The sequence below is a fragment of the Lotus japonicus genome, chromosome 3 (assembly GCF_012489685.1).
Source record: "Lotus japonicus ecotype B-129 chromosome 3, LjGifu_v1.2".
Taxonomy (NCBI): domain Eukaryota; kingdom Viridiplantae; phylum Streptophyta; class Magnoliopsida; order Fabales; family Fabaceae; genus Lotus; species Lotus japonicus.
In genome coordinates this window covers 13030128-13156886 of record NC_080043.1, presented here as the reverse complement: position 1 = coordinate 13156886, position 126759 = coordinate 13030128, and the positions used below count along the sequence as shown (strand labels likewise).

Here is a 126759-nt window from a genome sequence, read left to right as displayed (position 1 = left end):
CCTACGGCAGAACAACAACGATCCTGCCAACGGAAACAACGATAATGAAAAAAAAAACCGCCAAAAACGAAAAGCCCTAACAACACAACCTTCATTGCCATAGTTTCAGGCGCGACAACAACAACATCATATCATGGCCAACTCCTGCAGCATCAGCAACCACCTCAGACACAAGAGGACCATGCACACGCTCTAATTCGGTCGGACGAGCATACCAACAACGAGATTAGAGCAAAGTCATTACCATAGTTGCATGCGCGGCAACAACTTCATCATGGTCAACTCTTGCAGCATCAACAGACGCCTCAACCACTGGAGGGCCACGCGCACGCTCTGATTCGGTCAGACGAGCATACCAAACAACGAGATTAGAGCAAAGTTATTGCCATCACAACCCTGAAAACAATGGACTAAACGACAACACCCATTCCATGCAAATCGCGACAAAAAGCACGCCAGCTTAGCAACACAAAACCCCATCTTCAACTGGCTGACATCCGGCCACCATTAACTTTGGTGCTCAGAACTCCACTCAATATCCTTCCCTTCTTCGTATCTGGTTTCTGGATTCAAACTATTTTGTTCAATATCAAGGCTCAGGTCAAAAAATGTTTCGTTCCTTGCCGTTACTGTTTCACATTGCAAGCATTTTGTCTCGTTGATGAGTATTCCCTGAAAATTTTGTATTAACTGAAAAATGGGTGAAAAGCTCCATAGACACTCAATCATGTGTGGTTAGAATGGTAAAAGATTTACTTAAATTGCAAAGAAGCAAATCAAGGTTGAAACAAAAATTTGAATTAGTAGTTGTCCGAATAAAGATTGGGGGACACCTAAAGGGTGTAGACCACCAGAGAGATGGGAAGAGATGAGAGATAAGTGATAAATGTGATATATGATGTGATGTAATCAGAAGAAAGAGATATAGAGAAAAAAAGGTGTCTCGAGATGTTTGGATTGTTTGGTGATTTATAAATCATTGTTGTAGTTGTCCTAGCTGAGATTTGCCAGCCGAACCAAATTGATTACTTGCTAGTGATTCGAGCCAACAGTTAAATTAGTCAAATAAGCCAGCTAAAAAAAATTATTAGAATATTAGAACCATGGTTATCTAAAATTTATGCAAAACCCAAAAATTTGAGAAACAAAAAAATATAACTAAGAGAGAGTTTTGGAGGAGTCTTAAGAGGGTTTTTAGAAATACTCCAAACCCTTCTCCCTTTTTTAATTTTCTCAAACAATAGGAGAGTTTCTCACAAGGCTCCCTCTTCCCTTCCCTTCCATTTCCTCTAAAACTAACTCGCAAACACATCCTTTAAGTATTAACTGAGCCACATTTCAGGGTCCTATATGTGAAACAAGTTTCATTGCTAGTTACTGAGTTCATATTCTTTCCAACATTAAAAATTTCCCGCCTCTTTTTTTAATTGGGTTTCAATGATAATGGTTTCTTGCTAAATTTATATTGAGTTCAGCTATAAGAAATAGCATTCCTTTAATCTGTCTATTATTCAATGAGATTCCCTATGTCTATTTTCTTTTTCTTGATACCATTAAGGAGTGGTATTTGTTTGACATTGATGTTTTATTCCTCTACCATATTCACTGCTTTGTGACACTTGATAACTGATACTGTTTGATAATATGATAAATAAGCAACTAAAATTACTATTTGATTAAGAATGTGAACTAATTAAAACAGATGCTGATTCTTCAAGGTAGCTTCGAAGACAAGAAAGTACAACATGGAATCATGAGTTATGATTCTTATGACTGGTAATCAAATCACTAAAGCTAAATCACTGGCACTGCATGTTAGGTAACACCAGGTTCTACTACCATCATGATTCAAGAAAATCTGCTAGATGGTGAATATCAGAAATAAGAAAGTATTTGTTGCTGACACCAGTTGGTCAATGAAGCTTCAGGTTTTTCAGCCTGCAATTGAAATAAAGAAAGTAAGTTCAGGAAGAGTTAGTAGATATAGTTAACTACAGCAACAACAACTGCTTTCTGGTTGAATTTTAAAAGAATTTGATAAGTAGTTTGCATAGAATAAGTGCATGTTTGGATATCTTCTATAATTGGTTCTGAAACCATAGTAAATTTTAGTGTTTGGATATATAGTAGAAAAACACGGTGAGCCAAAATCATGGTGGACTAAAACAACTTCTCTTAACTTTTGCTCAGTCCACCATAATTTTGCTTTCACGGTAGCTTTCTACTGTGTACCCAAATATGCACATCGTGAGAAGCGACCCATTATTGATTATGATGAAAAATAAGTTGATTCAAACACGAAACTATATAGACAACTTAGACACAGGCAGAGAAGTGAAGATTGCATAATTTGCATTTGTTCAAGTGGGAATATGAAGATACAGTTTTAGTGTGCACTACCTTTTCTCCTGTTCTGACCCTCCAGTGTTCTTGTAGTTTGGGAATGGAACATGCCCTGATTCAATGTGCCTAACATCCCTAAGGAGAAGCTCATAGTGCCTCTTCACTTCCTCTGGGGTCTTCCCACCAACAGCTTGAGCAACATTGTACCATCTGTCCGGGGTTTCCTTGTCATAAACAGCTAGAGCCCTTTCAAAGGCTTTATTGTCCTTAGCATTCCATGAGCCATAGGATGACATTGAGCTTGATGCCATTTTCTAAGACAAGTAATTAACAATGAGGGAACGATAAGTTGGTATTTGAGAATCAAAATAGAGAATGGAAGAGTTTATAGAATAAGACTTCAAGGAAGAGCTGATTGATTTGTGCAGAATGGGAGCAAAGTCTGCTCCTTTTATAAGCAGGAGTGGAGGGTGTAAGGTGGGGGTAGAGCCAGTTGGAATGTAAATCTTGTCAAAATACAGAAGAATTTGAATGATTTGTCCCCTCAGGAACCACAGAATAGAGCAGGAACAAGAATTTGAGCAGCAATATGGGAGAATCAGTATCTTCAGACAGTAAAAAATGTGTGAGTGAATAGATAGGATTTGCCAAAAGCCTTTTAACTTTTTCCCTACTTTTCTGGATACACAAATCACATTGAGTTAATATTTTGCTTTCTTATGTTTCAAGCATGTGGATTTAAGAGCCATAGAAAACTTTGGCATCTTTGGATTAGCTTTAATTTTCTTAGTGTTATGATCGACTCGAATGATCACACAATCAAAACCATTTTGTTCAACCTAATTAATTATACTGTCTGAGTCAGTCAAGTTGGTCGGTCAGGACGACCAAGTACATAATTACAATCAATATTTCAGAATGACTTTCATTCTTCTAAATAACTGGCTAAACACAAATTAAGTTGCTAGAACCATAATCAAACTAACTCAACCACGATTACAACCTTGATGATGATATGCCAACAAACGATTAACTACCCTCACAGTGGATTAGACAACCACTATAAATAGGTTTGATTGCACTGTAAGTTATTCAGACAACTCATATGCTATCTTTAGATTCTCTATGAATTTAAATTGACTTGGGTGTTAAAGTATCATTCATATGTAGCTCCCTCATCGTGGATTTTCACTACACCATCATATCCATTCTCATTCACCGCCTAGTTTGATAAGAAATTAGTCTTGCTCAATTTCTAAAAAATCACTTAAAATTAATTCTAAAATTCAGAACCCACTTTCATCAATTTTTTATCATAATTAATTCTAACTTTAAAATTGATTATTATACTTGTAAGTAGTAAAACTCTTAAGTGGATTGGATTTCAAAAAAAAAAACTCTTAAGTGGATTGTACTTTTGTATGCATTAAGTTAGATTCACACTTTCAAATATCCACAAGAGTAAAAGTGAGTTGGAGAGGAAAATGAGATAAAATAAAGATGTAATCGAAAATTTAATAAAAAAATAAAAAAATAGAATAAAAAGTGAATTAAAAATGTGAATGAATCCTAACTCGTATAGAACTAGGCAAATATCACGTGGTTGAGCAAATGGACACGACCAACCTCTTTGTAATATACAGTAAATTTCATTCTGGTTCAGATCCCTAGAACATATATGAGAGCCCATCAACTAGGTCAGCAAATGGCTAACTTTATTTTATTCTCTTGCTTGCAGGGTCAATTCAGTGGGGGTCCAAGCTCAACCTAGTGAATCTGTTGCAGGTATCTACCAAAGCTTTTGACTTATGGATGATAATGTTATTTTCACATTTCTCTTTCAGGTGGAAAGAAGTAGAATGAAGAGAAAGATAGAAAGAAAAGAAAAAGTAAGAGAGAGAAAGTATGAGATGTGATAGATGATAAAAAGAGAGAGATAAAAATAAAAATGAGTAGAAATAAAGTGTTTAGAAAATGAGGTGTGTATATTAGTATATATCATTGCTTATGCATCCCACAAACATAAATGTCTTTTTTCACTAAGGTTTTATTCACACCTTAATCTCATTTGCATACATTCAGATAACGAAATGAAAGATATATATGATGATCGATATATAAATGAAAGACATGATGGTGGATGTTATGAAAAAAAATAAAACATGTGCAAATGACAAAGTAGTGTGAATGTATATCTAAAACACTATTTTTTCCAATTACACAAAAAAATCACTTTGTTTGACTATTGCAGATTTGCAGGGGATCATGTAAGTGTAGAGTGTCCTGAACAACACTCCAACACTCTAGCTGGCCAAAGCGTCCGTGCAATAATTACAGCTATTAAACCCTTAGTAAAAGTCAGACAGGCTACTCACTTCATTTCTTGCTGTTAGGGCCCCTCCCACAGTACTGGGATTTTGCTGAAATTTGAGTTCAAAGTTGATTGCTTAGATGGTCCAAGATTTTGTTGGTTCTTCAGGCCAATTTTATCAATAATATTAAATTCATGAGTTAGCGAATATTTGAATATATGGTGTAAAATTAAGAGAAAATCAAAATCATGGTTACCAAAACAATTTCCTTTTAACTTTTGTAATTATTCTTTTCAAAAAAAAAAAACTTTTGTAATTATTTATCATGATTTAAACTTCATTGTGGTTTTTCACAATTTATCAAAACATGCACTTACATGTTCGGTTCCAAGCTGAAGTCATGGAGAATCGATTTCATCATAAGTTACTCTTTATTAGTATGTTTGGTTCCACATTAAATTTATGGAAAATCAGTTCTAGCTAGTTGGAAGTTGGGAATTTTAGTTTTTAAGCTTTTGTTTGTGAGTTTATAATCAAGAGATTTAAACACCATATCTTTACTCAAAGTCTTAAGACATTGAGTTTACAACTCACATATCTTGTATTCATCTGTCATTCTTAACTAATAATGAGATTTTAACATACTTAAATCTTTAGCAATTAGTGTGTCTACACCTCAATTATACAAGTAAGAAAGAAAACAAAGAAAAATGATAAATGTGATATGATATGTGATAAGAAGATGGAGGAGATAGAAAGAGAATAGAGATCTGTGTTAAGTGTGCTTAGAGTTAGGTATTTAAATATTGCATACGTATGTGTATCATGCGTGCCTGCCTGCAAATGTATGTATTTGTGAGTGTGTAGCATCCTCTATGATCTGTTCACTCTGTCTTTTGCTGTTACCTCTGGCCAGAGACAAGAAGCATGACTACGAGCTTCAGGCTTGCCAACTAATCATTAGCTTCTAATTATGGTATATTGGCCATTATCTTTAGCTGCTAAGTTTGGTCACGAGTCATGCAATGCAAACATGATACAATATTTATGGAGTTTTCCCTTCTTGCTAAACACAACATTGGTTGAGTCTAGCTGGCTTATTCATCTATTTGGCCTTTTAAGACCTGTAAAATAAGAAGCATCCACATTCCACAATGATATAAGTCAGGTTTGTTTCTTCAAGGACAAGTAAAAGGGAGCAAGAACTTGATTGCTGCGAGTTAATTTTATTTTTAGAATTAGATGAGCAAGAATTTGCAATTTATTTATTTTTGACAAATCTAGTTGAACGAAGAGAAAACACTTTCACACTACTGAGTAAGAATGATTTATTAGTTAAAAAAACATCTAAATGATAATATTTTTTGTCTATGCCAAGGTATCGCCACATTTAATAGCAGTGAGATTAATCTCTCACTCAATAATCCACGCATTAAGCTGGGCTAGCTAAGAAATTTTTTTGTCGGAAAGATAATTTGTTAGCATTAGAGCATCTCCAATGCAAATCTTAAGTTGAGATCTCAAAATAAGATCTGGATTTAATAAGATCTCACCATTAGAGTTATCCTACATGGCATGAGATCTTAGCAAAAGCTAAGATCAAGATCTGTGCCTTGGCTCAGCAACCTTCAAAAGTAGAATCTTAAATAAAATAATATTTATTCTTCTCTCATTCAATACCATAATTCAATAAAATAATATGTTTTCTCTCTCATGTTGAATTTAAATAACATATTTCCTATCATGACGAAATTTAATGATATTATATTTTTTAAAAATATTAATTTTTTTATTGAATTAATGATTAAATTTAATTTAATATTATGTGAAAATAAATAATATAAATATATTGGTATTGTGGGTCCAACTAAAAGTCAAATAAGATCTCAACCACTGGACCGAAATGTGCACCGAGACCTTATGGATGTCTTAAATCGTATATGGCAATACAGACCCACAAAGAGTGAGTTAAGTCTCAAATTAATATCTTCTTGTTGGAGATGCTCTTAGAGATGATTAAAATTGTAGGACAAATATCATTTCTTTTTAATTTTTTTATATCTTGCAAGAGTCTTGATTAGAATGCAGGCAAGTCTTCCTGGTGTTTGAACTTGATTGCTCTAAGTTAATTTATTTTTAGGATTAGATGAATTAGAATTTCTATTTCTTTTGTTTTAATAAAAATGTTAGAACATAGAGAAAGTATCCACAGTCTACTGAATATGGTATGCTTGAGAGACCATCAAAGACTTACCCTTAGATAGAAACGTCATAAGATTTATTTGAGGAGAGTTGCCCACCAATAAATATTTTACTGAATGGACGATTTTGAACCATCAAACTATCAAAAGGTAAAAGTTAAACATGCCGTGACCAATTTTGTCAATTTAACTTGGCACAATTTGCTATTTCTTGTAATAGCCTTGTGGCAAATATACGTCAGTTGATCACATTCAATAATTAATGAGTGAATCTGTTTCCATTTTGAAATAAGGCTAAAGCATAGAAAAGCATCATATATAGTTTTGAGGTCGGTGTGGTGATACCATGGTCATTCCATAGCTAGCAACTAGGTTTAGATTCCCACAATCCTGTGGAGTGGGTGTTCATAACCGAACCAATTCAAACCAAACCGAAAAAACGATTTAAAAAAAGCAAAATTCAATCAAACAAAAAACCGAACGGATTGAAAATTGAAAAAATTAAAATTATTTATTGGATCGGATCGGATTTCGGATTTGATTTTCAAAATCTAACCAATTCAAACCGAACATTCACAAATATATATACTTTTAGTTATACATATATCATACTATTTACACTTACATAATACATATTTATTATTTATATATGTATTATATGAGACATGCTTATTGATAAAATTATGTTTGAATAAAAAAAGCTTCAAGTAATTAGTTAAACTATGACCCCGTTTGGAAACACAGCTTAATTAAACGCGTATGACATAAGCACTTATACATAAGCTATTTTAAATTTTTTATTGAAATAAATTGAAAATAAGCTATATATAAACATAAGCTCTTTTTCATAAGCTATCCTGAATAGCTTATGAAAATAAGCTCAAAACAGCTTATGGTAGGTCATAAGCTGTTTGCATAAGCTCTCCCAAACACTGGCATAAGAACTTATGCTATCAGATAAGCTCTTCCAAACGGGGCCTATATATATGCATCAAATTGAAGTAAACAATTATGATCATAATTTATAAATATATTGACTATGTTATAATTTATGAGTGCTATATTGATTTCATAAATTATGTATCGTTATATTTATTATATATTATATATTTTAAAGATTTATACGCCACAATTTCAAAGTATAAAAAAATAAAACAAAATCGAACAATCCAATCCGCTATAGATTAGATCGGATTGGTTAGAATTTGAATTTAGTAAAAAATTCATTGGATGATAAAATCATAAAACCGATGAGATCGGATCGGATGATTTTTCCTCTGAAAACCGATCCAATCCAATCCGCGAACACCCCTATGTGGAACCATGTTTGTTTCCTAAGAGCATCTCCAATGCTAGTTCTTATTTCTTAGTTCTTAGCACTATTCATGTGGGCCCGTATTGCCACATGTGTTTAAGCAACTCTCAAGCAATTTTGCTCCAACATGAGTTCTTAGTTCTTAGCTCTTATCCCTATTCATTTGGTCTCACCAACCACATTATTTATACTTTTTATTTTCATAAAGTAATAAAACAAAACTCATAAAGTACTAAAGTAATTTGGATGAGAGAAAAAAAATAATTTTTATGCTAAGAACTAAAAAAGTAAAACTCCTTATATAAGAACTGAGTTCTTATTTTTAAGAAGGCTTAATTGCACTTTTGGTCCCCCAACTTTAGCCTTCTTGCGAAAATCGTCCCCAAACTTCAAAATTAGCAAAAACCATCCCTGAAGTTTACACCCGGTTGCAAAATTGGTTTTCCGTTACACTTCCGTGAGAAACTAACGTTTTCTGGGTAAAAAAAATTAAAAACCCAGAAAATTCATAGAGTTTTCATCATCTTCAACAATATTCATCATCTTCATTCAAAACCCAGAAAATCCCACAAATAAAAATTATCTCAACGTTTTTTTTTTGAAACCACATGCTCTAAATCAAAATAATTTTGTTTAACAAGATTCAATGCAATTTACATGAAGATGTATGAAATGAACAAGCACAATCATGTTGAAGAGGCTTTTTATCCCTTTGTAATTTCTGGTCCTTACTCTTACAAAGCTTGGTTAAACTTTCATCATGTCCTTCTTCCTCAACAAGAACCAAATAACACAAACCAAACTTCTCTTCATCTTCCATCACCAACACCATTTGATCCTTCTTTCCATAGCCATGACTAACCACTATTCTTCACCTCATGAATCCATCTCCAAATAACCATTTCCTCAACCACACCAAACCATAACCTCCAATTTCAACGCTCAAAACAGAACCTCCCACTTCACCATTGAAACAATTCCAACCTGAAGACACCACCTCTTCTCCCTGTCAATCGCCATAGCCATTCCCCAATCACCACAACCAGAAGGAAAAGATGAAAGGAAGAACAAAAACCCCAACATCACACACCACACAGAATCCAAACCACCATGCTATTAAGCCACATCTTAAAAACCCCCAATTTTCCCTATCACACCAATCAGAGAAGAAGATGAAAGAAAACACCCCAACTGTCATAACAATTTCTCGGTCACCTTGGTTATGAAGTCTTCATTGTTTCCCTCTCCCCATCGCCGTAGCCAGCTCCATTGTCGCCGCAAGGGTCGCCCCAGCGCTCCATGGCATCGTCCTCACCGAGTCTCCATCGCCCCACCTCCTCGAACGTCGCCGCGTGTTCCAGCCGAATCCGTCGTCCCTCTCTCTCTATCTCCGTCGTCGTCCCTCTCTCTCTCTCTATCTCCGTCGACTTCTCTCTCTCGCGTTTCTGAAGATCAGGTTTCTAAAGAACCCTGACCCCACCATCACCTGCAACCGATCGCAATAAAGGCACCGCCATTGGCGATGAATCTGGGTTCTTTTCGCGATTTGGGGTTGCTGGGTTTTGGAAGATAAAGAAGAAGATGTGGGAGGAAGATGAACGCGAGAAGAGAAGAGGAATGGGTGAGGAGAAGAGGAACGGAGAATAGAAGAGAAGAAGAAGATGAACGCGATTGAGGGACAGAGAGGAGAGGCAGAAGAAGATCAGCAGTGGAGATGGGGAGAGGAGAAGCTGTGATGAACCCTAATCTTCCACTCCCTCTTGTTTACTAGGAAGATGAAGATCTGAAGAGCTTCCACTATTTTTTAATTTTTTTTTCTCAATTTTTTTTCTTTATTTTTTAATTCATTTTTAACAGAATATTCTGTTAGTTTCTCACGGAAGTGTAATGAAAAACCAATTTTGCGACCAGGTGTAAACTTCAGGGATGGTTTTTGCTAATTTTAAAGTTTGAGGACGATTTTCACAGGAAGGCCAAAGTTGGGGGACCAAAAGTGCAATTAAGCTTTTTAAGAACTAAGAACTCCATGTCAGCACCTCCAATGGTTAAGAACTCAATTCTTAGTTCTTAACTAAAAAATAAGAACTAAGAACCTCATGGGAGATGTTCTAATATCTTTCAAAGATGCCCAAACCGATGCCAAACCTTTCAAAATTCCCAAGTACTAAATGTATTGACAGTACATACGTTCACAGTTGCTGTAAATCTTTAAGATGCTGTGACAATTGTGGAGGAATATTAAATCTTTATCAAGCCTACTCTCATTGTAAAGGTGGATCAGTCATGCTCAATGGATTCAGGCCAAAAACTTGTGGTAATGGGGTTAGCTGCGATCATTGGTTTGAAAATGACACTGGATTGAAGGAATCTTTACGAGAAAAAGAGATGGTTGATGATCTGCCTCATCACCATATCTACACTAGAATCCTAGCTTATCACCCTTCTTATCTCAAATATATGCATGTGGGTTCAATATTCCTCCACAATTACTGGAAGATTCTTTTCTCCGTGGTCCTTCAGTACACAATTGTTGGTTGATTTTAGAGTAATGATCAATTGAGAAGTTTATTAATCTGATTTTGGTTTCAAAGTAATGATCAATTTCAGACTAATGAACTTACTGCAGAGCATAAGGAATTTCGCAACCAGGAAAAGTGTCTAGCTAGCATCTAGCATGGTCCTGAAATGGTAACGGGAAAGCTTTAATCTGAAGGAATATTTGATAAATATGATAGAACATGGTTGTAAGTTGTAACCCAAAGGGTTTGTTGTTATTACATGAAGAACGTGAAGGGGCAAGAAAATGTTACTTGAAGTTCACATAATGAAATCATAAGCTAATTCCTATCAAGGAAGAACATTAAGAATCCTGAAAGCTATAGCTAAGAAAATAAAGAAGAATGATAAAATGTTTTAATTTTCTTGTTAATTCATAATGGAGGAGATATATATATGTACCAAAAAATAATGGAGGAGATATACTAATATTTTCTTCTAGAATTAAAGATGACCCTATATGTGGTCACATCCTAACAAACAGAATATTCTAAAATGGAACTAAAAGAAATAACATAGTAAAATGAAGAACTCTTTCAATGGCGATAGATCTTTATTTCGAGAAGTTTGTCTAAAGACGGATTGTCGGCAACTTTACAAGACTTGGCGTAAGACGAAGCGGAGTTCTTCTTATTTATTTTCTATTTTTTGTAAGATTGTAGAGATTTGGTTTCCTCTTTTCAATTTGTTTAGTTGTCTTTTGTTCATAGGTTTCGCAATTCTGTAGCTGATTATTTGGCCAAGAATTCTTCACATTTCCCCAATATGGTTTGGATTACAGAAGTACCGCAAGAAGTTTTCTCTTTGGTTCAAACTGATTTAATGACCTCTATGTCTCCTAGATTTCTCTATAATATATCCACTTTCAAAAAAATGAAGAAATTCATATACTAAACAATCATATCTAAATAGGCCTTATAGTCTAAATTGGTCTTCTATCAATATCTCATGCCTTGTTTCTTCAATGAAGTGAAAACATTCAGTTACTCTAATTTTTTGTTAAACAAATGAATCAAGGACCAAGGGGTTGTTGTTGATTGGAAATCCTCTTTGGGTTCTTTATGAAAAAGTTGAAGTGTCGAATTTGAACAATATGAGCACTTTATACAAATTCGTTTGAATTTGAAGATTTTGAGGAAATTAAGTAGAAATAGATGAAAAAAGATTAGAAAGAAAAGCAAAGTAAAAGAAACAAATTGCATTAATGTAAATTGTGGCTCACTCACATACTCATGTTGTCAATCTCTAGAGATTACCTAATCTCGTGGAGGGAAGGTAATCTCGTAACGTAATCTCGTAAGAGATTATAACGTAATCTCGTAAGAGATTATAACGTAATCTCGTAAGAGATTACCTCGTCCAATAATAATATCTTTAAAACTATAATAATGATTAAGTCACACTAATAGTACTAAAAATTATCCAAATTATCCAACAATGACAATTAAAATCATGCATAAAATTACCAAATATCCAAATCTAAGGTACATAAATCATAACAAGTTAACAAAACATCAATACAATTTAGGATAAACTTAAAACAAGAACAAATAAGTCACTAGTCATCCAAATTTAAAATCCTACAACACCGTCGAATTTATAACAACTAGAATCATCATCTCCATCATCACCATCAAGTTCTTCCTCAGATGAGATTGGCTTACACCCTCCAACATTAGGATCAAGAACTAAATTCTCAATGTTTTCTTGAACTAATTCAATGATATCCACAATATCATCATGACCATCAATATCATTCTACTCTACATCTACCTCTTTAGTTATCCATTCATCATCAGATTGGATTTCATCAAAAGGATGAGGAAGCCACGACGGAGGAGGAGGAAGTTGTGTTGGTGGTCGCGCGAGAGGATGAGTGAAGGTTGCGCACGCAGAGATGAGAGAAGAAGTGGAAGGAACGAAAGAGTTGAGTGGCAAGAACGACTAAGATGAGTAGAAACCCTAAAATTTGTGGGTTAAATGACTGAAATAGCCTTATACAATTTTTTTTGACATTTTTAACAAAATAAGCTAATCTTTGTAATCTCGTGATATTACACGAGATTAAGAGATATTTCGAGATTTGAAAAAACAATTATTACCCCCGCTAATCTCATTTTTTGTACGTGATATCGTAATCTCGTAAGAGACTAAGAGATATCTCTAGATATCTCATTTGCTTGTTTGTCACACGGGTCGAACCATAAGCCTACTATTTGTAGCGTAGGTTACAAACTGTAGTACAATGATAAATTAACCAAAATTCAATATGTGTCAATGAGGCAAGAAGTGTCAATGACTTAGGGGAAAAAAATCCCACTTCAAGAAGAAAAATGGTGAACTAAGTCCTATTGCTTCCGAGTTCCGACCCTCCTTCTATTCGACTCCAAATTTTGAAGCTTGGTGGTTGAAATATTACAACTTGATTAAATTCCATTTCGAAGATTATATTAAAAAGATGGCGCATTTCTTCAATGTAGAAAAGGGGTTCGCCCATAATGACATGAGGTATAACTTTTTAGTCGAAATCTTCAATAAAAGAAGATGCTCAAATTGATGTATGTCTTTTTAGTTGAAATCTTAACATTAGACTCTTTCGACTTCTTTCTCTAACACTTCCGTCATGTTTGGCCATTGATAGCTTGCTTACTCTGCCTCAAGCTCAACAAAAAGAAGTCGAAGATCAAGGGATGGAGAATGAAGAAGTCAAAACTCTAATGACTAAGAATAAACACCCTTCAGATAAGAGAAATGATCAAGATGTTAAAAATGCTCGTGAGTCTTCATCATTGGAGTCGAGTGAGCAATCTTCTTCTAGTGTGAAGAAGATCCATCCAATTAAGATCTATAACAGAGATCTTCATTGGTTGGAAAATTGAAGGAGCCTTACACTACAATTTTCTTGATTTGAATTGACATCTCCAATTGAATAGTTATTCAACCACATTTTTCAACTTGAGAAGTTCTTTCCCAACTTAAGAACCACTTTCCAAGAGTTCGAGACTTCGACAACTTTCCACACTAAGTCACTAACAAGAAAATACATGACTTAAATTTCTTATTAGAAGTCAATTTTCTCTGTGCATCGAACTATAGATCCTAATGAAATCAGCATTACTTCATCCAATTCGACCAATTGATCAAACATCATATTTCAGTAATCCATACATGGAATTTCAAATTGTTATTGCAACCTAAATGACTTGAAAACAACATCATGACTGTAAGTTAGTCAAAATGGTGTTGTTTCAATTGCTTCCTTAGGTAAATTTCTCTAGGCCCGAATAACATATATTGCCAAAATACAATACTAGTTTAGTACATTACTCGCGTTTCTTGATTTTTTTTCTCACTTTGATATTTTTACACATGGACAAAGTAAAAAAAAAATGAAAAAAAAAAAGTCTCTGCAGGAACCTTGGTAGGTTACTTTAGTTTTTCGACCTGAACAAGCCGAGACCCAAAACCCTCTTCATTTTCCTGAAGATACCAGAGTTCTTTTTCGAAGGCAATGTGGATGCAAGTTCTCCTGCAAAAAATTAGGTCAGACTAGCCATACTTACTAATAATGATGTGCATTGAATCAAAATAACATGCGGATATATGAGTCAAAAGATACACAATGATACTCCATTGGTATGCTTGGTTCAGGGGTTTGGTGTCAAAAAATTGGTGATAAAAAATATAAGGACTGTCGGTGATAAATAGTCACCATAATCCCTAAATGTAAAATCAAAAACCTATTAGTCTAAACTCCAAAGCACTTAATAATGTCATAATCAAAATCCCGGAAGATAATTATGGCGATATTTACTATATTCATTCTTCTTAGTAAGTTTAATACCCGAGTAAGAGCAGAAAAGACTAATATACACAAAATTAAGTCATTGAACCATTCTCTTCTGAATTACAGGGGAAGAAATGAACAAAATTACTCAACCACCAAATCAATCTTACCACGAACTATCTGAAATTCTATTCTAGAAAGAAGATCTACTCTACAATACAATGTAATAAAGTAGAACTCGACATAAAACTATAAAAACAAGTTTAGTTGCTTTTAGCATGAGGTGTATTTGATGTGAAGACTTGAGAGAAAATAAAAAGGAGTTATCATGAATAGTTATAACAAAAACATGTTATATGAAGTAAAATAAATTATATCTAAGATAACACTAAACTAATCATATTTGTGCTTAATGCTTAATTTATACCATAAATCTGCCAGACAGCTATTCTAGCACCAATTAGCTGTCTGCAACCATATTGTTTTGTTATTTGTTATGCCCTTTAGTGCTAAAATAAAATCATGCTTGAGATCTCTCCTAATCATTATCAACGAACTGCAGTTTTTCACGTCAATACCTCAAGTCTGGACATTTATTTATGAACTATAGACAAAATTGTCGAACATAGTCGAATGTTTAGGTTTTTGTGAGTGATAATATTTTGATCCTAATCACAGAGCAGTAATATCAAAAAACAACTCAAATCAAATACCTGTACCCTCGGGGGCATTATAAGGAGAAGGTGCATCAGAGCTTAAAAGATAAGGTTTCCGTGCCCAATACTCTTGAAACCTCTGCTTCGCATACTCCTTGTAGTCAAAGTCGATTTGGTTCACTTGTGCCTGAATAAAATAATCAGAAGATAAGGAAATAAAGAATAAACATCCTATACCCCACTTCTACTATAGCAGCCCCTCCCTTTACAAGCTCTCAAACCCCATCCATCGTAGAATAACGAGAAGCGTGACCATAAAATAATTAAAAGATCCAAAGTGAGAAAGAAAAGATACCGAAATTATTCCCCAAAGGCCCCAGAATAGATGATTTGCAAGTGTATACTTCTCAACTTCTTGAAGTAGGTGCTCCAATTCACTATCACTTGGTTGCTCACCTGTGCAAAAGCCCCATAATTTCAGGAACAGAGTATAATAATCTAGTTCTTAAGGTCATGCACGATTTTATATTATAAAATACAACAGTACAAAGATGATTGATCCATATTGTTTATTTACTTTGAGACCATATTAGATGGTCGTTAGGGACAGAACCAGAAAAATAGATAAAGGGGGGCAAAGATTTAATAAGTAAAACTAACAAATAACAATGACTAATTGGAAAAGACATTTTAAAAAATTTAAGGGGGTAAATACAACATTTGTATATTATTCTTTTATGCATTTTTTCTATTGGGGTAAGTGCCTCATTTTGGAACTAAGTAGTTGTGTCCTTAGTTCTAACTATGAAATATTGAAAACAACCAATTCCTCTTTAGATAGTTTTACTCTACAAGATGAACCTATGTTGATTAAAAAGATGACAACCATGCAACAATCTTTTGAAATTGTAGAGACTAGAGATAATAAAAACATCCATTACCTGAGGAACTTAAATATTCCTTCACAAATCTCTGACGCTCCTCAACATCTGTGAACAGCACCACCCAAGTAAAAACCATTTCTCACAGGACACCACAAAACGAATGAATGAAAAAATAATTTCAAAGGCCATATAGTCGCATACCAGGATATTTATTGTAATCAAGAATATGAGGTGTTTCTGTATGATAATTAGCAGCCATCTCACAGAAGTGATTTGCTATATCATATGCCACAGGATTATAACTTGCATATTCATAGTCCTGTTACAAAAGTAGCATTGAATCATACTTGCTGGTTATGATATGACCCATTGATCCCATGAGACTAGAATTTGTGGCAAAAAGACAATTAAGATCAACCAGATGATTATGAGTAAATCAATTGTCAAACTTTCAGCTAAGTTAATAAATAAGTAAAACATAGTAGAAGAAAAGTGATCGCATCCATCATAATTCACAATCTCCTGATTTTCAAGTATCACATCTGTAATCAATCAAATAAATTCACTTTAAGTCCCAAGAGTTCCTTATTTTCAAATTTTCATTTAACCTTAAAATGTAGACGAGATTCTCAGCAAGGAAGAAACCAACAACACTCATTAGGCCTAGCTATAAATAAGACAACTCAAAAGCCTTAATCTTACATTCAAAATAGTGAAAATCCTATCCTTCCATTAACAAATAGATTTATCTTTTTTGTTTGGGGGGGGGGGGGGATCAAGGCTGTGTAAACCAAAGGGCGGATGGGCCAGGGGTTGCAAGTTTTCTTTTCTTAAAACATAATCACTTTCATACCACTCCTGAACCACTGCCCTTGGATAACATCTCTACAAGTACGATTCTTTGCTTATTTTTGGTAGATTAGAATTCAAGGTGGAAACAGGTTGATAGGACATTTAATAGCACAATGGAAGTTGCTACAAGTAATGGAAAAACTATTTAACTAGAACATATGAAAAAAGAAGTTAATATTGCTAGGATCTCTATTATCAAATGATGATAGAGGTGGAATTAATTATTATTCAAATCAGGTCCTATAGAACAATATTGTATCATGGTGTTAGGCTGTTGGCTACAAAACCATGATTTTAGTAGCTAGAATGAAGAGAAACTCACAATTATGGTCACGGAATGGGTGTCTTCATCAAGCATTATGTTACCATATTGTAAATCATTGTGGCAAAATCCTATATGTTGGTCTGCACCTGATAGTTCCTTTTCCAAAATAGAGATTTCCTTGTCTATTGTGTCCAAATAAAAGGCTTCAACTTCTTTAGGGGAAGACAAACGTTTGGCCTCACGAAGCCAATTTCTGAAACATTGAAATAAAAATATCTGATAAATGATCAATGCACTTCAAATATGGAAGTGCTTAAAGACTTCAAGTTTGAACAAAATTAATTTTTGAATTAAGTTTAAACAAATGAGACATATAACTGGTCTAATATTGTCACATAAAATATTCTTCTAATTGTTTATGTTTAAAGGTGATGATGAGATATGTGTTCAAAACTTCACATAGCACATACCGCAATGTATCCCAAAGGTAGATTTTCTTTTCACCAGGCATATCTAGATCATGGAACTCCTTCATTTTGGCTGCTATAAGAGCAGAAGTAGATCGGTCACGGAGATCAGATGCTGACAAAGTCTGATAAATTCAAAATGGAATACATGAGCACATGATCAAGTTCATAAATTGAGCAGAGACTATAAAAACATAATAAGATTATTACCCGTGCATTGATAAACTCTTCAATACGACCATTGGTAAAACGTTCTAATAGACGAGGTCCCTGTCCATTCTTTGACATGAATTCAAATGTCCGTATCTCATGAGCCCTATCAAAGAAAATGTCCACACCCTGACCGTAAATTCTAACTAGAACCTTTCTAGAGATTTCCCCTGTTGTAGTTGGCCACTTTATCTGGAACACCTCATTTGTCATTGCCCCTTTCAGAGGGATCACCTGCAATGCACTTGCATCAAGTACATCCTCCCATTTATCAGCCAGTGATTTCAGTATCTCCTTTGCTTCTTCTGGAATGCGATCTTCTCTGCTTATCACAGGGGTTTCAGCAGCATCTGCTTCATCTTCTACAAGATTTTCTGCAGCACTTTCTTTGTCATTTAAAGGAGTTTCTGCATGGTCCACTTTGTTGTTTACAGGATTTTCTACATCGCCTGCTTTTTTATTTGCAACATTTTCTGCAGTAGATGGCTTATCGTTTACAAAATCTTCTGTATCGCCTGCATTGCCACTTGCAGGATTTTCTGCATCAACTGATCGGTCCTTAGCAGAATTTACTGCACTGCTTGCTTGGTCATTTACAAGATTTTCTGCAACAGGTGCTTGGTCACTCATAGGATTTCCAGCACCACCTGCTTCGTTGTGCACAGGAGTTTCTCCAACATTCGCTTGGTCATTTACAGGATTTTCAGAACCTGCTTGGTTCTTAACATGATTTACTGCATCATTTGGTTGGTCGTTTGCAGGGTTTTCCACACCACATGCTTGATCGGTTATAGGATTTTCTGCAACCGTTGCAGGATCACTGGTAGGATTTCCAGTACCACCTGCTCCATTCTTTCCAGGAGTTTCATCAAATTCTATTTGGTCATTCACAGAAACTTCAGAACCACCTACTTGGTCATTTAAATTATTTACTGCGCCGTTTGATTGGTCATTTGCAAGACTTTCTGCACCACCTAGTTGGTCGCTTGCCAGATTTTCTCCATCAGGTGCTTTAGTCTTCACAGCATTTTCTGAAGAATCTGCTTTCTCTATTGCATGATTTTCTTCGACACTTTTGTCATTTATAGGATTTTCTGTAGTACTTGTGGCATGGTCTACAGAATTCTCTGCAGCAGCAGCTGCATTACTCACAAGATCTTCAGTTGCGGCCATTCTGAAAACTCCTGTACCCCAAGAACAGCAAGCTATAAGTGAATATATCAAGTTTCCTATATTTATAATTTCTATGCTTGGAAAAGCAAGGATTATACCAAAATACAAGAAGAAAAAGATGATGATGATGATGAACACAAAACCATTCAACCCATCAAAATGATATCCAAGTAATTGTTATTACAACAACAAAGTGAACAAACTAACACGGCGCAGTGCTATCTGACATTGGTAAATGGATACAGTTGTGAGAAAACGATGGAGGTTGAGAAATCATATGTTGGCAGAGAGGTATTTCATTCAAGAGAAACATAAAAAGAATGAGTTAATTAATGTCCAAGACTGATGACAATCTGAAAATCCCAATATTATTTGGCACTGGAACTGGTAACCAATAAATTAGTATCTCATTTATTTTTCGGTAAAGATGTTAAAATAGAAGAAAGACCTAATTGTATAGTAGGCAATCCAAAACACAGACCAAAAAATATAGGAATTAGGGGAAGAATCAAGAGAAACTAAGGATTCTCAACATGAATCCGAAAGCCGGATTACATAGGGACATGAAATCACCATCCAAATTCATAAGAAAACCAGATATCAAGCTGGTACGATGAAACCAAACGAAATTATACCACTTTTCGACAAGCCTATGAAAATATTTCTTTCCAACCTACTTCTTAGCATCCAAACAATTTCCCCACTGAAGAAAAACACACAGTTTCTAAACTAACATCTCTCTTATTCAATAGCGGTAAAACTGCCGGCATGTAACAAAAACAATTTCTTCCAAACAAATTTCCAAACCGAAAACAGCATTGCTCATTTGCTTGCATCATTTCCTTAATTCTACAAACCAGGCATTCACAGCAACTAGTTGATTAACATGCAACCAAAAATATAACAAAAAATGAGTAATAATCACATTCACAACTCATTTCACCCTCACGACGCGTCAAAATCAATTTTCTTATCAACCAAACAAGATACAAACAATTTCTTAGCATCCAAATAATTTCCCTACTGAAAAAAACTCGCAGTTTCTAAACTAACATCATCTCTCTTATTGAATAGCGCGGTAAAACTGCTATATCAAAATAATTTCTTCCAAATGAAAACAGCATTGCATCATTTCCTAAATTCCACAAACCAGTCATTCTTCACAGAATCCAGTTGATTAACATGCAACCAAAAATCAATTTTCTCATCCAAATCGATTTTCTTCTCAACCAAACAAGATACAGATTTCTTTAATTCTTTCCAACCTACTTCTTAGCATCCAAACAATTTCCCCACTGAAGAAAAACACACAGTTTCTAAACTAACATCTCTCTTATTCAATAGTGGTAAAACTGCCGGCATGTAACAAAAACAATTTCTTCCAAACAAATTTCCAAACCGAAAACAGCATTGCTCATTTGCTTGCATCATTTCCTTAATTCTACAAACCAGGCATTCACAGCAACTAGTTGATTAACATGCAACCAAAAATATAACAAAAAATGAGTAATAATCACATTCACAACTCATTTCACCCTCACGACGCGTCAAAATCAATTTTCTTATCAACCAAACAAGATACAAACAATTTCTTAGCATCCAAACAATTTCCCTACTGAAAAAAACTCGCAGTTTCTAAACTAACATCATCTCTCTTATTGAATACTGCGGTAAAACTGCTATATCAACATAATTTCTTCCAAACCAATTCCTCAATAACCAAAAAAATTCCAAACCGTAAACAGCATTGCATCATTTCCTAAATTCCACAAACCAGTCATTCATTCTCCACAACACCTAGTTGATTAACACAGGGACGGATACATGTTGAACAACATGAGGGCAAGTGCCCTCACTTGAATTTAAAAAATATCATTAGAAAAAAAATTGAGTAGTAAAAATATGTGGTTTTTTATGGTAAAAAATGCCCTCATTTGTATCTCACATTGTTAAATGCCCTCACTTGAGTAGTAAAAGTATGGTTTTTGATGACCCCTTTGGTAAAAAATGATTTCACTTGTGTCCTCTTTGGTAAAAAAATTCATAACTTTTAATAGTATGTGTTAATTTTTTTTGTTACAAATTTATATGTACATATTGCCCTCACAACATTAAACTTCTGGATCCGTCACTGGTGGTCTCTATGGTGCAAGTGCAACTTCTCTTTCTTCTGTCAATTCCAGAGATAGGGAGAAGCTATAGCTGTGCGAGGTTGATATCATAGATGGTGGATGTTTATTGTATATGGATATATTATAAAAGTACTAGTTAATAATTCCAAGGACAATATCTATCGCCATTCACCATGGCTAATTTTTTAAAATAAACTAGTTGCAGCATAACAAAATTTAAAGTTATGAAGAGTTTTTCTTTTCCTTATTCCTTTAAATTAATATTTTTAGGAGTGTGAAACTAATTATGGTTATGTTATTTTTGCACTAGAAAATTTTCTCAAAAGAAAATAAATATTAGGGCAATCGTCTTCATCTCAATCTCAAGTACTTGATAAAATTTTTGGTTCATCAATGAAAAAATGTTTTATGGAATTTAACTCATAAAAACTTCATAATAATCCTAGTTTACTTAAGTACATGAATTTCATGTTATCATCCTGTATGTCTTTTATTATAGTTCAAAATATAAAAACTTGTACAGAACAATTATGGGATTTCAAATTTTTAGTATTATTATTATATTTTCAACATTCTAAATTTATATGTTCGTTTTGCCCCCACAACAAAAAATTCTTGGATCCGTCACTGGATTAACATGCAACCAAAAATCAATTTTCTCATCCAAATCGATTTTCTTATCAACCAAACAAGATACAGATTTCAAACGCCACAAAAAAACAGAGAAGCACCTTCGACACGGTATCATCGAATATTCGAAAGCATCAAAGAATTCAAATAGTAAAAACTATGAAGAAGAATGAGAAAAAAACGCGAACCTCAACGGTTAAATTCAGCGGCGAATCCAACGCGTGGAATTTGAAGCAGTGAATCGGAGGAGAACAGCGAGGCGGCGGTCGGGAATATCGCCGCCGGCGAGGCAGAGGAGGCGGTGGTGTTTGTTTTTTAGAGAGAGAAAGAGTGTCTATCTGTGTGTTTAGAGAGAGAGAGAGAGAGAGAGAGAGAAAGACGGTTGAGAGGTTTGAGGGAAATGGCGAAATGGGATTATATATGAAGGAAATGGAGGGGTTGTTTCTGTTCCACCGCCAATGAGCAAAGGTGGTGGCAGACTGGCAGGAAGGTGGACGTAACACAACTGTTTTTATTCAATTTGGATCATTTTGAATTTGGGGAGATTGGGTTAAATTTAGATTTTAGTTTGTTTGTCTAAATTTAAAAAATGTATTGCTAAAAATGTTGTAAATTTGTTGCTAAGAATTAGGTAATTAGAAATTGTTAACGAAAGAATTCTAGTTTGTTATTTAAGCATATTTTTCTTTTTACAAAGTTTGTTTATCGGAAATATTTTAGATAGTTTAATTACACTTCTAGCTCAAGTTCACTAAAGAAAATGTCTCGATACGAACACGAATGTCTTAACTTCTAATCAAGTGACGTGAGTGGATAGAATTTGGTCATGAGGTTGGGTGGCATGGAGGTGTTTACGTATGGTCGAGTTCAAATTGGCAAAGTAAAAATTGTCTTTGTAATCAGTTTAAAGAAAACATTGCACAAAGAAATCTGCCAAGCTCACCCATGTGCTTTTGCTTCTTAACCTTTGGAATAAGGAACAGGAACATCTCATTGTAGCGTTTGGGATGCACTTCATAGTTCATAACAACCAGACCGCAATAGAAATCTCTTCTCCAATAATAGGCCAATATCTCTAATAGAAAAGTGTTAGAAGACCATTAGGACCGGGTTTCGTCTGTTTCATAGCAACCCATATCTTCTCCCTAGTAAAATCAACATTCAACCTCACCCTCATGTCCTTCATAACGCGGCTACTAACCACCCCACAAACCTCAGTAGCATCCCATTGGTTAGAGGAAGAAAATAATTCGTCAAAGAAGTACGCCATGACCTCTGAGCCCAATTTCTCGATCCAATTTCTTTCCTTACATTGTGTTGCTTTAAGATGAACAAATTCAGAATTTTTGTCACCATGTTGTAGCTATAAAGCACGAGACCCCTGAGCCCACCACACTAACTCGCTATGAAGTAAATCCTCTAGCTTGTCCTCTAACAATTTCAGTTTTTCCAAAGAGGAGCAATCTCATCCTTCGTCTCTTTTATTCTCGCTGGAACCACCCCAAACCTATCCCTTGCCCACCATGTTAGCTTCTCCAGGCACTGGTTAGCCTTTGAGAACGGGTCTCAATGTTAGTCATCCATGTCTCCCCCACTACCATCACACACCTCGTCTCTTAACCAATCTTGTTCAAACCATTGGACACATCGCCCTTGCCCAGATTGCAATTGAACAAGGGACATATCAAGAAGCACCACCATGTGGTCCGACCCAAACCTAACCAAATGATGTACCTTTCCCCAATTGAGCAATTCTGTCCAACCTTGCCATAATGGAGTGCGAGCCCCCTTGCCTATTGTACCACGTGAAGATACATCCGACGTACCTCGGATCCACCGGGCCACAAGCATGAAAGGTGTCCCTAAATTTTTCCATTAATCGCAAGTTGGGAACAACCCCTCCACATTTCTCCATCCACATTTCTCCAATTGATACTACCATATTCAGATTTGCCAAGAAGATCTATTCATGTACCAAAGATTGAGTCCCAAGATTACCCATAAGTTCACAAGTTAAGTATTTGTGGTGTGCTTCTAGAAAACCATACACACCTGGTGTCCTCCAACTCCTCTCCCCAGGAGGGCTAATCAACGCATATATGTGATTCAAAGAGAAAGATAACAGATTCACTTCCACTCCCTCATCCCACAGTAACGTCAAACCACCAACACACTCCCTACCCTCCCCTGCTAACTAAATGCAATCACGTTAGTCATCAAACTTTTTAAACCTCGCATCTTGTTTATTTCATTGTATTCCTGTCTAATTTCCATAAGAATAATAATAGACAAATTATGGGAGTTGCATAGCTCCTTTAGAGCTTTAACTCCAAGGGGTTTGTCGAGCCCCCGACAGTTTCAAGCTATGAGTTTCATGGCTCCCGACGGGGCTGCTCCACAGTTATCGTGAACGATGAACATTTTCTCAACAGCGTCAAAAGTCTTCATCCCTCTGACAAAAATCATAGTAACTGATATCTAGTACTTGTGATCAGAACGACAAGTTTCAACTCTCTAATGTTCATTGCATACATTTAATAAGTCTCACATCTTGTAACAGTCATATTTTCCATAGTGAGAAGGTTGTCGAAATTGGTTGAAGGTTGTCGAAACTGGTTGAAGGTTGTTCAACCAGGTTGATGATCGATGAGAAGCGATCACAATGGCTTAGGTGAGAAGAGAACCGATTGTGGAAATTGTCAAATAAGCCATCAATCGAAGTGATCGAGAGTGAAAAGAAGAGAATGAAGTGAGAAAAGAAAGGAGCGGAGAAAATGAGCCAACGAGTCAAATCAATAGAGATAAAAAGAGAGAAAAGAAGAGCATGAGTCAAGGCATCAAATCCAGATATGCAAATGAGAGATTGAGCTATATAGTCAAATCTACCTTGATGAGAGGAAGAAGAAAGAAAAAGAAGAGATAGACTGCACTAATTTAGGGGGAGCAATTCTCAATTGTTTAAGAAAGTGCACCTTCTACATGAGTTCACACGAGTTGAAGTTGTTTATCCAATCATGATCCATGTAGCAAGAAGAAAAAGAAGAAGAAGCTCTTAAGTTGAGGATCCAGATCTACAATTAAACATCAAAAAGACCTCAAATAAAGGAGCTATAGTGAAGATGAAAACAAAGCAAGGCCGAGCTGATTCAAGGACAACACAACTTCGATCTAGTTCTTACATTGCATTTACAATTAAGATGATCTCAAATGAGTCTCTCATATTACCTCTACCAGCAAATTCACGCTGCAAATGCTAGTTATCGATATACCTCTTAGGCTTTGACAAATCATGAGCTAGAGAATCTCAAACCAAAGTAACATTTCATATTAACCTTATTAAAAACAAGAGCAGACCCAAATAATTTACCCAAACAAAGATATAAAACTTGATCTAACGATACAATAATACACACACAGAATATAAAACATTATCAGAATTAAGTATCTTCAGCATTACTCCTTGGTTTTAATTAATGTCAACGTCCCACTGTCCGAAGTCATTTAATTTTTTCCCGCGGTATCCGCTGTTCTGATTCATTCACAAACCCAACTCCAAACTGTCTCACTCTCACCTCCTTCCCATTAAACTCATTCACTCACTCCACAAATTCCACCTTCCACCTCTCTCTCTCTATCTTTTTCTCTCTCATGTCCACGGCGGTTGCGCCATCTTCCGTCACCATCACCGCCACCGGCGTCGGTCTTGGCTACGGCATTGCCATCGCCGTCAGCATCCTCGTCCTCATCTCCACCATCATGCTCGCCTCCTACGCCTGCGTCCGCATCAAGGCCCACGGCCGCCGCAGTAGCTCCTACTACTACAGCGACCGTGAGATCACGGACTCTACCGGGCCCAGACCTGTGATACTGGGCCTGGAAAAGCCCGTGATCGAAGCCTATCCGAAGATTGTTATTGGGGAGAGCAGGCGGTTGCCACAGCCCAATGAAGGCACGTGCGCCATCTGCTTATCTGAGTATCTTCCGAAGGAGACGATACGGTGCGTTCCGGACTGCCATCATTGCTTCCACGCCGAGTGTGTCGATGAGTGGCTCCGTGTGAGTGCCACGTGTCCCATGTGTCGGAACTCTCCGGCTCCGTCGCCGGTGGCTACGCCGTTGTCGGAGCTGGTTCCTCTGGCTTTTCACGCCAGGTGATTCTCGTTTTGTACCACGTTACTTGCTCTCTTCTTTTTTTAATCAGTTATTTTGCATTGTTTTTTACAAAACAATACGAAAATTCAAAATATGCTGATCCCGAAATTGACTATGGTTCGTTTCATAACTTTATATTTTCATTTTTTGCGGTAGTGATCTTGGGATTCTAGTTTCAAATTTGAGTGAAATCTATGATAGAAGTTTCAGTTTAATTGTCAGTACAATTGTATTGTATGGTTTCTTGTAAGTTTTAGCTTGTTAAGGCCTTACTTAGTTATAGTTAGATTTCTTTTTTTTGTTGATAAAAGTTATAGTTAGATTTCAGCTGTTAGTTACTTGTTAAAGTGAGCCAGTTTGTATTAATACCTTGTGTGATTGAATGAATTAGAGGTTTCAAATCTCAAACTACTGAATTCTACATTCATCCTGTTTCTCACGTACATTTGGTATTAGAGCTCCGCAAGGGGCTTGGACAAAAAATCGGAGTTTTCATGAGTGGGTGAGATCTTTTGTGAGAAGGTTTGTTTGTGTGTGAGGAAAAGCAAGTACCATGTCGGAAAACACAAGTTTCATTCAACTCCCAGTTCCCAAATTTGATGGATACTACGATCATTGAATTATGCTAATGGAAAATTTGATGCGATCTCAAAAGAGTATTTAGGGCTAATCAAAGAAGGAGTTTCATTGCTTCCACAAAACACAAGGAGCGGTTCCTGGCAGGCTTCTAGGCGGAAGGATCAATAAGGTGAAACGAGGATGAGGTGAAAGTCCACCCCACTACGAGAAATGAGGATGGGGCGGGGACAAAGGAGAGATGTGAGAAAGAGGAGCAAGAAGATATTCCATGCACCGCGCGAGTGTCACGCCTAAACACATACTTACTTTCAAATTTGTTAGAGCTTCACGATAATATATTTGCACAATTTGTTTAGGCATTTTTTACACAAATTTGGTTGCTTGTGAGGACTCTAGAAAAAAGACAAATAAAGTCTTTTTATGGAAGGTGGATTATACCTTCACACTCATGCAGGTAGATACATCAAATGCATCTTTGCAACGCCTCCTAAATAATAGGCTATGTATCTATTAAGGATTGTGTCAATACATCAAGAGTCATACTATAACACGATCCAAATAATCGACTATGTATCTAATAATGTCTTAGCCCAACTTCGCATCAAGAACTACTACATGCCATAAGATGAGATGATGCATGCTTTCCTATGAAAGGATGACCTAGGATGAGGTTTTTGATGGAGGGTTATTTGGAGTCATCTTTCAAGACTTGACTTAAACCATCTATAGCTTGTATAGCTAGTATTTCTCATATTTTCACTATGCTCTAATTTTTTGTCCTTTATTTATACTTTGAGTTGGGCTTTTATATAGGCCACTAAGATTTAAGATTGGGCTTGATACTGTGTTTTTAGGAATTATATTTTGGGTCTTACATATATGGTCCATTAGGTTAGAGTAGTATGAGGACAAGTGTGGTTGCTTAGTATGAGTTTGGCCATTGGGCTTGACATTTTTCCTCTCCTTCTATATATGGGTAGAGCTTTTGTATTTCTCACACTTTAATTCAGAATTGAAATTTGAGTTTGCTAAGTTTTGAATCTTCTTCCAAAACCTCTCTCTTGATACTTGACAATTATCGAGGATGCCAAATTTTTGTGTTCTGTTCTTCTTTGATTCATGACTTTGAAATTCAAAGAGCTAAAATGCTAAATCCAATATTTGCTTGAAGATTGATAGAGTAGGAAGCATGGATCTCATCTAATGCTTTACAGATTATTATACTTGCATTCTTCCTTTCTTTCTTCTTTTTTTTTTTTTTTTTTTTTTTTTTTTTTTTGAATAGCTTTCTTATAAGAGGAAGACACTTGCATTCTTTCTTATAAGAGGAAGACACTTGCATTCTTTTTACGACAACTTACCATTTTCGTTAAAAAGAAAAGTTTATAAATACAATTCTTAATGAGTTTATATTTTCCTTGCATACCTAGTGTCCTTGCATAACACTTAAAAAATGTATTAATGCCACTAATGGAATTCTACAAACAATGGGAGAATAAGAAGAGAAAAGAAAACAATACGAGAACAATTGTATTTGAAAATAGGATCGAAATCCTATGTCTTGTCTCTCTATTTCAAACCCTGTCTCATATATATTAGAGATTGACACGTCATTTAAATTTGTCAAGTCAGATTCCCATTGAATTTGACGGATGTTAACGCCGTTAAAGTCCACGCCCCAATCCCCGCACAGAGCCCATCACTCTACGTGAACGTCTTTCCCTACTTTTCTTGTTGCGGCCGTGGAGGTTGCCACCACAACAAACTGCATCTTCTCTATTTTCAGCGAGTCCCATCCAAGATCCAACCACCACCTTCACTTCTGTCGTTCCAGCCCTAAACACTCAAAGACGACATTTCTTACATCCAAAATGAAGGAGTGTACAAGATCCTCTTGGATGTGTCTCCACCGCGATCTAGATGTTTCCCGGCGAGCCATCACCACCTGTAAAGGGTTTTTCCGACAAACTCTGGTGGCTTTTGGGAAAACGAACTCTACCACGATGATCCTCGACGTGGGTAGAAGAAGATCCAATGCTCAGTTCTTCTCCGACCACCTTCGCGGTCGTGCTCCGCCGCGAAAGTCGTCTTCTCCGACGAGCTTGTTTCTGGAAAAAGGATTGCATTTTCTGAAAGCTCTTCTTATTCTCATTGCAAATATGGCGTCCGATTGTCAAGGCAAGGAAAGAATGAAAAATTCCTCATCCATGTAGTGAGGAGGATGGACTTTAACGATGCTAACATCCGTCAAGTTCAATGAGAATCTGATTCAACAAATTTAAATGGCATGTCAATCTCTAATAGGTGGGACAAAGTTTAAGAAAGAGAAACGAGATAGAGGATTTTGATCCCTGAAAATGCATAAATAATAATAAACCCTAAAAAATTGCACTAAAGTCATTGAACATGGTGCAGCCTTTGTCAGCAGCTTAAAGGAGCTCTCATATATGAACTACCAATAGTAACATTATCCTTCAAACATCCATTATTTTCTTTTTTATATCTATTCCTTGGACCTCACATTCATTTATTGCTTATCTTTTTCCATTTTTTCTCTCATTAATATTTTGATATCTTAAACACCCAAGTGTTTTATCTGCTACACAAATGTGCTTGGTGACTTCCGTCCTATTTCTTTGATTGGGTGCATGTACAAAGTGGTAGCGAAGATCCTTGCTAATAGACTCAAGCAAGTTCTGGGGAAGGTGATAAATGATCGTCAATTTGCTTTTTTGGGCGGACGTAATATGTTGGACAGCGTTGCTATTGTAAATGAGTTAATCCATGCGGGTAAAATTGCAAAGAAGCCAACTTTATTTTTCAAAGTCGATTATGAGAAAGCATACGACTCGGTTCGGTGGGATTTTTTGGTTTACATGATGCAGAGGATGCACTTTCATAACAAATGGATACAGTGGATCTGTGGTTGCTTGGAGTCTTCTTCCATTTCAGTTATGATTAATGGTAGCCCGGGGGAAGAATTTAAAATGGAAAAAGGTCTCCGACAGGGAGACCCGCTTGCCCCATTCTTATTTCTTACTGTGGCGGAGGGGCTGAATGGTTTCTTTAGACAAGCTGTCATTTCTGGGAGATTTTCTGGTTTCAGTATTGGGGATAATTCGGGGTTGGATTTGAGTATCCTTCAGTTCGCAGATGATACGTTATTTATGGGGGAGGCGTCGGTCCAGAATGTAGTTGTCCTGCAGTGTATTCTCCGATGCTTTTGAACTAATTTCAGGCCTTAAAGTGAACTTCTTTAAGAGTAGATTGGCGGGAGTTGCAGTGGATGATGGGCTCCTTAATCAACTAGCAGCTGTACTTCATGTCTTCATTGCAAAACAATGACTTGTCCGTTTGTGTATCTTGGCAGACTCGTGGAGGGGAGGGGGAGCAAGGTGGCGTTGTGGGATCCAATTGTGACGAAGTTTCGCAATAAATTATCCTCCTGGAAACACAAATCGGTGTCATTTGGTGGCAGAATATGTTTGATTAAAAGTGTTCTAACCGCATTACCACTTTTCTTCTTTTCTTTTTTCAGGGCTCCATGTAGTGTGGTGAAGGAGTGCAATAAAATCATGCGCAGATTTTTGTGGGGTGGCTATGGAGAGGAACGCAAGATTTGCTGGGTCAAGTGGAAGGAAGTCTGTAAACCGAAAGATTGTGGAGGATTGGGGATCAAAGATATGCATGCTTTTAACATGGCACTCCTTGGTAAATGGTGGTGGAGATATCTCACTGAACCTGATTCTTTATGGTGCAAGGTCATCAAGGCTAAGGCTGCTCACCTTCCTGCTAGCAGATGCGAATCCTCATGGTGGAGAGACATTAAGGCTGCCTGTTCGTTGAATGATGTTAATTGGCTCCAGGAAGGACTTGTGAAATCATTAAGCAGAGGGGATGCCACTCACTTATGGTATGAGAATTGGGTTGGTTCAGGTCTGCTTCGAACGCGGTTCTCTTGGTTGCATAATTTGTCGCAACAAAAATACGAGCTGGTTTGCAATATGGGGGATTGGAACAGCGGCACTTGGTCTTGGAACTTTCGATGGAGAAGGCCATTACGAGGAAAGGAATTATCTTGGTTATCAGATCTGCAGGGGATTATTAATGGTATCTCCTTGAGGCAAGGAAGAGGTGACCGATGGAGCTGGTGCCATTCGAAGGACGGGGTTTACTCGGTTAACACTGCATATTCTGTTTTGCAGGATCACAATTCTTTAGAGAAGCATACCACTTTTTCTCTTGTTTGGTCTGCTGCATCACCTTCAAATATCAGGGCATTTACATGGAGAGTCCTTCTAAATTGTATACAGACGAAGGATAATTTAGTGAAGAGGGGGTGCCTTTGAGCACAATTGATTTATTATGTCCTTTTTGCTATGATCATGAAGAGAGTTGCTCTCATTTACTGCTGTCTTGTCCCGTCTCTTATGACATTTGGCGCTTATGTTCAAATTGGATTGGCATGTCATTGGCCTATCCCTTGGATACTAACGATCATCTTTTGAGCTTTGTTTCGCCATACTGCAGTAAGGATGTTCGGGGTGGCCTTGTGCTGATTTGGATGGCAACAGTTTGGTCTTTGTGGCTGGCAAGGAACGCCTTAATTTTCAGTAATGGACATTTTGACAGTAGAAATATTCTGGATTTAATTCATGTCCGCTCATGATTTTGGTTCAAGGCGAAATTTCCTGGTTTTTTATATTCTCTCTATGAATGGAAACGGCATCCAATTCACCGTCTTCAATCTATTGCTTGATTCACAAATGGAGGGGTACACTTGATTATCTTGCTGGCAGGCTCGTGTAGTTCTGTTTTCCATAATGCTTATTTGTTGGTTGCTTTGGTGGTAATGTGATGATTCTGATGGGTTATAGAGTGACTATTCCTTGGCTATTGTCTGCAAGGTTCCATATGATCTATTTTGACTCTCTTTTGGGGCAGCTCTGGGAGATATTTGATAGCTATATTACTGGTAGGTTGTATATTGCAGTAGGGCTGGATTTTGACTCTTTAATTTTTGGGTTGGGTTTGTATCTCTTTGCAAGGTTGGCTTTCACTTTAGAAATTAGTACTCTTTTTCCTTACTAGGTTTTTCCAATGGAGTTTTTCCTAGCAAGGTTTTAATGAGCCTACTTTCTCTAATCTTCCTTCCAAAGTTTGGGTGAGTGCTTATTAGTAGTACATGGTTTTTGTGCTACTACTTCTTGTCCTTGGTTGTTGCTAGCTTTTACTCTTTTTTTATTTCTTTCTTTTCTCATGTATTGGGTTAAAGTACCCATTGTACTTCTCTTAATATATATTTATGACTTATAAAAAAAAACAAATGTGCTTGACTTTATCTCAGCTTTTGGATCAACAATTTCCCCTTAAATATCATTTTAATTATTAGCATATTTTGAAAAACTAAACACAACTTGTTTCGTGTTGGGTCCTTTCCATAGATCCCTAAATTAACATTACATCGTATCCATCATCTAATTTTTTTAATGTATATCATCTTGTTGCATTTGAACCTGTGATATGGGAAGTGGGCATGTAAATCTATCTTTAGCTTCAATTAATTTTATAAAAAAACTTCAGGTTAAATTATTGAAACTATCCGTTTGGAGTTTTGGCAAAAGGTTTCATACATGTTGAAAAGCTTTTCATTTTTGAGATATAAGGGTAGTTTGGTTTGCCTATTTTCCATTTTTGAAAAAATAAAATAATAAACCTGAAAATATGATTGGTTGAGATTTAAAAAATGTTTTCTTAGAAAGTATTTTTAAAAATATGACTAAAATAGAAAATAAAAAAATTCATTTTCATTTTCACTTAATGAAAATGAGTTGTCACCACCGTCACTACCATCATCATGAGTGCCACTATCACACCCCAACCACCACCATCATCAAAGCCACCACCACCTTTGTCACCCCGTCACAACAACCACCACCACTGCCACCACCATTGCCATCACCACTGCCACCATAGTCACTGTTACTACCATTGCCACTACGACCACCGTTGCTAGTGTCGTCGCCACTACCCTCATTGCCGCTACCACTGCCATTGGTGCCACCACTAGCGCTGCCACCATCACCACCACAATCGCTACCACCACCACCGCAAATACCAACTAATAAGATGAAAAGTGGTGATGGTGGAGGTTGGTGACGGTGGTGGTGGCGGTGGTAGTGAAGGTGGTGATGCAGTGGTGACGGTGGGGCAGAAGCAGTGAAGGTGGTGGTGGGGTTGACATCATGGACAATTAATGGTGGTGGGGGACAACAATAACAATGGTGATGGTAGTAACGGCAATAACAGTAATGACAACAGCGATGAAAACTATAAAGTAAATAAAAACAAAAAGTCAAAACAATAATGCATGTTTTTTAATTTAAAAACTTTGAAAATGAAAACTATTTTTAAAAAATGAAAATGAAAAATAAAAACAGAAAATATTTTCTCAAACCAAACAGACTCTAATTCATTCAAACATCCACCTCATTTTCATTTATTTTTTATCTATATCTTTCTTTCTTTTTTAATCATATGGCATCATGTCTCATACTTTCTTAAGTTATTTCTGTTTTCTCCTTATACTTTTTTTCCCATTCCATTTCGACCTTTTCATGAGTGTGAATGGAATTTTACTCTTGATATTTTTAGCCGAAACTTATTGAAGCAGTCCTTATTATATCCACAGGAAACAAAAAATCTGACGTGCCCTTGTACGAAAAGAAAGCATATAGTGGATATTGTGCCAAGTTCATAGTTTTGCCCACTGTGACATTCCCATTTTAATTTTGTATTACATCAGCACACAAGAAAGTTTTTTATTGCATCCTCGAGGCATGATCTATGCCACCAAAACCTGTAGGCTGAACCAACCCACAGGTTAAACAATATCAATTAAATATAAGAATAAACCATATTTCCTATATTACCCATGTAAAAAAAAAATTCACTAGAAAATTTCAGCTTGTGTCAAAATATTAGTGGACCATGTCCCATATTTAGAAGAGAGATTTAGAGGAAATAATAGATGAAAAATGCTATTTTTCTAATTATTATTTTTTCAACGGCTCTCTCTTGTGAGAGGAATAGGATGTTACTGTTGAATAAGCATTAAAGTAACCAGTCACATCTATATATAAGGCGTTAACATCTGAGGTATCCCATAAACACAGCGATTGTACTGTTTGGTTGATCATTTGGTGTTACTCTTTGGGGGTATTCAAGTTCCAGCAATGGCAGCGGTTCATGGCAGTTGGGTTAAGGTAAGCTCTCTGTTCCTTCCATTTATTTCTGATCATTCTTCTATAGATTTGTTGAATTGTTGTATTCTTTTTTACTATTTTTTTGAACTCTATATTTCACTGTCACTGATTAATTTCACTGATGGTAAGCGTTTGGTAATCATTTTGAAGAAGGACTATTTTTTATAAATTGCCTTTTCTTAAAGCAATATTTTTGCAATTATTGTGAAACAGTGAATAAGATGTTTAGAGATATAGTGATTTCCTCCACACCTATGATGCTTAAGATTCTTAAGCTCTTAAGCATCTAAGATTCAAGGAGAACTTGTTGTTAAGATGTGTTTGTGAAATTTTAGGGGAGTGAGGGCAAGTGATGGGGGAGAGGGTAAGCTTTTCCCTTGTTTACAAGTTCTAAATTTATCTAAACCCTCAAATTTGGGGAAACTTCAAAAAACAATTAAAGGAGGGTCTTAGTGAGTTTTTAAAAATTTCTCAAACCCTTCCCCTCATTAAATTCTCACAAACAAAGGGAGAGTTTCTCACAAGCCTCAAAACTCAACTCTGCCCAAAACTCAACTCACAAACACACTCTAAATAACTGAGGGAGATGTTGATGAAATGAAAAGTTGGGGGTTCAGGACTCCTCTTGTGTTTTTACCCTGCTGATATAGGCCACAGAGGGTTGCAATAGGATTAGGATTCCAGGTCAAAATAAAGTTTTCAATCACGTTTATTTTAATTTTTTTTACATCGAAACTATAAATTATATCCTTCAAGTATTGATTCCGGGGCCTTCCCCTCCCCAATCAATGTCTCTTTTACCACTTGAGTTATCCTTCGGAGACATATCTATTTTAATAATTTCAGTTGTATATATATTTTTGTTCTAATTTTAGCTGTCAATTTTAAATAATTGTTATTCTATTTTATCATCCAAAATGCAATCCATACAAATGAACATCGGTTAAGTGAAAAGGGGTTCTAATCTCCATAGGATCTTTAAGTTGACCCAATTCATGAATTTGATCCTTTACTGCCCCTCAGCCTTTGCACCAGCAAAATAACAAGTTAATATCTTAAAAAGCGACTATGTTCAAATTTCTTAAAACCGAATATTTGGATTCATATACTATTTGATTCTTGTATCAGCTTGATCAAAAGGGAACTGGGCAAGGAGCAAGAAGTTCCCATGCCATTGCCATAGTAGGACATAAAGTGTATGCATTTGGTGGTGAATTCGCGCCACGTGTCCCCATCGATAACAAGCTACACGTGTTCGACCTAGAGACTTTGACCTGGTCAGTTGCCGATGCATCAGGGAACATCCCACCGCCACGTGTTGGTGTCACAATGGCTGCAGTTGGAGACACCATCTATGTATTTGGTGGAAGGGATGCTGAGCACAATGAACTTAACGAGCTCTACTCTTTTGACATTAAGTCCAACAATTGGGCCTTGATTTCAAGTGGTGATGTTGGGCCTCCTCACCGGAGCTACCACTCCACTGCCGCTGATGACCAACACGTGTATGTCTTCGGCGGCTGTGGGGTGGCCGGTAGGCTCAATGATTTGTGGGCCTTTGATGTTGTTGACAACAAGTGGGTGGAGTTTCCTTCTCCTGGGGAGACTTGCAAGGGAAGAGGTGGGCCGGGCTTGGCGGTGGCCCAGGGGAAAATATGGGTTGTGTATGGGTTTGCTGGACAGGAAATGGATGATGTTCATTACTTTGATTTGGGCAGCAAAACCTGGGCCCAAGTTGAAACGACTGGGCAGAAGCCCACGGCCCGTAGTGTGTTTTCCAATGTTAGTGATGGGAAACATGTGATTGTTTATGGTGGGGAAATAGACCCTAGTGACCAAGGTCACATGGGTGCTGGCCAATTTTCTGGTGAGGTTTATGTGTTGGACACTGAGACACTGGTGTGGGTTAGGTTAGAAGACAAGGTGGAATCCGGTGGCCATCCCGGACCTAGGGGGTGGTGTGCATTTGCTGGTGCTCAGCGAGATGGTCGAGAAGGGTTACTGGTTTATGGTGGCAACTCTCCTAGTAACGATAGGCTTGATGACATTTTTTTCCTTGCTCTTTCTCAAGGCTAGTTTGGTGTGAATAAATGTCAGTTATTATGTGAATGTGTGTGCATGATGGTAAGAGAACAATATGGCATGTAAACATTGGAATCTTGGGTAATTAACGTTTTCAGTTTGTGAATGTGCTGGAATAAATCAAGTTGTGATAATTGCTATATGGATATGCTTTGGTGTCTCTACTTATTCTTCTGTGTTGGTTTGGGTTTCCTAATTTCTTGTTTAAAGGTAGTGTTGAAGGATATAAGCAAGGTTGACCAAAAAAAAAAAAGGATATAATCAAGGGTATTACTTTAAGTCCACTGTATCTGTACTGCATTTTATTTGAAATTTAAATTAAATGTAATTTACAATGTTTTTTAAAGAATTTATTTTTCAACAAAATATTTAAAAATTAGATTATTTTATTCTAGACGATCATAAGTGATTTACAATTCTATGAAACTTCTTAGTTTGTTCCAAAATCTTCATATTAAATCCAAACTAAAATCACCAACATCAAGGGCTTCTTCACAAGCTCATTTGAGAAGTTGATTTGAAATAACTCAAAATAACCGGTGAAAACTATAAAAATAAGCTTAAGAGAGCTTATAGGTAGGTCATGAGTTTATCCAAACACTTGCATAATGAATACTTTATAACATAAGCTCAAATAAGGCAAACACATTTGATTTGTTGGTGGAAATTAGTTGTAAGGAATATATCATGCAATGAAACCTAATGCCTCGCACAAATTTCAATTTGCATAATCTACAATAGAATCTCACAAATCTTTTCCATCAATCAAAAGAGCTAACAGCAGAATCAAACAAGATCCTAAACTAAAACAAAGAAAGCAAAATCTACAACTAGCTCTTTGATAAATCTTTATGCACTATCTAAAGTAAATTGAACCGAACAAAGGTTATGAAGAACTTCAAAAACTCTCATCTAATCCTGCAAAGTTCACCCATACTTAGCTAGAGCATCTGCCACAAACTTGAGTATCTCTAGTAATCAATTTGCGGATACTATAAATGACATTAGCACAAGAATGATTCATCTTTCTGCCATTATCTAGCAATAGAATCTCACATATACCTAAAAGGACTTCATTTATTTTAATTTAATTTATATCCTGAAGACCACTGAAATGAACGTTACAAAGCTTCACTCAAGTTTTATATTGATATTTCATATTTGGGTGGAATACTTCAAATCTAAGAACCAAGATGCATAAATGTTTTCTGCAATTTAAACGGATACATTATTAAAAAAAAGCACAAAACATATATAGCTTGGCTTTTGGTTCTTCTTGAATCCACACCACAAAGTTTCGCAAAATAAGATAAAACCAAAGGTCATTCCAAAAACATCAAGATTGCATGCAATTGTTCAATCAAACTCACAACTTGAGGGGTACTAGTGCTGAAGCTCCAATGCCATTTGCAAAACGATGTGCCAAGTACTCTTTTAAAGGAGCTTCTCTGTATATTGGTGGATTGTCTTCAGATAAGAGCTCCTTGATTGGACCAATGATTTTTGATATAGCCTCAGGTGTATTTGATCTAAAAATAGATGCAACTGAAATTCTTGGGCCTATATGGTTTGCTAAAACTCTGTGCTGAACACTAATGAACTTGTCATTAGTCAAAAGCTGCACACAAAAACAGTTAAACAGATCATAGTCAATATTCAATTCTTATTTGACATGTATATATATAACCTTGGCCACATTTTTAGACATTAGAAATAACTCCAGAGGGGACTCTGGCTTATCAATAGCAGTATAGCACTATGAGACACCAGTTGGTAACATGGGATCTCAATCCCAAAATCATTAGTTAAACCAACTTGTTTTGTTTTAGTTGTTTCCTGAGTTTCTTACATTTCCGAATTTGTTTTCTTTTTTAATTTGGGTTTATGGGTTATGAGTCTCATATTACTGAGCTTGGACAGGTGCTAATCTTAAACTTTTCTTATTTTCTTAGTATTTTGCATACCATATCAATCTACTAAAGCACAATGTATTGATTTTCACTCTCTTTCTCCTATCAATACCCTATAATTCCAGCACAAGATATGTCATGGATTTACCATTTCAAACTAACACACATACACACACACACACACACACACACACACACAACAATTCTCTTTACTCTAAACTCTACTATAGTTAAAAAACCACCTGCAGAAGATCCCCAATGTTCACTATAAGAGCTCCTTGTATGGGAGGTACATCAATCCATTGATTGTCATGAAGAACTTGAAGGCCACCAATCTGATCTTGCAAGAGTATTGTCAAGAAATCAGCGTCCGAGTGCTTGCTAGTGCCTATAGTTAATTCTGGCTCGGGGCATGCTGGATAATAGTGACCCATAAGAAACATCCCTTCACCACAACCCATTTCTTTAAGGTGAAATCGATTAAGACCAAGAGCCTCTGACATTAGCTCCAACAAATCAGAAGCAAGCGCCATTACTTTTGTTGAGTATTCAATGACAACATCACTGCAGGTTTGTTATCAACTTATCAGAGACACAGAGAAGTCCCACTTTAGTGGGTCTCTAACTATAAGGGAACTAAAAATTGAAATAAAAACATTACATTTAAATAACTAAAGGTGTGTATGGTTAAACGGCTTAATTAAGTGCTAATAAACGTTTATCACATAAACATGTTTCAAAATAACTTATAGGTAGATAGATATAAGCATTTATTGATAAGTTAATCTAAGCAACTTATGAAAATAAGTTCAAAATAGCTGATAAGTAGGTCATAATAAAGTTATTTTCATAAACATACACAAATACTTGCATAAGCGTTTATGCTATAAGGTAAGATTTTCCAAACGCGGCCAAAATCCAAAGAAAATTCTATAATAATAGGGCAAAATTTTAAGTCACCTACTAAAGAAAGGACACCATGATCAAGCCATTAAGTAGTCAAATTTACTATATTCCTATAACCCAAATTGCAGTATAGAAAAGATATGATCACCAATTAGAAAAATACTAGAGAAATTGGCATCACAAACCTACAAACTGCTGGAAGTTCTTCAGGTTTTGGTGGGTGAGGTGCCCAGAAACATGCAAGTGTATCCCTCCAATCAGCAGAAGGGTCTTGGTAAAGAGTAAAATTGGAAAGGTAAACAACTTTTCTGCTGCTGAGATCACGGGTGTAGTATTGTTTCCTCACATTGGCATCTTGTTGGTGAAACCTGCAAGTTCCTTGGATCATCTCATCCAAAACATGAGTTGGAATCCCATGATTTGTTACCTGAAAGAAGCCCCACTTCTCACATGCATGTCGAACTTTTTCCACAGCTTCATCCCGCAAAAGATGATCATCACCATGGATGATGCCAGTGAGGTCAATAGTAGGAACACTCAACTTTGAATTAGAATCACCACTACTAGTTGAGCCATCACTGAGATTATTAGACTGTCCACAGTAGAACATGCGTGGAACTTTTGTCACACCATTTTCTACCAGACCTTGAACACCAGCTTTTGAATCATCAAATGCCTTGAGCTCACTTTTCCTGTCATAATCAGTGGAAACAGTATCACTTCCTGGCCCCAAATTCTCTGTTGTTGTGACCACCATCTTGAGAGACTCTATCTGTGCTCCTTAATTCTGCAACAAAAGCAACTATGAAGGGTCAAAGCAGAGAGGAACAAGGACTAGGAAGATGGAAGAATATTTTAATTTCAGTTTTCCTCACAGGCGTGAATAAACTAGAGGCAGCCTTGTATGTTTCCTTAGGAAAAAGAATATTAGTTTCTTCACCTTTTCCACCTCCACCTTGATCAAATGAGACAAAAAAAAATAAAGAAATGAATGATAATATGATATGATAGGAAATGTAGAGAGAAATAAGAAGAAAAAAGTAAAAATAAGATGGAAGAGAAAGTGAGGTGTGAGTAAATCATTACATCGTAAACATCTTTTAAAAATGTTAATTTGACACCTCTCCACCTCGACCTGGTGAGAGAGAAAGGATGAGAAGAAAGAGAATTAAAACATAGGTGCCCACTAGGGTGGTCAATTTAAAAATTGGTCCACCCATGGACCAAGGGTGATTTTAGTAATTTACCTGTTAAAAAAAATTTAAACCCTAAAATCCTTTTCCTCTTTCACCAGATCTGGATCTTCTCTTCTTCTCCCCCTTCTGCTCGTTCTTCACCAGACCCACAATACCAGATCCAAATCCTCCATCCTCTCCGGCGACGTCGACATCGGTGATGGGACCATACCCACTTTCAGTCACGGCAAGAAAAACACAACACTGCTTAAGGCTTCGATTTTACCTTTCTCGTTGTTGGTGAGAAAGAGAGTGATTTTTCCAGATCGTGCTTGACGATGTCCCAGACGATCTCGGTGAGGGTGTTGGGGGCGGGTCCGAAGCCGGAGGAAGAAATTTTAGGTCGGGTGGAGGGAGAGAGATGGGTTTTGGAACTGGGGGTTGGCAGGAGGAGGAGGAGGATTTGGGAGGAAGAGGAGCGAGGAGGTGGTGACGGGGATGGAGGCGCGTGGGGGACTGGGTGGTCTGGCGGGGAAGACGGTGGCCGGAGATGCGTGGATGAGATTCTCGATCTTGTCGATGTCGGATTGGGAAGATGGGTTAAGGGTATGTTATCACCGTGACATTTTCACACAACACTCACGACGCTTTCTTTCTTCGCTCGCTCTCACGGCGCGGCAGTGGTGGACAAAACTCCGTCAAGGCCAAACCTTCTGCCGCCGGTGACTCCAATGTCGCTCCTCCCTCGCCGCTTTTGTCGCTGATTTTTTTTTTCTTTTCTGATACTGTTATATTTTGGGAAAAATTGTAGAATTGAAGTTTGATTCATCCAATTTATAAGAAAAGTTGTTTCTTTTATTAATTCAAAGCTTCTTTAGTTTTTTTTTCTACATGTTTGGTTGATGAGTATGGACATATATGGATTTCATGATACTGGTAATCTGGGATTTGATGATACTTGATGAAATTTGTTGAAATCTAATACTTATTTGATGAAATCAGGAAGAAATTATTATTTTTGTTTTATTTCTTAATTAATAAAAGAAAGTATATTACATTTTTGCCCTTTTATCATCCTCTCAATCCTAGCCATCCATCTAAGAAATATTCCTAAATTCCAAAATCTAACGGTAATTAACGGGTGGACTACCGGTGGACCAATTTTTAAAGAGTCCACCCTAGTGGGCACAAACATATGATAGGTGATGCATGTGATAGTAAAAGAAGAGTGATATAAGAACATAAAATAAGTGAAAATAAGATGAGGGAGAAAATGAAGTGTGAACATATCATAACTCGTAAGTATATATACTTCTATTCAAACATAAACAATCACGAGTTTAATTACTATGCACCTACAACCGTCCAATTAGAATCCACTAATTTATCAAATCATAACTAATTTTGAGTTTAAAAATATTTACAATTAAAAATAGAGAGATATAATTAGATGTTTGTGTAAAACTCTTTTATATTATTGATATAATTGAATGGAACGTAGACAAATTGAATGAAACTAATTTGGTATTATCGAAACAATAAAGTGTTGTCTAGTGGTAAGCAAATTAGGCCACGTAAAGATGTGATCATAAGTTCGAATCCCATGAAAAATATTTGTTGGAAGGGACATACAACAATTTCTCAAACGGGTGAGGACATCCGTTAAAAAAAAAGACATGTTATTATTGAATGAAACTAATAATGTCAATTTATTATTATTCAATTTTAAACGTAATCAAATTCAATTTTAGCACTTCAATTTTAAACTTACAGTCTCGAAGACCTCCGTTTCGAAAAGGCGTTGGGGAGGGGTTTATAAGGAGGCTGGGGGATTCTTGTCATAGTCGGTGGTGCGATGACCGTGTGGGGAAGAGTATGAGTCTTGCTCTGAGGCCGTGCTTTGAAGATGAAGAGAATATGTCTACGCTTTCTTCTAGGTTTCTTGCTCTAGTGTCAAGGATACCAGATGAGACTCTGTTTCCAGAGATTCTGTCATTAAGGTTAGCTTGCGCCAGAGTTTTGGCGGTGCTGATGGATGGAGGTTCTGAGGTCAAGTTGCTTAGGAAGAGAGGTCGTCATAAGAAGGTGAAGCCAAGAGGCAGATAAAAGGAGGAGCAAGGAGAGCCTTAACGACAAGTATTAGATTGGGGATGACTTATGAATGTTAAGATGAAGTAGCGATACAAGGCATAACAGACTACAACTAATATTGTTGCTTCAAGATTAAGGCGATTCTTGTAGAGCTCTTCTTCTCTTTCTCATGGGTTTTTCGGAGTGTAATCGAAGACTGTCTCCTTTTATGTATTTCGACAAGGAAGATCTTTGTTCTTCGGCATGGTTGTTAGGTTGGTTTCTTTCGTATATTACTGATATGATGTTTTTGTTGGACTTTCTTTTGAGGTTTTCAAGGATCACTTTTCACTAGTCAGTGGTCAAGCGGTAAGAGTTAAAAGACATATGTTTTTTAGATGAGAAATTTCGTCGATCAAGAAAAGATTAGTGTTATTAAAGTGACCATAGCCTTAAGGCAAGATACTTCCCCAGGTCCTCAATCCTCCAAGCTTCTATTGGCTATAGGCCTAGTTTCTCCTGGAGAAGTATTTGTGCTGCCAAAGATGTGATTAAAGAGGGCTCTATCTGGAAGATTGGTAATGGACAATCAGTTTCCATTTGGGGTGACCCGTGGCTTCCTGGCCCAGGTAGTGGCAAAGTGCTTAGCTCTGTCAAAGAGCTCCCTTCAATAGCCAAAGTACAAGACCTTATAGATAGTGTGCAAAGAGGATGGAAAACAGAGTTAGTGGACCTGATCTTTCACCCAAATGAGGCTATAAAAATAAAAGGAATACCTTTAGCTTGGTCAGAGAGGAATGACCTGTTGATCTGGAAACATAATGTTAGTGGCCAGTACTCAGTCAAGACAGCTTACTCAATGCTCATTCAAAAGAAGATTGCTGATGTGGCCTCCTCTTCTGTATCCAGGAATGACTGCAATTTTATATGGCGCTTAAAAATCCCTAAAAAAGTGCAGCATTTTATATATAGGCTACTGAACAGATCAATTCCATGCCAGCAAAATATGAGGAAAAGAGGCATCAATGTTGACCCTTTCTGCCCACTCTGTGGGGAATTTGTAGAGGAATCCCCTGCTCATCTTTTTCTGAAATGTAGCTGGGCTCGACAGGTTTGGTTCTTTTCAAGTCTAGCTATAAGGACTGGAGAGATCAGTATTGATTTAGACAAATGGTTGCTGCAAGTGAATGAAGAGATGCCTATGGATATAATGGAGCAGGTTGCTATGATTTGCTGGAGCATTTGGAAATCAAGAAATGATAGCCTCTTCAACAAAGCAGTCCCTGATTCAAAAAGAGCAGTACAATTAGCCAGTAATATGAGGTCAGAATGGTTGAGCCACCAGTCACATAATAGCATTGCCACCTCAAGGAATTCTGATCCTACATGGAAAACTCCTCCTGCAGGTTTCCTGAAACTTAATTTTGATGCAGGATGGGCTGGAGAACAGGGCACAGGTTTTGGACTAGTAGTTAGAGATGATAAAGGAGAGTTCCAAGTAGCTGCAACTCACTACGAGGAATACAGGATGGATCCTTTACTGGCAGAAGCTGTTAGCTTCAGATGGGCTCTGAATATGGCAGTTAGCTGGGAATTAGACCACTTGAATTTCTCTTCAGATTGCCAGCAGCTGGTAAAGGCTTTTCAAAGTCCCAATGACTTTCCCTCTTTGAAGCACATTCTCTTAGATTGCCAGCAACTAGTTGATAGTCTTAACAATTTCTCTTTACTGTTTGAATATAGACAGACTAATAGAGTAGCTCATGCCTTAGCTGCTGAGAGCTTTTTGTATCAAGACTGTGTATGGTGGGGCGATCCGCCTCTGGATATCCTATTACACCTGGCAGCAGACTTTTCTAATTAATCAAAGTAGTATGTTGTTATCAAAAAAAAAAAAGTATTAAAGTGACCATTTATAAATAAAAAAATTAAGAAAATTAAATAAAATGGATAACTAAAATATTTATCACAGTAAAGGACTTTCCACTCCATGTTTTCTGTCTCTCTACTCTGTGATTCACTTCACTCGGTCTTGCACTTTTGGTTAGGCTGCGATTGACGGCCCCTCGCCGGCGTCACTCTTTTCCGGTGGTCGGAAAATTACTCTGTTTCCCTATCTATTTTCTTCACAAGGTACTCTCTCTCTCTCTCACTCGATTACATTACACTCTATTTGCTTGCAGAGTCTAAACAGTTCCTGAGCTTGAACTGGTTTTAACCGACCCTTAATTCAATGTTCACGTCCTATGTTAGTGTGTAACATCTTTCCTTATTTTTATGCATGTGAGGTGTTTGTGGAAATGGGTTTGAAGCCTGAAGGGTTCTTAATGAGTTTCAGATAGTTGCATGTAAGGTGTTTGTTAAAATGCTTCAGTTAAGGCATTTGCATTTGATGAAAAAAAGCTCTCAGGTATTGGTATAATCTAAAGCTTGAGATTTGAGAAACTGCATTTTAGAGTTTAGACATCATAAAAATGCACAAATTCATTGGTTATGATTAGTAAATGAAAATGGTACCATCCATCCAGCTCACTGTCCACCACCTTATCGCTATCTCTTGCAAAACATGATTAATTTTCTTTACATTGAAATGCTAATTTATTAGTTAGACTTGACGATATGTAAAGTATCATTGGGAGTTGATATGATAATGTTTTGTGCCTACTATAATATTTGCAGTGAACTATGAAAATTGTTAAATTTGTTTCAAATTGGCTCAAAACCATTCACTCAGCCAAAACCTGTTCACTAAATCATAAAATCAGTTCGCTTCATGTGGGATGCTACCCGTTCAGTTAAGTTTGACTGAACTATATTGAATTGTGACCTAGCCTATATATTTGCATAGTATAATTTCATTCAGGGATTGAGCAAATACAGTATAGTTCTTAGTCTTAATTTGATAAAACCACCACGTTCACTGGTGCACACATTACATGCTTGCTACTTTCTAGTTTCTAATAGGATTATCATGTATTTAATTCAATATAATGTATTCGCATAACTGATCCCTGTCAAAATGTTGCATCTGGTAACTGTATAGTTAAGGTTGTTATCATTATTACTATTATTGCTGTTGCTATTTGGATTATAGTTTTAAATAAATCTTCTTACAGGGAGCAGTTTGTTTCCGATTAATCCCATTTTCCACAAGCTGAAGTGTGTTTCTGCTAAATAGAAGTTATTATTGGGTATCTGAGAAACATGTTGAAGCAAGCATTTGGTAGAATATGCAGAACCAGTGCTTACACTTGTGAAGGAAATAGAGTCTTGCCATGGATTTATGTGCCCTCGTGCTTTTTCCACAATGGACAAGTAAAGTCTTCTGGCCTTTAAAACTCAGTTTCATTTCTAATTTTTCAATTAATAATTTTACTGTTTCTTGAATTTCCTTCTCATCTATTTACTAGAACAGTTGCATTTGGCTGAATAATAATTGAAGCGATTGGCTCAGAGTGCAACATTAGGTGGAAATTATCTGTTTCAGATATAAAGCTCGAAAACAATATTTCCATTTTTTGTTGCTAGATAATGCTTCTAATTGAAGTTATTCATTTATCTAATAATTCATTTCATTGATGAATATGGGAATCAAATGCAAACTATTGAAATAAATATGAATCCCTGATGCTTATGAAGTTATATTGGGTTCAATTGGCATGTTGACATGTCAAATTCTGGTAATTATAATAACATTTATTGTGAGATTTTGAATGTATTTTCCAAGAATTTCTTCGTGAAAAGTTCTCTCATGTCCCCATTCTCATCCAACTTGTACTTTTGCATATGGGGAGAATGGAGAAGTACTTCTTTTCTCTGCAATAACAGATTTTTTTACATCTGTTAAGTTTTTTTTTAAAGGATACATCTGTTATGTAAAAAGACTTGTATACTTAATCCAAACATCTCAAATTTTTCTATTTTTTAATAAAGTACTTCTTTTTGAAACTAAATATGTTTTTGCTGGTTTCATTTCATGGCCAAATACAGTACAGTGTATGGTGTTTGTCATACTGGTTCAGGTCCTCATATTTGTTGTGTGGACTCTGAAATTTCGTGACTATTTGTTTATTTACAGTAGGTTCTAGATACTTACATCAACTTCGAGTGTACATTCTGTTGAAGATTTCTGGTCCATGTTCTGCAAGTTTTGTAAGGTTTAAATATGGGAATTATTACTACTACCCTGTCAAAACTGGTACTACCACAGTCCAAGAAAATTATTTGGAGTTACCTAAATTAGTTCATATTTGAGTTCACTTTCCTGATAGTTGCCATGATATGTACACTCGCCATGTGTATGCACTTGCATTATGAATTTGATGGTCCCCCCATATGCTTCTATCTAGTACCGTTTATTACTGTTCATCATGGAATTGTGCATTTCAACAGGGCATGTAGCACTTTGTAATTCCGAATCTGTTGTTGTCTGTGTGTGAAACTACCAGTTAATTGGTTTTTATCAGATCAAAGTTGAAATCACAATTCAACAGCTCTGATGAAATTGCATGAAGCATCAAAAAACATTACATGACAGCTTGAGGTGAATCATATATTAAGGGTGTGTTGGGATAAACAGTTTAATTAAGCACTTATGACAATTAACACTTATTCCTAAGCTAATCTGAACAGTTTATAAAAATAAGTTTAAAACTGTCTTGCATACAAATAAGTTCTTTCAGACAGGGTCTAAGTATTTGTGTTTCATTTGTTTTATAATACAGGTTCATATGGCACCAAGAAGCTTTTTTGGGGTAGAGGATTTCCTTGATGATGACAACAGCCGACCTTACACATACCAAAAAGGGAAGAAGTCAAAGAATCCAAATAAGCATGTATCATTCAAACAAAGAACAGTTGCCTTCATGGAGCCTTTCACACTTGATGTGTTTATCTCAAAACGCTTTGTATCAGCTTCAGTCACTCATAGGGTGACAAGCAAACAGGTTGCAGTTGCTGGTACCAACTCCAAGGACATTAAAGCTGTTCTTCGATCTCGTTCTGACATACCGGCGTGCATAGCCATTGGTCGGATTTTAGCTGAAAGAGCAAGAGAGGCTGATGTTTACACTGCTTCTTATACTCCAAGGGATAGGGACAAGTTCGAAGGGAAAATCAGAGCTGTAGTTCAATCACTTATTGATAATGGGATTGATATCAAGGTTTATCTTGATTGAGTCACAACTTTTTGTGAAAACACTAGAAGTTATTATATTGAGATTCTGATTGAAATAGTCTTTATCCCCCTCGTGTTTAATATTGTCCATTTGGTTTCATAATTGATGAACGATGATAATGGGTATGTTTGTGTCTGCTTAAAAAAGTGATAAAAAATTGATTTTATTTTGTGATTTAAAAAAAAATTGATAGTTTATGTTTGTGTGTAAATATAAAAATTGCTGGTCTTTAAAAAACTATACTATAATCTAAGTTGACTCCTTTTAACAAATAATATTAATCAACTAAATATTCAATACTAGTATTGATCCTGCGTCATACACGAATGAAATAAGAGTACTTTGTCGGACGTTTTCACAGTCATGGGTAATGAGTTGGTGCTCATGGAGCCTTAGGATCCTCCGGGTCCTCAGCGTGTTTAGCAGTTGTAGATCATGATTTTGTTGTTTAGAGGGCAATTAAATTTCAGAATTTTGGCAGGTCGATCGTTGCTCTTTAGGTTATTTTAGTCTCTTTATTTGCTCTCTTAGCTCTTAGGTCGGTTTTTAAGGTAATGGTAACATACAATTCAATTGTAACCCATATATTTCTCATCTCATAATTAAATTTAAAAATATTTAAAATAGAAAATCGAGATAATTGATTAGATATTTGATATTTCCACTATCTTCAATTTGGTTGATAGTGTAAATTTCTTTTTTTTATTCTTAACTATGAATATGATGATATCACTCGTTTTTCTCTCCCTTCTCAATTTTTCTCCCTATTTCATTTGGCGGTGAGAAAATATCACAAGGTAGCGAATTGCGAAGGAGCCAAATTTGAAGCACGTTTCCTTCTCTTCTCTTCATTCCCCTGCAGATTCTCACACTTTCAACCGTTCGACTCGTTGGATCCCCACCGGGTTAACTCAGTTCCCCAAGGTAACTAACTCTCTCTCTCTTCTCGTTCTCGATTATACCACGTTTGTGTTTTGTCATTTGATTTCTACGATGATTGAATTTCACTCAATTGTTTTTGTTTTACCAACATACGAATCACAAATTTCATGAATTTCTGTCGTTTCTAGGGTACCCATTTTTTCATCATCATAGAATTTCTGTTTCTCGATTGAAAATGCCATTTTTTTAACATTTAAACCTACATTAGTTTTGATAGAAGATGAGATTTTATTAGGGATGTAAGAAAACTAGTGTAGAAGTTGGAGGAGGGGAAATTCACAAACAAAAATGATACAAAGAGAATCAGAGAAATCTATGCTAGTTACTGTTAATTGAGTGTTAGTGAACCCACCCACTTCACTGATTAATTTGAGTTGAGTTTTTGACTCACCGAAATTTCGCAATTTTTTGATTTAGAGTCCAACACTCTCTGGTTTCTCTTTCATTTACTCTTGCAACTGTATCTATCTTAGAAGAATGCCGTCTGATGAGGCTGTTTTTCATTTTCTCTCTTAAGATTCCGTGTTTCCGTTCTGTTTGGTTCGTTATATTTAAGCGGAATGGTATAAACTACATGTCATTTTGCATAGTCTGGAGAGTGAGTACTTGTAATTATAGTAGTCAAAATCGGGATTACGACCTTAATTGGGGAGGGAGATGTAAAGGGTAAATTGCTGAGTCACCGCTAAATCGTAAAGTTTAGGAGATTTTGCTATTTACACATATAAATTCTTAAATGCATATAAATAGCATAAATAACCAAAATTCTGTACTTTGTGTCTATGTTTTTGTCATTAGTCTTACATTCTTTAAACTTTTCAACCTACAGAAGATGCAGCTCTGACGTAATTGATTCATTCATCATTACTGATTACCCTAAATCATCCTTTTCTGCTTTTGGTAAGTTACTCAAAATATTAACCGTGGTTATTTGGGTTGATGCCTAAGTATGCTGTGCACATGTTTTAAAGTATTTATCCTTTACTTTCTTTACTTTTCATGTCCATTTATCTTTGTTTGTGCTCTATTGTGTGATTTGTGTAGTTCCTTTTAGGGATTAAAAAACATATAACTTCTTCCTTCCTCATATTTATTATTAGCGTGTAATAGTGGCACTATAGGGTTGGAGTGGAGAAGCATCAAGCCACTGCAAGATTTATTTTTCGGAGCGTTTTTCAGTTGCATTTGTTTCAGCTACTATCCTGGAAAAACGTTGCTATTGTGGCAATTGTTTAGTAAATGGAAACCCTCTTCTTTGCCACATAGTATTATTAGTTATGAAATCATTTGCTCCGAATATTTTCATGGTTTTAGGTCTCTGTTTTGACATAGGCACACTCGTCTGACTCTGATTTGATGGAAGAAGACGAAATGCCATCACTTTCATTTTTGGGGACTAAACCAATTACCCTTATTGTTTCCAACCAACAATGACATTCTCCAACAAACTGATAGCTCTCTAATTATGTCCATATCTGTTCAGGAATATCTGTTCTTCCATTTTATGTTTCAGTCTATTTCCACAAGACTGACTTGTGGTCACTAACGTGCATAGCTGTTCTTTCTGACCTAACCCACTGTCCCTTCTAGTTCACTGTGAATAGACCTCTGGAATACCCTTTTGGTCACTGACTCCCTGTTCACGTCAAGTTGATCTCTACTCGTACGTTTTTGTTTTAGTGTTGTGTTCTTCTGTCACGACAATTTTTTATGAACTTCTTCAGATTTTGGATTTTAGATATTAATTTTGAAATGTATTTTGCATATTATTTTTTAACATTTACATGTGTATGCTATATAGTACAAATAAATTATCTTGTATTTTCTTATCTTTGATGTGGTGGTCATCCTACTATAGCATTTTTATGGTCAAACCATTCAAGAATGGTAACTATGCCCCTACTGTATTTCTGTTGTCTTGTCATATAACTTTCTTTTCTTCATTGACTCTGTCTGTATTAAAATATTGCAAATGAAAGCATTCTTAGATGGCCTTTAAATTTGTACTTTGTATTATGGAGAAGTTAATTATGGTAAATTGGTAATATTAAGATCTTCTAATTGGCCATATCAGAGATTGATGTTTATGGAATTTTATTCCTAATACAAATGATGCCCATATGGGTTAGGTACACAAATGGCAACCTTAACAAAAAGGAAAGAAGCAAAAAGTTTAATCCCCTGACTCCTAGGATTTTCTGTCACAACAGACACTGCAATTACATGAACATCATTATGGGAATATATTTGGTTGCCAAATATCTCCTAAAATAACTACCACAGTTTTTCTCCTCCCCGTCAAGCTGTTTAATAAGGATTCTCCATTGCTAGCATGGATACAGTATTCTAAATTGCTGGACTTCTTAACCCTTTTTAAAGGACACTAAGCTGACCGTGTGTAGACACATAGGGGTACAAATTAATCCACTCCTGTACCTCATTTGGTTTTGTTAGACTGGATTGTGGGCTATACAGATTGCAGAATTGTTACAATAAAGTGTCATTGGTTCATTCTACTTGATCTTCAAATCTTGATGAATGATCTTTGACCAAAGTTCACAAAATCCTTGAGCCACTGCTCTGAATTGTGCTTCTACCATAATCTGTGTACCACATTCATGTTCTCACTTCTTTTTGTCATAAGATTTCCCCTAAGAAAAATGCAATACCTAATGGTTGATCTTATATCAATTGGTGACTAAGCATGATTAGCATCAGCGTATATCTCAAGTTCCAGAACTCCGTTCTCTTAAATGAAACCTCTTTTCCTGGTGTGGCCTCAAGGTTTTATAATACTCAATGTGCTGCTTGCAGTTTGGCTTCTCTCAGGCTATATGTATGAATTGACTAATCCCACTTAATTCATGTGATATGCTATGCCTCGTCATGCATGACATAGATAGTTCTTCTTACTAGGTGTTTACAGAGTTCTGTTTCCGCTGCAACATCTTCCTCATCTTGTCTAAATTTTGTATTAGGATCCATACGTGTCATTGCTGATTTGCATGCTATCTCGCTGCTGTTTCTTTCAGATTGTAACATTCTTGATTTAGGAAATGATAATGCCCTGCTTAGAAGGTGCAACCTCAATCCTAAGAATGTATTTCAATCTCGCTAATGGTTTAAACTCAAACTCCTAAGTTTATCCTTAACATCATCTCATGTCACTTATCAAGGCTGTCAAACTTGAGAGTTTTCAAGACTTGTGGAGCGTCCATAGACTTGATGCTTAAATTCATCAGAGTTGACTTAACACAAATAATTTTAAAAAAAGTTTCAGGCATGTTTTCTCCATTTTCCATTTAGTGAAAGTGTAACTTGCTTCTAGCTCATGCCATGGTGGGGTCTAGCTAGGAAAATGTGAACTTGTTGCAAGTCTATTGTAGGGTAGGTAGCCATACCTTTTCTTAGAATTCGGGTTAGGCATAACTCTATCCAAAAGCTAGCTTAGAAGTGAGGGTTGCTCTACCTTTTATAAACACTTATTTGGTCATATCTCTAGTCAATGTGAGACTGCTCAACACACCCTCTCACGCCCAGGGCTGGACATCTGGAGCGTGAATTAGCAAGAATGAAAATCTGGGGTGGCCCATGTATGAGTGGTCTCCAAAAAGCGGGTCTAGGATAGACTCTGATACTGTCTTAGAATTTGGGTTGGGTCTACTAATCTGTTTGTGTCAATTTAGAATTAGAGGATACATTAGATTCACTTCATCATTAGTTAAAAGGTAAAACTAAATAAATTTACCAATAGATGACCACACAGAGTCTCAAGATGCTCCGAGTTTGGTGGTTCCCTTAGCCTCAGTAAGGCATTGAATGGAATCCCTCGAACAGATTCAACCCAAAGATTTTGTTGAAATGATTTCTTGCATGCGGCCAAACATATGGGCTACTTTGGCTGATGAAGTGCCTGCTTGAGTATCTGGTAGAAGGAACAAAACATTAGTAGATAGAACTTTGAAGTAGCTTCACGACTGCCTTGCACTAAATTCAGTAAAGGACAATTTATGTTTCTCTTCTCTACTGATATGAATTGCATTCTCAAATTCATGTGCTCATAAAAACTTAATAGTTGAATTGCATTCTCCTGTCTCACCCAAAGATTCCAACACCCACTATTCTCATCACTTGCTGCCATGTGGCTATTTTGTTAGAGACTTGCACAACAGACATCTCCACTCATTTTCCCACAATATTTTCCAACCTACCTTATTCCTCTTTTCCCTTCTTTGCCAGACCTTAATTGGAAGCCCCATTTTGGATACCTCTTTTCCTTTTTCTTTACCTTTACCTTTCCGTTTCTATTTTTCTTTTCAATTGCAACGACCTTGATTGAATTGTTATTGTTTCGTTATTCATATCAAATATAATCAATTTTAAAGCCATTGATATTTATTTTATTTTCTTTATTGGTTGCAGCAACACTTTTCCTTTGGAAGCTTCTGTGCCTAGTACCTATATACTATGGATCAAGAAGACCTGAAGACCGGCACTGAGAATCCTCCTGAAGTTTCTCCTAATCCACCATCACCAGGGAAAGGTGATAGCAAGAAGGATACTGATCAAGAAGACCTGAAGACGGGCACAGAGAATCCTCCTGAAGTTTCTCCTAATCCTCCGTCACCAGGGAAAGATGATAGCAAGAAGGATACTGATCAAGAAGACCTGAAGACGGGCACTGAGAATCCTGCTGAAGTTTCTCCTAATCCTCCGTCACCAGGGAAAGATGATAGCAAGAAGGTTACTGATCAAGAAGACCTCAAGATGGGCACTGAGAATCCTCCTGAAGTTTCTCCTAATCCTCCGTCACCAGGAAAAGATGATAGTAAGAAGGATACTGATCTTCCTGAAGAATCTGATAAACAAGTGAGTGGCAAGAGTACTCCAAGAACAATGAAGGCAAAGCTTAAAATTGTTAAGAAATCCCTGGCTGCCAAGCTTAAGGCCAAAAAGAACAATGGTCTTCAGAAGATTCGCCAGAAGACGATAAATAAGAACAAAAAAGAAGTGGACAATGCTGAAAGTTCTCATGATGCAGACAAGAAACATATTCCAGACAATAATAGCCAGAAGAATGGAATTACTGTTGAACTGCCTAAGGAGAAAAATCAGGAGGCTGAGAAAATTGAAGTGACTGAAAGTCAAAACGGGGGCACTAGTGATAAAAATTCTATGGAGAATAGCCATCCGGCTCAAAAAGATAAGCAGCAAGTTGATCCTTCAGAGAAGGCTGAAGAAACACCTAAAAATAAACAGAAGCGTAGAGAGTCAAAGAAGGGTTCTAGGAGCAGGAAAAATAAAGATAAGCAAACTGGCCTGGTAAAGAGTAAATCAAAGGACAAAAAGAGTGAATCAAAGGACAAAAAGAGTGAAAGGCTTGGTGGTTTGATCTTTATGTGCAATGCAAAGACAAAGCCTGATTGTTTCCGCTACCGTGTTATGGGTGTTTCAGCTGGTAAAAAGGATGATGTTTTAGGAGTCAAGCGTGGACTTAAGCTTTTCCTCTATGATTTTGATCTGAAGCTACTGTATGGTATTTACAAGGCTTCGTCTTCTGGTGGCATGAAGCTTGAACCCAGGGCTTTCCATGGCAAGTTTCCTGCTCAGGTTACTTTCTCTTCTTTAAATTTCTATGTAATTTATTCCGGTCTTGTCTTTGTTTATCATGATTTTATATGCTGGTTATTGACAACTTCAGGTGCGGTTCAGCATTGCTTCTGATTGTTACCCGCTGCCTGAGAGTGTTTTCAAAAAGGCCATCAAGGAAAATTATAATGAAAGGAACAAGTTCAAAACAGAACTTACTCTTAGTCAGGTAAGAATTGAATGTTACATCTGGTGGGCTGTCCGTCGTACTCTTTACCTCTATCATTTACACATGTTCTGTTTCAGGTTAGGAAGCTCACTCGACTCTTCCGACCAGTTGGAGCTCATTCAGCTGCCCAGACTATCCATTCCCCTCGAAAAACAATAATTCGAGAAAGGGAAGCTCCTGATGGTGATAGGGGATCATGGTCCCGTTCACGTAGGGAAAGAGCTGTTGAACATCAACTTGAACAGCGAGAAGAAATTAATCGCGATTTGTATCGTACTGAGAACTATCAAGCTTATGGTCTTCAAGGAGACAGAAGGAATGTGGCTCCCACTTCTCATGTTAATCCTATACTGGAACCTTATGGAGGAGATTATGGACACCATACCCGGGGCCCTATCTACCGGAGCAATGTCCTGGCTCATGCCCCTGTTCATGTACAAAGTCGTCACATGGATCCTCACGAGAACTATTATCGTGGTGCAGTTTCAGACCATGTAAGGGATCCTCATTATGAGTATCGCTATGGTGCATCACCTAGGGATGTATATGTAAGTAGGGAGGACATCACTTCGAGCTCTTACTTGGTTGGGGGAAGACCTGTTGTTGGAACTGATAACTTGCAAAGGAGAGAGATTGTTCCAGATAGGCTTTACTCAGTATACTCTGCTGCTGATGCTTTGCCTGATTATCATCGAATGCAGCCATATCATGGCGACAGGTTGGAAGGTTCTCCTGCACGAGTTTCAGCCCGTTACTCTTTTGCTGGCCCTTCATATTACCATCGCTAACTTGAACATGCATTGTGAATCACTTTCATGTATTCCTTATGATTATCGTTCATTCTGGTGACTGACTGAGGGATTTTAAATAGGAACTGCCGGATTTGGAAAAACAGTTCTATTTTGAGATTCGAATGCTGTTTAATGTGCCAATTGTCATTCAATTTTTTTACCGTTAAGATTAGCTTAGATACTTTTGATGAGAGCCTAGTTTAGTTCGATGTCAAGTGGTGGTTACTTATTTGAATTTGGGGGTTTGGAGCTAATCACCACATACCGGTTGAGTCTATAAGAAGATAGACAATAATGTTTTCAAATAATTATAGCGACTCAGTTTGCACGACCGGTTTCAAACTTATGCAAGGAATTAGATAGCTACAGATTTTACTGTAAATTTCTAAAATGCTTCAAATGACTGTTGTGGAGGCTGATGTAGTCTTTTCTTACCCTTCTCTTAGCACTCGTTTAGTTGTCAACTGATTGGATCTTTATATGATTGTGATATAGGCAACCTTGAAATATTTTGCTTTCTCCGGATCTTTATATGATTGTGGTATAGGCAACCTTGGAATATTTTACTTTCTCGAGCAAGTGTTTTTAACCTTTTATAGGGGTGATAATGAGGGTTCAGTCTGCCGAGTCAACCGGCCTAATCAACCATGCAAGGTGGGCAGGGTGAGTTAGAAAATTCAGCTCTTAAAACCCGTATAACTCGGAAGCCAACCCACCAACTCGGCAAGCCAACTTGTGGGCCAAGTTATTTTTTTTTGAAAAAGTGTATTTTTAATTATTTTTGGCTGGTTTTAGTAGGCCAACTTCTTGGTTTGATCTATGAACCTAACAAAAGATGTTTCTTTAATATTTTTACATCATATTATTATTTTTTGTTTTGTTTTTTACTTTCGAGTCAAACACACCAACTTACGAGGGCCAACTCAACTCGACCCGCCTTAGGCAGGTTGAAAGTGAGGCTAGTTGACCTGCATTGCCACCATGCTCTTACTGGGTTTAATGAAATCCTTGCTTGTTCATATGACTATATAAGTAGGGATGATAACGAGTCTTGGACTGGTACCCGCAAAAGCATCCACATGGATAAGTTAAAAATCGCTAGATGTGTATGAGGTTGGACAGAGTAGATACCTGCAAAAAGTAGTGGATATGGGTTCCACATACCCTCACACATATTAGTTATTCTTATTATATATATTTAATCGCATTTGTTGGTATATTAGCCAACTTAATGTTATAACTTTCTAGCTCTTTTAAAGAAAAATGGGAGTGATGTTTTAATATTATATATATCGTTGCTAGTTTACTCTTACTTATTTTTAAAAGAGTTTAATGGTTGTGCACGGTTAGTGTAAAACATTTTTACACAGATGTCCAATCACTGAATGACACGTATTCAAATGCATTTATGATCCTTTTTATTTTAATTAAATTAAAAGATTATTTTATGACTTGACAACCTATCATTGGATGTCTGTGTAAAAAGTGTTTACACTGACGGTGCATTACCATTAAATTCTTTTTAAAATAAGTAAATTTGTTACCTACATATTAGGACTATTAAAAGAATCTAAAATTATAAATTCAATATCATAACTTTCTCACTTACTCCTTTAAAAATTTACACTTATTTTAATGATTTTACTTGTTAAATATTTACTAGTGTTTTTTACCCGCGCGTTGCACTGAGAATTTGCTTATTGTATTTGAAACATCAATCAATATTTTAAATTATAAAAAATTTAAGATACTAAGAATGTAAGAACAATCATAATAAAGATGTAGATATTTAAAGAGCATAAATTCAGACACTCAATTCTAGTGTTTTGTAAGCATATACTGAATTAACTAATATAAAGTGGCAAAAAAGATAAACTATCATAAGACTTATTTTGGCTTCCGGATGTTGCATAGAAATTATATCAAAACTTATTTCTCTATGCTCGTTCCCCTCGTATGAACTTTTAATTCTTTAAACATAAATAAATATAAATTATATATGTACTAATGTTTTCTAATCTCTGCAAAAAAAAAAAATATCATCAAATTGAGAGTTGCCAAAAAATAAAAACATGATATTGTGTTGTATAGTATAGAAATTATATCAAAACTTATTTCTCTATTAAATTTTTCATGTTTGTTCCTCTTGTATGAACTTTTAATTCTTTAAACATAAATAAATATAAATTATACCCGTGAATTTGTTAGATAAACAACCTAAATCCTAATCAAATCTAAAATTTAAAAATGTACTATTTAAAAATAGATAAAAACTAACAAAATCTAGCAAATCACAATAAAAACTCATAAAATCATCTTGTCCATGCTTAGTCACCCTTGAATTTTAGGAATGTCTCAAGAAAAAAAATTAAAGCAGTGTGAGACTTGAGAGGGAGGGGAAGGTTGAGCTGAGATGAAGGGATGATCTCTATGTTGTTTGCGTTTCTCTTTCAGATTCAGTAGACATTCTTTTGAACCTCTGTGTTATCCACTAACAATTGAAATTAGAAACAGATATTAGAGTTTTGTTACATATGGGCATTTTTTATTAGACGTGAAAGCTACTGGGCTGCACTTTTTTTGACATTAGAATTGCACCTCTTTCCAACATAGTAATAAAAAATATAAAAGAATAGTTTTAAGTTATACGAAGCATTTGATAGCATTTTTTTGTGTTAATTTTTAAACAATCTTCTAAAACTATTTGAAATCAATTTGAATCTGTGATATTTAAGGTAAATATAAATTTAACTTCTCATTTAAAATTTGGTAATTATTTAATATCAATTTTTGTAATCTACCATATAATTTTTTTAAATGATATATTTAATTCATAGCGGCTATACCGATCAGACCACAATTCAACTACGATTGATCTAATAAACGGTGAACCAGTTCCCTCACCAATTTGATCAACGGTCCAGTTTTAATAACCTTATTAATCGGTCTGATTATATGAGATTAAATTTGTGGTTCTTGTGTTTTGCTTGTAAAAAAAAATTATAAAAATTATGCACACCAACTATTTGTAAAATGTCCCCTTTAAGTTTTGGCCTTCAACAAAGGAGTTTTTTCTTAGGTTGGGCTGCTACTTCATTCTTGTTTTGTTTATGTTTCATCATTTAAGCGTTCTCATTATCTCGGCTAGCAAATTAACTCAAAAGAGAAGGAACATCAATTAATTAGCTTTCATGCATCATAACCAACTTGAAAAGAAATATAATGAATGATTAAACATAAAAGAGATCTTTGATACCAAATATATGAGTTGAAGCCATAGGGAAAATCATCAAGCAGCTCCGAGCACCTGTAACTTGGGGTCTCCACAATGTAGCATGAATCTCAACAATAAAGTAATCACAATCTAGAGGGGGAAAAACTTATAAAAAATTCTCACATCGAACCTGAATCAGAAACTCACCACTCACACGAACTTAGATTCTTCTTTCTTCTCTTGTCAATTATTGGGTTCCTATAGTTTCTTCTCGTTAGGATTCTCTTCCTCCTACTCTGAAAAGAACAAAGAAATAAAATGAAAACAGAAAATAAGAACCCAAATAAATATTGATAATCCAAAGCAAGAAGAGAAATAGTAGAGAACTGAATACCTTGAAACGCGAGATAGAGATTTGACTCATACAGGAAGACACCGCAAGCTCCTTCTTTTCGAAAAATAAAAGAGGGCAGAAGATGAATTAGTTTCAATTGCAAAATTCAGATATGGGACATTGGAACAAATATATCAAAAGAGGATGAGGAAAATAATCTAATTTCTCAACAACATTTATGTCAAACACTTACACAATTATCACATTACCCAATTATCGCCCCACATGAAGCAAGTTGCATACTCGAGTGATCTTCCTCATTTTTCCTCCATGTCAACCGGTTCACGGTAGAGGCATATAGGGTACGAGATAACTGATGCAGTATTAGTAATGAGTAATCTAGGTAAATCTTAAATAATTAAGGCAAATCTTTTAAAATTTTCAAATTTTATGAAAAAGTTTATCAGATTTAAAATTACCTTTAAAAAATCGGTTTCAAGATTTGTTATGGAAATAAATTTTAGGTGAAGAAAAAGTTTATTTTTAGAGTATTAATTACATTTTATGTTATTTTTATTGAATTTTCCGTTTTTTATTTAATTATGGATTTTAAGATAAATTAAGATAACATCAAGAAATAAACAACCTAAATCCTAATCAAATCTAAAATTTAAAAAGATAATAAATAAAGATAGATAAAAACTACAAAAATCTAGCAAATCACAATAAAAACTCATAAAATCCTAAATTAATTAAAAAAATCGAAAATTCAACAAAAATAGCATAAAATTAATTAATACTCTAAAAATAAATAATAAGATAAAGGCTAAAAAGCATTTTTTGCCCCTGATGTTTTAAGTTTGTGCAAACTATGCCCCTATTCCATTTTTGTCGACGTTTCTACCCCTCATGTTTTCAAACAGTGCACCGTCTACCCCTCCGTCAGTCAGGCTTTCTCAGGAGAGGTTCCTGAGTGGATTTGAGAGATGAAGATGAGTATATGAAGTTAATGATGATCAAGAAAATGATATAAATTAAATTTGCTTGATGTATATATCAATTATGTATGTAACTGAACTGGTTAAATGCATGTTTTGCTACTTACAAGTCTTGAGTTTGAATCTCCCTTGCCCATTTTTTCCAATTTCACTTGTAATTTCAACGTGACAGGTCCAAAAAATATAAAAAAAACCACATCAGCTCATTCTGTTAGTTTTTTAACGTCTGACTGACGGAGGGGTAGACGGTGCATTGTTTGAAAATATGAGGGGTAGAAACATCGACCAAAATAGAGTAGGGGTAGAATTTGCACAAGCTTGAAATATCAGGGGCCAAAAGTGCCTTTTAGCCTAAGATAAATTAAGATAAAATCATGAAATAAACAATCTAAATCCTAATCAAATCTAAAATTTAAAAAGGTACTAAATAAATATAGATAAAAACTATCAAAATCTAGCAAATCACAATAAAAACTCATAAAATCCTAAATTAATTACAAAACCGAAAATTCAACAAAAATAGCACAAAAATGAATTAATACTCTAAAAATAAATAATAAGATAAATTAAGATAAAATCATGAAATAAACAACATAAATCCTAATCAAATCTAAAATTTAAAAAGGTACTAAATAAATATAGATAAAAACTATCAAAATCTAGCAAATCACAATAAAAACTCATAAAATTCTGAATTAATTAAAAATCCGAAAATTCAATAAAAATACCATAAAAATTAATTAATACTCTAAAAATAAATCAAAAATAAATTAAGATAAAATCAAGAAATAAACAACCTAAATACTAATCAAATCTAAAATTTAAAAATGTATTTTTTATGAGAATTAACCGGAAAATGACACGTGTAATTTTTTTTATGAGAATTAACGTGAGAATAACACGTCACTAAGAATTATCGTGAGAATGACACGTCACTAAATGTGCTTGATAGAAGTTCTGCTTTTCTAATATTGATTGATTGATGTTTTATAATAGTAGTTGCTTACTATTGCAAAATGAATTCAATGAAAGTTATATTTTGATTTACTAAATTGCATGTAATGGGTATGTGTATAAGTATATAGGTATTTAGAGGGTACATGGGCGAACATTCAAATTGCAACCCATGTTGGTATAATGATGAGTAATTTCAAGAATGTGGGTATGAGGATGAGTACTATAATGTCTAACCCTACTCATTCCCAACTCTGTAAGAAATAATTGTAATTTATATATGATTATAAAACATCAAATAGATTGAGTTAATTGTGTACCTGTCAAATCATGAGTGTACTTTTCTTTTATTATATTTTCCCTTCTTGTTCACTTAATCCAAACGACTAAAAAGTCATTTTATTTTACTTTCCTTCCATATTCCCTCCCTACATTTTCTTTCCTCTTATTTTCACCTCTTAACCAAATAAATTGTAATTTTTTTGTAAAATGTTGATGTGGCTTAACGTGAGAGCAATTGTGAAGTGAGTATCAAACTCTCCTGAGTGAGTACCTTAATTTATATAATTTCCTAACAAAACACACATCGTCCTGGCAACGACAACTACTCGCTACCGTCACCTATTATGACGCATGCTAGCTGTCACGGGCAGAGTGAGTTTTTTATGTGCTGAATGGCACCGAAGGAAAGTAATTGGAAAGATAAGAAAATTGACATTCGTGTTGTTATTAGCGAACTGAATGGTAAGCGTAGTCAGAGTAAACGATGGAAGCATTATATATATATATAGGCAGTGACTATTTGCGCCTCCTATTTTGCTAAACTCGCCATCCCCAAAACTGTAAAAAGACCAAAATACCCTTCAGTAATTTAAATTTAAAAAAAAAAAAACTACCTCATCTTCATCTTTCCCTACAAACCCTCCCCCCTCTCTCAACCGTATAACCCCTCTTCTTCTCCAACCAAATTTCAAAATTTTCAACCCTCACAAAATCAAGTCTCTCAAACTCATATTAACCCACAACTAAGTCAAGAAGAGGAAGAGAAAGGAGGACAACACCCACAAGAAGAACAACAATGTAAGTTATTTCTTACAAGTTTTCGAGGCTTAGGTTGTATTTTGTGTCTTCATTCAGTCCCTCGATTTGATTCTGCCATGGGAGGATGTTTCGTGACTTGCCCGCACTCTAAACTGCGGACATGTTTTATGACTATCGCATGTTGAAGTGCGGTTAGCCTGTGAGTTGTAGAAAAATACGTTCCGCAATTTTAAGTGCGGAGGCTTCCGGAACTATTATTCCAACACATCAAGTTCCGCACTTTTAAGTGCGGGAAAATAAATTTTATTTAGGTAGCAGTACCAGACCTTAACACGATTGAAATTACTAAGTTTTTCACTTCCGCACTTATGTTAGCGGGAGTGTGTAATTTGCTTCACTACCGCATGTTTAAGTGCGGGACTAACCAGTTACGTCGGGAAGTCGCGAAATCGCGATGAAAGCTAAAAAAAAGCTGAAAAAAAGCTCGAAAAAAGGTAAAAACTTACATGGGTAAGCTTCTATTCTTGACTTGAGATCACCCAAAAGAAGTTGGGAGTGGAGGATGAAGAGGAGGGTGAGGAGGAGGGTGAGGAGGAAGAATGAGATGGTGTGTGGGAAGTAACCTTTTTATGTTTTTTTTTTACTAAGGGCAATGTTGGAATTTTTAAAAAATGAGATGGCGGACTTAGTAAAATGGGGAGGCGCAAATAGTCACTGCCATATATATATATATAGAGAGAGAGATGTATTTTAGGGGTGTACAAGACCCGTCCCTACTCGTCAACCCGTCCCGGCCCAAGCCTTTAGGGCCGGGTTCCGATCATTAAAAGAGACCGGGTTCGGGTTGATCTTTGAGTTACCCGACTTCGGGTAGGGTCGGGTTCAGGTTGACACTCGGGTCACCCGGCCCGACCCACATATATATTTTATAAAATTTTAATTTGCTATAATGATTAAAATGTGATACATGGTGCTCAAATTTATCTTACCATGTAGATGAGATTAAAATGTCTAACATCTATCTTATGAATTAAATAAGCGTTTGTCAAACTATGCACACTTTCATGTTCTAACAAGAGAAAATCATGTAGTTTGAATTGGTTTTTGTTTTCATCTTCATGTCTCCGCTAGGGTTTCCTTTGGCGGCTAGGGTTCAGCCACGTTGACCAACGTTCTTGGCTCTACTTTTCAGCGTTTTGACGGCAAGACTTTCTCGTGACTGATTCACGTAGACCCTCTCGACTGTGATCATCGTCTTTTCCTTGCTTTTTCTGGAAAGTTCCTCTGATGGCAGATATACCTGACTTTGTTTTGAATGAAGAGGAGAGTGACGCTCTTGAATTTGGTAGCCTGGGTGCTGACCCTTCGCTGAGTGCAGACGTATGGCTGGCGGTGAAGGTCCAAGCCAAAAACCAGGTGAGCGGGAGGGCTTTTAAAGAAGTTCTGGCTAATCTATGGCAGTCACGAAACTGTGTGGAGGTGCACCAGGCGGGGATGAACCTCTTCTCTCTCAGGTTTTCTTCGCCAAGAGACAGAGATCTTGTCCTCCGGTCTGGACCTTGGTTTTTCGACAGGTACGTTTTGGTGCTGAGTTTGCTTAATGGGGCTCCTGTTAATCCACCAATCCCTCTTGGTGGTGTCCCATTTTGGGTCCAGGTGCATCACCTTCCCCCTGGCGAGGTTCGTACCGAGGCGGCAGCAAGGCTTATTGCTCGCACCTTTGCGGGTTACATGGACTGGGATCGCTCGGAGCAGAATAAGTATGGTCCTTTTTTCAGAGTTAGGGTGTGGGTAGACTCGGGCGCTCCTCTACGTAGAGGTCGCCTCCTCACAGTCCCGGGAAAGCCTCCACTGAAGTTGGTGTTCAAATATGAGAAGTTGAAGAATTTTTGCTATCGGTGTGGCCTTTTGGATCACGTGTTACGTGACTGTGATGTTGAGAATGACGGCAACCCGCTTCCGTATGGTGGTTGGATCCGAGCTGAACCAACTCTACGTCCGTTTCTTGGTGCTCGCCGAGATGGCGGCCACGGAAATCAGACTCCTTTGAACGTGAATGAGGGGGGAGGTTCCAATCAAAAGGTGGCTATTGATGATGAATTGGGTACGAATGGGGCTGTTGATGAAGAATCAGGTAAGAATATGGATGAGGTGGATGAAGTGGCTCAAACTAATGATAATACATGTACAGATTTGGAGAAACAAAAAGCTTCTATAGCTAGTTCACACGTGATGGATAATAAGGTGGTGGGCACTTATGATATTGGTGGCAACCGTGAGGACAAATTGATTTTAGGACCAAGGAAGAGAGCAGGTGACTTGACTTCGGCATCAGCTCGTACGGGGTTCTCACCCCCCCTTAAGAAGTTAAACTCTGATATTGGTTTGGGATCGGCGGCGACTGCGGGGCAGTCCCGCCCACCTCAATGAGGATTTTAGCGTGGAACTGCCGCGGGCTTGGGAACCGGCGGGCAGCTAGGGCATTCCGGATGCTCATCCACTCCAAAGCTCCCGATGTTTGCTTTGTTTCGGAAACTCGTTTATTTGAGGCAGAAATGTTACGACAGAGAGGGGTCGGGGCCTTTTTAATTTATTTCCAGTCCGTTGTGCTGGTACTATTCATTCTCGTGCTGGTGGTTTGTGTTTGCTTTGGCGGGAGGGTATTGATGTGGGAATTATTAGCTCTTCTCTTAACCATATTCGTTTCTCAGTGGTTCACCCTGAGTCTCAAGCCTATATGGAGTGCCTTGCAGTTTATGGTTTCCCTGAGGAGCGTAATAAAAGGAGGACTTGGGAGATGATTCAAAATTTGAAACCGGCAAGCTCTATTCCTTGGGCTTGCTTTGGAGATTTCAATGATATCTTATCGCCTGATGATAAACTGGGAGGAGACCCTCTAGATTTGGGTCGTCTTCAGGAGAGAGCTTTAATCCGCAGTCAGTGTGGCTTACAGGAGGTGGACTTCTCTGGGAAACGCTTTACATGGACCAATAATAGAGATCCTCCGGGTACTATTGAGGAGCGGCTGGATTTTGTTTTGGTGAATCGGGCTTGGAAAGATCTGTGGCCGGTGTCCAATGTGGCTCATCTTTTGCGTTACAAGTCGGACCATTGCCCGATCTTTTTTTGTTCAGGGAACCGTAAGCATAGAGTGGAAAAGAAGAGGGAGCACATATTTCGTTTTGAGGAATTATGGCTTCAAGAGGGGGAGGCGTGTGCTGAGGTGGTGAGGGGGGTGTGGGAGTATTCTCCACTGGGGATCACACAAAAGATAGCAGAGGTGGGGAGTGCGTTGGAGGTGTGGGGAAGGGACACGTTTGGAGACTTGCCTAAGAAGATCTCCGATGCTAGGGTTCTTCTTCAACGTCTTCAGAGAAGTGTTCAGACTGAGGTGGTATTACAGGAGATTAGTGAGACAGAGAAGGTCTTGGATGTGCTTCTAGAGCAGGAAGAGATAATTTGGAGCCAACGCTCACGAGCTACTTGGCTTAGACATGGGGACAGAAACTCTAGATTCTTTCATCAGAAAGCTTCGCAACGACGTCAGCGTAATATGATTGAGTGCATTCGGGATGCTAATGGAAGAGAGGTGGAGACAGATGGGGAGATCTCACAGGTGTTGACGACTTACTTTTTGGATTTGTTTAGTAGTTCTAATCCTTCGGGGATAGAGGAGGCGGTGTCTCTAGTGGCGAACCGGGTAACACCAGTTCAAAAGGAAATTCTTTTGACCCCCTTCTCTAAGGAGGATGTGGAGGAGGCCCTCTTCCAGATGCATCCGACCAAGGCACCAGGTGTAGATGGTCTCCCGGCTTTGTTCTACCAGAAGTTTTGGAGCATTATTGGAGATGAGGTCTCCCAGTTTTGCTTGCAAGTCCTTCAAGGAAACACTGATCCAGGTATGATAAATCAAACTTTGCTGGTTCTAATTCCTAAAGTTAAATCTCATGAGCATGCTAGTCAGTTTAGGCCAATTAGCCTTTGTAATGTAATCTTTAAGATTATTACGAAGTGTCTTGCAAATAGGTTGAAATTAATTTTGCCAAATTTAATTTGTGAAACACAAAGTGCATTTGTACCAGGTCTAGGGGTGAGCATCGGGCGGGTTCGGGCGGTTCGGGCCCAAAATCCTTACACCGATGTAAACCGTAAACATGAATATCAAGACCGTTTATGCATCCGGGTAGGTCGGGTTTCGGGTTGAACGGTTGACGGGTAACACGGGTGGGTTGCAGCGGGTTCAATGTAAGAAAAAAAAAACAGACGAAGAAGAAAAGCTTGAATTGTCTTCAAGGATGGCCCTTCAGTGACAAAAGCTTTGATTTTTTCCTTCAAGAAGGCATCTGAGAAGAAGATGACAGTGATGCAAAATCAAAGATGGAAGAAGAGATGCAGGCGAAACCACGGTGAGTATGACTTGTGAGGAGGAGGAAGGGGGATCGCAGTTTGATGGTGCTCGCATTTTAGGGGATTCTCGGTGAGGCAAGGAAGAATGGTGGAGGAAAGAGCGGGTGTAGTCATGAAGAGGAAGAAGGAGAAGAATAGCAGTTTGGGAATGGATACAAGAAAATGAAAAGTAAAGGTGTTTTGGAAAGTAAAGGTGTTTTCTCGGTGAGGCAAAGGTTTTGTTTTGCCTTCATTTATTTATGTTTTCCCAAATAAAAAAATGATAAAGAGACATTGGAATGGAACGTGCACACTGCACAATGCATGGGAACAAGTGTAGCCTTAGTCATTATTACATTTGGTAGCAGTTGTGCACATATATTCACGTGATTCATTTAGTACTTCGGGCCGGTACGGGTTTCGACGGAAAATTTTACCACACCCGCACCCGCCCGGTTTCACCCGTGTCTAACTGTCACAGTTCACCCGAAAACCCGTGAGCCCATTAAAACCCGCCCGTTTGAAAAAAAATGATTTCGGGTTGCTCGGGTACGGGTCGGAAGCGGGTTTATGCTCACCCCTAACCAGGTCGTCTCATTACAGATAATGCGTTAATTGCATTCGAATGTTTTCATTTTATGAAGAAAAGATCTCAGAGCCGGAATGGCATTATGGCACTCAAACTGGATATGTCTAAGGCATATGACCGGGTTGAGTGGCCTTTCCTTCAGTCAGTTATGGTTTCTATGGGATTCCCGCTTTGTTGGGTGAATTTGGTGATGAGATGTGTCTCTTCTGTTAGCTTCTCCATTTTGCTTAATGGCAATAGGTAGGCCCCTTTTGCCCCTCATAGAGGGTTGCGTCAAGGGGACCCTCTTTCGCCTTATTTATTTATTTTATGTGGAGAAGTCTTTTCAGCTATGATTAATAAGGCTGTTTTTGATTCCTCGTTACATGGGGTTAAGATTTCGCGCTCTGCGCCTATTATTTCTCATTTACTGTTTGCAGATGACAGTGTAATTTTTGCTCAGGCAAATGTGCAAGAGGCGGAGTGTATTAAAGGGATTCTCACTTCCTATGAGAGAGCTTCAGGTCAAGCTATTAACCTTGATAAGTCAATGCTTTCAGTTAGCCGATTTGTGCCACAAAATTGTTTACATGAGCTTTGTCAGCTTTTAGGAGTAAAGGCAGTGGAAAGTTTTGATAAGTATTTGGGTTTGCCGACAATCATTGGAAAGTCCAAGACTCAAATATTTAACTTTGTAAAGGAAAGAGTTTGGAAGAAGCTTAAGGGGTGGAAGGAGAAATCCTTATCTCGAGCAGGTAGAGAGGTTCTTGTCAAAGCTGTGGCGCAATCAATACCGGCCTATGTTATGTCTTGCTTTGTTCTCCCTGATGGCCTTTGTGATCAGATTGAGGGTATGATAAGTAAGTTCTATTGGGGTGGAGATGTCTCTAGGCGGAGCCTTCACTGGGCCTCGTGGAATAAACTTTGTCGGCCAAAAGATGAAGGTGGACTTGGGTTTCGTGATTTTAAATCGTTTAATTTGGCCCTTGTGGCTAAAAATTGGTGGAGGATAAATACTTTTCCTGACTCTCTTTTCAGTCGTGTGTTTAAGTCGGTTTACTTCCCAAGTAGTAATCTTTTGGGGGCAAGAAAAGGGTATAAGCCTAGTTATGCTTGGTCAAGCATTTGGAAATCGCGTTGGGTCTTTGAAAGAGGCAGAAGATGGCGAATAGGGGATGGTAGGTCTGTGGATATTGTGAGGGATGCTTGGCTCCCTAATGGTTCTCCTTTGGTGTATCGCCAGGATCTAATTGACGAGTTAAATTTAAAAGTTGTGGCCGATTTGCTGGACCATGGGAGGTGGCGAGTAAACTTGGTGGAGCTGGTTTTTAACCCAGCTACAGCAGCAACTATTCTTGCTGTGCCTTTGCCTATTCAGCCCTCCGGTGATCGTTTCTTTTGGCCCGAGTCGTCGGATGGTTGGTACTATGTGAAATCTGGATATGAGTTCATTAGGAGGCTGAATACTCAGGAGGAAGCATCGTCTTCAAGAGCTCCTACTCTACCAGCCTCGGTTTGGAAGCTTATTTGGAAATCATGTGCGTTACCTCGCTGTAAAGAGGTTGTGTGGAGGGCTGTTTCGGGTTTCATGCCTGTTCGAACCAAGCTTCGCAAGAGAGGTTTAGATGTGGATCCTTTATGCCCATGGTGTGGGATTGAGGAGGAATCAATTCCTCATGTGTTGCTCGAGTGCTTCTGTATTAGGAGGGTTTGGTTTGCTGTTTTGGGTGTTCATGTGACAGGGGCAACATCTTTTCATGCATCAGTATTGCAAATATTGGAGGGGGTGGGGGCTGAGATGGTGGCCAGGTTCTTCACGACAGTGTATGCTATTTGGGAGGCTAGAAACGCCTGCGTGTTTGAGGATAGGGAGCTGTCCATTGGTGCGATTATGGACCGTGTGCGTGCATTGGAGGCGCTTCCACGTCCAACGGTTCTTCCACGTTCGTCTATTCACACCGGGGTTGCTACATGGAAACGGCCTGCAGCTGGGTGGATTAAGGTGAATTTTGACGCTTCTGTTCGACGTTCCATGGCGGGGTTTGGTATGGTGGCGCGGGATGAGGAGGGTATGATCCTTGCGGCAGCGACTTTAGCTCCTGTGATGATGCAATCAGCAGGTTTGGCAGAGGCACTTTGTCTGAGATGGGTGATGAGTCTTGCTCTAGAGCTTGGTTTCTTCAATGTTTGTTTTGAGACGGATTCTCTTCAGCTTTTCCAGTGGTGGAGGCGGCGCAGCAGATGATGCTCTTATTTAGATTTAATTATTTCTGATTGTCGTTCTTTAGTTTCATCTTTTACTCTGCTGGATCTTTTGTTTGTTCGTCGTTCCGGCAACACTGCCGCTGACTTTTTAGCCCGGGGAGCCTCCTCTTTTGCTGTTTGGATAGAGGAAGGCCCTCCTGGTCTTGACACTTTTGTTGCTTCTGATGCTTTGGCTTCGATGCCGGCTTGATTTATATATTTGAACCACTTTCAAAAAAAAAAAAAAAAGAGAAAATCATGTGTGTGTATTATGATGTGTGAGACAGGTGAATAAATGATCAAACAAAATGTAAACCTCAAGTGCAATAGATTATGAAAGAATTGGATCATTTCAAGTTATTTCTTCCAAAAAATAGTTCTAACTTATAACTCTTTTAGTATGTTACTATCTTTAAATTTTACAATTAGTCTTAAACTTATTGTCCCTCGGGTCAACCCGGTCTCGTCCTACATAGACCCGTCCTAAATTGGACCCGCATAATGTCGGGTTGCTTCGGGTCTAGGGACGGGTTAGGGTCTATAAATTGGCCCGATCAATATTTAGGGTCGGGTTAGGGTTAACCAAAACCCGTCCCAACCCGTCCCTTGTACACCCTTAATGTATCTTATGAGAAAAGTGATCTTACAAGAGAAAATGAGAATAAATCACGACCGTTAGATCTAATCATGAATGGTCTGGATTAAAACATGAAGTCATGTGACTTTTTTAAATGATCACATGACCATTAATTTGATTTAATCTGAACCATTCATGATTAGATCTAACGGTCGTGATTTATTCTCATTTTCTCACATAAGATCACCTTCCTCATAAGATACATCCCCAATATATTACCTTTTTTTAGTTTAATAAAATTACTTTTTAATGTTTCTATATTAAAAATATTTAAAAGAGATTGCACTGTCAGTCAGAATACAGAATAGTGATTAGATACATAGACAGGGTTCGAGGTTCTCAGAATTGCGGTTGGTTTCAGTTCGAAGCACGTCCCAGCCTGCGTTTTCAACGCAATCTCTCGCTATCTAACGTCAGGATCACTCACCTCTCAAAGGTACTCTCTTTGTTTCGATCACTGCTTTTGTTCTTGTGTGATCCTGTGGTTTTGGTTTAGATGCCTTAGCTGATTGGTTGATCAATATGGGAATCTAAATTTGATGAATTGGATTGTTTTTCGGGTACCCATTTGGCCCATTACTGATCATCTGTGGATTTTGTCATCTGGGTATCATTGGTTTCTTCCTGTGTTTCTCTGGACTGGAAGTCCTCCAGAAATTATTTTTATTGTTATTATTATTAATTTTGTTGTTGTTGTTTAGATTTTTGTGATGTTTTGCTTAGGTGTTTTGTTAGTTAGCTTTGACATTTGATGTTAGAGTTGGTGGTGGTGCTACCTACTTCAGAACTCTGGCTTGTGCTAATGTTTTAAACTTTTTCTAAGAGATTTGAGTGATAGGGTTCAGTTTGATTATACCTTCTCCCTTCCCAGTCTTGTTTTCCCTCCCTTGTTTCAACTTTTAACAGAATTGTGCGGTTGCGTGTTGGGGGGACTTTGTATGTGTATGTGTTCTTCGCGCGCGCGCGTGTATTTCTTTGTGTGTCTATCTATAGTTGTGGCCACCGGCCATGTAGGTTGCAGGGTTTTACATTTAATGTAGGTAAAAACCCATATACTTTATAGTGGGAAAAAAGGTATGTCATGTGTTGGTTAAAATGTAACATAATGGCATGATCTTTTGTTAATTTCAAAAGGAGAGTAGTCATGTTGTGAACTGCTACATTTGATTTGAGAAATATTGAGCATGATCACTTTAAATATTTCAGCAATTAAAGACCGGAGTTATTTATTGTATCTTACTTCATGCATGATTGTGATTTACGTTGTCAATCCCGCGGGATAGTGAAGGCCCCAGTTTTCCAAAAAAAAGCCCCCAAATGTAAAATTTGGTTTACATTTGGGGGTTTTTATTTAGGGGTATTTCCGGGTTTTCGGAACAGAAAAAACCCTAGCACTTTGATTTTGTTCGATCTTTCCCTCTCTTCTACCCACATCGACCCTCTTCTTCTCTGTTCTATTGCTGCATCTTCCCTCTCTTCGACCCAGAATGGCCGGCGACCACCAAGACAGTACCTCCGACCTTTCTCCGGCGAGCATCACCTCTGTTCTACCCACTTCGACCCTCTTCTCCTCTGTTCTATCTTGTATTTATCATTGATTTAGTATGTATGTATATATATATATATGGTATAAATTATGCAAAATATAGACAAAAATTCACTATCCCGGCCATCCCGCTTTCCGGGAACCCGCTATCCCAGTTTTGAGGCTGGCCGCGATGAGCTGGGAAGTGGGATTGACAACATAGATTGTGATGTTACAGCACCATCACGTTGTGTGGCAGAAGGTGGCTGCTACACGTGCACGTTCACTCGTGTTTTCTGGTTGCTTCTGTCTTGCTCAATTTCTGCCACCAAGGCTGTTATCTGAACGTGTGCTAATACCCACATTCGTCCTCGATTTCTGGGTTTATGAAGCATCTTTTGCAGGGATACACATGTTTTGTCTGCATCATTTGCTTAAAAATCATACATGCTTTGAAACCCTTCTTCATTGATCATTCATGCAAAAATGTAATCTCTGTTTTGAACTCTTCTGTCTAACCTAGTGATACACTGCTCACTGGTGTCATTTTGTGGTGAACTTGGTGTTTTCTGATCTCCGACCCTCTGCTTGCAGATTTCAGTTCTTCATTTGGTCTTAGTTCACCGGTCAGAGCTCCTTGTTCTGTTTTTGTTTCACAGCTCACAGGTGTCTTCCCCCCCTGTATTCTTTTCACTCTTCTTCCTTCATATTTCACCGCTCACATTCTTCTAATTTTATCTAATCTATTCTGTTTTTTACCTGTTAATTCTGTCATCTGTTTTTGTGTGTGTGTGACTCTTTTTACTTCATTCCTATGTTCTTATATCTACTAGGGTGGTGGAGATTGTATGCTTAGACTATGACTTATTATTATTTATTATGAATGTCTTTGTTTTGGGTAATTATTTATTTTTGACTTATTTTTGATATTATAATCTTCCATATAGAGCCCCTGCTCTATTTGCTATCCCAGTGTAGTGTTTATAGACCGCTATCTGGAATTGATGGCTATGTTAACGACTTGGGCTATTGTTTTATAAACTATTTGTTGATTGTGTTATTTTGGGATTTTTTTTTGGGAATTATGCTACATTATATAACCTGCATGCATAGAGGATAATGAGTAAAGTGTTGTACTTTTATATGTAGTACTTTCGGGACAAATTGTGGCAGTATGAATAGGAAATGAAAACGGAAAAGGAAAATAAATCAAATGGGCCCTTGAGGTTGTTGTATGATCACATCACATAATATGTCAAACTTATTTGCTGTCCAATTTACAGAACTTATTAATTGGAAAATATTCTCCTTTTTACCTTGGGGTGTGTTATCCAGCCCCATTGGTTAATACTGCCTTTGAATTTTCTCATTTAGTTTGAGAAACACATTGTAAACTTGAGCTTATGTTTCGTAAGTTTTCTGCTGTCAATTTTTCTTGCATTAACTTGAGCTTTTCTATGAATTGATTTCTTGTGATGTTTATAGAGCTGATTAAACATGAAGTTATCTTAGCTTCCTTAGCCATGTGATTGAACTTTCAATATAATGAAGTGTTTGTACAAGCAGTTGTGATCCCGTCCCCTCCTTTTCATGGCTTCAATTGCAATGACTTTAGACATCAACAGAAGTTATGAACACTATTCCTGTGTTCTTATTTGACAGCAGTTTTGGTCAATTGGTTTATTAACACTTTCATTTTTGTTTATCCTTTCATTCTATTTTCTTTTCAAATATCGGCCTCCTTCCTGATTTATTGTCGCCTTTTCTGGTTCATGTGAAAACCTCTAATATTTGCTTTATTTACATTAGCTGTTTGAATGTTGTGCTGAACTGAAGAGAGACGCAGATCTGAATTACTTAATAAATTCTTCACAAGCCTAAATGATCTTTTCCTGCCTCAGACCCAATGGCGAAGAGTTTGGGTGTCTCTCATTTGTGATAATCAGTCTGCCTTGCAAATTGCCTCAAACCCAATGTTTCATGAGAGAATCAGACACATTGAGATAGATTGTCATTTTGTTAGAGAGAATATCGCATTAGGGGACATAAATACATGATTTACAGTTACCATAATTACATTATTTCTACCAAATACATGCTCAAGCTCTTAATTAACATTAGTCTTTTGGTCTAATTGTTTTTAACACTTTCTTTTCATCCTCCTGTTCTTCTCAATCAATCTTGGTCTCCTTTATTTAGTTGCTGTTGCATTTTCTGGTTCATGTGAAATATCAATCAATTTTAAATATTTGTTTTTTTAATGCAGTAACATTTGCCTGTGAAACTGTGTGCTTCTTGTACCTTTATGTTATGGCACAAAAAGACCGCAAGAAGGGCACTCAGAATCCTCCAGGGCAAAATGATCGCAATAAGGATTCAAATCCTCCTAAAGGGTCTGGTGAACCAGAGTCGAGTGACAAGAAAACTCCATGGCCACTGAAGGCCAAATCTAAAATCGTTAAGAAATCTAAGGGTGGTAAGTTTAAGACCATGAATAAAGGTTCTCAACAGATTGGGGAATATGGAAGAAATAGGAAGAACAAAAAAGTAGTAGGCCATAGTGATGAGCTGCCTAAAGAGAAGAGAGAGAAAGCTGAAAAGAATGAAGAGAAGGAAATTGAAAATGGGAGCACTAGTGGCAAACGTCCTGTTGAGAATAGAAGGCTGTGGTTTAAAAGAGATAAGATTGTAAAGTTGGATAAGAATGAACCAAAACTGAACAGTGAAGAGAAGAATAGAGAGTCGGACCGGAATGCGAGGAGTAGAGTAAACAAAACCAAAGATAATGGTACTGAAAATACTGAATCAAGTGAGAGAAAGAAAGAAAAACTTGGTGGTTTCATCTTCATGTGCAATGCGAAGACAAAACCTGACTGTTTCCGCCATCGTGTAATGGGTGTTCCAGCCGGTAAACAAGAGATTGTTTTAGGTATAAAGCCTGGGACTAAGCTTTTTCTGTATGATTTTGATCTGAAGCTGTTGTATGGGATTTACGAAGCTTCCTCTTCTGGTGGTATGAAACTTGAACCCCGTGCTTTTGGTGGTAACTTTCCTGCTCAGGTTAGTTCCTCTCATTTATTTCCTTTATCTAATTTGTCCTGATGTTTTTATTTATTATTATTTATGTTGTGTTGATGGTGTAACCTTCAGGTGCGGTTCAAGGTTGCTTCTGATTGTTTCCCAATACCTGAAAGCATTTTCAAGCAGGCCATCAAAGAAAATTACTCTGAAAAGAACAGGTTCAAAACAGAACTTACTGTTAGACAAGTGAGTATAAAATGTTGCCTCTGATGGGCTAGCTGTCAATGTATTTTACTCTATATCATTGATGATATTCAAATGTCTTCTTCCAGGTTAGGAAGCTCAGTGAATTTTTCCGACCAGTGGGTATTCATTCATCCTCGCAGCCTGTCCGCTCCCCTCCAAAAGCAATAATTCGAGATAGGGAAGCTGTTGATGGTGTTGGGAGGTCGTGGCCCCATTCGCATAGAGAAATACCTCATGTGCTGTCTCATGAAAGAGATGCGGGATTTGAACCGCAAGAGGAAGCTCGTCATGATTTATTTCTTACCGAAAAGAGTTACCGAGCTTATGGTCTCCAAGGACTCCAAGGAGAGAGAAGAAATGTGACTTCAGCTTCACTAGTTAATCCCATACATGATCCTTATGAGAGGGGTTATGAGAGAGAGCACCTTCATCAGGTGGACCCTGTCTACAGGAACATTGTCCCTGCACATGTAGAAAGTCTTCATGCTGATCCTCTTCGGAGTGAACACCAGACCTATGGTAATGGTGCTGCGATTTCTGAACATGCATATGTAGAAAGTCTTCGTGCTGATCCTCTTCGGAGTGAACACCAGACCTATGGTAATGGTGCTACGATTTCTGAACATGCATATGTAGAAAGTCTTCATGCTGATCCTCTTCGGAGTGAACACCAGACCTATGGTAATGGTGCTGTGATTTCTGAACATGCATATAATCCTTATCATGCCTATCGCTATGGTGCTGCAATTTCACCAAGGGGTTCATATTTGCCACCGTTGAGTAGAGAAGAAATTGGGGGAAGAACGCTGATTGGAACTGATGACTTACAAAGGAGAGAGGCTGTTCCAGATAGGCTTTACTCAACATATTCTACTGATGACTTGCAAAGGAGAGAGGCTGTTCCAGATAGGCTTTACTCAACATATTCTGCTGATGACTTGCAAAGGAGAGAGGCTGTTCCAGATAGGCTTTACTCAACATATTCTGCTGCTGATGCTTTGTCTGAATATAATCGGATGCAGCACTACCGGGGAGGACAATTGGAGGATGTAGCTGTTCCGGTTTCATCTCGATACTCTTTTGCCTCTGGCCCTTCATATTCCCTCCGTTAAATTAAATTTACCGGATTAATCCCCCTTTTCATATGTTCCTTAAAATTTTCTTCTTTTCTGATGACTGGCGGGAATTAAATAACTGTATGATATGTACTTTTTCTTAGGCACCTCTGGATTTTGAAAGCATTTTGTGTTGGAACTGAGATTCAATGTGCTAAATGCCTGGTTTCCTGGATTTAAAGGATTTCAGCAATTCTGGTTTTCATGTTCTTGCAGGCTGATAATTTCCGTAGAATTGGTTTGGAAATCATGTATGATTTAGTTAGTCCATTTGGTCTTGAATGTGGGATACTTTGTATGTTTAGGGCTTGTTTGATTCCGCTTTTTGAAAACTGTATTTTTATTTTTGAAACTGAAAAAAAAAACTAGTTTTAGAAACTTTTTTTTAAAATGCTTGAATGAGATGTTTTCCAACATTAAAAAAAAATTATGATTTGAAAACTAAAAACTGAAATTGAAGACATCTTTTAAATGTTCTGGTATTTTATTGTAAAAATTGATATTGAGAACTGTTTTTAAAAAACAGTGTTTTTTTAAAAAACTAACAAATTTTAAATTTTTTCCAAGAACCCTTTTGGGGTTTTAGTTTACTCAAAAAAAGCTGGCTATTATTGATGTTGTATTGAAATAGGTTCTCTCCCCATACCTAGTGCCTTACATCCTTCCCAACTCCCCACAGACAACTAACTATTATATTAACTCAGTTGAACGGGCTTGTTATGCGGTAATGTCTATTATGGTTCAGTAAAAAGTGAACCACCGTGGTTCACTTGAAATATTGGGAAAATTTCAAGATATTCCTAACCATAAACCAATATCCAATGCACCTCCCTCACCACCCTGATGATATTTGACAAGTTCTTCACCTTAAACCCCCTTCATCTACCTCCCTCTCCACAGCCTACATGAGGTTTCACTCTCGATGACAATGAGGACATCTACCTCCTCTCTCCCTCTCCACAACCTACATCACGTTTCACTCTCGGTGACAATGAGGTGATAGAAGGTGATTTTGTGTTGGGTGAGGGAGATGGTATGGTGGACGAACGCTGGTTTGGAGGAAGGTCTTGGCTACAATAAGGGAGGGATGCCTAATAAGAGAGGGTCGGAGGCATGGAGGGAGAGAAGGGGAGGAGATGTCGTGGAGGGAGGCAGTAGAGAGACATGGCGTTTTGCGATAAAGGGAAAAAAGAGGAAGATGAAAGTGTTGAAGATATTCTTGCAACTTAACTTTTAGATATGGTCTAATAAGTGCCCTTAAATACTAAATTGTTATATCTGACGGCCATGACATCATTGTAGCATGGTGATTCGCTTTCTAACGACACTATAAGTCGCCTTCATACACACTTCAAAACTAAGATTTCTAAGTTGGGAACTACGCTATGTTCACACATACATATATGAATGTAAAATCAAATAAGCTTAAGAGCCATTTGTTGAGGTTTTTAAATAAAAAATACTTTTAAGGAGGTTTGTGGTGAGGTGAGTTTTTCTTCAATAAATATTTTCTCAAAATAATCATTTTAGATTATAATCATAAGCTTTTTGAACAGCTTATCTATAATAGTTTTTTTAGTTTTGAAGATAGCTTATCTACAATAGTTGTAGAAGTGAGATTTTTTTTTTGACAGCGTAGAAGAGAGAAGTTGACTAAAGTAAAAAAAAGTGTTTTTTATAATTGTAACTAGCACAAATAGCTTCCATTTTCATCTAAGTTGATATGCAGAGACTTGAAGAAATCTATATGCAGAGACTTGAAGAAAGCTCATAGAATTGCTTTTCACCTTCTAAGATAATTTTCTAAAAGATGAATTTGAAGTTAGAGATTTTTCAAGCAATGAATAACTGTATCGACCAAGTAAAAGGTTCACAACATTTAAGTTAAGTGAAAAGCTTACAACAACCACTTATCTTTGTATTTTAGATACTTCAAAGCTATTTTTCAACTTTATCTTTGAAGTATGTTACATGTTTCTTGAAGGCTTGGAATTTAAATAAGCCTATACTAAAGAAAAGAGGAAAATATCATCAGATTTCTAATATTTATATAAGAAATTGTGAAAATAAAATAATACACTGGAGCTGGGTTGTGTTTTGGGGGATTCTTCTACTTATGTTATGCTTCTGTTCTGTTTTGATTCTTTTCCCCTGTATTTATCTTCCTATCTTTCTTCTTGCTTTCTTTCTTCGTGTACTCTTGACCTTGTTTTATGGGTGGTACCCCTTGTGGCTTGTGCCTTATTAATGATAGTATGGCTTAGCAAAAAAAAAAACACTCGAGCAATGTCAAATCCACTCAATTTGCACACAAAAAAATACACTCAAAATATATTTTATACACAATAGTCACAAATTCAAGGACAACCTTGATTATTTCACAAGCATAAATTACAAAACATGATTATTAGTGAATAGACTATTCACAGAATTCATTCCACCTGCCAGTGTTCCTAGCTAGTAACTCACTGGATACATGATCATATATTGAGGATTGGTGGTGTAATGAAATATCAGGTAATTGGCTGTGAAATGCTTGCCAATTAGCTGCAAGTAGCGACAGAGCTATTTCCTAGCTAAATAACAGCTTTTCACAACTAATTTGCAGTCACTCCGCTTATGTATAAAATTAAGACTAAAAACATAATTATTGTGAAAAGCCCTAATGAAGCCACTACATATGCAGTCCACTTATGTACGCGATCAAAAATCAAGAAGGAAGCTGCAGCAAAAGCTATGACCATAGTGACCACAGAGATAAGCAGCAACATTTTCCCAATTTTCAAGCTTGGATATAGTGAGATGATGAAGTCTCTTTCTCTGAATCTTGATGAAGTGAATATTGACAAGAAAGAGACAAGAGATAAAGACGAAGTGAATAATGCAACTGCATTTGCCATGATGAATACAGTAAACCAAGCATTTGTCTTATCACCTGGAGTAGTCAGAGCTGCAGCAAAAGAAACAGCAACAATAAGTGTTGCCACAACCATACCAGAGTTGGATACTCCTTTCGCTGTATCTTTAACTTCGTCAGATAGCCTTTTATGATTTGCATAAAACATATCATTTGGTGTCTTGCCATGTTTGTTTCTCATCGTCATTAGCTCAGGAGGAACTCTCTGCTCCACTCCCTACATATGTGTATGATTAACAAAAGAGTTTATGTTAATAATGGTAACACATAAAGAAAAGAAGAACACTTCAATTAATAAGAATGAGCAAGTTTACCTTAAACCACGCCACCTCACTTCGCATTCGAATGTCTGGTCTGAGATTTAATGATGCTTCTTCTAGTTGACGTGCAGCAAGGTGTAGAACATTGTTACGATCTTTATCCACGGCTCGTATTATAAGGTTTGCATTCCCCATACTAAGTATGAAGTCAAAGATGCTATTTTGTCGAAATAAAACAGCAATGTGCAGTAAGCTTTGTCCATTTTTTGGGTCCTTTATAATCAACAGTTCACGGTTCATGTAAAGAAGCTGTTTCACAACATCAACATTTCCTGATTTTACTGCATCAAACAGTACTACTGAAGGTTCAATTATCAACTCCAATCTATTTTTGTATTCTAATTGTCTAACTTGTGCCCATAACTTCCGCAGCAATCTCAGTTGATGACCTTGTCTTGATGAACCTTCTTCATAGTTGTTATCTTGCATGTCTTGCAATGAGTGTAGTTGAATAGGTCAAGGTCAAGGTCAAGGAGAAGAAATGTTTAACAGGCAAAAATTATAGAACTTCTAAAAGCACTTTATACAAATTTTTATATATAATTTCAATAAGCCAATAATATAAATTTCAAAAAGAAAGGAAGAAAAATAGCTATATGAAAGAATGAAGAACTAACAAAATTCTTCTAAAGGCTTTCGCGCCAGCATATGCAAAGCTGTTAGATTCTCTTCATCATCTCTTGCAATGCTCAAAGGCTTTGGATATTTCTCGACTAATTTCGTTGCCACATCTGTTATATAGTTTGAACCATATAAAGCATGTTAGAGCCAAGATGAAACATAGGAACACACAGAATATTAGAGTAAGGTGAAATGTCCATTAAACAGGTTAGCAATACTATTTATTATTTTGAAAAGAAAAGCAATACTCTTTACTGTACTACTCATTATTCATTTCAAGATGATATTGCAGTTAGCATTGTTTTTCTTCTACAAAATGGAGAATCAAGTTCCGTAGTCTTACCATACATGTAGCTACTAATGGCCATGAAAAATAATCTCTTGATATCCTTGAAATCCATGTAATGAAGGAGCCTGTCAGAGGATAGATCTTGAACAGTTTCATGGTAGCAACCTAAAGTAGCCACGTGAACTGGAAGCATCCCATCATGCCCAGAAACCACTGGCAACTTTTCATTCTTTTTAATCATAATTTGTAATAATTCACTATTCCCTGCAATTGCAGCCATGCAAAACGCAGTGTTGCCTTCTGCATTCAGTATTTCCATGTCTTCCGGGGTCATGTGTGCTAACTCAACCAGCTTTTTCACAAACAAAGTGCTTTTTGCGCTCACTGCAACATGAAGAGCTGTATCTCCACTATCAGTCAATGGAATGCGTACCAGATCAGGAAACTCTTCAAAAATGGATCTTGCTAGTTGCCACAAATTTTGGAGTGCATGTGAACACAGCTCTTGTTTTAAGAAACCTGCAATACAAAAATCTTATCTTGTTTATGGTGCCACTCTAGACTCTGCAAAGTCATTGGCATCAGTTTCCTTTTTCTTTTCTGGTTTTATCTATTTTAATCAAACTTATTTACAGCCAATTGTGGCATGTAAGGTGAAATTACAGAAGAAATGGCATATAGTATACAAGCAACAATAGATATCATTAGCCTACTGTGGTGATTATGTACAAATGCCTTCCTAATAAATTTTTCCATGCATAATGAACTTCACATTAATTTTGAAAATATTTTGTGAGGTTTTTCGTGTGTGAAGATAAATTTCTTTGAATAGGCCATGTAATGGGAAAAAAGCTACATGACTAGTTAGTGCTTTTGAAGTCTTCTGTGTAAATTACTGCATACATGGTTGCAATAGTTTGTGTTAATATGTTCATCAAGAGTATATATAAGCTTGTTAAAGTATTAGTTTCAAGTGTGACTTACACTCTTCCAACTCTGCGTTGAGAGTAGCTTCCCCTGGATATGGCTTCTGGCTTTGTGTGGAACTGGAAACCCGATCGGATGATATTACAACTTGAACGTTAGTGTCATCTAAAATGGTAGTGGATGGATTGCCATTTTCTATGAATGATCTTCTAGACATTGGAAGTGAATTCAACCTCCAAAATTCCCTGTACGGTTTTTCTTGCAGAAAGTATTAAGAAAAAATGAAAGAAAGATAAAGAGAACAGAGTTGTTGCTTCATAACAGAATTATCAAGACAAGCCTTCCTGAGTACGAACTTCATACCAAAATTATCCACCTTAGAGGAGATGCATAACAGATACCAAAGAAAATAAATCATCATAAGTCCAAACCAAGCAAGAATCCAGCTTCTTTTTCACTTCATTCCCATTAAGAAAAACAGTATGGTTTATGCATTCGTTGTATTTCTATACTCCTGAAGTTTTCTACCTCTACAACAAATATTTTTCATCTCTTTCAGCTAAAGGGATTAGAAGAGTCAATGAGAGAGTGTGACAGTAAGAATGCATATGAATTATGAAGCATCCTGTGAGTAACTTTCATGCCATGACCTTACTATGGCTTGCTTTTTTGAGGGGGAGGGGACAACAACAACTTTTTAGTTGAGAAAAAATGGCTTTGACTTGATAGTTGATACTTACAAGGAAAGAATTTTTTTTCTGACAAACTTGCTTTCATTACAAACATTAATAGCAAAGCACAGAGCTGGAAAAGGAATTAACCACACTTATTAGTGTAACAGATATGATCTTAAATGTGCTGCTGGATTGTCAAAACTTCCTGTTTGGATATGAACTAAAGAGCACTTACTTGAGCTTATCCACTACAAAACTGCATTGAATAAGCTCCAACAAGTGCTCTTTGATCTGCATCCAAACAGGCTAAAACTTGAGTCGAGTAGCTCAGAAACTGCCAAGACTCAAGAGCATGAGGTCAGACACCTCTTAGTACTAGAAAGTGGGTCCTTCTCAATTTTTTAGCTTCCTTAGAAATTCCCTTTTACCACACAGAGATGATCCCTCTATAAGCATAAAAATAAGAATTAAAGGTGTGTGCACTATTGTCAATATAAACTTTATTTACACAGTCATTCAATTAAATTCAGCTACATCAGAAAATATTTATTTTTTAATTAAAATTTAAAATGAATGTCATTATTTCTCCTACGTGGCATTATGTGTTGTTATCGATGTAAAACTTTTTACACAGAGGATGCATATCCATTAAACTCTAAAAATAATCAATTGCATATGTGAAAACACAGTAAGACTAAGAGCATCTCTATTAGCTTATGATTGGAGCAAAATCTGTAAATAGTTGCTTAAGCATATGTGGCATTACGGGTCCACATGAATTATAAATAGTGCGCCTAACAACTAAGAACCTAGCATTGGATATGCTCTAAGAAATTGAACTATAAACAATAAAAACAAGCATAAATTTGGAACATGTACTTACTCATCTATATCTTGTATTGGCACCGATACAACCAAGGGGCTGCAACAAGTACAAAAAAAGTGAAATCAGAATCGGTAGCAAAGCAATGAAAGGAGAAACCTTGAACTCTAAGTACTTACTTTTCTTCTGCTTCACTCTCTTCAACCATTGAAAAGAGACCGAAGAGGGAAGATTAAGAGGATGAAGATGACTTCGTCGTCGTCAGTGAGCTTGTTGTTGTAGTCTGCTCATTACGGCCTTCTTTTTTGAAAATGTTGTTTCGACTCTGGTTTCATTTCATGGACACAAATCTATGAAACAAACTTGCATTTTGGTCCATACCATTAGTCAAATAGTTAGATAAAAGACTTAACTAAGTTCTTGTCCCTCTCATATCATGATTAAGTGAGATTTGGTTTTATTGTCTAGTAAAGTTGTAAAAATAATAATTCTGTGTTAAGGGGAATAATTTGGTTTTAGTGCTAGTCTAAACGGGAGTTTAGGTTATGTTGTCGAGTGTCGGACAAAACAAGTAGAATACATGTGTAATTTTTAATTAATATTTTTTTTTGTCAAATTGGAAAACTAAACCAGAAAAGTACAAAGCTAACAAGTCTTTAAAAAGAAAATGTAAAATAAAATTCCTTGGAGAGGGCAAGTCAAGAAAAGCACACTCCGCTTTCGCGCCAATCTCGGCCTTGCAATCCGCTAAGGCATTCTGTTCCCGATGCACATGATGAAGATGAACCTCCCAATCACGCGACAGAAGAAGATGCAATACCATAGAATGGAAGTCATACCGGTTGCTCTTTAGAAAACTCACTAACTTCAAGCAATCTGACCCACATCCCATGGTCCCCTCGGGGGGCCTTCAAGCATTAGTAACCACATCCCTATAATCTGCGTGTGTCGTCCTGGCCATGAGGAAGCGAAAGGGATGAACATTCCGGGGTCCTGTCGGAACATCACACCTCACCATAATTGGATTATGATTCGAGAACATCCGAGTGAGAACCTCCACAAAGCCCTCACGGAAGGCATGGTGTCAATCATGATCATACATAGGATGATCAAGCTTCTTTGAAATCTTAAGCACTCCTCTCTCTCTCTCTCTCTTTTTGATGCCATGTAAACAAACAGCCCTTGGCTACACATGTATAATTTATAATTAAATTAAATTTAACTTTATCAATTAAAAAACAATGGGTTAATTATATTTTTTATCCCAGCCATTGTTTGATCCTCAACCCAATAAAGTTTGGAAGAGGATTCTCTCCCACGGCTGGAGTGCAGCCTGTGTGTAAATGGATTGCACAATAAAATATAAATAATTAATCTCACACTCCCAATTAATCATGACCTTTAAATTTAAAAATCAATGGATAGAATGTGGCTGGAGGAGATTTGACCGGAGAGGATCGAGATTATATAGTTTGGAAGAATGAGGAGGAAGAGAAAGCTACAATAAAATTCCTAATGTAACTGCATATTTTAAAATACATAAAAATCATAGACTAATAAAGTAAATATGTTTTTTTTATAATTATTATTCAAGTCGGTCCCTTATAGACTCCCCAACTCAATTTGAGGCATCAAAAGAGGGACTCCACGATGATTGGCCAAGATAATTAGAAGTGGTTTTAACTCGTTTAACTCATAATTGAGCTTATTGAAGCCCACACAATTATAATGTCATTGCAAGGTTGCTCATAGGCAACCATTAGCTTGGAAGACTTGTACAAAATCTTCTTTAAGGCATAATGCCTTGAGTAGGACCCTTATCAGGTCTATAAACACTAATTTGATCATTCTTTATGTAAGCATAATTCATCTGCTATTTGATTGTTCTTCTATGAATTTGAGCTTCTCTTAATGACTTGACTCGTTGCAGTGTCTTATCTATACCTTCTCTGCCATATCAACATCACATCATCGTGCTAGAAGATCTTCTTAGAACCGTGCACCACCAGGGACAATCAAGACCACCACCTAACTAAATTTTGGAAGAACAATTATTAATTAATGAATTTACTTCAATAAATTAATAGTAATTAAATTATATATTTTAACACATATTTTACTATTTTTATTTTATATTCTGTTAAATATTTTCAGAAGTTATATCTATCACAAAATTGAAGGAAATCAATTCCGTGACTATTATTGATGAATAAACCTCTATTTATACAAATACAAAGTTGACTAATAATAAAGGCTAAATCCTAATTACATGCATAATTACAGAATAATAAATATAAGAATATTATATTCTATCACACCCCCGCAGTCGAAGCGGGAGGTTCACCGACGCTGAGACTGGAACGAAAATCATCAAAAAGGACCCGAGGAAGGCCCTTAGTAAAAATGTCTGCAATCTGATGACGGGAAGGAACATGAAGGATGCGAGCCTGGCCACGCGCGACCTTTTCCCGAACAAAGTGGATATCCATCTCTATATGTTTGGTACGCTGATGGTGCACTGGATTTCCAGAGAGGTAGATGGCACTAACATTGTCACAGTGGACCAATGTTGCCTGAGAAAGAGGAAAATGAAGCTCTAGAAGTAAATTGCGGATCCAACAGGACTCGGAGACAACATTAGCAACACCCCTGTATTCAGCTTCAGCACTAGAGCGAGAGAGGGTGGGTTACCGCTTAGACGACCAAGAAATAAGATTGTCACCGAGGAAAACACAGTAGCCAGAAGTAGAGCGTCTGGTGTCAGGACATCCCCCCAGTCAGCATCCGTATAAGAAACAAGTTTCGCAATAGGGGAGGGATACAAGTGAAGACCATAAGTTAGAGTGCCACGAACATAGCGTAAGACACGCTTGAGAGCAAGCATATGCTCGGTGTGGGGAGCATGCATGTGCAAGCACACCTGCTGAACAACATAGGAAATGTCAGGACGAGTGAAGGTGAGGTACTGTAAGGCACCAGCAAGACTCCGATACAAAGTGGCATCCTCACAAGGAGTCCCAGAAGAAGAACAGAGCTTCTGCTTGGTGTCAACCGGAGTAGCAGAAGGGTTGCACGACGCCATGCCGGCGCGGGCAATGATCTCACTAGCATAAGTGCTCTGACTGAGGAAAAGGCCACCGGCATGCGGAGTGACAGCGATGCCAAGGAAATAACTCAGAGGACCCAGATCCTTCATATCAAATTCTGATGCAAGAAGTGCCATAAAAGATTTGCGGAGATCATGAGAAGAAGCAACGAGGATGATGTCATCAACATATAGCAGAATATAGGCAATGTCAGTACCCCGCCGGAAGATAAAAAGGGAATGATCTGAACAGCTGTGTTGGAAGCCAATAGAGGAAACATAGTCAGCAAACCGCTGATACCAAGCACGAGGCGCCTGTTTCAGACCATAAAGAGACTTTTTCAGACGACAGACATAGTCCGGGTGCTAAGAGTCGCAGAAACCCAATGGCTGATGCATGTAGACAGTCTCATGGAGATCACCATGCAGAAAGGCATTCTGGACATCCAACTGATGAATGGGCCAGGATTTGGAGAGAGCAATGCTGAGAACTGTCCGTATGGTAGCCGGTTTTACCACAGGGCTGAAAGTCTCGTCACAATCCACACCTGCAATCTGAGACCTGCCATCACCTACAAGACGAGCCTTATAACGCTCAAACAAACCATTAGACTGCTTTTTATGGCGAAAAATCCACATACAGCGAATAACATTGACATCATCACAAGGACGGGGAACCAACTCCCACGTATTATTTCTAATAAGTGCATTAAATTCAGACTGCATAGCGGACTTCCAATTGGGATCGGATAAGGCTTGTTTTGGGTTACGAGGCAAGGGTGAGATGGACGGGTCATCAATAGAGACCGAAAGGCTAAAAGGCTTTTTAGGTTTGGAGATGCCGTGCATGCTACGGGTAGTCATGGTCCGTACGGGTGGTGCAGGTGGGACCGGAGGCAAAGGCAAAGGCGAGGAAGAAGCAGGAGGGGAGACGGGAGCTGATAATGAAGGCGAAGAGGCCGTGAGCCTCGACGGCGGGACCGGAGGGTCAGGTGGTCGGGAGGACACAGTTTGCCAATGGTGAATCAAATAAGGAGGGAGGTCCTCGGTGAAGCACTCATAAGAAGGGGCAGGATTCAAGGACAGGTCGGCAAAGGGGAATCGGGTTTCATAAAAAAATGACATGCCGCGATATTATAACTTTTATGTTTGACAAATCATAACATTTATAACCTCTGTGATTCATCGGATACCCCAGAAAAACACACGGAGTCGATCGTGGTTGTAATTTGTTAATTGTAGCGGAAGGAAAGAGAGGAAAACACAGACAACCAAAGACACGTAAGTGTGAGTATGAAGGGTCACGATGATACAACAACTGAGTAGGAGAATCATTCTGAAGAGTCTTGCGGGGCAGAATGTTCAGAAGGTACGTTGCCATTTGAAGGGCATGATGCCAAAAAGAAGGAGGAACAGACGAATGCGCTAGAAGAGTGCGGATCATATTGTTAATGGTGCGGATTTTGCGTTCTGCTTTGCCGTTTTGAGAAGAAGTGTGAGGGCAAGAGAAGCGAAAAATAAGACCATTAGCATTACAATACCGGTGGAAAGAGGCATTGTCATATTCACGTCCATTATCACATTGGAGACATTTGATATTTGCGGAAAATTGAGTTTTAATAAGTGTAGCAAGAGAAGTAAATATTTCATAAACTTGAGATTTCGTACCAATTGGAAACGTCCATAGAAAATCAGTGTGATCATCCAAAAACAAAACGTAATAACGATGACCAGCAGTGCTTAAAATAGGAGACGTCCATAAGTCACTATGCAAAATATCAAATGGCCTCAAAGTAATAGTTTCAGAGGAACTAAAAGGCAACCGAACATGTTTGCCTAAAACACAAGACTCACAAACAGAACTAGAACTTGAAGGTTCGCAAAAAATAAGTTTATTATTCCTAAGGTGACTTAAAGCTGATGAAGCAGGATGACCAAGGCGATTGTGCCAGACACCAGAAGCAAGACCAGCAAAAGGAGAGGAACGGGTGACTGGGTAGAGGTCGCCAGGGCTGTTACATCTCAGGAGAGGCATCCCCGTCTGGAAGTCCGACACCGAGAATCCAAAAGGATCAAAAGAAACAGAAACATTATTGTCAGTAGTGAGTTGTCGCACAGAAATTAAGTTTTTAATAATTCGCGGAGTGTGCAAGACATGATTGAGTGCTAAAGGTTTGTATGGGGTAGGAATAGAAGTGTGTCCCGAACCCCGAATTGGAATGCCCTGACCACTACCAACTATCAGTTTCTGATTTAAATGACTTAAATTAGAATAAGACGTAAGAGTACCTTGAGATGCCGTAGTATGGGATGAGGCGCCGGTGTCCATGTACCATGTGGTGTCTGGAGGAGTCAAAGACATGGTATGCATGGCAGCAGCGATATCAGTGGGTGCTGGAGAAGCGGTAGCGGTGTAGGCCTGAGGACGCGGACCTAGAACGCTGGGTTGCTGCGGAGGACCCATGGGACGCGACCACTGAGATGTCGGGTAAGGACAGGGAGGCATGCCCCAAGGGGAAGGGGCCCAACCAGGGGGAGGAGCCCAACCCCAGGGATTCCAGGATGCCTGCGGAGGTGGGCGCCATGGTGGAGGAGATGCAGCAGAGGAACCAGAAGAGCCAGAAGATCCATGATGACGAGAGCCACCTTTCTTCTTAGGTTTACCAGAACTACCCTGATAATTGCGATTGTGCCCTGACCCATAACGATGGTTGGAGTGTCCCTGATCGCTACGGTAGGTGGGGCGCTGCTGAGAAGAGTCAACGGAGGCCTGTGGACGGGAAGCAGAGGTATGCAAAACAGTCTGAGAGGCATGGCCGGACATCTTGGCGAGACCCGATTCCTCTAGAATCAGCATGGAGCGGACCTTGAGGAAAGGGGGCAAGGGCTCGCTCTGACGGATCAGGGTAGCAACACCACGAAAAGGCTCAGTGAGACCAGATACCAACTGGAGAACAAGACGATGGTCACTGACTGGGGCACCAACATTTCGCAACTGATCAGAGATTTGTTTCAGACGCTGGCAGTAGGCCGAAACACTAGGAAAATCCTCCATGCGAGTGGAGATGAAATCCTGGTCGAGAGCGACGACACGAGAATTCTGATTGTCCTCAAACATAGAAGCTATACGGTTCCAAGTAGCCATAGCAGTAGAACCTTTCTCCATAACAGTGGCGAGAAGGTCAAAGGATATGGTGGAATAAATCCACTGTTTGACAGTAGAGTCAAGAGTGGCCCACCGGGCATAGGAAGCATCGGTGCGCGCAGGAGGCTCCATGCCAGCTTGAGGAATGATGTGGTGGAGCACCTGAGTGGCGTGAGCATGAGTTTCAAACAATTCAGCCCACATAGCATAATGATCCTTGTCTATCTCGAGTTTGAAAGGAATGTTGTTTTTGATATTGGTGACAGCAAGGGCCGGATGAAAATCCGACTTAGCAGACGCCGGCGGAACTGGTGGAGTGACCATAGTGGTGGCGGTGTCACTGGTGGGGGCGCCGTTGGTAGAGCCTGAATCTGCCATGGAAAACAATTAAAAAGAAAATAGAATGAATTAAGGAACTTTGTTTTTTTTTTTTTTTTTTTTTAAGAAAGGGAGAGCCGCTGCTGGTTGAACCGGGCGGCTGCTTTGTTGAACCGGTCTGATCTGGGTTGGTCGAACCGGTTGTGGGTTGGACCAAACCTAGAAACCAAACGGGTTGGTTTGAAGACCCAAAGGAGGATGGGTCGGGTCTGCCTTCTGCAGACGGATTCGCTGCAGATGGTGGTCGTGGGCGGCACGACGGGAGCGTGAGCGGCGCAAGGAGGCGGCGCGAGGAGGCGGCGCGGCCACTGAGGAGGACCGGCGGCGAGAAAGAGCAGGAAAGGAGCACTGCGGGGTCTTGCAAGAGAAGACGCACGCGACCGGTGCTGGTGCAGAACGGATCGGTGACGCGCAGAGGGGGGCACGCGACGTGCGGGCGGCGCGGCTGAAGGCGCCGGTGTTGGGTCTGGCGGCGGCTGGTGGCGCGAGGGAAGGAAGCGTTGCCGGCGGCGGGCTCAAGAGCCAAACAGAGAGGGGCGGAAAAAAAAAATAAGGGAATAATAATTAAAAGAAAAGGTAGGTCAGAAAATGGATCTGAACCTGCTCAATGATACCATGAAGGAAATCAATTCCGTGACTATTATTGATGAATAAACCTCTATTTATACAAATACAAAGTTGACTAATAATAAAGGCTAAATCCTAATTACATGCATAATTACAAAATAATAAATATAAGAATATTATATTCTATCAAAAATAGTAAAACTTCTTTTCTTAAACAACACATACTGTCGACGTAGAAAATTGCACATTGCACAACTTGCCTTGATTCTTTATATTCCCACCTTACTTCTGTCTATATCTCCCACTATTATATTCCCACTTCACTTCTGTCTATATCTCTCATTATTTTCCATCACATTTTTTTTAATGTTTTTTCTCGCAATTTTCATTTATGGTCTATGCAGTGCAGTCCAAGAAGTATTAAAATATTTTTCCATTTAAAAAAAAAAGTATTAAAATATTTTTCATAAACCAAAAAACCGGTCAACTGATCCACATTTTACTTTATTGAGAGGGACCACAATTTATTTTATTGGTTGACTATCGTTTTTGGCTGTTAGTCAAATGACTGGCCGACTGAGTTCATCGTTTCTAAACCACATTCACATTTGTTCCTTAAAATAATCAGAGCTTTGATTATTGATTACAATGCTCCACTTTGTTAATAGCCATGTTGCTTGATTTTGGGAAGAACATACAGAGGAAACGTACATCTAGGACATTTGTGAGAGCTAGTTAAAATGTAATGAAAAAAATTCAATATATAGCAAAACATTTTATATATGTACCTTTTTTTCAATATCTCTTTTTTGCTCTCACATCAATTACTTCATTTCTGAAAGTGGTGCTTTAAGCTCCTTAAGCATATCAATCTGGTGCATATTTTTCTACAACCATCAAGTTTGGTTCTGCTGTAACATGATGCAGCGTGGATGGAGTTATGATGTGTTTCTGAGTTTCAGAGGTGAAGACACCAGGAGAACCTTCACAGGCTCTCTTTATCATGGTTTGCGCCAAAGGGGTATCAATGTTTTCATAGATGATGAGGAGCTTAGGAGAGGAGAAGAGATATCCCTAGCTCTTCTTCAAGCAATTGAAGAATCCAGAATTTCCATCATTGTGTTTTCTGAAAACTATGCAAATTCCAAATGGTGCCTTGACGAGCTTGTTAAGATCCTTGAGTGTTGGAAAACAAAGGGGCAATTGGTTTGGCCAGTTTTCTACCATGTTGACCCTTCCTCGGTACGGCATCAGAGAGAAAGTTTTGGTACTGCAATGGCTGAACATGAAGTCAGGTTCAAGGCTGATTTGGGAAAGTTGCAAAAGTGGAAAGAAGCTTTGTTTGATGCAGCCAATTTGTCAGGTTGGAGCTTAAATAATGGGTATGTAGCTTGGTATCTATTTCCTTACATGTTTTACCTTTTGTTCATGCAACACCTTTTCTTTTTAGTGTTGAGAAGTCTCATTTTGACTAGAAATATATATAGCCAAAATAGTCCAGGGTAGAACAACTCTCACCATAGCATTTAGGTAGAGTTAGGCTTACCAAATCTAAGATGGTATAAGAGTCTATCCTAGATCCGGTTATCGGAGACCACCCATGTAATGAGCCCCTCGCATTTGTTAATTTATGCAAATTCGTCGCTCAAGATGTCCAGCCCTGACATGAGACGTATGTTGAGAAGTCTAATATTAACTAGAGATATGATCAAAATAATCTTCATAAAAGGTAAAACAACCTCACCCCTAAGCTAGTTTTTAGGGTAAAGTTAGGCTAATCCAAATTCCAAGATTTGATTACATCAAGGCTCAGTAATAATCAAATAGCCATTAAACCAATTTACATGACATAAGTATCTACATTATCAACATTGATACCTGCATAGCTATGACTTTGCAGGTATGAATTTGAGCTTATCCAAAGGATCATTGAAGAGGTCTCTAACAAATTAAATCACACCCTTTTGCATATTGCTGAATACCCAATTGGACTAGAGACTCGCATATCAGAAGTGAAGTCACTTTTGCACATTGAACCTGGTGAAGATATTCTTGTCATTGGAATCCATGGACTTGGAGGAATTGGCAAAACAACAACAGCAAGGGCTTTATACAACTCCATTGCTGATGAGTTTGAAGTTGCAAGTTTCCTTGCTGATATAAGAGAAACTTCAGACCAACGCCAAGGCTTGGTGCAACTTCAAGAAGCACTTCTTTTTGATACTGTCGGGGACAAGAACATTAAGCTGGGGTATGTTTATAAAGGAATCCCCATTATAAAGAAAAGGTTATGTCGCAAGAAAGTGCTTTTGATTCTTGATGATGTTGACAAATTGGAGCAGCTGCAAGCATTGGCCGGAGGGCGTGATTGGTTTGGTCTTGGCAGTGTGATAATCATAACAACAAGAGATAAGCACTTGCTAGCTGCTCATCAAGTTGACAAAACATATGAAATAAAGAAACTAAACCATGCTGAAGCTTTTGAGCTTTTTACATGGAATGCTTTCAAAAGGACAGCACCTGATGAGGGCTACATGGAGATTTCAAACCGGGTGGTGCTCTATGCTGAGGGACATCCATTGGCTTTGAAAGTAATGGGGTGTAATTTGTTTGGTAAAACAGTGGAACAATGGAAATCTGCTCTGGACAAATATGAAAAAATTCCCAATAAAGAGGTTCAGAGTGTGCTTAGAGTAACCTATGATAATCTAGAAGAGAATGAGAAGGAAATTTTCTTGGATATTGCATGTTTCTTCAAGGGGGAGACAATGGAATATGTTGAAAAGACACTGCAAGCTTGTGGTTTCTATCCAAAATTTGGTGTTAGTGTACTTATTGATAGATCTCTTGTAAGTGTTGATGAATATAGCAGATTGAGAATGCATGATCTGATACAAGACATGGGTAGAGAAATTGTTAGAGAAGATTCCCCATTAGAGCCTGGAAAGCGGAGTAGACTATGGTATCATGAAGATGTTTTTGAAGTACTCACTGAAAATACGGTAAGATCCATGTGTGTGTTGTGTATGTTATTCAACTATTTGTGCATGTTTGGGAAATCTTTTATAATTGATTCTAAAACCAGAGTCAATTGTGAGAAGAAGCTTTTGGGTCTTAGAATTGATTCTGATGACAGAGTAGCTGATCCAAACATGCTATTTATTTGATTTGTTAACGTTTTCAGCAGAATTTTAATATACTAGTATTAAATTATAGGCTGCCTAAATTCTAACTTAATGTAGTTTACTTATGCTTTGGTTTAAAAGGGGACTTATAAAATTCAAGGCATGATGGTGGACCTCCCTGATCAATATATGGTACACTTGGAAGGTGATTCCTTCAAAAGGATGAAAAATCTAAAAATTCTTATCGTTCGAAATGGACACTTTTATGGAAGCCCCCAACATCTTCCAAACAATTTAAGGTTGCTTGACTGGATGGAATATCCTTCATCATCTTTACCATCAAGTTTTCTTCCAAAGAAACTAGTAGTACTCAACTTGTCTCGTAGTCGTTTCACAATGCAGGAGCCATTCAAGGTAAGGTTTCATTTTATCATTTCATTTTTTATTCTTCTTAAGCAATGTCTCCGGTTTGAGTCTTGTTTATGAAAAGAAAACCCACTGAGAGAGTGTCCCGCCAGGATATAAATGTTATCCACTCGAACCTGATTTCTACCTGTATTAGACCGAAAATATTTCATGTGTTTCTTACTTTCTTTGTCTTCACATAACTTGTAGTTATGCTTATCCAATTTTTCATTTTTTCTCTGCAGTATTTGGATTCTTTGACCTCGATGGATTTGAGTCACTGTGAGTTCTTAACAAAGCTACCTGACATTTCTGGTGTCCCAAATTTAACAGAACTGAATCTTGACTTTTGTACAAATTTAGCAGAAGTTCATGATTCTGTTGGATTCCTAGACAAACTTGTTGAGTTGAGGGCTTATGGATGCACCAAACTTGAGGTTTTCCCAAGTTCCATCAGGTTGACATCACTGAGAAGTCTTATTCTTAATTGGTGCTCAAGTCTTCAAAGTTTCCCAACAATTTTGGGAAAAATGGACAATCTCATATCCGTTTCTATTGAAGGTACTGGTATAAAAGAATTGCCTCCTTCCATTGGAAATCTTGTTGGGCTTGAAGAATTAAGCATGACATCTTGCTCAAGTCTCAAGGAACTTCCTGACAACATTGATATGTTACAAAATCTTAGAAACCTTGACATTGAAGGCTGTCCAAGTTTTTTGACAAAATTGAGAGAATTGGGACACTCTACCCTTACCTTTGGTAACATTCAGTCTCTGAATCTAGAAAACTGTGGCCTTATAGATGAGGATCTTCCCATAATTTTCAGTTGTTTCCCAAAGTTAGCATCATTAGTTCTTTCAGGAAATAATTTTACAGCTCTTCCAAGCTGCATGGCAGAATTTCCTGGCTTGGAATTACTTCACTTGGACAACTGCAAACAACTCCAAGAAATTCCAGGCATTCCTCCCAATTTACAATACATTAATGCAAGAAACTGCATATCATTGACAGCAGAGTCATCAAATTTGTTACTAAGCCAGGTTTGCCTCTTTTTTAAATCCTCCTACGTTGTAATTTCTTTCTATCTTACCCATATACCCTCTACTAGACACGATCCTGTTCGAGCCATGGACATCTACATCCTTGTGGAGCTTGTATTGTGTTTTTGTTACCATTATTATTAACTTGATTTTTCTTTTTACAGGAAATGTTTGAGGCATGTCAGTTACAAGTTATGGTCCCTGGAACACGAATTCCAGAATGGTTTGATCACATCACCAAAGGAGAATATATGACCTTTTGGGTAGGCCAAAATTTTCCAGCACTGATAATATGCTTTGTTCTTGCAATAGAGAGTGAAATGAAGAAGAGCTTCAATTGCGAAATCCGCTTTTATATAAACAGTGAAGAAGTTTATGAGTTGGAAATGCCAAGATGCTTTTCAGGAATGGTGACAGATCATGTATGGGTGTATGACTTAAGAACTCATCCATCCATCCAGAGGCATCATCTTGATTCATATTTAGTGGAAGGTTGGAATCAGGTGGAGATTTCATGTGAGAAAATAAGTGGAGCATCAAATGTGACTGTGAGCTTGTGTGGAGTTCATGTGTGTAAGGATGAAGCTAACATGAAGGATATCCTATTTAAAGATCCTGATCCTGATTCAGACTTAAGCAGAGACTCTGAGGAGATCAGTACTGATTTGGTCACAACCAATGAAGAAAGCACAAAGTCAATTGAAGATTTCCAATACTGCAAGAGATTAGATGATAGCTGCCATAATAATTTCAATAATTTGGAAGTTTGGTGTGAGACACAGGATAGTGTTGCTGAAGATTCAATTGCTTCAGTAGTCAGTTCAGAGTGTCCGGGGGGCACAGATAGTGTCAAAGGTAAGCATATAGATATGCATTACTTTCATTCTCCACTATTCATGTTATCTTCATATCATATATGTTTCCATTCATTTTGCTGGTTTGTTGATCAGGCTTTATTTCATATCTGCAAAAGATTGACAAAACATGCAATGCGTAATAACTTGTAAGAGAGTCACTTTTACTATTGCAAATAAGTGACAAATAGAAAAAGGAAAATGATTCGTAGAAATCCACATGGTGCAAACATCCAACAAACACCCAAAGTGAGTAAGGAAGGGAAGAGAGAGAAGTAATGAATGTGATAAGAAGAGAGAGATAGAGAGAAATGAGGTGTCTATTGGGTGTATGCACTATTTGCCTATCTAAGTGTCATTACTGATAGAAAAAAAGAAGGTTGATAATCTAACAAAAATTAGGGTAGCAACTACTTGGTACATATTTTAGCAAGGATTAATTCCATAGGTTACTTGAATTTCCATCCTGCATACTATCCATGTTGTTAGAGATATTATAGAAATTAATTCCATTTGGCAAAACACATCATTGGCCTGTTAAAATGCTCCAATTAGCTCTTTACCAATTCCTTTAAATTTCACTTGTTATTTGTAGAGTGTGGATCCAACTTTGTACCTACTAATCATCCAGCTAAAGCTCAACCAAAACCCCAAGTCACAAGTTTTATACAAACGCCAAGTGTCAAGGAATCAAATACTGCTATTGACATTTTAACAACCAGTTTAACAATAGATGATTTGGACATGGAGGCATTTTATGCTAATCTGGATGCTGAGACCACAGTTCCTTCACCTCTCAATGACACCAGAATGGTTCCGGAATTGTCCAACAGAATGCCACCAAGTGAAGAGACCCAGGAAGCATTGAAGACACTTCAAGACTTTCTCACCAAAGACCTTTCTGTTCTGTTGGAACCTCATCAGCACACTACCATGAAAGCTACCTTAGACTATCTCACCAATTTACCAGCACAAGAAGGAATACCAGTGGACACAAGGTCACTGATAATAGAGGTTTCAAGACAGTTCACTTGTTGGAGTTTGGATTACACAGAAGAAAGTAGGAAAATAGAGTCTACAACAGCCAAATTGCTGAAAGCTGATGAACTTAAAGAAGGTCTTGAAGCTAACAAGAACTGTTTCAGGGAAGTCATGTACTTGGAAAATGAGTTGTGCAATGAGTTGGCCTATTTGGAGGAAAGAAAGAAGGAGCTAGAAGAACTGATAAATACTGTCAAAGCTAACATCTCTGCTTCACAAGAGGCCAGGAACATGGCTGTTCATACAAAGAGAGAAATCTTTGGGGAAGCAAGGATTTTAAAAGCTCAAAGAGATGAGTTAGGGGAACATGTACCAGGATTGAGAAAGTTTGTATCTTGAGAAATGACGTTTTTAGTCCACTACCGTTACATCTGCTAGGGTTTTGGGCTTCGATCGTCCTCATCATTCTCTATACGTGAACAACTTGGCATCGACTGCTTCTTCTACAACACTTCCCAAAAAGCAGTGGAGGAAACTTTGGAAGTTGGATACTTTTCGAGGTTAAAAGAAACAGTGTGGATGACTTGTCTTGAGCTTATTTCAGTGCGTGCTTTTCTTGATTGTCGTGGTATTGATCTGAACCATTATTGTCCTTGGTGTGCTTCAGAGCTTGAAACTGTTCAACACACTTTGTTGTTCTATAATGTAATTAAACAATCATTGTTTACTTCCTCGTTGAATTTGCATTTCGAAAACGATTTTTTTGTTTTAAGTTTTTTCAAAGGAATTCATTGCGTAATACCTAGACAGATCTTCATAGCATTGGTTATTTTATTGCTTTGTTGTATTCTATTTGGCAGGCTAGGAATTGTTTTCTCTTCCATAAGGACTTGATCAGTTTATGGATTCTACGCTCCAACGTGCTACTTCGTTGCGTCCTTTTCTCGTGGCATCGCAGACAACCACTTTTCCTCATTCTCCAGCGATTCGAGGGCTTTGTTGGCGTCTTTGCTGGGGAGTTTACAAGCTCAACTTTGACACATTTGTTTCAAAGGTGAGCTTGCCATATTTTCGGTGTGTTGTTCGTGATTTTAACAACGATGTGTTGGCAACTGTGACTTCACCTGCAACTAATGTCCTTTCACTAGCCATTACTAAAGATCTTTTGTTCAGATTGTCCTTTGCATTGGTTTCAGAACTTGTCTAAAATTACATATAGGTGGTAGGGGCCGCGTTATTGATGTGAAATGGCTCCACAAAAAGGGGGGTCTTTGGTTTTATCAACTTTGCTGTGAGACAGATTATCTCCAACTTTTTGAGGCTTGAAAATGTCGCTCTAGTAGTAGTTTTTATTTTGCCTCGGTCGTTCGGGAGTGTAATTTAACTCCAAACTTTGATGTTGTTTTTTATTGGTTTAATATATAGTTTCAAGTTAAATTTGCATTACATAGCAATATAGTTCACTTTTATTTTTTGTACCAATTATTAGGGTAAAAATCCCTTACAGGGAGGAACATTTTAAGAAGAAAATAATTTTATCTTAAACCTAATAGATAAAATTAGTAGGAAATTTTTTGGCAAATATTTGTTTTAGTATACCAATTTTATTATGAATCATTGTATTGATACACGCATAAATAATAAGAGCAGGATGCGTCGTGCAATGTACGGGTAAGAACACTAAATGAAATGTTGTGAACCAAAAAGTATTTGACATCTGAGTGGTTAGTTTAGTTCTTTCATTAACTTAATGTGAATTATAAACATGATTTGGGTATATATGATTTAACTTTGATAGGTTGTTAACAGAATGGTTCTTATCTAAAGCAAATTGTTGGCCAAGTTATGTGAAATATTTGTAGTTGGTATAAGGTACGTTTTATTTTCTGTTATATAAAATAGGCTAATTTTTTTTTTGGCCCCTGATGTTTTAAGTTTGTGCAAATTCTGCCCCTACTTTATTTTTGTTGACGTTTTTACCCCTCATGTTTTCAAACAGTGCACCGTCTACCCCCCGTCAGTCAGGCTTTCTCAGGAGAGGTTCCTGAGTGGATTAGAGAGATGAAGAGGAGTATATGAAGTTGAAGATGATCAAGGAAATGATATAAATTAAATTTGCTTCATGTATATATGTTTTATGTATGTAACAGAACTGGTTAAATGCATGTTTTGCTACTTACAGGTCTTGAGTTTGAATCTCCCATGCCCCCTTTTTCCAATTTCACTTGTAATTTCCACGTGGTAGGTCCAAAAAATATTTTAAAAAAAGCCAAATCAGCTCATTCCGTTATTTTTTAACGTCTGACTGACGGAGGGGTAGACGGTGCACTGTTTGAAAACATGAGGGTAGAAACATCGACAAAAATAAAGTAGAGGCAGAATTTGCACAAACTTAAAACATCAGGGACCAAAAGTGTTTTTTAACCTATAAAATAAATATTATATTATTTAACAAATTTTATGCACATGCTAAGAATTTGGATTTATTTTCAAAGTACCCAGCAAAATATATTGAAATATATGCATTTTGATCATGGCAAATAAAAAAAATGTTGAACACCACATGTGAAGAATTGAATATTTTGGCCTGTCAATTGTAAATTATTTAGGAATCTTTATGTAGGTTATATTAGTGTATTAGTTCAAATCTTTGATTCAAGGATGTCATTTTAAGTTTTTTTAAATATCTTCAACCTTATTATGACCAATCTTTTTTAACAGATTTCTAAATAGTTTATAATAAAAACTTAATTGATGTATTTAATACAATAGTCAAATTCGTCGTGAAACACACTAATAAAAATACTAGTTTATAGCAAGAGAATTATTATTTTTTAAACCGTTTTGGTCCCAATTCACGTGTATTAATGTTAGTTTGGTCATGTATCGTGGACATTCTCCTTGACGTTCTACTAACCCATGATCGATGCGTATGTTGCTTTGGATCATCCTCTGGTTTGCGGAGGTGAAGGCTTTCAGATAGAGGTGAGCTTATATGATTCTGGGTGTTGTGGCCTGGGAAGAGAGGGCGCCCTGGGAAGACGTCGAAACGAGGAAATCACGAGGAAAGAGGAAGAAAGAAGAAGGATCTTGTTAAGAGCTTCAGTGGGACTATGGAAGTAGAAGATGTTGATGAGGACAGGGAGTCGGTAGGGAAGGAGCTGGTGGTGCTGCCAATGGAGCTCGCTGAGCCGTATGTCGTTCTGAATAACACGCATAGTGTCATCTTGATGGGCAAACACTTAGACATGAAATACGATTGCACATATGATGTTTCCCCCCACCAGATTGCAGTTCAGATCTTTGCGCGCAAGTCTTGTAGGTGAGAAGAGGTTTTGCTCTGGGTCTTTAGTTAGTGTTTAGGGGGTCATTGAAGGCTTTTGGTTTGTTTTTGGTGCTTTAGGTGTTTGACTTTTGGATTTAGAGGTCATTGTTTCTCCATTGGTGCTAAGATGGGTTGGGTTGTTGCTCTTGGTGGGATGGTTTTTTTGTCGACTTTATTGGTTTTTGATTCTTTTGGAGGAGGGTTGTATATCTTATCATTTTTCTCATCAATTCATATTTTGCTTTCGGAAAAAAAATAATGTTAGTTGTTTGACATGATAATTAAGTTAAGTTTATTTATTTTATATTTTTTGGTAGACATTGACTTGGTTTATGTTTGTTTGTTAATTTTTGTCTAACTTAGTAGGTAGTAACAACTCTATCATGGTGTCAGGCTTAATTTAAGAAGGATAAAGATTCCATTAAAATTATATCAATATTTTTAGGCTTAACTATGTTTTTAGTTCTTTCATTTAAAGAGAAATTTAATTGAATCCTTATAAAATAAATCATTAACAACTGATCCCTAACAAATAAATTTTATTTGCAATAGGTTCAATTGATCAATTTTGACTGAACAATTGTCGACATGGCGAGTTTAGCCAACTAAGGGTTGACACATAGATCTTTTAACATTAGGTTTAACCAATATAAAATTTGTAAATCTCATCTAGTCAGTTCTCTCTCCCATTCTTCTTCTTCCTCTACCTCCTTCTTCCTCTTCCTCCATAACTCAAAAGCCTTAAACCCAAAATTTGTTTTCCATAAAAGGAATTAACTACTTCAAAAAAACCTACCTATTTAATTTTTATTCAGAGTGTTCATGATTTATTTCTTTTTATCATTATTCAATTAATCAATTGAGACAGATCGATATCTAAAAGGTCTATAGATATTGAGAATACAGAACCTAGATATCTAAAAGGTTAATAGGTTAACCCCGCCCCTACCCCCAAATAAGGCAGTCTCATAGAGGGGTCAACCAAGTTCTATGAAAGTAACCGAGACTGGGCTTGTTTGGTTACATTATTGTTTTTCAGTTTTTAAAACAATTTTCAGAAACAATTTTTAAAAACAGTTTTTAGAATAAGAAAACAGGTTGAATTACATGTTTTCCAACATTTAGAAAACTGATATCTGAAAACTAAAAACAAAAACTGAAAAAATCTTTTAGTTATTTTGATTTTTTTAGTTTTAAAAACTGAAAATGAGAACTGTTTTCAAAAACAGTTTTTGAAAACAGGAAACAAAGAGGCTCTATATCATCGTTATTTCCCTTTTACTAATAACTTCAACAAACAGCAATTAGAAAGAAAAGAATGGCTATTTCTTTTCTTTATATGCTTATATACTAAATCCTTTATCTTATGGATCATCGCAATTCACTGATTAATTAGCATCTAAATTTGAAAAAAAAGAAAAGACTGCGCTCAAAGCTTTTGAGTTATGAAAGAAGAGGAAGAAGAATATGTGAGGAAACAATTAGATGAGATTTAAAAATTTATAGGGATTAAAACTAATGTGAAAAAATCAACGTGTCAACTCTCAGTTGACTGGTCTCGTCATGTAGCTAGTTGATCGGTCATAATTGATCAATAAGACCTATTGCAAATAAATTTTTTGTTAGGGACCAATTACTAAGAATTTATTCCTCGTTATATATCATGGACTAAAAACATATGTAAACCTTATTTGTACTTGTTCTTTTGAAACAGCTTATTTGTAACTAAAAGAAATAAAAATGTGAATGAGCTTCTTTTTTTTTTTTTTGCAGCCAATGCCCTCAGAGACCACGAGTATCATGAGGTTCTTGGTAAGTAGTCACTGTGCAAGATTATATTCATTGGTGTCAGGCTTAAACTAAGAGGGATAGAGATTTCATTAAGATTATATTCATTATTTTTGACTTAAGAAATAAAAATGTGATTACGTAAGAGGATTAATGTAGTAGGTTAAAGATACGATTTCCATATTTCCTCCTTTTTTTTTTTTTGAGAGCAAAAGATTTTATTGAATAAAGAGAGCAAAGTACAACCCTGCAAGGAGGGACAAAAGCAAAGGAACCCGCAAAACCCCACCGAAAACCAAACCAAAAACGAAACCAGTGAAAAAAGAAAAAAAGAAGAAAAACCACCCACCAAAGAAAACCCAATAGCCAACCAAAGAATTAGCAGCGCAAAAAGAAAGCTCGCAGACACAGGAACGCTACGCGCCCATTGGCCCATTGTCTCTAAGATATTCAACCAGACCCTGAATAGCCTCATCCTTGCTGCCAGGGAAAACCAAACCTGCCATTTGTCCTAAGAAAAATGCCTTTCTAGCCCGCGTGAAATATGGGCCAGAGGGGGAGGGAGGATCAACCGGCACAGCGCACGCGGCAACCTCACAGCTAACTTTCTTAGGACGGCCCCTAGGCCTACGAGAAGCCTCGCCGGTGACGGGCTTCGCCCCCCGCTTCTTCCTTGGCCGACCACGCGGGCGAGGCCTCGGCGGAGAAAGCTCAAGCAAAGGGTCTCCGGAACTGAAACCTTCTTCCTCCCAAAGAGAAGAACCTTGTGAAAAAGCATCTGCACCCACACTTTCATGAACTTCCGGGGCTGAGCATGACCCAACCTCAAAGCTTGAAGAACAACCCGATAAGAAAGATGAAGAGAGCGGAGGGACACTGCTTGCAGAAACCAAGCAACCTACTCGAGGCGGTGAGGAAGGAGGACAGAAAACATCACCCTCCAAAGATGGCAGACTATAATTGCAAAAGAAAGAGCCAGGGCCAGACGAAACTAGCGAACCAACATCAGCACACTGAAAAGGCATGACAGTGTTTGCAAGCCAATTAGAAACCCACAATAGCTCAAAGGGACCAAGCCGCAACTGCATAATGGGGAGAGAAACTTCCAAATAAGAATTATGCTCCTTAAAAAAATCAAAACCATTAACACCTCCCACCAAAAAAGGCACAACTTTAAATGATAATGAATTAACTCCACCATTCCCTTGTTGCACAGCTGTAACAATTTCCGTCTCTCTCCTCCCACTATGTTGCCCCCTTGCCTCTTCAAATTCAGGCCGCAACAAAGAGACAGAAGCTGGAGAGACAGAATCACCATCGCCGCTCCCAACCGCTACCTCTTGAGCACACCGCACCTCCTCAGCCAATTCAGGAAATAACACAACGTCCGGGATTCTTGGCCCCAAAACACAATCCATCTCCCTAACCGCAAGCAAGGGATCCACAATAGCACCGACTGGAATCAAGTTGCACCCCTTTGGCTTCCCCAAAACAACTTCACGCCAGGACCTTGACGGCATGGACGACCCCAACACCCTTGACTGCCGAAACTGAGAACTAGAAGACTTCGCTGTAACCTGAGAAACACGAGCCCGCTGATCCAGACCCTTAAAACACGACCGTGAGATCTTCGCCGGAGAAACTGACAAGAAGGCGCCACCAATCCTAAAACCGTCAAGGCACTTCATCGCTGAAAAGGCATCCTCCTTCAGGACAAAACGAACAAAACCGAAGCGGAATCTACGCCCAGACTTCCGCTGCCGCTGGATGAAAACATTTGTCACCTTGCCATGCTTCAAGAAAAGATCCCGCACCTGATGGTAACCCACAGATTCAGAAATACCGTCCACAAACAGAGTGAAGCATGGACTCTTAGAGCCGCCGCCGCCATCCAAGCGCTCCCCATCGGAGCCACCATCTTGCTCCTCATCATCACCATCGCAGATACCAATATCTGAAGCCCCACCTCGCCCTGAGAAAGCAATGGAAGTCGCTTTAGCAGTTGGAGCAGATGAAACCCTAGCAGAGCCTAGCTTCCCCATGAGATCCCAATAACTCTGTTAGTATGTCCCTTATTTCCTCCTTTTATAATTGAAAAAACTCATTTACAATTTTTAATGCACTTAGGGTGAGAGATTATTTACTCTCAAAGTGTTGGATAAGAGCATCTCCAATGCAAGGTTTTTAGTTCTTATTTTGGAGTTAAGAATTAAGAACTAAGAATTAAGAACTTTACCATTAGAGGTGCTGACATGGACTCCTTAGTTCTTAAAAATAAGAACTCAGTTCTTATATAAGGAGTTTTGCTTTTTGAGTTCTTAACTTAAAATATTAATTATTTCTCTCTCATTCAAATTACTTTATTATTTTATGAGTTTTGTTTTATTACTTTATGAAAATAAAAAGTATAAATAATGTGGTTGGTAGGACCAAATGAATAGTAGTAAGAACTAAAAACTAATAACTCATGGTTAGAGCAAAATTGATTGAGAGTTACTTAAACACATGTTGTAATATAGGCCAACATGAATAGTGCTAAAAACTAAGAAATAAGAACTAACATTGGAGATGCTCTAATAACTTCAAGACATTCCATTTGTTAACTTCAAGACATTCCATTTGTTGTCTCATTAACACTTTCTAACAATTATTACTATCAGTTCCCACTTTATCTCAATAATTTTTTTTATACATCGGAAAATTCAATAAATATTATTATTTCATTCTCTACTGGTCTAGGTTGTATTTGTTGTGCTTGGAGCCTTGAAACGGGTCATGGGCCAGGTGACCTCTTAAGTCGTTCTCCTCCTTATCTTGCTTTTTGTGTGTTTAGTTTTTTGATTGTAAGTTTTTGAGGCCTGTTTTCTTGTTTTTGTTTTTCCTGCTTCTCTTAGTGTTTTTGTGTTTGTTCTTTATGACTTTGTTTGGCTCACTTGGGAGAGCTTTGTTCCCAAGCTTTTTATCCTTTAATATGTTATTTTCTTCTTTTTAAAAAAAAAAAGAGTCCGTTGAATATTTCATTTGGGAAATTCAATCCTAATCATATAGCCTTTAAGTGATACTTTCATCGAGTATTTGAAGAATACCTTAGAAAATCAATTTGTCAGAAATTGGTCCCTTCCCCTGTTTATTGCATATATTTACGTTGGCTTTAGATGAGATATATAAGAAAGGTGCTATGAGACGTGGGAACCTTCTCTCTTGAGATCAGGATTAAAGATAATCTATCGTTAATCCATGAGAAACTATTCCTCTGTATTTGGAGCACATGGCATTAGCACCATCAAGTGATGCATTGCTTGAAACATTTCGTTCTTTTCCCTTTCATCCTGAATAGAGGCTAGACCGTTATCTCTCTTGGAATTCGTCAAGGAGAGATTCTTCATGTTAGTAATTTGATCTTGTTGAAGGAGATTCTTCCGTTTTTCCTTTAGAACTTATTTGTTAGAAGGAGAGTTGTGAAGTGAGAAATGGAGATGTCAAACAACCACATATCTCAAAAACTTAAGTTATTGGGTATGGACTAAATGAATGGTTTTATATTATATTCTAACACATCCTCTCACGTAAGAGTCATTTGAGCTTGAAACATGGATACATGCACAGACCCACCAACCATGTGCTTAAATTCCACTTTTTAATCGGAAAGTGAGGGGAGCAAGGATCGAACTTTAGACCGCTAAATCATAGAGACTTTAATACCATGCTAAGCAACCACTTATCCTAAAAGGTTAAGCTATTGGTAAGGGTCAAATGAATGAAGGGTTTTATATTATATTCTAAAAGGAGAAGAGTTAGAGTAGAGATCATCTCCCTCTCTTTGTTTGGTTTGCACATAGAGAAGAGAGACGCGTGCAATGGGGCTGAGCATCGGGCGGGTTCGGGTGGCACACACCGGGTTTGGACGGGTTTGAACCAGACATATATCAAACTGTTACCGACCGTGGAAGCCTCGGATATCTCGGGTGCGGGTTGAATCGATGAGCGGGTTATGCGGGTCGGTTAGTACGAGTACACCATTCTTCTCCTTCTTCCCCCTTCCTCTTCCTGGCCACATCTATTCTTCCCTTCACGACTCTATTTCCACACTTGCCTCGTCTAGGAAACACCATTGTTAAGCATCTTAGAACGAAAAAATCTTGCAAATATGAGATCTTTACGATCTCTAGTGGTGATAACAATGCACGACTGCCGCGACATGAAACACAAGCTCTTATAAAGCTTTGTGAACATGGGTGGCTGTGCAAGAAGAACGGTGGTCGGACGTGGAGGTTTCTGCTGCGAACGGTGGTGGTTTATGAGCAAGTGGGTACTTGGGCTGGTTTGTGGGAGAGAAGAGGTGATGGTTGTGGTAGCTTCAGATGATGAGAATTGCGAAGGAGGTTGTGGGTACTTGGGCTGGTGTGTGAAGAAGACAAGAGTTTGTTTATTTTATCATACCTCTTTCATTTCTTTGCAAAGTCACGTGAAAGGCTAGTATGACAAAAAGTTGAAGCTATGTGTAGCTTGCTGGCTTGTGGCAGAAAAAAGTTGATGGCTCTCAAGCCTCATCAGTCATCACAGTATCACACTGATCAATGATCATAGTCCCAGCCTAGTGTGACAGTCATAATAAAGCTGGCACATCACGTGTAAATAAAATAATTGATACCTCAGGTCGGTTCGAATTTCGACGATTTTTAAGACTACCCACAATGGTTTCAACATTCAACACCTTCAACACTCCACTTTTTCTCTTCCCAACACTCCACATCACTTTCTCTCTCCAGTTCAACACTTCATTCAACTTTTACCCACTCCAATGGTTTTTCATTCAACACCCTACCCCCTACCCCACCACTTTTATTTCATATTTTGATTTAATTTTATATTTTTCTTTTTATGATTTCATAAAATTAAAATTTACGATAAAAATTAAATTAAATAAACTATTATCGATTTAATTTAATTTAATGTTTTTTTTATTTATTTAAATTAAATTAAATTAACGTAATATTTTTTTAACTACAATAATTTATTTTATTTTATTAACTTCAAATGGAAGAAAAGAAACTAAGCACACAATAATACATTTTATTTGCTTAACTTAAAATGCAAGACAACAAACTAAACACACAACACACAAATAACGTAATTAGTACGATACAAAACATATTTAATCATCATACATTCCAAACTTTGCCCAGATGTGCTTCACTAGATCTGCTTGTAGTTGGTGATGGACATTTGGATCACGGAACTCGGATCTAGCACGCACATGATCCGCAAAAGCGGGTAACACCTCGGTCGAGTATGGTTGCGGTGTACTAGATCCACTTCCCTCAGCTTGCTCAAAATCGGTCCAGCGTTGAGCATATGAATCTCGTTCATCCTCAACAATCATATTATGTAATATGATGCATGACCTCATGATGATACCCAAATCAGTTATGTCCCAGAAGCGAGCTGGTTCACGGATGATTTTAAAACGAGCTTGAAGCACTCCAAATGCACGTTCGATGTCCTTCCGACATCCCTCCTGATGTTTTGCAAAGCACTTATCGGGTTCAGTTTGAGGAAGTCTAATAGACTTGACAAAAGTTGGATAAGAAGGGTAGATACCATCAGCTAGATAGTATGTCATATTATAGGGACGTTGGTTCACGATGAAATTCACACGTGGAGCGTTTCCCTGTTCCAATTCATCAAACACTGGTGACCGGTCTAGAACGTTTATATCGTTCAAGGTTCCCGGACATCCAAAAAAGGCATGCCAGATCCAAAGATCAGGAGATGCAACTGCTTCAAGAATAACTGTGGTGGTTCCCTTATCCCCTCTAGCAAATTGACCTTCCCATGCTTTAGGACAATTTTTCCACTCCCAGTGCATGCAGTCAATACTCCCGATCATGCCTGAGAACCCCCGCATTTCACTAACCTGTAGTATTCTTTGCAGGTCCTCTTGGGTTGGTGCTCTCATGTACTCTTGCTCATACAATCATATGATTCCTTTACAGAATCTACGTAAACACTCCAATGCTGTAGTCTCTCCTATTTTGATGTACTCATCGACTGCATCTGCTGCCACACCATATGCTAACATTCGCATTGCTGTGGTGCATTTTGCTAAGGGAGGTATACCTTCTTTCTTCGCTGCATCAACTTGCTGGGTGAAGTAGTTATCACTACTTGAAAGGTCCGCAACGATTCGAAGGAACACATGTTTTTGCATCCGGTAACGGCGACGGAATATCCCATCGTCGTATGTAGGCTCATTGGCAAAGTAGTCGGCAATTAGCCTTTGGTTTGCCCCTGCATGATCTCTACTGAGATGTTTTCTACCACGAGGTGCGCCTTCCATATCCAATATTAGATTTCGACGCTCCCTAAAGTGGTTGAGTACATAAGTGTCTTCTCTCTTGCTTTTTTCAATGTAAGCTTCGAGATCAAACTCTGGTGGATCCATTTTTTGTGAAATTTGAAGTAGATGGGAAGAGATGGGAAGAGATGGGAAGTAGATGGGAAGAGATGGGAAGAGATGGGAAGTAGATAGGAAGAGATGGGAAGAGATGGGAAGTAGATGGGAAGAGATGGGAAGAGATGGGAAGTAGATGGGAAGAGATGGGAAGAGATACATTGAATGGTGGATCTATGAGTCCATATATATAGATAAACTGAATGGTGGACATTGACGGATTCGAAATAATATGAACTATAGTTAATTATCGGATAAGGACTAGATTCGAATTGAGTGATGTATATTCAAACTCGGTAACCCATACATTAAAGCCACTGACAACACCGACAAATTATTAAAGTAAACAGTACAGACTTGACAAAACACTAACAAATTATTAAAGCAAACACTACAGACTCGACAACACTGACAAATTATTAAAGCAAACGCTACAGACTTGACACCACTTGAAAAATAATAAAGCAAACACTACAGACAATTAATTTCCAAAGAGCTCTTGGGACAACCGCTTCAACAGCTCTTTCTTGTGGTCACTGAGATGCTCCTCTTCACTTAACTTTAGAAATAATTCCATTTTCTTCACTCTATTAGTCTCTTGTTGCATCGCCGCCATCTGCTTCAATTGTTCAACCTCAATCTCCTTGACTTGTTTGTATGCAGCCCAATCTTTCTCCATCGCCTCTAAGGCAACCGTTGTGCTCTTCTTTTTACCCTTTTTTTTAGCTGCATCCCTACCCATTGGACGGGGAATCGATCCTATAGAGTTTGAGCCACATGCATCACTCTCGCGAGATCTCTTAGATCCACTACTTCCTGAGCCAACACTTCCTCCTGCTTGACTACAGTAACGTGGTTGATCGCGGAGAGCCTCCCATTCTGCCATCAAATTAAATTGACCTTTCTTCCCATCTGCGTATAATTCTTGCGCTTGGGTCAAAATATCATTCTCCGACCAACCGCTTCGTTGCATACGCTTAGCGCCTTCATAAGCGCCAATCCATTTATTTATTTGCTTGCTCATATAATTATAACGGTTTCGGCATGCATTTCCATCCCGCGGAGGATTGAATGAGCAATGTTGATTACAATACTCAGCAATTTGACCCCAAAATGTTTCTCCTTTTTGGTTTCTCCCGACAACACTGTTTGTTCCATATTTAAGCCACCCACTAATTAACACCTTATTTTGATCAGTGTTCCATGCTGGTAAGTGACTTCTCCTGCTCGTAGGAGTTGAATCCTCTTCATTTGGAGTGGTTTCATTACCAGCTGTCATGCCAGCAAGATTCATTTGTGTTGAAAACTCGGGAAATTCAGTTGCACCATCATTAGACGGCGGTGTTGGAGATGGATATCTGAACATAGATCCATGATGGGGATGAGGACGTTGATTGAGAAATTGAGTTGGATCTTGAAAATTGTTGTGATTTTGGTAGTTGGATTGATTTGGATCTTGATAATTGTTGTGATTTTGGTAGTTGAAAATTTGATTTGGATGTTGATAAATGTTGGGATTTTGGTAGTTGGGAAACTGATTTGGATGTTGATAATTGTTGGGAATTTGGTTGTTGGGAAACTGATTTGGATGTTGATAATTGTTGGGAATTTGGTTAGAAGAATTCTGGGTGTTGAAATGGTAGTTGTTGGGATCCATTTCAAAGCAAAGGGGATAGTTGAAAGATAATAAGATGAATAAGATGATGGAAAACATGTTTTTTTTTTCTGTGTCCAAATCAAACGAACCAAGTCTCTATTTATAGAGAAAAAAAAAATCATGAATTTTGGTAATTTTTTTATATTTTTTTAATTTTTTTTATTGAAATAATTGAGTTGGAAAGATTAGGATAAAAGAAAATCGCCCGGACCAATCAACGCGTGACACGCGTCACTCGTCAGACCGTCTCTCTCTCCTCACGCGCGTGCGTGGCACGCGCCTGTCGGTGCCCAACCGACGCGTGCCACGCGTCCCACCACCGGTCCGCCTGGGACCCGCCTGCTGCACGCCCTGCCCATAACGCGCCTTGTCCGCGCGTGTGTGGCACGCGCCTGGCGGTCACCAGCAAGGCCGTGCCACGTGTCCCATGCTGCAGGTTTCACAAGTGTTGAAAATTTTCAACACCTCTCTCCTCCCTCCAACTTTCAACACTCACTTTCAACACCATTAAACCCCACTTTCAACATTAAACTACCCACATTCAACACCATTGTGGGTAGTCTAAATATTCAACCCGAACCCGACCGTTTTTACCCATCTGGAACCATAGCAGCTTAACTCGATCTGATACATCCGACCCGCCCCGCCCGTTAATGCTGTTTTGGACTCGGTTAAGTCGGGTTTGGGTCGGGTCAAATAATCATGCTCAGCCCTAAATACAATGAGATGAGACGCATCCACTTTTTATGGTCTCCAATAGGAGAGAGTGCATCAATTTTTTCCATGGACAATAATGTCCATAATGTCCTTGCAAATAAAATTAACAAAATAATTTGAAATTTTAAAAAGTAAAAAAAAATATTTATAAAAATTAATAATAATAATAACAATAAATTATATATATAAAGTAAAATAAATGGGCATCTAAAAAATTAAATTATTTTTATTGTTTCATTTTGAGGGTAAAAAATGTCATTTTAAGCAAATAGCAACACTCTTATCCATAATATATACATTCAGGGGTTTTTCTAGGTCCAATCATCGCCTGTGTGGCACCTCAAGATTGGCCAAATTCAATAAAAATCCTACATGGCATTCATTCATTCTTTCCTCTTAATGTACACCATTTTCCTTAACATACACTCCTCTCACTTTAAAAGCTTATATAAGACTCTTATTCTTCATTCATATCTCTATTATTTAAATTTCTCCATCATCTTATTTGCACAACTCTCAACCTTTCTTGGTCTCCGAAACTTTCAGCCATCCCCTGCGTGTTGTGTTTTTTGAGTCTTTCTACATGGCTTCAAGATCTCCTTTTGTGGTTCTTCATGACTATACAAAGGTATGTCATTATTCTCCTTTGGAATCAATTTTTCATGTCTTTGATGTGTTTTATTGTAATCCAATATCATTTCTTCAAAATTCATGTATTACTGACCCTGATATGCGTTTCTCCTCATTCCCTTTCAATTTTTTTTTACAGGATTATGGTGTCATTAGACCTATAGACGCAAAAATAACAATTTCATGGATCATGATCAAGGGTATTTTTTTATTATTGATCTCGTGAGTGTTCACAACACAATTGATTTCGTGGTTCTTTTTTCCAGGTATTACCTTCTCAAATCGTTCCTTTTTTTTAAGTTTTGGAACATCTCCCGTTCAACTTTGAACTGGTGTGATAGATGACATCCCCTACAACGTGCTTTCGTCAAAACCTACTGATGCACGTATAGGATCTGGCTGGCGAAAATTCTGCAAGAGAATGGAAATTAGAGCCGGTGACATAGTTTGTTTTAGGTTTGAAAAAATAGCAAATAGAATTACTGAAGTTAAGGTGGTTTATGGAAATATTTAATCAGTTGTTATTCATTCCAAAATTTAATCAATTGTTGTTTTGTCTTGGGTCACTTTTCGTTATTTTTTTTTTCTCAATCTACATGAGAGGATTGTTCTCATGATTTACTTTATTTATCAATAAAATTCATTTCAACAATAAAGTACAAGATTAATTGTTATATGCAATTACAGATTCCTTTGTTGTATTAAGTTTATTTTTTTTCAGTAGTATAAACAGACGTCATCTAAAATTTATATTCAATTAGTCATTCGCTATTTTCGTAATTCATTCTGGAATTTTTTTTCAGATTTATATATTAAAAAAAACTTTAGTCAAATACCAAAAACACGTTTTTACCTTACCTTTTTTAAAATAAAAACCGTTTTCAATTACCTATTTAAAGTTAGTCTAATATCAATAATATTAACTGCTAAATAATTCTCTTTTATAAATTAAAAAAAATGTTTTTATAGTGAGCAATTAAATGCATAATTAGTCAATGTTAAAAGCAATTAATTACATTTACCGTTTTGTTTATTTTTAAAATTTACGTGATTTGTGCAATTATTAAATAGTTTTTTCAATCATTATAAAATGCTTTAAATTATTGACGTAATTTGTATTCAAATCATAAAAGACATTAAATGCTATGAACAATAAATGTTATAGTCAAATTTTTAGGAGGAAATCAAATAATTACTTCTTTCCTTTAATTTCCTCATCTAATTATTTATTTAAAAAAATTAAAATTCGAACTTAAATAATTATTTCCTTTAATTTGCTTATATAAAAAATTAATAACATTTTCCCGTTATGTTTCTTTTTTAAATTTTACATGATTTGTGCACTTATTAAATAGTTTTTTCATTCATTAAAAAATAATTTAAATTAGCAATAACATTAACTGCGAAATAATTTCCTTTTATAAATTGAAAAAAAAACGTTTTTTATAGTCAACAATTAAATGCATAATTAGTCAATGGTAAAAGCAATTAATGACATTTTCCCGTTTTGTTTCTTTTTAAAATTTACGTGATTTGTACACTAATTAAATACTCCCCCCGTTCCAAAACTATTGTAGTTTAAGGGTTATGCACAAAGATTAAGAATTCATTAATTGATGTTATAATTTGACTGAAACACCCTTATTTAATATGAGTTATATGAAAGAGAGAGAATGAAAATCATTGGTCAACTAATTGGTGAGAATTGTGATTGGTGGAATTAAGAGGTGATACTTGGGTGATGTAATATTAAATGAGGGCATGAATGAAAGAGAATGAGATAAAGTGCTTTGGATATGTAAAATAACAATGGTTTTGGAACAAAATAAAAAAAGTTAAAAGTACAATAGTTTTGAATGGAGGGAGTAGGTTTTTCATGCATTAAATAATGCTTTAAATTATTGACGTAATTTGTAATTAAATCATAAAAGACATTAAATGATATATGCAATAAATGCTAAAGTCAATTTTTTTAAAAAAAAAACCTGCCGAATTAATGACTAACTTAATTACTTTTTGGTTATAAGAGTAAATCAGTTAATTACTCATTTAATTCATCTAATTATTTATTTAAAAAATTAAAATTCGAAATTAATTAATTATTTCCATTAATTTCCTTATATAAAAAACTAATGACATTCTCCCGTTTTGTTTCTTTTTAAAATTTACGTGATTTGAGCACTTAGTAAATACTTTTTCATTATTTAAAAAATGCTTTAAATTATCAATAACATTAACTGCTAAATCATTTCCTTTTATAAATTGAAAAAAAAAAGTTTTTTATAGTCAGCAATTAAATGAATAATTAGTCTATGGTAAAAGAAATTAATGACATTTTCCCGTTTTATTTCTTTTTAAAAATTACGTGATTTCTACACTTATTAAATAGTTTTTTCATTCATTAAATAATGCTTTAAATTATTGACGTAATTTGTAACTAAATCATAGAAGACATTAAATGCTATATGAAATAAATGCTAAGGTCAATTAAAAAAAAAACCTGCCGAATTAATGACTAACTTAATTATTTTTTGGTTATAAGAGTAAATCAGTTAATTACTCATTTAATTCATCTAATTATTTATTTAAAAAATTTAAATTCGAAATTAATTAATTATTTCCATTAATTTCATTATATAAAAAACTAATGACATTCTCCCGTTTTGTTTCTTTTTAAAACTTACGTGATTTGTGCACTTAGTAAATACTTTTTCATTAAATAAAAAAAATGCTTTAAATTAGCAATAACATTAACTGCTAAATCATTTCCTTTTATAAATTGAAAAAAAAAAACGTTTTTTATCGTCAGCAATTAAATGCATAATTAGCCTATGGTAAAAGCAATTAATGACATTTTCCCGTTTTGTTTCTTTTTAAAAATTACGTGATTTCTACACTTATTAAATAGTTTTTTCATTCATTAAATAATGCTTTAAATTATTGACGTAATTTGTAACTAAATCTTAAAAGACATTAAATGCTATATGCAATAAATGCTAAAGTCAATTTTAAAAAAAAAACCTGCCGAATTAATGACTAACTTAATTATTTTTTTGTTATAAGAGTAAATCAGTTTACTACTCATTTAATTCATCTAATTATTTATTTAAAAAATTAAAATTTGAAATTACTCAATTATTTCCATTAATTTCCTTATATAAAAAATTAATGACATTCTCCCGTTTTGTTTCTTTTTAAAATTTACGTGATTTGTGCACTTAGTAAATACTTTTTCATTAATTAAAAAATGCTTTAAATTAGCAATAACATTAACTGCTAAATCATTTCCTTTTATAAACTGAAAAAAAAAACGTTTTTTTATAGTCAGCAATTAAATGCATAATTTTTTTTTTTAGAAAGCAAAAGGAAATATATAGATAAAAAAGAGGCTTGGTTAGCCAAGTACACAAAAAAACAGGGGGAAGAAGGATAGCTCAAAAACAGCTCCCCAGAAGCCAAAGAAAATCACCCCCACAAATCAAAGCCTAAACAGCACCTACTAAATACAGCCCAAACTAACCAAAAATCTATAGACAGAGGACCCAATAACAAAAAGAACCTATCCAATCCAATCAGCTATAACCTTCACGGCGAGACCTAATGTTCTGAGCAATGCCTTAAAGGGAAACCCAGCTGTTTTCCTAAAATCAAAGCCGCCGTAAAAGCAATTAATTACATTTTTCCGTTTTGTTCCTTTTAAAAAATTACATGATTTGACGAAATTTGTAATCAAATCATAAAAGACATTAAATGATATATACAAAAAATGCTATAGTCAATTTAAAAAAAAAACTGCCGAATTTATTATTTACTTTTTTTTGTTACAAGAGGAAATCAATTAATTACTTATTTAATTCAACTAATTATTTACTTCGAAAAATAAAATTGAAATAAATTAATTACCTCCTTTAATTTTCTTATATAAAAGATTAATGACATTTTCCAGTTTTGTTTCTTTTTAAAATTTACGTGATTTGTGCACTTACTAAATAGTTTTTTCTTTCATTAAAAAATGTTTTAAATTAGCAATAACATTAACTGAGATAGAAAAAATACTACAACGAAATGACAAATCTCTAAAGGATCATAGTTGCTTGCCCTACCAGATATTTGATGATGTGGAACAGTTTCAAAACAAGTTCATAGTAGATGAGCTTAACTACAACAAACAAGAAATGACAGCTAAACAGGCATCCTACCTAACAATGATGACAGCAGAACATAATGGTGTATATGACAACATAATGCAGTCGGTGTTGTCTGAGAGTGGCAGATTTTTCTTTTTGTATGGATATGGAAGAACTAGCAAAACTTTTGTCTAGAATACTTTATCTGCAGCCATTCGTTCAATGAGTATGACTGTTCTGAATGTTGCTTCAAGTGATATTGCTTCTTTGTTGTTGCCCGGTGGTAGAACAACACATTCCATATTTTGCATTACATTGCAGACTGATGAAACAACTACTTGCAACATCAAACAAGGTAGTTTAAGAGCAAATTTACTGATGTGTGCCAAATTGATCATTTGGGATGAAGCTCCAATGTTAAATATGAATTGTTTCGATGCACTTGATAGGACTTTGTGCGATATCATGAGACAGGAAGATGAAAGCAACATGGATAAGCCATTTGGCGGTAAGGTAGTAGTCCTTGGTGGTGATTTCAGACAAATTATTCTTGTCATTCCAAAAGGTGGAAGGCAAATTCTTTACTTTAATTCACGAATGTACATTGATATGAAACTTCTTCATTTATAGGGACAAACAATTCATGCACAGTGTAGGCGCAACCTTTCTGAACGCTTTGTAAAAAGAATCAGCGAAGGTTTGGTATACCGTTTTGAATATTTCTGGGTATGGCATAATTACCGAGGTCTTAGTGCATCTAGGCATATCTACAAGATACACTTGCAAAATCGAACAAGGATGGTTCAATATAATGAAAATTTGATTCCTATGCGTGATAGGATGTTTGACAACGTGCATGATGTTTGACGAGCGGTTCTTGGTTGACAAGTAAAGACCTTCATTTAAATAATTTCACATACATCAACACTTCCAGGTATTTACATCACCATTAAAACAGATGTTATGGGTGAAGTTACTCACGTCGAAAATTACAACGGATATGAGTGGAACGGGGTGCTGACGAAAAGCAAAGAGATTGAAATCGAATCTCAATGGTAACTTTGCTATTAGCATTAACAAATTAAAAATATTACTTTCTCTAAACAGCGAGGAAAAAATTTAATCACTATTATTAAATTTCTTTTTTTTCCAGCAAAAATTTAAATGTTTTTTATACAGTAACTTCGTCGACAAATTGGATGCAATTCTAAATTGAGAAGACAACAAACATGTTGTTATTATTGTATTATTGGGAGTAGTAACAAAGCATCAATGTACATTTAATTATTTTGGTCAACAACCAAACATAAACATTTATACAATAAACCAACATGTACAAACTCTGAATAACAATCGGCGACTAATTTTTTTTCTAAGGGAATATAAGCTAACTGTTGGGTTAAACTGCACTACACTAATGTTCAATCCTAACATTCCACAAGCAGTGTGTTATAGACACATGTATGTATGTAGTGAAGATTTCAGATTACTTTGAACAAGTTTAGTGGACAATAACAACATAATTTTTGTTTGTGATTATTTGAGTGTGAAGCAGTTCCTACTCAAGTAATAAACGTTTTGATTGAAAGATTAAAATTGTTGAAGAATGTGAGTTCCTAAAGCTTTTTTCAAGCACAAAGATTAAAAATTTGGTTTCTTGCAGATCAGTATGTTTTCCTCACTTTTAATTTAATTTATTAGACATTGATTTTCATTCAACAATTGAATTAATTAAACCATTACCTATTATATTATTTAATTATTATTAATGATACATTTATTAATTTAGTAAAAAACTTATAATGTTAGCATTACACTACCCCAAACGTGTATTAAATAAAAAAAATGGGGATATAAATTTAGATACAATAGCTACAAAATTAAATAATTATTAAATAAAATTAATAATGAGCTGTTTTTATTTATTTTTAACGTATAATCACCTATTCAATACTTTTAAAAATGCATTTGATAATTTATTATAGGAAAGTAATCACACATTAAAATTGAGATAAAATACGAATAATTTATATCATAAACTCTTATAATCTTTCATTATTTTTAATTGTTTTAAAATCATAACATTATAATAGGAATAAAAAGATTTTGATACACGTCTTGAACGGATTTAAAATAGATTAATTTATACTCAATGGGAAAAATAATTAACTACTATATTTATTTCTTAAAATAAATAAAAATTTCTAAAACGGATATTTAATGTTTTTTAAGACATTAAATTACTACCAATTTAAAAAAAGGATAAAAAAAGGTTTTTAGAAATAAATAACGTATTTAAAAAATTGAAATTCAACTATTTAACGGTTATTAAACACTTATATTTAAACCATTAATTTATTACTACAACGTACAATATCTATTGTACATGCCACAATTAAGGAAATTGTGAGCACAGATGATTGGTATTATCATGATTACGAATGTCACACATCAACATACTCCGACAGAGCACAGTATTATTGTCCAAAATGCAACAAGCACATAACTTCTACCACACGGTAAACTCCAAATTGCATAAATTAATTAATTTGACAATATTTAGTCTATTTTATTATTTCTGTTTACATTAGGTACTAGTTGTTGATAAATGGTGCTGATAATACTGGCTCTGCAACTTTGACCATTTTTTTTATCGCGAAGGTTGTTATTTGATCAACAAAAAAAGCAATGATATAGTGGGAAAAAGGGAAAAGGTGAACATATTCATTTAAAAATAAATACTTTTTTTTTGGAAAACCAAAAGAGAAGGCTAACCCAAACTATGAAAAAAAAATATTTTTACATTGCTCAATTAATTCATAATATATTTATTTTTTCATTTTATATAAACTACAATCTAGAACGGCTACATGGAACACCCCCCAAGATAAATTGTTGATTTAGTCCACAAGGAATTTCTTTTCAAAGTAGAAGGGAAGGATAGATGCGAATGATGGTTTAAATCAGTATTTAACGCCATGAAAATTTGCAATGACCCGCAAATAATTTCAAAATTCAAATCAAAGGTATAATTTTAAAACTTTTATTGCTAAATCATAGTTGTTTATATCTACTTCATGATTTATGATATTTTTGTTTCACATGTGAAATCTCTGACTGAGGTGTTGGTTATAATTATTGTAATATAGTTTTGTATAAGTGAGTGGACTACTCATTGAATCTTACTATAACTGATTGAATGCAAATACCAACAATTAAAAGGAATATCAATGCATACAAATATTTGCATTTGAATTAATACCAACAAATAATTATCTTTTAAGAATAATTAACATTATGCATATTTAAAAAAAACTTTGCACGTCATAAATGTGATATAAAAAAATTTAAAGTCTTTAATGAAACATTATAAATTAGATATTACCAATTGTAGTAATAAATTAATACTGAAAATGCTCAAATTTAGATTTTTGAATCAAGTCGTTGAACATATCCAAAGAGATGGTCACACTGACGTTGACTCAATTGTTGATATACCACTTAAGATTGCCTCAGATTCCCGGAACCAAAAACTCGCGAGGGATGCTATTGCAAACAACGTTTCCGATTCCAACAAAGCCAATAACCGTCGCTCCGACGAAGGTTCCATTTCAGAAGATGTTGGAAATACAGATGCAAAAATGTAATGTTGAAGAGGATGAAGGTGGAGAAGATTTAGTATCATTTCCTTAAGATTGCTTACAAATAAATAACCTTTGTGCTAAACTTTTCCTTATTCGTCTTTAGCAACAATGACAATTTGTTTTTTTTTTTTTGAATATTTACCTATGTGGTCAATTTCAATAATTTAAACAATTTTTCTTATTTCGTATATTGACCGTGATTATCAAATATTCAATAAATTGTTTCATGTTTGCAAATCTACGTGCATAAATCTATTTATATGTGCTTTACACCCTAAACCACATTGCTTTGAAAAAAAAACACCGACAATGGCCTATTTTTTGGAACAATATTCTTTAAAACACACTAAAAAAGAGACACACACAAATGTGCAAAAAAATATTAAAAAAAGCACATAACTCTAATTAATAAAAAAAGTATAAAATATTTATTCAAAAAAATTTAAACGAAAATTCGAAATTAAACTCCCCGTGCATGGCACGGGTCATAAACTAGTCTTCTACACAACCACCTCTTTCTCTTTACTCAACATTTCTTCTCTCTACTCTCTCCTCTATCTCTCATTTCTCTACCAAATAAAGCGTTTAAGAGTTGTTGGCTGAAGGTCTCGGTTTGAGAACATTTAGCCTCTAGCCAAATCATGACTTTTTGTTTAAGAGCTTTGAGCTTGAAGTTGCGGGCTTCTTTTTCTTTGGACCTTGTCCTTTCGAGAAATTCTAAGTGAGCATAAAAGAAAACTGCAGCATGAAATTTCTAAGTGAACATAAAGAAAAAACAAAAAACTTCTAAAGCTATATAAACAATAGGCAGGAGGAGACTATGACAATGACAAGTCAGGAAGACTAGACCCAACGGGTTTACTTCGACGAAGACTGAAAGACTAAAAACTGCATGAAGTTTCAACTTATAACCCTGGTTAGGTTCTTTCCAAAAATAAAAACCATGGTTAGGTGATGAGATCTTCTGGTGAGAATTATCATGTTGAAACTAAATTTTAGACAACTTCCGAGAATTTAAACTGTACTAATTGGAGCTACTTTTTTTTCCTGAAGAATAGTATGTTGACATTTATATATATCCACCTTCACGCGAATAGTAAAAGAAGAGAGAAAAATAAGTCATACAATTTATGATGTGATAGAAAAATAAAAATAAAAAGAGAAGTAACTGGAAATAATATGAAATATAAAGTAAAGTGTGAACGCATAATAACCATTATTTTCTAATTCTCCCCCTCTTTCTTTTTCACAAATTCATATATCAATTATCAAAACTAAACACACCAATCAAAATTCATATACCATAAATTATTACTCCCTAAAGAATCAAAATCATAGTGTTAGTGTTTAGTTTTTATAATTGAGAGATACCGAGATCGATAAAAGATATATAATCCACCATGTAATAGGAAAAGAACATACAAATATGAAAAAAAAATGGTAAAATTTAAATGAAAGATAAATGGATTGTGAATGAATTACAACTCTTCTTTCATTTCTCACTTTTTTTTAATTTTTCTTTTAATCTTTTTTTTATCACACCACTCATCCGTTTTTTTTTTCTCTTTATTTCTATGAGTTTAGGGTGTGAATTTAATTTATTGTACACCATAACAACTTCTACCCAGACAAACAAACAAAAACACACAGCATTCACACCAAAGACTTAGTGCTTGTCGATGAACTCTGTGACCCTTGCAATGAGAGCATCCGTTTGGGCACCAGTAATGGGGTCCGCATCCACAGCAATTTTGTTCAGATAGAAACTGTGTGTCACTCCCTTGCTCACATACAGCTCCACATCTTTATTAGCCTTTTTCATTGCCTCATAGTACTCCATCTCCGTGTCCCACACCAACTCCATTTCTGCCAAGCACAGCAGAAACGGTGGCAGTTTCAGCCCCTCCAGCGGTGGCGCCGCCGCACCCATGGGGCATGTAATGGGGTGGTCCTTGTTGCTCCCTAACGGTAGTGCCAAGCTCAAGAACTTGTCCAGCATGTCCAATGTCAGAAACGGTGATTGCGGCATTTCCAACTCAGACCGGCTCCGGTTCGACCGAACAAAACCGGGATGAATGGGAATTCCTCCCACCAGCCGGACCGGGCTCAGGTCCACAGAACCGGCCCTCGCGGCCACTTCATGGACGAGGTTCCCTCCGGAGCTGTCACCTATGAGAAAAACCCGGCCGAAGTCCCCATGCTCCTCGAGCCACGACTCACGTGACTCACCTCTGGCGACAGATTGGAGCCACTGAAGTGTTGCAAACGCATCATCAACCGCGGCAGGGAGGCGGTTCTCTGGGGCACGACGAAGGAATGGGGAGACACAGATGGACCGGGTTGACCGGACGAATCGGGTGTAGATTTGGTAGTACATGAAACAGTCCGGTTCACTAATGCAGAATCCGCCTCCGTGAAAGTGGAGGAGTATGGGTAGCTTGTGTTTATCATCCGGTGTTTTCTCTGGCATATACAATCGGGCTCGGTTGTCGGAACCGTCGCGGGTGGTGGTGATCACATCACGGACGACAACACCATCGATGAATTGTTCGTGGGGAGGCGCAAGGTCGACCAAGAACTTGACCTCAGGAGGCCCGGTCCATGTACGGTCTACTGAACCGTCATCATAGATTCTGAGCCAACCTGACACCTCGTCCACTAGCTTCTTCTCTCGGGCCATGCTCGAATACTGGACACTGAAAGGTTGACTCTCGCTTAGAAGTGTTTGAAAGACACTGATGAGTTCTTGTGTGCAATGTGTTTGGTCTTCTTTGAGTGACATATATAGTGGAAAGAGGGGGCCTTTGAACGTGTGGAAAAGCGTAACATCAAAGGGTAGATGAACGGATGAAGCTTCCAAGAACTTATATCATATGAAAAGGAGAGTGGGTGCTTTTGGAAATTATGGTTGACGACGAAGTCTTCTCTTTTTTATATATTTTGATAAAAATCGTTCATATAGCATGTTACCTGCAATAGAAAAACCAACGTTTATAGTATGGGTTTCAAACTTTTAATACATTTAAATAATTTCTTCTCAATCTATCTTCCGTCTAATTTCTATTCACTTCTGGATAGGGATAAATTTGCTGTGTGAACCAATTTTTTGCTTTCATTTTTTTTTTTTTTGGTAAACAAAGAATTGCATTAACATGAGTACAAGGGGTACTCAACCCTTAATACAGATAGGAGAAACGGAAAGAAAGAAAGAAAAACAAGAATTAAAAAGCCAAATTCCCAAGCTGTTAGCAAACTGTGATGACAGTGGGTGACACAACCCACCCAAGAATTTTTTGCTTTCATATAATAATTGATCCAACAATCAACATGCCAAGCCTCTTTGACCCCCCCACCCAAGAATTTCGCAGAATTGATATAAGTGAAATTTAACAATCATGATAACTTTCTATTGTAAGCTAGACGACAATGTTTTTTAGTTAAATCTAACAAAATAAAACTGCGATAAATGAGAATAAGTTAGTGTTAAATTATAGGCTACCCTACTGTGAGTCAGTCCAAAAAGCAGGTTGTTGAATAATGGAAAAGAATGGCTATGAATTATTCGTACCTCCACACATTTTACATTTTCTATCTATTTCTTTTCTTTTTAACCTAGTTACCTATTATATTTTACATTTTGGTGGCATTCCCACTGCTTTGTGCGCTGTTACCAAATTTTAATATACTTTCTATCATTTGCATCATTGCGGGAAATATTTGGTTGCTTCAATTCTAAATTAAATCCAACTAGATCCAATTTTATGTTCATGAAATTACATTTAAATTGGACAGCAGTTCCAGCATTAATTTACTTACTGTGTTTCATTTTCTCTTTGAGAATACTTCCCACTGAGGTGTGTTTTAGAGAGGAGTTGTTGTTGAGGTTGGCTTAGTGAGATAAGATGGTGGGTGCTCTATCTATTGCAGGTTTATCAGTGTTGGACTGTAGAGTTGAGCAGTTCCTTCACTGGCCGTGCGTGGGAGTCGAGGCTCAGTCTGAGCAAAAGGTTGTAAGAAGCACCGTATGATGAAAAGTGGATTTTAAAACGGTAACATGATCAATGTTGTGTTTAAAGTTGTGATTTGTAAAAAAGAAAAGAAAGGTAACACCCTCTGTTCTAATGGTTTCAAAGATATCATTTTTGATTTTTTTTTCTTTCTTCTTCATATGCACTCTTTCTCCTTTATGATTGCTTTGTTAGCTTAGAGTTGTTTAGTCCCTAATAGAGGTTCTGCTTATAACATATTTTAAGAGATTTTAGCCAGTATCATGAGATTTTGTCCATTGCATCATTATGGGAAAGATTATTTATCAGATAATTTTAAGTTGTATCTTGCTATAGGAGTCTATGGAACCTTTAAAATAAAAGCAGCTTTCTTGAAAAGATTAACCCTCCATTCCAAATTCCAATTCTACCTTTTCTTATTGTATACATCGGATTGGAAACATACATCATATTGTACAATGATTAATTTTATATTTTAGCAGGAAAAATTAAGGGATAATAACATAATAGTTAGTGATCACAACTGTAACTTAAATGTGTGTGTGTGTGTATGTAGAACACAAAGAATGTGGATTTTATATTTGAAGGCTAAAGTTACATTTACATATGTGAATTTCATTACTTTGGGTCCCTGTTGCTTTGTCAAATATATAATACATCTCATGATTCTCAACTTAATTAATATTTTATATATAATTTTGAGTTGTATCTTGCTATAGCAGGCCGTGGAAGTTTTAAAATAAATGTGGCTTCCTTGAAGAGATTAATCATGTATTCCAATTCTACCTTTTCTTATTGTATACATCAGTTTGGAAACATGCAAAATGAAGCTTAAATTGAAATATGCTAAGAAGGATAAAGAGGGTGAAAGAGTACTAGATATGTACTCAGATTTAATCTTCATAGACCATTACATACTTTGTGTGCTTATTTTCAGAAATGCTGATTTCAAACTGTCTCCTTTACAAAGATGAGATCTGCTTCAACCCTCATTATGAGTAACTCTTCTAGCTGGAATTAGAACCACTGCAAGGCTAGAGAAGGGATGTGAAAGAGTAAATTAAGAGCGGTGAAGCAAGTGAACTGAGGGAGAGCACAATTTCAGTTCTTTTATAATTAACTTTGCGTACACAAAGTTTACACTTTCAGTGCATAGATCATTCATCCCATTATTTGAGTATTGTTTACCATTGTGGATTTGAAATTATCAAAATTTAAAATTTGGTATTAATATTTGCATGTCTTCGTGTGATTATGGCTTCTTACAAGGTTAACATGAGTCTATGAGTTTTTGCAACCTTGATTTTGAGTGAACTGGATTTTGTAGATTTGGTGTTGCTTACAATTGAGTTTGAGGTGAGTCATTTGTAATTGGAAGATTTTATCTCAAAATAAGTTTATCGTAAATTTTGGTATCAAATTTTCTTAAATCCTTTTATGTGCGTACTTGATCTTGATATTTTTTTTTTTTTGAAAGTAAGACCTTCTTGATATAATGCATCCAAATACATTTTTCTATATAAATCTCAATTATAGAATTTGGATGTTTGTTTGAGTAGTTGAAAGGCTAATCCAAACATATGCAAATTATTTCTATATTTTTTTTTACCATCTACCGTTACAGAAGTGGAATCATATGCAGATAATGTATTGCTATGGCTGCAATGGAAAACCTTAATTTAAAGAATATGGACTGGGCGAGCCCCTAGAGGGGCGACGCCCAGGTTTCAGCCCGCCCAAGGGCGGGTACCTGGCCTTAAATCGGGCCTCAATCGCGGAGGCCCAATTGGCCCAATGGGTAGTACCCAAGCTCTATAAATAGGAGGTAGATATCAATTGTAAAGGACTTTTGGCTCATTTGATGAAATAACACATGAAATTCAGCATTCTCATTCTCTCTCTAGCACATTCTTCCACTCTCTAGGTACTATCCCTATCTTAAATGTTCATTCCCAGAACATTTGGCGCCGTCTGTGGGGAACGATAAACTTTCTATTCCCATTCACGTGGATTGATTGTGCAAGAAGCTATCTCTGATTACGATTAGGCAATTCTCTAGTTTTCTGATTCTGATTCTGTGACCGGCGTTCGTTTTTCGATCGAGTTTGCGTCATTCCTGGTTTAGATGGAGACTCGACGCAGGAAGCAGCATCATTCACCAGTGCGACAGCGAATTTCGCCGCCTCGGCGGCCTCATCGAGTTGTCCTGGATTCTCCGATACGAACAGCGGGGTACAGGCTACGCGCACTTCTTTGCCGCCTTCTCCTCCTCCATCACCACCACCTCCTCCATCGCCTTCGCAGATCGGATCTATGGAGCGCTCACCAGAGAATTCACCTACTCCGGAGCGACAACCTGCGGTGACACAGGAGCAATGACGCCATATGATGCGCAGCATTGGCAACATCCAGCAGCGGAATGAGCATCTACAAGCTCAGTTGGATTTCTACCGCCGCAAGCAACAAGATGATGGAAGCAGAGAAGCGGATTCCGTAGCTGAGTTCCGTCCGTTCTCGGAGGACGTTGAGAGTGTGGCGATTCCAGATAATATGAAAACGTTAGTTCTGGATTCTTACAGTGGAGATTCTGATCCGAAGGATCATCTTCTGTATTTCAACACGAAGATGGTGATAATTGCGGCATCAGATGCGGTGAAGTGCAGGATGTTTCCATCGACGTTTAAATCGACGGCGATGGCGTGGTTCACAACTTTGCCGCGCGGATCGATTTCGAATTTCAGAGACTTCTCATCCAAGTTTCTAGTGCAATTCTCGGCGAATAAGAATCAGTCGGTGACGATCAATGACCTATACAACATTCGCCAACAAGAAGGAGAGTCACTGAAGGAGTACATGGCAAGGTACAGCGCTACATCGGTCAAGGTAGAGGACGAGGAGCCTCGAGCCTGTGCTCTAGCATTCAAGAATGGTTTGTTACCGGGAGGGTTGAACAGCAAGTTGACACGCAAGCCGGCACGTTCGATGGAAGAGATGCGTGCTCGCGCTAGCACTTATATTCTTGACGAGGAGGACGATGCTTTCAAAAGAAAGCGCGCGAAACTGGAAAAAGGCGACACGTCACCCAAGCGCACGAAAAAAGATAAGAACATCGAAGACAAGGGGGATGGCAAGCAGCAAAGACAAGATAAAGGGAAGGCGGTATTGAAGCCGACCAAGGAGCAGTTGTATCCACGGCGTGATGATTATGAACAACGCCGGCCGTGGCAATCTAAGTCTCATCGCCAGCGGGAAGAGGCTGACATGGTGATGAACACAGATTTAACGGATATACTCCGCGAGGCGAGAGGCGCAAATCTAGTGGATGAGCCAGAGGCCCCGAAGTATCAACCACGGAACGCCAATCCCAAAAAGTGGTGTGAATACCATCGGTCCGTCGGGCACGACACGGACGACTGCTGGACTTTGCAGCGGGAAATTGATAAGTTGATTCGGGCGGGATATCAAGGAAATCGCCAAGGCCAGTGGCGCAACAACGGCGATCACAACAAAACGCATAAGCGAGAGGAGGAGCGAACGGACACTAAGGGCAAGAAAAAGCAAGAATCAGCGGCTATCGCCACAAAAGGGGCTGATGACACGTTCGCTCAACACTCAGGACCGCCCATAGGGACCATAAACACCATCGCTGGAGGATTTGGCGGTGGTGGCGACACCCATGCGGCGCGGAAACGCCATGTTCGTGTAGTTAATTCAGTTCATGAAGTTGCTTTCGGATTCGTGCACCCTGACATAACAATCTCGATGGCAGACTTTGAGGGGATAAAACCTCACAAGGATGACCCGATAGTAGTGCAATTAAGGTTGAATAGTTTCAACGTTAGAAGGGTACTCCTGGATCAGGGTAGTTCGGCTGATATTATCTATGGTGACGCATTTGACAAGTTGGGACTGACTGACAATGATCTGACTCCATATGCGGGAACCTTGGTAGGTTTTGCGGGTGAGCAAGTAATGGTGCGAGGATTCATTGATCTAGACACAATATTCGGGGAAGATGAGTGTGCCAGGGTTTTGAAGGTAAGGTATCTGGTTCTCCAGGTGGTGGCATCTTACAATGTCATCATTGGGCGAAATACATTGAATCGCCTCTGTGCTGTGATTTCAACAGCCCACTTGGCGGTCTAGTATCCACTAAGCAATGGAAAGGTTGGCAAGCTGAAGGTTGACCAGAAGATGGCGAGGGAATGTTATAATAATTGCCTCAACTTGTATGGCAAGAAGAGTGCGCTGGTCGGACACAGATGTTATGAAATTGAAACTTCGGATGAAAATCTTGACCCACGTGGCGAGGGGCGAGTGAACAGACCCACGCCAATTGAGGAGACAAAGGCGCTAAAGTTTGGCGATCGCACTTTGAAGATTGGGACCAGATTGACAGACGAGCAGGAGACGCGCCTGACAAAGCTGCTAGGTGAGAACTTAGATTTGTTTGCTTGGAGCTGCAAGGACATGCCCGGAATTGATCCAAACTTCATCTACCATCGATTAGCATTGAATCCAAGCGTCAAGCCAGTTTCACAACTCAGGCGGCGTTTGGGAGGAGACAAGGGAAAAGCGGTTCAACAGGAAGTTGACAAGTTGCTGGCGACAGAATTCATCAGGGAAGTGAAATATCCGACGTGGTTAGCGAACGTCGTGATGGTGAAGAAGGCGAATGGGAAATGGCGAATGTGCGTAGACTACACAGACTTAAACAAGGCATGCCCAAAGGATTCGTATCCCCTTCCCAGCATTGATGGTCTCGTTGATGGTGCCTCGGGCAACGAACTGCTTAGCTTGATGGATGCTTATTCTGGTTATCATCAAATCCGCATGCACCCGGCAGACGAAGACAAAACGACTTTCATGACCGCCAGAGTCAACTATTGTTATCGCACCATGCCGTTTGGATTAAAGAATGCTGGGGCGACCTACCAAAGATTGATGGATAGGGCTTTTGCTGGACAGGTGGGAAGAAACATGGAAGTTTATGTTGACGATATGATCGTTAAATCAGTACGTGGTTTGGACCATCATCAAGATCTGGAAGAAGCATTTGGCGAGATAAGGAAGCACAATATGCGCCTTAACCCTGAGAAATGCTCTTTTGGTGTTCAGGGCGGCAAGTTTTTAGGATTCATGATCACATCCAGAGGAATAGAAATAAACCCAGATAAATGCAAGGCGATTCAGCAGATGAAAAGCCCCTCTAATGTGAAAGAAGTCCAACGTCTAACAGAGCGAATAGCAGCTTTATCTCGATTTCTTCCTAAGTCTGGTGATAGATCTTTCCCTTTTTTCAAGTGTCTTCGAAAAAATGTTGCAT

At 37.2% G+C, this 126759-nt stretch overlaps 12 protein-coding genes across 19 annotated transcripts; 6 read left to right on the top strand and 6 right to left on the bottom strand.

The window, feature by feature from the left end:
• Positions 1 to 1645: 1645 nt before the first annotated feature.
• Positions 1646 to 2833, bottom strand: LOC130748407 (protein RADIALIS-like 2). The gene is made up of 2 exons (XM_057601629.1): positions 2401 to 2833; positions 1646 to 1938 (listed from the first exon to the last, which is right to left on the bottom strand). The coding sequence occupies exons 1-2, from the start codon at positions 2652 to 2654 to the stop codon at positions 1914 to 1916; spliced, it is 279 nt and encodes a 92-aa protein (XP_057457612.1). The 5' UTR covers positions 2655 to 2833; the 3' UTR covers positions 1646 to 1913.
• An 11008-nt stretch (positions 2834 to 13841) lies between these two features.
• Positions 13842 to 22314, bottom strand: LOC130748189 (probable choline kinase 2). The gene is made up of 9 exons (XM_057601354.1): positions 21972 to 22314; positions 17849 to 19032; positions 17642 to 17763; positions 17229 to 17424; positions 16256 to 16373; positions 16112 to 16159; positions 15526 to 15626; positions 15228 to 15357; positions 13842 to 14256 (listed from the first exon to the last, which is right to left on the bottom strand). Exons 2-9 carry the CDS (start codon positions 19019 to 19021, stop codon positions 14159 to 14161), a joined length of 1986 nt encoding a protein of 661 aa, XP_057457337.1. The 5' UTR covers positions 19022 to 19032; positions 21972 to 22314; the 3' UTR covers positions 13842 to 14158.
• A 2995-nt stretch (positions 22315 to 25309) lies between these two features.
• Positions 25310 to 27661, top strand: LOC130747873 (putative RING-H2 finger protein ATL69). The gene has a single exon (XM_057600923.1). The coding sequence runs from the start codon at positions 25432 to 25434 to the stop codon at positions 25936 to 25938; it is 507 nt and encodes a 168-aa protein (XP_057456906.1). The 5' UTR covers positions 25310 to 25431; the 3' UTR covers positions 25939 to 27661.
• Positions 27662 to 33603: 5942 nt separating this feature from the next.
• On the top strand, positions 33604 to 36003 carry LOC130747872 (nitrile-specifier protein 5). The gene is made up of 2 exons (XM_057600921.1): positions 33604 to 33779; positions 34908 to 36003. Exons 1-2 carry the CDS (start codon positions 33750 to 33752, stop codon positions 35853 to 35855), a joined length of 978 nt encoding a protein of 325 aa, XP_057456904.1. The 5' UTR covers positions 33604 to 33749; the 3' UTR covers positions 35856 to 36003.
• A 1038-nt stretch (positions 36004 to 37041) lies between these two features.
• On the bottom strand, positions 37042 to 39582 carry LOC130747870 (1-aminocyclopropane-1-carboxylate oxidase homolog 1-like). Its single transcript, XM_057600920.1, has 3 exons — positions 38863 to 39582; positions 38014 to 38335; positions 37042 to 37479 (listed from the first exon to the last, which is right to left on the bottom strand). The coding sequence occupies exons 1-3, from the start codon at positions 39432 to 39434 to the stop codon at positions 37228 to 37230; spliced, it is 1146 nt and encodes a 381-aa protein (XP_057456903.1). The 5' UTR covers positions 39435 to 39582; the 3' UTR covers positions 37042 to 37227.
• Positions 39583 to 47829: 8247 nt separating this feature from the next.
• Positions 47830 to 54791, top strand: LOC130746101 (uncharacterized). Of its 2 annotated transcripts, XM_057598620.1 has the most exons (5): positions 47830 to 48023; positions 48871 to 48941; positions 52464 to 53651; positions 53743 to 53859; positions 53937 to 54791. In XM_057598620.1, exons 3-5 carry the CDS (start codon positions 52509 to 52511, stop codon positions 54645 to 54647), a joined length of 1971 nt encoding a protein of 656 aa, XP_057454603.1. In that variant the 5' UTR covers positions 47830 to 48023; positions 48871 to 48941; positions 52464 to 52508; the 3' UTR covers positions 54648 to 54791. The 2 variants fall into 2 exon arrangements, with proteins under 2 accessions (XP_057454603.1, XP_057454604.1); XM_057598621.1 differs by lacking the exon at positions 48871 to 48941.
• A 14529-nt stretch (positions 54792 to 69320) lies between these two features.
• LOC130746617 (uncharacterized) lies at positions 69321 to 75136 on the top strand. 2 transcript variants are annotated; one of them, XM_057599306.1, is made up of 5 exons: positions 69321 to 69462; positions 71146 to 71217; positions 72818 to 73611; positions 73702 to 73818; positions 73905 to 75136. In XM_057599306.1, exons 3-5 carry the CDS (start codon positions 72862 to 72864, stop codon positions 74928 to 74930), a joined length of 1893 nt encoding a protein of 630 aa, XP_057455289.1. In that variant the 5' UTR covers positions 69321 to 69462; positions 71146 to 71217; positions 72818 to 72861; the 3' UTR covers positions 74931 to 75136. The 2 variants fall into 2 exon arrangements, with proteins under 2 accessions (XP_057455289.1, XP_057455288.1); XM_057599305.1 differs by lacking the exon at positions 71146 to 71217.
• Positions 75137 to 77252: 2116 nt separating this feature from the next.
• On the bottom strand, positions 77253 to 81906 carry LOC130748451 (uncharacterized). Its single transcript, XM_057601668.1, has 7 exons — positions 81684 to 81906; positions 81565 to 81603; positions 80065 to 80252; positions 79135 to 79599; positions 78788 to 78901; positions 78165 to 78601; positions 77253 to 78067 (listed from the first exon to the last, which is right to left on the bottom strand). Exons 1-7 carry the CDS (start codon positions 81710 to 81712, stop codon positions 77531 to 77533), a joined length of 1809 nt encoding a protein of 602 aa, XP_057457651.1. The 5' UTR covers positions 81713 to 81906; the 3' UTR covers positions 77253 to 77530.
• Positions 81907 to 86525: 4619 nt separating this feature from the next.
• Positions 86526 to 88112, bottom strand: LOC130743629 (uncharacterized). The gene is made up of 2 exons (XM_057595865.1): positions 86879 to 88112; positions 86526 to 86630 (listed from the first exon to the last, which is right to left on the bottom strand). Exons 1-2 carry the CDS (start codon positions 88110 to 88112, stop codon positions 86605 to 86607), a joined length of 1260 nt encoding a protein of 419 aa, XP_057451848.1. The 3' UTR covers positions 86526 to 86604.
• Positions 88113 to 89348: 1236 nt separating this feature from the next.
• On the top strand, positions 89349 to 97237 carry LOC130747083 (TMV resistance protein N-like). 6 transcript variants are annotated; one of them, XR_009022315.1, is made up of 9 exons: positions 89349 to 90061; positions 90580 to 91681; positions 91946 to 92218; positions 92455 to 93249; positions 93414 to 94104; positions 94699 to 95789; positions 95945 to 96138; positions 96894 to 96956; positions 97084 to 97234. XR_009022315.1 is itself a non-coding variant. In XM_057599903.1 (6 exons), the coding sequence occupies exons 1-6, from the start codon at positions 89598 to 89600 to the stop codon at positions 95481 to 95483; spliced, it is 4110 nt and encodes a 1369-aa protein (XP_057455886.1). In that variant the 5' UTR covers positions 89349 to 89597; the 3' UTR covers positions 95484 to 95922. The 6 variants fall into 6 exon arrangements, 1 of the variants encoding a protein (XP_057455886.1); XR_009022316.1 differs by having other exon boundaries at positions 96883 to 96956; XR_009022317.1 differs by lacking the exon at positions 96894 to 96956 and having other exon boundaries at positions 97084 to 97237.
• Positions 97238 to 109608: 12371 nt separating this feature from the next.
• LOC130743628 (uncharacterized) lies at positions 109609 to 113977 on the top strand. Its single transcript, XM_057595864.1, has 3 exons — positions 109609 to 109653; positions 109795 to 109855; positions 113682 to 113977. Exons 1-3 carry the CDS (start codon positions 109609 to 109611, stop codon positions 113975 to 113977), a joined length of 402 nt encoding a protein of 133 aa, XP_057451847.1.
• Positions 113978 to 118802: 4825 nt separating this feature from the next.
• Positions 118803 to 120197, bottom strand: LOC130749289 (probable carboxylesterase 15). The gene has a single exon (XM_057602624.1). The coding sequence runs from the start codon at positions 120104 to 120106 to the stop codon at positions 119093 to 119095; it is 1014 nt and encodes a 337-aa protein (XP_057458607.1). The 5' UTR covers positions 120107 to 120197; the 3' UTR covers positions 118803 to 119092.
• Positions 120198 to 126759: the final 6562 nt, after the last annotated feature.

Excerpts from the sequence above, each read along its gene's own strand:
- LOC130748407 (XM_057601629.1), bottom strand. The coding sequence starts at position 2,654 with ATGGCATCAAGCTCAATGTCATCCTATGGCTCATGGAATGCTAAGGAC. Across the intron at positions 1,939-2,400 it reads GGGTCAGAACAGGAGAAAAG|GCTGAAAAACCTGAAGCTTC; the intron begins GTAGTGCACACT and ends TTTCAATTGCAG.
- LOC130748189 (XM_057601354.1), bottom strand. The coding sequence starts at position 19,021 with ATGGCCGCAACTGAAGATCTTGTGAGTAATGCAGCTGCTGCTGCAGAG. Across the intron at positions 17,425-17,641 it reads TACCTTTGGGATACATTGCG|AAATTGGCTTCGTGAGGCCA; the intron begins GTATGTGCTATG and ends TCAATGTTTCAG. Across the intron at positions 16,374-17,228 it reads CCCATTCCGTGACCATAATT|GACTATGAATATGCAAGTTA; the intron begins GTGAGTTTCTCT and ends CTTTTGTAACAG.
- LOC130747873 (XM_057600923.1), top strand. The coding sequence starts at position 25,432 with ATGTCCACGGCGGTTGCGCCATCTTCCGTCACCATCACCGCCACCGGC.
- LOC130747872 (XM_057600921.1), top strand. The coding sequence starts at position 33,750 with ATGGCAGCGGTTCATGGCAGTTGGGTTAAG. Across the intron at positions 33,780-34,907 it reads TTCATGGCAGTTGGGTTAAG|CTTGATCAAAAGGGAACTGG; the intron begins GTAAGCTCTCTG and ends TTCTTGTATCAG.
- LOC130747870 (XM_057600920.1), bottom strand. The coding sequence starts at position 39,434 with ATGGTGGTCACAACAACAGAGAATTTGGGGCCAGGAAGTGATACTGTT. Across the intron at positions 38,336-38,862 it reads GAACTTCCAGCAGTTTGTAG|TGATGTTGTCATTGAATACT; the intron begins GTTTGTGATGCC and ends ACAAACCTGCAG. Across the intron at positions 37,480-38,013 it reads ACATTGGGGATCTTCTGCAG|CTTTTGACTAATGACAAGTT; the intron begins GTGGTTTTTTAA and ends TTTTGTGTGCAG.
- LOC130746101 (XM_057598621.1), top strand. The coding sequence starts at position 52,509 with ATGGATCAAGAAGACCTGAAGACCGGCACTGAGAATCCTCCTGAAGTT. Across the intron at positions 53,652-53,742 it reads ATGGCAAGTTTCCTGCTCAG|GTGCGGTTCAGCATTGCTTC; the intron begins GTTACTTTCTCT and ends TGACAACTTCAG. Across the intron at positions 53,860-53,936 it reads CAGAACTTACTCTTAGTCAG|GTTAGGAAGCTCACTCGACT; the intron begins GTAAGAATTGAA and ends GTTCTGTTTCAG.
- LOC130746617 (XM_057599305.1), top strand. The coding sequence starts at position 72,862 with ATGGCACAAAAAGACCGCAAGAAGGGCACTCAGAATCCTCCAGGGCAA. Across the intron at positions 73,612-73,701 it reads GTGGTAACTTTCCTGCTCAG|GTGCGGTTCAAGGTTGCTTC; the intron begins GTTAGTTCCTCT and ends TGTAACCTTCAG. Across the intron at positions 73,819-73,904 it reads CAGAACTTACTGTTAGACAA|GTTAGGAAGCTCAGTGAATT; the intron begins GTGAGTATAAAA and ends GTCTTCTTCCAG.
- LOC130748451 (XM_057601668.1), bottom strand. The coding sequence starts at position 81,712 with ATGGTTGAAGAGAGTGAAGCAGAAGAAAA. Across the intron at positions 78,902-79,134 it reads CATTAGTAGCTACATGTATG|ATGTGGCAACGAAATTAGTC; the intron begins GTAAGACTACGG and ends ACTATATAACAG. Across the intron at positions 78,602-78,787 it reads AAAGCCTTTAGAAGAATTTT|ACATGCAAGATAACAACTAT; the intron begins GTTAGTTCTTCA and ends ACTCATTGCAAG.
- LOC130743629 (XM_057595865.1), bottom strand. The coding sequence starts at position 88,112 with ATGGCAGATTCAGGCTCTACCAACGGCGCCCCCACCAGTGACACCGCC. Across the intron at positions 86,631-86,878 it reads CCATACTACGGCATCTCAAG|ACGGGGATGCCTCTCCTGAG; the intron begins GTACTCTTACGT and ends TCGGACTTCCAG.
- LOC130747083 (XM_057599903.1), top strand. The coding sequence starts at position 89,598 with ATGATGCAGCGTGGATGGAGTTATGATGTGTTTCTGAGTTTCAGAGGT. Across the intron at positions 92,219-92,454 it reads CAATGCAGGAGCCATTCAAG|TATTTGGATTCTTTGACCTC; the intron begins GTAAGGTTTCAT and ends TTTTCTCTGCAG. Across the intron at positions 93,250-93,413 it reads CAAATTTGTTACTAAGCCAG|GAAATGTTTGAGGCATGTCA; the intron begins GTTTGCCTCTTT and ends TTCTTTTTACAG.
- LOC130743628 (XM_057595864.1), top strand. The coding sequence starts at position 109,609 with ATGGCTTCAAGATCTCCTTTTGTGGTTCTTCATGACTATACAAAG. Across the intron at positions 109,654-109,794 it reads TTCTTCATGACTATACAAAG|GATTATGGTGTCATTAGACC; the intron begins GTATGTCATTAT and ends TTTTTTTTACAG. Across the intron at positions 109,856-113,681 it reads TTCATGGATCATGATCAAGG|CAATAACATTAACTGAGATA; the intron begins GTATTTTTTTAT and ends GTTTTAAATTAG.
- LOC130749289 (XM_057602624.1), bottom strand. The coding sequence starts at position 120,106 with ATGGCCCGAGAGAAGAAGCTAGTGGACGAGGTGTCAGGTTGGCTCAGA.